This window comes from Bos javanicus, chromosome 7, assembly GCF_032452875.1.
Source record: "Bos javanicus breed banteng chromosome 7, ARS-OSU_banteng_1.0, whole genome shotgun sequence".
Classification (NCBI taxonomy): Eukaryota; Metazoa; Chordata; class Mammalia; order Artiodactyla; family Bovidae; genus Bos; species Bos javanicus.
The window spans coordinates 3,198,638-3,342,816 of NC_083874.1; the positions used below are offsets into that span (position 1 = coordinate 3,198,638).

Below are 144,179 nucleotides of genomic sequence, written 5' to 3' on the forward strand. Positions count from 1 at the left end.
TATCCCAAGTTCAGCAAGTAAATCTTTGCATCTCGTTGGCTCCCCCTTCCTCCTTTCTCCCTCCCTCCTTCTCTTTACCTTCTCCCTCCTCCTTCCCTCTCCCTCCTTTCCTTTCTTCCTTCCTCTTTTCTTCATTTACATGGAAAATAATTTTCACAGTTAACACTATTAATCCAATTAGGCTATAGATAGTTCTGCCTCTGTGTTGATACCTGGACCACGTGTGATGCCTGGAACTCTACTTTTTGTTAACAAGGTTTACTGCTGAATGAAGGAGTCTGGGGTCATGATTTACTTTCACAGTTCACTTTAGTTTTGTTTGTTTAAAGAAGATACATTGCTTTAACCAATCTCATCTCTTTAAAAAGACATGGTGAAAGTGAAGGAGGTGTGGACAGTCTCACCGATGCTCTGAGGTGACAAGAGATGAAAGGAAGGACAGGCAGGTGGATTTGGCCCCAGCAAGTAAGTGGCCAGGCCACAGAGGGCTTCCTGGGAAAGGCTGAGGGCCAGCGGGGCAGGAATGCAGTCCCCTCATGGAGCCAGGCTGGGAAGAGACAGAGGGAAGAGGGTCGTGGAGTCCAGAAGACTTTTCTTTAAAGAATCTTCACTCACTCACTCACTCATTGCACAAATGCCTATCGAGCACCTGATATGTGCAGATGCTGACATTAAGGATGCAAACAGTAGAACCCAAGCTATCAGCTTAATGGAGGAAAACGTGTGTGTGAAAGCTTTATGGACATACCACAAGAGCACAAACCATAAGGAAAAAAACAGATGGCTGATTGTATTTGGAGAAGGATTTCTGCTGGCCACTGTGAAGAGAGTAATGGGAAAAGATGTCTCCAGTTTCTGTTCACAGAGGAGCCCCTGCCAGTGCCTGAAGAAACATACCACCCAACGGGAAACAGGCTTGGAGTGCAAGGTGTGAAGATGCTTGGAGGGCCTGGCAGAGTGAGCTCCCCAGCACTGCTCACCGTACGGAAGGACTCACACCCGAGTGCTGGTCACAACTCAGGTGAGCGGGGAGTTGCAGGGGCAGAGAGTGTTGTCTCTCTGGTCTGCACTCTGCCAAGCAGGTCCTCAGAGAGTGCGCCCCACGGAGCCCAGTAGCCTAGACCAGAGGAAAAGGTCAGGTGTAGAGCAAGATCTGAACTGCAGTACACAAGTGGGCACAGGATACCGTATCCATTACCACGTGCGGGGCACATTCCGCACAACAGCAGCCTCGAGACAAGAGCACAGGGAGAGAGTGCCCCCGTGACCGCACCACGTTCTGGATGAGAAGGAAGAAGAACGCAAGAGAGAGCAGCTGACCGTGCAGGAGAGAAGCCATTCTTACAGACTCAGCTGTGGGGAGGGCAGTGGGGAATAGGAGAGGGAAGTTGAGGAGGAGCGGAGGTGAAGAGGGCTGCTGCGTGAACTTGTGAATGCGTGTGAGTGTGTGTCAGAATATGTGCGACTGTGCACGTGTGAGAGTGTGTGAGTGAGTTGCAACTGCTCAAAGGGACACAGGGACACAGGGCCGTGGGGCTGAGAGGGACAGGGCATGTGGGTCTAGGGCTGCTATTAAGTCAGTGTTTCTTAGCAGATCACCAGGGTCTGGGCCTGGAAGCTTCCGATATGTGGAGCTGGGTAGCCTCCCTCCTGTGGGCCATACACTCAGGTTTACCCAGGGGCTGGATGGTGTGGACCAGCGTGGGAGAGCAATGAAGACCCAGCCTTGCCAGCTCAGAGTCCGGGCCCTCAACCCACAAAGTCTCTGAAGAGTCCTTGCCCAGGGAAGGGTGCTGGTCCTGGAAGGGTGTGGCCTTGAGTATCAGCTGGACCAGTTTTTCTCTGTGGCTGTGATTTAGCATCCTATCCACAATCCTGGTGCTGCTACCTGCCCCATGTGTGTTTCAGAGCTCGCTTCTGGGGTGTGGGTAGATGTGTGTGTGTGCTAAGTCGCCCAGTCATGTCCAGCTCTTTGCGACCCCACTGACTGTAGCCTGCCAGGGTCCTCTGTCCATGGGGATTCTCCAGGCAAGAATATTGGAATGGGTTGCCATGCCCTCCTCCAGGGGATCTTCCCCACCCAGGGACTGAACCCACATGTCTTGCATCTCTTACGCTCCCCAAAGTTCACACAGCAGATGAGGGGAATGGATAAGCCCCTGCTCTAACCAGCAGGTGGCTGCGACGGGCGCGCTAAAGCGCCGGCGGCTGTGACCCGAGCGCTAAAGCGCAGGCGGCTGCGACCGGCGTGCTAAGCGCGGCCGAGAGGAGCCACCCCACGACCGAGGTCAGGGGCAGAAGCCGGGAGGACCCCATGCCCGAAGGGCGGCGGCCAAGAGGAGTTACCCCACATCCGAGGTCAGGGGCAGCGGCCGAGAGTACCAGACTGCGACGGCGCAGGAACGGTGGAGAGGAGCTACCCCGCGTCTGAGGTTAGCGGGGGCGGCCAAGAGGAGTTACCCCGTGTCCGAGGTCAGGGGCGGCGGCCGGGAGGAGATACCCCACGTGGGCCCCTAAGCCCGAGGCCAGGGGCGGCAGGCGGTAGGAGCTACCCCACGCCCCCACGCCCGAGGCCAGGGGCAGCGGCCGGGAGGAGCAACCCCACGTCCAAGGAGCCGTGGCTGCACGGGCGCAGGAGGGCCTAGAGGAGCTATCCCACGTTGAAGGTCAGGAAGGGCGGCGGTGAGGAGATACCCCTAGTCCAAGGTAAGGAGCAATGGCTGCGCTTTGCTGGGGCAGCCGTTAAGAGATATCCCACGCCCAAGGTAAGAGAAACCCAAGTAAGACGGTAGGTGTTGCAAGAGGGCATCAGAGGGCAGACACACTGAAACCATACTCACAGAAAACTAGTCAATCTAATCACACTAGGACCACAGCCTTGTCTAACTCAATGAAACTAAGCCATGCCCGTGGGGCAACCCAAGACGGGTGGGTCATGGTGGAGAGATCTGACAGAATGTGGTCCACTGGAGAAGGGAATGGCAAACCACTTCAGTATTCTTGCCTTGAGAACCCCATGAACAGTATTAAAAGGCAAAATGATAGGATACTGAAAGAGGAACTCCCCAGGTCAGTAGGTGCCCAATATGCTACTGGAGATCAGTGGAGAAATAACTCCAGAAAGAATGAAGGGATGGAGCCAAAGCAAAAACAATACCCAACTGTGGATGTGACTGGTGATAGAAGCAAGGTCTGATGCTGTAAAGAGCAATATTGCATAGGAACCTGGAATGTCAGGTCCACGAATCAAGGCAAATTGGAAGTGGTCAAACAAGAGATGGCAAGAGTGAATGTCGACATTCTAGGAATCAGCGAACTCAAATGGACTGGAATGGGTGAATTTAACTCAGATGACCATTATATCTACTACTGTGGGCAGGAATCCCTCAGAAGAAATGGAGTAGCCATCATGGTAAACAAAAGAGTCTGAAATGCAGTACTTGGATGCAATCTCAAAAACGACAGAATGATCTCTGTTCATTTCCAAGGCAAACCATTCAATATCACAGTAATCCAAGTCTATGCCCCAACCAGTAACACTGAAGAAGCTGAAGTTGAACGGTTCTATGAAGACCTACAAGACCTTTTAGAACTAACACCCAAAAAAGATGTCCTTTTCATTATAGGGGACTGGAATGCAAAAGTAGGAAGTCAAGAAACACCTGGGGTAACAGGCAAATTTGGCCTTGGACTATGGAATGAAGCAGGGCAAAGACTAATAGAGTTTTGCCAAGAAAATGCACTGGTCATAACAAACACCCTCTTCCAACAACACAAGAGAAGACTCTACACATGGACATCAGCAGATGGTCAACACTGAAATCAGATTGATTATATTCTTTGCAGCCAAAGATGGAGAAGCTCTATACAGTCAGCAAAAACAAGACCAGGAGCTTACTGTGGCTCAGACCATGAACTCCTTATTGCCAAATTCAGACTGAAATTGAAGAAAGTAGGGAAAAGCACTAGACCATTCAGGTATGACCTAAATCAAATCCCTTATGATTATACAGCGGAAGTGAGAAATAGATTTAAGGGCCTAGATCTGATAGATAGAGTGCCTGATGAACTATGGAATGAGGTTCGTGACATTGTACAGGAGACAGGGATGAAGACCATTCCCATGGAAAAGAAATGCAAAAATGCAAAATGGCTGTCTGGGGAGGCCTTACAAATAGCTGTGAAAAGAAGAGAAGCGAAAAGCAAAGGAGAAAAGGAAAGATATAAACATCTGAATGCAGAGTTCCAAAGAATAGCAAGAAGAGATAAGAAAGCCTTCCTCAGCGATCAATGCAAAGAAATAGAGGAAAACAACAGAATGGGAAAGACTAGAGATCTCTTCAAGAACATTAGAGCTACCAAGGGAACATGTCATGCAAAGATGGGCTCGATAAAGGACAGAAATGGTATGGACCTAACAGAAGCAGAAGATATTAAGAAGAGATGGCAAGAATACACAGAACTGTACAAAAAAGAGCTTCATGACCCAGATAATCATGATGGTGTGATCACTGACCTAGAGCCAGATATCCTGGAATGTGAAGTCAAGTGGGCCTTAGAAAGCATCACTATGAACAAAGCTAGTGGATGTGATGGAATTCCAGTTGAGCTATTCCAAATCCTGAAAGATGATGCTGTGAAAGTGCTGCACTCAATATGCCAGCAAATTTGGAAAACTCAGCAGTGGCCACAGGACTGGAAAAGGTCAGTTTTCATTCCAATCTCAAAGAAAGGCAATGCCAAAGAATGCTCAAACTACTGCACAATTGCACTCATCTCACACACTAGTAAGGTAATGCTCAAAATTCTCCAAGCCAGGCTTCAGCATATGTGAACCGTGAACTTCCTGATGTGCAAGCTGGTTTTAGAAAAGGCAGAGGAACCAGAGATCAAATTGCCAACATCCGCTGGATCATGGAAAAAGCAAGAGAGTTCCAGAAAAACATCTATTTCTGCTTTATTGACTATGCCAAAGCCTTTGACTGTGTGGATCACAATAAACTGTGGAAAATTCTTCAAGAGATGGGAATACCAGACCACCTGATCTGCCTCTTGAGAAATTTGTATGCAGGTCAGGAAGCAACAGTTAGAACTGGACATGGAACAACAGACTGATTCCAAATAGGAAAAGGAGTTCGTCAAGACTGTGTATTGTCACCCTGTTTATTTAACTTATATGCAAAGTACATCATGAGAAACGCTGGGCTAGAAGAAACACAAGCTGGAATCAAGATTGCAGGGAGAAATATCAATAACCTCAGATATGCAGATGACACCACCCTTATGGCAGAAAGTGAAGAGGAACTCAAAAGCCTCTTGATGAAAGTGAAAGTGGAGAGTGAAAAAGTTGGCTTAAAGCTCAACATTCAGAAAACTAAGATCATGGCATCCAGTCCCATCACTTCATGGGAAATAGATGGGGAAACAGTGGAAACAGTGTCAGACTTTATTTTTGGGGGCTCCAACATCACTGCAGATGGTGACTGCAGCCATGAAATTAAAAGACGCTTACTCCTTGGAAGGAAAGTTATGACCAACCTAGATAGCATATTCAAAAGCAGAGACATTACTTTGCCAACAAAGGTTCGTCTAGTCAAGGCTATGGTTTTTCCTGTGGTCATATATGGATGTGAGAGTTGGACTGTGAAGAAGGCTGAGCGCCGAAGAATTGATGCTTTTGAACTGTGGTGTTGGAGAAGACTCTTGAGAGTCCCTTGGACTGCAAGGAGATCCAACCAGTCCGTTCTGAAGGAGATCAGCCCTGGGATTTCTTTGGAAGGAATGATGCTAAAGCTGAAACTCCAATACTTTGGCCACCTCATGCGAAGAGTTGACTCATTGGAAAAGACTCTGATGCTGGGAGGGATTCGGGGCAGGAGGAGAAGGGGACGACAGAGGATGAGATGGCTGGATGGCATCATCGACTCGATAGACGTGAGTCTGAGTGAACTCCGGGAGTAGGTGATGGACAGGGAGGCCTGGCGTGCTGCAATTCATGGGGTCGCAAAGAGTTAGACATGACTGAGTGACTGATCTGATCTGATCTGATCTGATCTAACCAGCAGAGGCACTGGTGGTCACAGCCAGTGACATCTCTGTGGCCCTAAGGGGAAGGGCGATTTTCACGCCAAATAGCTTACCGTGGTCTCACCGGATGAACAGTGACTGAGGACGACACGGAGGCCGTAAAGCCTTTATTACTGGGCACCTGGGCCTGTGTGCTCTCCCGCTGCGGCCTGGGTCTGATTTCTGCCAAGTATGTGATTTCTCGTGCTGGGGAATATCTCAGCGGCTGAGGCTGAGCTGGATTCCTGTATCCCCTCAAGGCCGGGAGGGAGCTGGTGCCTTGCTTCTGTTCCCCTAACCCTGCTGAGAGGGGCTGATAGAGTCAGTACCAGCGGTGGAGCATGCAAGCTCAAACCCCAAAGAGAGTAAACTCGGATGCCGGGCAGGCCCCATGGAAGCTGGTTCTCCTATCGGGAGGCAGCTGTGAGGGTCCCCCAGCCCTCCACCCTCTGCATGTTCCTGAAGGGAGAGCTGAAGGTGTCTGGGAGAGTGCCAGGAGGGGCATACTTTGGGGGCCCCTTTTGGGGGCCCCCGGGGAGCCTGGCCTGCCCTGTCACACAGATGGGGGAATCCTGGCGCCCCCTGTGCTGGCAGTGATGCAGCTTTCCAGGCTGGGTCTCTGTGTATGCGTAGGGGCGTGCTGGCAGGGGCTGTCCCCTACAGCGCCCCACAGTTCCTCCCCGCTCTGTGCTTTGGCCCAGGTGGCAGGGCCCTCCAGGGCAGCGGCTCAGGCGAGGGCCCAGCCTTGGAGACTCTGGGGCCCAGAGCGTGGGCAGGGTGGGTCCTAGCCTTCTGTGGGAAGTTCTGGAGTAGCTGAGGCTTGGACGGCAGCGGGGACATGCTCCAGTGCGTGCTGGGAATGCAGGGCCTTGCAGACCAGCCCACAGTGCACTTGTTGAATCTAGCCCCTCCCTGGGCCCTGAGGCTAGGAGCCACCCAGGTCATGGCCAGGAAAGGGCTTGGCTTCTGGCTCAGCTGGCTCTCTGGACTAGTCTGCCATTAGGATCATCGCCAGGGCCACAGACCAGATGCCAGTGCAGGGAGGGCTGTGTCCTCAGACCCAGGGCAGGGCTGTGTTCCCTAAATCAGTCCCCAAGGCAGAGCTCCATCTCGCACATCCCCATCCTCAGGTGCTATATTCTCTCAGGCTAGTTTTTCCTGAATTTGTAGCTCTCCCAGGTGGTATCTGAGACCCCAGAGGTCTTGGAGAGGTGAAGGGCAGGTGGCGTTGATGGACACTCCACAATGCCTTGAGTCTCCTAGTCCCTCAGCCTGGTACAGCTATAGCTGTCAGGAGGCTTTTCTTGCTCACTTAGGGCAGCCCCAGCCCCTTCTGGGGGCTCACACGCTCCTGAGATGGCGCTCCTGTCTTGGCCCATGTAGCTGCAGCAAGGAGTTCTGGGTACGGCCCAGGGCGGCTCCTCCTGCTGGGGGCCTCTACCCACTGGGAGTATCGGTCAGTGAGCACTTGAGGCCACCTGAGCCCCCTTGCCCCTCTCTGCTCTTCTCCCACCATATCTCCATCCAGGGATCATAGCTGCCCTGGTCTCTGAGGGCCCTGGGGGGACTCTTGTCCCCTGCAGTGGCTCCAGTAATGGGCTCTCTTCTGTGTTGGCCCAAGACTCTTGTCTTGAAGCAGTTCTGATGGTTCCAGGATGAACAGAACCCTGTCTAGTTGTCTGGCTTTGGGACCTGCTGGAGGGTCCTTCCAAATCTTGCATAGGGTAGAAACTCAGGCCCAGAGGACTGGAGCCCTCCCAGGTTTAAGACCAGGGACGCCTCAGCATTTTGGGCCCCAGGCCCAGACAGGCCCTCATCTCTTTGAACTCTGGGTGAGTGGTGTCAGCAAAGAGCACTCAGAGCTGACCCCTCAAGCATCCACAGCAAATGTCATGGCAACCAGGGAGAAGAGGAACCAAGGAACTGATGGAAAACAAGCTCTGAGATCCAAGGGGGATCCTGGTCTGGATGAGGGCTGGGAAAAGTCAACAGAGGGAAGCAACCACAGAGCAGGGGGTTCCACCCACCACGACTCTCTTCTTCCTTTCCTTGCGGATGCTGGAGAGAGGGTTAGTCAGCTGAGCCCAGAGGCAGCAGGGTGCCCTCATCTGCAACCCACACTGGACTTCTCTTCTGGACAACCCCTTCCATGCCACATGTCCCTGGTCATCTGCACCTGTGAGGTGGTTGCTGTGGTTGTTCAGTCACTAAGTCGGGTCCAACTCTTTGAGACCCCATGGACTATAGCCCACCAGGTTCCTCTGTCCATGGCAAGAATACTGGAGTGGGTTGTCACTTCCTTCTCCATGGGATCTTCCTGGATCAGGGATTGAACTCATGTCTCCTGCATTGACAGGTGGATTCTTTACCACTGAACCACCAGGGAAGCCCAGTTCCCACCATCTCTCCCCACCACGTCTTCTCCTCCAGGCCTCAGGTGCAGAAAGCTCGAGGCTGTCACTTCCCTTGTGGGTCAGCCCAGGGCCACACCCGGCTGGAGCCTCAGGCCTGCCCTGATACTCTGGTCCTAGTGGCCAGGGTCCCCTCCTTTCCTGTGGCCCGCTCCCCTTCAAGGCTTCTGAATTCTGCCTGGACCTCCCAGCTTCTCATCCCACAAGACTGAAGGCTGCTGCTGCCTCCTCCATACTCTTCTTGACGGCCTGCCTCAGGCCGAGGTGCCTCCCTGGGCAAGAATGTTTCTTTTCTTAGTGGGATGGGCCCATCCTTCAAGCCCACAGGCAGAAGGGGACTTTCTGGGATCAGGGTGAGTTGACCTTAAAAGAGAATGGTGCTGGGGTCAACAGAAATCCTGGCATTCAGCCCATCAGAAGCAGTGCCTCTCCAGTTGGACTTGTGCACGGGGTGAAGCCTAGTTGGCCCCATTTGCAGCCCGAGAAGCAGCTTCAGAGAGGGACAGAGGTTTGGGCTGGCTGTCTGGAACTCAGAGTGGGTGGGTGGGGGGTTGAACAGCCCCACAGATTGCCTGCCTGCCGTTCTGCACTCCAGTTCCAGGAGTGGGGGAATATTTATGTAAATACTGCATGCTGCTGGATTCTGGCAGGGTGAAGTCATCCTTCTCTAGCTGGGGGGAGCAGAGCTGGCCAGGCGGGCTGGGAGGGGCCGGGATTGCACCAGACCCACCCTGAGTGGGGTCCAGCAAGGGAAGTGTTGGCGCACCTGGAGTGGCAGAGGCAGACCCTGGAGAAGGAAACACAGAGACGCAGGCTGCAATGAGTGTGTCACGACAGAGAGGAACTTGGAGGCTTCTCCCACAGCCTGTAGGGTTACTCACCAGGGTGACCGGGGCCCTGCTGCCAGCCCTGTGCCCAGTCAGACGCCTGGGTGACTTGGTCCTTTTCTAGGATACTGTGAATCCAGAAGTAGGGACCCGTATGTTGTTGGCGCTCCATAACTGCACGAGGACGAATGAGTGAACCGCCGACCTAACGCCCAGAGTCAGCTGGTGAAGAGCCTTAACGCTGATGCAGTGGGAAGACTGGGGATGTGAGTGACAAGGCTGTGGTACTGGGGAGGGGTCAAGAGGGGCCCGGGGCCTGAGGGCACCCACAACTTGGCCACACCCTGCAGGGCACACATTTCTTACTGCCTGGCTGCTGACTGGCCTTTTCAAAGCTGCATTCTGTAGATGTGAAAACTGAGGCCCAAGGCCATGATATGCATGCCACTGGACAAAGAAGGCAGCTCAGAGGAGAGAAGAACAGACAGCTATCTTCATGCCAGACCCAGTCATGGGTACCAACCAACCTCGGGGGAGAATGCTCTAGACAGTGACTGGGACTCAGGAGCAAAGGAATAAGTAGTTCAAGAAATGGGTCAGGAAGGGGGAAGGCTGGCCGCCTCGCATCACCTGGACACAAAGTATGTGTGGTTGCCCAGGTGTGCTCCATGGACACAGCTGTTAGGTTCGTGCTCTCTGGTGGCGTGGAACCCAGAGGGGCTCCCCTCTCCACAGCGCTGGGCAGATTACTGCCCCTCCTGCCCAGGGTGGAATTCGGGTTTCTCACATCTGAGGCTGGGGAGCAGACAGTGTCCTCCTCCTAGGCTAAATGCCTGGGGTTTGGACCTTGCACGCGGGGAAGTTTGCCACAACAATGGAGCATCATGTGGGGTCTGCTAGCCCCGACACTGCACCCGTCCCCATAGTCCCTCAGCAGAGAGAGAGGGAGAGACAGACAGACAGAGTCAGAGAGACATAGCAAGAGAGCAAGCAATGTGTCAGGTGTTGCCGACCCAGGAAGCATAACCAGGAGAAGCCGAGGTGATAGGGTGGTCACAAAGGTCTGGTCCTCATCGTGATGCTGGCAGGGGGCCCTAGGAGGTGGGTTGGAGAGAGTTGAGTTGGGTGAGGGTCTGTGCATCTCTCATGGGCCTAATGGGAGCTTCTGTGTGTAGAGGGGTGTCTGGGAGACCTGGGGCTCTGTGCTCTGGCCTCCCACCCAGGCCTGGGTCCTCGTATTCCCCAGCCTACCTCCCTGCATCAGCAGCTCAGGTAAGGATGTTACTGTCCTGGGACCCAGATGTTCACGCAGCATGTGGGAGCTGAAGACGGGCAGCTTCTCCTGCCTGGGCCCAACCCCTGCGGGTCTCTGTGTCCCCCTCCCCTGCTCCCCCAGCCCCCCTCTACTAGAGTCAGGGATGTGAGGACTCGCACAGAAGTTAGCATAATAGATGCTCATAGAGTTTGCTTGGTGGGTGAAGGGTGGTCTAAGGCAAGCAGAAGGGGTGGGAGGCGAAGAGGCTTGGTCTGGGAGCAGTGTGCTGAGCTGAGACAGACTGGGAGCATGTGTGTGAGCATGTGCTACAGGAGCCACGCGCACACAGCAGTGTGTGTGCATGTCCGTGTGCAGGAGTACCGCAGTGTGAGTCAGATGCTGATGGTGAACTGGAGGCAAACGAAGTGGGAGATGCCAAGCACGTCGTGTCCCTTGGGGAAGACAAGGATGGGCCTCTGTGCCCATGCCCACCAGCCTCCCGTGGAAGCTTTGATGCTCTGGTTTCCCAGAGAGTGGGGACCTCCAGTAGTCCATATCTGTGCACTTCCTAGTCCACCGTCCCTCCCCATCCCTTCTCCCGCTCCCTACCCAGCTCCCACCCCCAGCCATCTCACCTCACACTCCACCCCCACTCACTTGTCTCTCACCCTCTGACCATCCCCACCCACCTTACTCATTTATACTTGGCCATACAGAAACTAAGCCTTCATCACCCACTAGTACTTCTGACAGTCCATCTATCGTCTACTCAGCTCCCAGGTCTGGCTTGCTGTGGGCCCTAGGATGTGGTCAGTGGGTTCAGGCCGACTGTAGACCCGGGCTTCCATCGCAGGTGTCTGTCTCCAGGCAGGCTGGCACTCGATGCTGGTCCTGAGCTTCGTGCTGGAAGGATTTTTTGTTTGTTTGTTTCGTTGGGTCTTCGTTGCTGCATGTGGTCTCTCTAGCTGCAGAGAGCAGGGGTTCCTCTCTAGTGGGGTGGATGGGCTTCTCCTGTTGCAGAGCATGGAGTCTAGGTTCATGGGCTTTAGTAAGTGTGGTGCACGGGCTTGGCCATTCCACGGCAGGTGGGATCCTCCTGAACCAGAGATTGAACCTGTGTCTCCTGCATTGGCAGACAGATTCTTATCCACCAGCCAAGTCCAGAAGGGTCTTGCTCCTAATGTTTTCACGAGGCCCACCTCCTCCTTTCTCCGTAATGTGGCAGCCTCAGTATCTCCGCTGTCATCTCAGGGCTCTCCCTCCCTCAGATGATAGGTTCCCCAGATAAGCTGGGCCTCTGCTCACCCGGTATCCGCCTTAGCCTGGTGGCCTTCTATAATGCTCCTGGCAGAGAGTACTAGAGGTGGGAGGGGTCCCAGGAGAGGCTAAAATCTCGGCATGCCCTGTCTCCCAGGCTGTGGACCCAGAAGTTGTGGAGGGCTCTTTGAGAGGACCTCAAATCTCCAGATTCTAGGGGAGCAGGCCATGAAGTCTGAGCTCTTGGTTTGCTTCAGAGAGCAAGTGGCCACATGCTGCCTGGTCCAGCGTCCTGGCCCTGGGGCACCAGGCAGTTCTGCACATCTGGGGCAGAGCCATGAACTGTGGGTGGCAGGGAACTTTGGTGAGTGTTTTCACAGCCCAATGTGCACCCAGGACAAGCAAGCTCAGAGGGCCGTGTTCACTGCCCCAGTCCTCTTGCAACTTACTGCCACCATCTACATCAGGGGGCCCAGATCTATTTTCTCTTGAGCCATCAGAGAGTGCTTCCTGGAGGAGGGATCACGGAGAACTGAACAGCCTCACAGAGGGGTGAACCCTAGAAAGGTGTGACAGAGGGAACAGGCTGGGCCAGGCTAGATTTGAGGACAGCGTGGGAGGCTGGACCACTCTCTCTGGGACCTGTTGAGTCCCTGCCCTGGGGGCTGCAGAAGAAGCCCTGAGTTCCCCGATGTGTGTGCATGTGAGTGTGTAGTTTTTGTGCAAGCTTCTTGTGACTGACAAAAGGTGTGGTCATGTGCAATGTCGTGGTTTTGTATGTAGATTCCTGGTGCCATGCGTGGTTTCTGCATGTGGCTTTGTGGTTCCATGATTGGCTTTGTAGCTTTGTGTATAGCTTCACGATTCTATGTATGGCCACATGACTGTGTGTATATTTACCATCCCCTTTAGGCAACCCTGTGTGTGTGAGTGTGAAGTCACTCAGTCGTGTCCGACTCTTTGCAAGCCCATGGACTATAGCCCACCAGGCTTCTCCGTTCTTGGGATTCTCCAGGCAAGAGTACTAGAGTGGATTGCCATTTCCTTCTCCAGGGGATCTTCCCGACCCAGGGATCAAACCCAGGTCTCCTGCACTGCAGGCAGACACTTTACCCTCTGAGCCACCAGGGAAGCCCTAGGCAACCCTCAGTTCAGTTCAGTTGCTCAGTCGTGTCCGACTCTTTGTGACCCCATGAATTGCAGCACGCCAGGCCTCCCTGTCCATGACCAAGTCCCGGAGTTCACTCACACTCACGTCCATCGAGTCAGTGATGCCATCCAGCCACCTTATCCTCTGTCATCCCCTTCTCCTCCTGACCCCAATCCCTCCCAGCATCAGAGTCTTTTCCAATGAGTCAACTCTTCGCGTGAGGTAGTCAAAGTATTGGAGTTTCAGCTTTAGCATCATTCCTTCCAGAGAAATCCCAGGGCTGATCTCCTTCAGAATGGACTGGTTGGATCTCCTTGCAGTCCAAGGGACTCTCAAGAGTCTTCTCCAACATCACAGTTCAAAAGCATCAATTCTTCGGCGCTCAGCCTTCTTCACAGTCCAACTCTCACATCCATACATGACCACAGGAAAAACCATAGCCTTGACTAGACAACCCTAGTGGAGGACAATTATTTGGTCCCACTTTACAGGTGGGGAAACTGAGGCACCAGGAGGTTTATGATGCACGAAATCCCAGGGGTTTTGATGGTTGGCTCTGCTACCTCCTGCCGCCCCACTTCAGGGTTGACAGGTGAGGAAGGAGACCCATGGGCATGCATGTGTGTCCAGGGCTGGCAGGAGGGTGGGCTGGCCTGCAGACGGAGCCTTGGATCTCCTTTAGGACATGTACCTGGCTGCTCCTCAGGCAGGAAGCTGGGCGTTTCACTGGTGCCCACCTGTTAGCCACCCTGACCCTTTGTGCCAGGAAGTATTTGCTGAGGAACAGATGTTTCGTTCCTTCAGTCAATGGTTCATCCAATCACCCATACATCCATCCATTCATCTACTAATTTTTTTATTTGTCCATCCATCCATGGATCCATCCATCCATTCATTCATTTGTTCACCCATTCATTTATTCATCCAATCATTTGTTCGTTGTCTAGATTGCTATGAGGCTGACACTGACCCTTGGCAACAGCCAGGCTGGGGGTCACTCAGCCTGGAGAAAGGACGTGATTTCCACCCGAGGCTCACAATGTGGGTCTAGTCCTGGCAGACCTGAAGTGGGAGATGGTCCCCCCTAGAACTGTGGGCTGCTCTGGGAGGTAGGGAGCTCCCCACGGCATGGGACATTGCAGGGATCTCTGGGTAGGGTGTAGCCCACACCCCAATCATCTGCGTGTCCCCACTCAAGGGCCCCTACTTCCTCTCCGTGCTCTCAGCCCCTCACTCCTTAGCTCAGGAAGCGAGGGATTTGCCACCACATGACAGATGGTTTGGAATCTGTCAGTGGTTGGCAGGCCCTCACCCCCAGGACTCACTGAGCATGAGGGGCAGCATGGGGACGTGCGTCATCTCTGGCCTCCAAGCCTGGCTGGGGAAACCTGTGGAGGGGATCTGTGTGGCCAGGGCTCCCCCGTAAAACACAGGTCCTGCACTGTGCCCCTCTCTCCTTTGCACACTGGGGTGAGGGCTCTGTGGGCATCTACTGCCCTGACCCTTGCAGCAACCCCAGCGGCTCGCCTGCTCCAGCCTTGGGCCTCTGAGCCTGCAGAAGGATGTCTGCACTAGCGTTGCCCTGCATGGTCAGACCGCGGCTTGCTTCCCTCACTCCTCCTAGGTCCTGGTTCCAGCCACTTGGGACTCAACAGGTGCCTCAGGGCCCAGACAGGGCCTGGTTTCCTGCTGCATGTACCCCTGAAGCCCAGAGTCCAGCCTCCTGTGCAGCATATTGGCAGATGAAGTGCATGTTCCCACTAGAGGTGTCCTGGCATGGCCACAGGCACACAATGGGTGATTTTGCGGACTCTTGTTCACGTGGACCCCCACCTGCCCACTCTGGAATGCCCCTTCCCCTTGGCCCCTTGAAGACCCCACCCCCACTCGCTGCACCGCTCAGACCCAGTTCATCACGTCCTCCCACAGCTCCCACCCGGGACTGCAGTGCTCTGCCGGTCTGTGGCCCCAATGGGCCTGGTGTGACTCTCCCTCAGCACCCCCGGGATCCTTCTGTCAAGTGTCATCTTCTCAGGGACATTTTCCCGAGCCCCAGTGCCATTCTGAGTCCTGGCCTGCCTGCCCTGGGCCTCAGTGAAGAGTGGCAGCGTCCCATCCATCCTACCTTGGGTTGAGGCTCCTGGTGGAGTCCCTGTGGCCAGAGATGAAGGCAGGGGTTGGGAGGAGGCCTGTCCCCCTGCCTGGGAGAAACTTCTATGGGAGAAGAAAGGCCCTCTCTGTGGCCCATTCTGTCTCTTGTCCGCATTCCCTTCTTCTGACCTGCGGTAGAGACATGAGACTCAGCGTGCAGCAGCCATCTCTGGACCACAAGGAGAGAGCTCAGCCACTGCATTGACCTGGGCCTTGCCTGGCCTGGCTTAGCCGCCTCTGGCCCCTCTAGCAAGACTGGATGTGTGTTGCTGTGGTCCCTCCTGTTCAGAGTGTGGGCTGCACACTGGCCTCACCAGGCTCTCAGCGCCCCCACACCTGGCAGTCAGAATCTGCCTTTCGACACAGGCCCAGGGTGGGGTGGCAGAGAGTTCTGCATTCTGTCTTCTATGTCATTCCTAGCCTGCGGAGGAGGGGTGCTCTATTGGTTTTCCATGGGGGATGTACTGCCTCAGGACTTTCTGCCTCCTTCTAGGCCCATGCAAGGGAGATTTTAAGAATCAAATTTCAATGTTTTTAAAGAAAAAAAAATGTAGTTCATTAATACTTGAAAGGTGGAAGTGTTCTGAGTGGTAAAATGAATCCAAAGGGAATAAATGAAAAAGGAGTGTGAGCTCAGGGCCGGCTCTGCTTCTTCTTAACTTTGAGCAGTTTAGGGCCCCCACTTGTGCATCCACTGTCCTGGGAGGGCTCGGGCCCCTGACAGAGGGTGGACATGGACATCACATCCAGTGCCTTGGGTGGCCCTTGCCACAGTCCTGTGTTGGTGGTATTGGTTTGCCCATTTCCTGGGTGCATGCATGCATGCTAAGTCACTTCAGTCATGCCCAACTCTGCGACCCTATGGACTGTATAGCCTGCCAGACTTGTCTCTCCATGGGATTCTCCAGGCAAGAATCCTGGAGTGGGTTGCCATGCCCATCTCAGTGGATCTCCCGAGCAACGGGATGAACCCACGCCTCTTATGTCTCCTGCGTTGGCAGCCAGGTTCTTTCCCACTAGTGCCACCTGGGACGTATTTCCTGGGTGAAGACATTGACACTGTCAGAGTGAGAGAGGCTCCAAGGAACAGGCCCTGCAGCTGGGACTCAGAACTCTGCTTGGCCTCCTCAAGTGCAGTAAGGGGATCTGTGGACAACTGGGATCCCTGCAGCTGCCCCAAAGGCCAAGAAGGACTCTCTGAACTCCAGTGGTCCCAGACCTGTCCCTGAGCAGAAGGCCTTGTCCTCTTGAAAGGGTGATGAGGTGGGAGCCCTTGGGACAGGCTGCGTGGGGCAGGGCCAAGACACTGGGTGGCGTCTTTGTGTCCTCCATGGGCTTTGGTGAGGCCTGCACGTGTGGGAGGTATGGGTGGATGGGCCAGGGGCCACGGCTCTGGAGAAGGGGGAGGCATTATTGCTAATGGAGTCTTACAGACTCTGCCCTTCCTACCACCCTCAGGAGCTGCCCGGACCCTTCTGACCCTCATTCTGCCCTGTTCATTTCTCCCAGGTTCAGACTAAAGCCCCTGACCTCGAAGAACCACCCTCCTTCAAGTCCCCCACTACCCAGAGGATCCTTCCAGCTTTGTGAACTCCTATTTGCACTGCGAAGCCCATCTCAAATGCCTTTGGTCCGGGTTTCCTTCCCTGACTATACTCCCTGAAGGGAGGACAGACTCTCACCCCCAGATGAGCGTCTAGGCCCCCAGATGCTGTTCTATCCTGGTCTGCCCCCTCTGCTTCCTGCTGGTGTGCCCCAGGGGCTTGGCAGGGACAGAGTAAATGAACCATTTAGTGACTGAATGAATGACTGAACTGCTGGATGTCAGGAGGACATCCAGGTAGGGAAACGGAGGCTTGGAGAGGGGAGGGAGCAGGCTAAGGCTCCACAGAATGCTTCCATGCACTTCCTGTCCCCTCAGCCCACAGACAAACGTACTTCATCCTCTCCTTTGTGCTGGCTGACAGCTCAGACACTGCTCTTGGGGTACTTGGCTTAGAGGGGCAACTAGACACCAGACAGCAATCTCCTTTGCCCAGTGAGGCTCCCAGTGAGGACTGGGGGGCCAGCCCAGAGGCACTCAGTGAGAAGAATCCTGCCTGTTAGATCTAGCCCTTGCACAGAACACAAGAAATTAAGCCTTGGGGACCCAGATGGACTTTGCCCTCCAGGCCAGCCTCATTCGACAGCTGAGACTTGGAGGAAACAGAGGCTTGGACTGGTTCTTCTTACAGGCTCCACATGCCCACCACTGCCCATGGAGTTCCTGCTGGAAAAGGAAGCTGAGATTGGAGTTAGTTGAGATCCAGGAATCCAGGGGACTGTGGGGGTGAGCATCAGGCCCTGCCTGGGATGCCTAGGGTCCTGGGCTGCTGCCCTTGGGACTGAGAGTGGTCACAGTGAGGATGGCCAGGTCCACCTGGATTTGGGAGAGGGGAGGCAGATCCAGGCAACTGCCTGTGTCCCTGTGCAGTGGTCCATCCAAACGGAATGTGCCCCTCGTGGTTGCACAGTACCACAGGGGGACGAGAGGTGTGAATGCCTGAACACTGGTCACCCACTGGACTCTGGGCCTCTGGGCCATGTGGGCTCCAGGGTGGGTGGGCATGTAATTCATGAGAAGCCTGGCCGGGGGCTCTGCCCCGTATCTCCTCCTCCTCCTCCTATCAGGCCTTCCCTCCTTGGGTCCCCAAGGTTCTCCTGCCCTCCAAGCTCCCAGGGGCCCCCCATGTCACTGAGGTGGCTGGCATAGGCTCCTGAATGGGCGTGCCTGTGCATTTAGACCTCCGCGTGCCCACACGCCATGAGCATGAGAATGTGCTCCCTTCCCGACTGGCAGAGAGAAGGGCCCCACAGGAGGGCATGCAGCTGCAGGCTCTATGACCCACGGGAGCAGACGGCACGTGGGTGCAATGTGTCCTGAATGGACCATGGGCACCGTGCCCCCTGGGGGTGTCCTGGGTGCAGGCCGCATCTGTGCTGCCAGGCAGTCCGATCCGTGTTCTGTTCTGAGCCTGCAGGCTGCAGCCACCCTGCCCAACCTTCACCAGAGAAAACTCATTCTTCAAGCCATGTTTCCAACACATAGGTTTATTTTTTTAATGTCCAAGAGAAACATGTCCAAGGTGCTCCAGGGGATAAGTGGTTTCCTTCGCCTTGTTTCTGTTTTATCTTTGCTGTTTCCAGATTGTGAATGTTTGAGAACTGGGGATGGGTGGGCAGAGAGGCTGGGGGCGGGGACCAGCACCAGCAATCCCCACGCTAGAGGACCCCTGGACTGGGTCTGGAAGGGTGGGCATTTGGGGACCCCCTACATGCCCCAACATGGTCTAGATCCTAGACTGGCCTCCCCCTGCCCCTAGGACTCCATACTGTGGACTCTTCCTGCACCCCCAGTGGTCTCTCCCCACCTCTGGGTGGCTGCTCCAAGGAGAAAGTGGTCAGGGAAGTTCCTGCAGGAGGAGGTGCCTGCTGCGCCAGCACGGTGCCCTATGGGTTTGCAGAGGTTAGCATTACCAGGAAGAGGGACCCTTGGAAAGCCCTAAATGCCAGGCTGGAGTACTCAAGGCTCAACCCCCTCTGCCCCCGTGTTACTCCCCACAGGCTCTTTACACACCTTCCTCGGGGCTCACCCGCCTGCAGCAGCTCCTGCTCCTCCTGGGGGTTTCTGTGGCTGAGGCTGCAGTGCTTGCTCTGGCCAAGGTCACCTCTGCTCAGGCTCTCACACTAAACCTGCATGTGCTCAGGGAGGCTTATCTGGCAGCAAGGCTTCCTCCCTTCTCCCAGCTTTCGGTGCTAACCACTTGATGGTCATCCACTTTAAATATGTCCATCCCAAACTCCCGAACTAAAGGAGTGAGTTATCTCTTCCCCTAGAGTTTTCCCTGGTAACCATAAGTTCATTCTCTTAAGTCTGTGAGTCTCTCTGTTTTGTAAGTAAGCTCATTTGTATCGTTTCTTTTCAGATTCCACATATAAGGGATGTCATACGACCTTTCTCCTTCTCTGTCTGACTTACTTCACTCAGTTTGACAATCTCTAGATTCGTCCATGTTGCTGCAAATGATGTTATTTCATTCTTTTTAATGAGACATAGCCCTGAGACTTCTGACGGCCCTTGGCCCCTCTGCCCTTTCCAGAGCCTTGGTGTAGCTTGTTGAGCTAGTCATTGAGAGCATCCCTGGCCCTGGCTGTGGGTCCTGGCTCCATAGACTTGCCCTGGGACTCTGAGATGTGGCCTTGAAGGGTTTATCTGTCTCCCCTTTGCTCCAGGATGCTGGCTGTATGCCTGATGTGTGAGGCTCACCTCTTCTGGGGTAAGCCTCCTCCCTCCCTAGGCCACTGTGAGGGCCCTAAGCCATTCTTCTCCCTCCCTGTGAGCCTGGGCGGGGCCACTGCCTGAAGGCCAGTGTGGGGAGGCCTTGGGGAGGAGGGGGAAGACCTGAGTAAGGACGGAGAGGAAGCCTGGTGCAGCAGCAGACACAGTACTCTGGGAGCCGGACTTGGAGTCTGGCCCTCAGAGGGCAGGAAGCCACTTAGAGGTTAAAAAAAAAATTTTTTTTTTCCTGTTCATAAATATGATACAAGCTCTTGTGGACTTCAGAAAAGCAGAAAAAAAGGCAAGCCCTGCACAGCTCCCTTGGAGAACCTGGAGTGCCTGGAAAAGCCATGCAAGGGTCCTGGGGCGCCCTCTGCCTCCTTGTTCCCCTGCCTTCAGTTGGACTCCCTCTCCCCATGAACTCCCAGAATTCCCTCCCAATCTCCTTTTTGGCTGGGTGTGATCCAGAACCACAGCGTTTCCCTCCCAGTCCTTGCCCTGTGGCCTGCAGGCTCGGGTCCAGGCCAGCTCGCTAAGTGGTGCCCACAGTCTTAGAGCCAGCACCTGCTGTCGGCCATCTGGTTCAGGATGGGGGCTGTGTGACCCCCGCTCCGGAGATGCAGCTGTCCCAGCAGCAGCGCTTGCCCTACTCTGGGTTCTCAACTGGGCAGGAATTGGCGGACAGCTAATCCCTGCACCATGCGGCCACAGGGACCGGAACCTGTGGGGCGCAACCACTCCTGAGCTTCCTCACAGCATGGCGGGGTGGGGAGGGGTCCTGGCAAAGGGAGAGTGAGAGAGCACAGGTCCCAGCCGAAGGCTGCGTCCCCTTCTTGGAGGTCACCCTGAGCGCCCTTCCATGTCTGAGAGCACTCACACGGTCCTCACTCTCACAGGAGAGCCCCCATTTCCTGGCAGGGAAGTGCAAGGGTCTAGTCCAGTACGCAGAGCTTAAGATACCAAGGTGCTATTGTGGAAAACTCGACGGGCCCGCGTGTACAAGGGCGCACTGCACCGGCCTCTTAGTGTCCACACCACAAGAGCCTATTGCCGGCAGCTGCCCTGGCAGTAGAGACCCCGGCCCCAGGGTGAGCTCTGCCAGCTTTCCTTGGCCTTTGTGCCCTTCATACTTGTCTTTTCTGTCCCATTCTGTAGCAGGGGCCTTGCAGGCAGTTCTATTCTCTTGTCCTTGGAGGGTCCTGTCCCAGTATCTTCTTTTGAAGTCCTGGTTCTTTCTTCTTGGCCGTTGTTAGATGTCCTGTGAAAATTCCATCCTTGGTCTGCTGTCTGACTCTCCACCTGGCCCAGCCCCACACTGCCTTGGCTGAAGTTCCGGTTGGCTTTGTTGCCTCTGCCATCCTAGGACCCCAACAGGACTTGGCATGTGTGAAGGGCTGGTGAGCATCTATGGGGCCCACAGCAGCCCAAGTTGCCAAAGTGAGGGGCCCTCCCGGGGGGTGGCATTTACTGTGTATGTTTCTGTGGACTCCCTCCAATGCCCTCCCATAGCCACTTTCTCCTGCCCTCGTGTGCAGGCTTCTGGATTATAGCTGCCTTGCTCACAGACTCCCCTACTCCTGGCCTCCTGAGCCCTGGTGTGCTCAGGAACCTCACAGAGCACCCCCGCCCAAAGTCCGAAGTAGCCTGGGGCAGGCTGACCCCACCTCCCACCCCAGCCTCCTTAATGATGCCTCACACTCAGAGAGGGTCCTCCACCCTGGGCCCCTAACAGGCAGAGGTTGAAGGACACCAGGGTTGGAAGACAGGGCTGCCACGGCCCCAGGGACTGGACTTGTGTCAGGGACATCTCACGAAGGGCTCTATCAGCCTCTAAGCCCCAGGGTCACACCAAGCTAGGGCCTTCTCAGCTCGGGGCCTGAGCCTGGACTCTGTCCATCTGCAGCCAGCCCCAGTGGGGAGGCCTGGGGCCCTAGGGGGCAGCCTCTTGAGTCCCACCTGCCCCTGATGGCCACATTCTCCTGCCAGCCTGGCCTGTGTGATTCAGGCCAACTCCCTAACCCTGTTGGGACCCTCAAAGTATGTGAGACCCCAATGTGGGTAGCACCCCAAATTCAGGTTCTGCTGGCCATTGATTGGGAACTCAGGACAACTGGCTGAAACTGACCAGACTGTGCTTGAGGCTCTAGAAGCTGGAGCCTGGTACATATGGGGCCCGTTCAGGAAGGCTTCAGAGGAGGAGTCCCCCGGCCTGGAGAGGCACAGCGTGTACATGGGTGAGTGGACTCAGGAGCGTGTGCTGTGGGCACACGGGGTGGCTGCCCTGCAAACTGGTGGTTCGGGTCTTCACGCTCTCCCAGCCCTAGAGGGAAAGGACAATCCCTGTTGACTCCAGGACCTGGCTGGCCTGCGTGTCAAGACAGATGATGCTGTGAGATTTGTCCAGGTGTTTTACAGGGCTTTGCTCACAGACTCTGCAACTTCCTTCCTCGCAGACAAGGGAGCTGTCCCAGGGGGATGCCATGGGGAGGATGTCTGCAGCTTCCCCAGCACTCACGTCGCCCTGTCTCCCTGCTGCAGCCAGCAGTTGTCGTGAGTTCAAGGGCTATGTCTCCCTGTGACAAGGCTACCTGCATTGGTTTGGCCTCCTCTGGTTCCCACAGTGGCTGCAAGCCTTCCTCTGCTGCTCGCCCACAGGGCAGCCCCACCTGCAGCATACCCCGGCACCACCCTGGTCCAAGCTGCAGATTCTCTGGAGTTCAGGGGCATGCCTGACACCACCCTGGTTCTGCTTCCTCAAGAAGGCTCAGCGTCCTGGCTGCCCAGGCTCCCCGTGCACTCAGCACAGCATAGGCGCTGACATGTGTGTTATTTCACCTGCTGGATCCCGGCATTCCAGCGCAGGGCCGGGGAAGGTCATAAAAACGTTGCGGTAACCTATATATTATTTTTATGCTGGTGCTTAACATGGTGACTTTGACACATGTGCGGGAGCCCTGTTGTAAATCAGGCCCCTGGGCCCACGGTGTGCACATGCAGGGCCACCCGCACCTCTCTCGTGTGCTCTGACCTGGCGGCTGCCCCTGAGTCTTTGGGCTGACACTTGAGGTTCTTGGGTCGGTCTGGGGTCCATATGCCCGCTGCCTCCACCTTGTCTCTAATAAAGCTTCCCTGAGTTCAGGAGCAGGGAGGGGGGCTCAGCTGGTGACAGACTCCACCAGCTCCAAGCCAGAAATTGAGGGAACGCCCATGCTGCACTTGGCAGCCATGCACGCACGTGGGTGCTGGTGTGCATTCTCCTGGGTGTATATGCAAGTGTGTGTGTTCTCCTGGGAGCTGTGCATTCTCCTGGGTGTGTATGCGAGTGTGTGTGTTCTCCTGGGGGCTGTGCATTCTCCTGGGTGTATATGTGAGTGTGTGTGTTCTCCTGGGAGCTGTGCATTCTCCTGGGTGTATATGTGAGTGTGTGTGTTCTCCTGGGAGCTGTGCATTCTCCTGGGTGTATATGTGAGTGTGTGTGTTCTCCTGGAGAGGGGAGTGTATTCTCCTGGGTGTATATGTGAATGTGTGTGTTCTCCTGGAGAGGGGAGTGTATTCTCCTGGGTGTATATGTGAGTGTGTGTGTTCTCCTGGGGGGTGTTCATTCTCCTGGGTGTATATGTGAATGTGTGTGTTCTCCTGGAGGGGGGAGTGTATTCTTCTGGGTGTATATGTGAGTGTGTGTGTTCTCCTGGAGGGGGGAGTGCATTCTCCTGGGTGTATATGTGAGTGTGTGTGTTCTCTTGGGGGGTGTTCATTCTCCTGGATGTGTATGTGAATGTGTGTGTTCTCCTGGAGGGGGGAGTGTATTCTTCTGGGTGTATATGTGAATGTGTGTGTTCTCCTGGGGGGCATGTGTTCTCCTGGGTGTTTGTGCATGCATAAAGAGTGTACACACTCTACGTGCATGAGTGTGTGTGCATTCTCCTGGAGGTGTGTGCAAAAGTGTGTGAGTGTGCAAGTGTGTGTGTGCAAGGGTAGTTGAGCAAAGGCATAGCACTTCCATTCACTCTAGGCCAGACTTCACAGTTCTGCATGAGTTGCCCTCTGCCCAGATGGGCCAGGACTACCTCTCCAAGCCTTACGTGGACAAGGCCCCCAGACCCTCAGGGCATCCCCTAGCTCCCAGGGTAATGGCTGCAGGCTTTCCCCTGGACAGACAGATGCGCAGCTGCTCCCCAGAGCTCTGGGGCACTGTATAGAGTCAGGGTCTCCTCACTAGCTCTCTGGGCCTCAGTTTCCCCATCTGCGCACAGGACTGGTGCTGGCATTGGTAGGTGAGGTAAGGGGGATGGGGAGAGAATACCACTCCATTTCTGAGCAAGGAGCCTGGAGAAGCCACGGTGGAGAGGTGGACAGGGCTGGATGTGCAGCTCTGTCAGGAAACAGGCCCTGAGAATGATTTGGCCTTCCTCATGGGTGGTGCATATGGCAGGTCAGGGCCTCGGGCCTTCCGTACCTGGCCCCTGACTGTGGACTCTGGATGCTGCCCTATGATTCACTGCACTGGGCTGAGGCCCCAGGCCCTGAGTGCTGTGGCCCTTCCTGCCCTGGCACCTCCTGTAGGCTCCTGGGAGCCATGGCATCCAGTGTTGCGTCCTGAGCCCACTGCCCTGGTTGGGTGTGCCCTCATCCTCTCTTCCCTCTGCCTGGGAACCAGCTCTCTTGCACCTTTGAGGGGTCCTCATATCACACCGTGGCTATGGTACAGGTGGACAGATATCCCTACCGGCTTTCTGGGGGGTGATCGGGCGTAGGACTGGGAGCTCTAGGACCTAGCCGCTCTGTGAGCTGCGTGCCTTGGTGGGCCTGGCACGACCCACCCTGAGGGTGGCAGATCACGCCCATGGACACCTGGAAAACCACCTGGCCGTGGCTTTAGGGCAAATGTGTTCTGGGTGAGCAAGAAACAGCCCCAGACTGAGGGGCCAGCACAATGGCCAACAGTCATCTACTGCCTGTTTTTGGAGTCTGGTCAGCAGTTCTGGCTTGAGCCTCTCACTAGCAGCTGTCTTCCGAGAGGTCTGACTTGTGACTGCTGGGCTGGAGGGCTGGTGGCCAAGGCCTTGGTGTCTCTCCACAGCAGTGATTGAGCAACAGAGTGGCGGTTGTCCCCCGGGCAGGTGTCCAGGGGCCTCGGCAGTGTTCATGTCACCTAGGAGTCGGTTGGTTGCACGACCACCCCTAGCTCAGGTTAAAATAACCCCCAAGGGCATGAGGGCTAGGAGGCCCATCTTGGAGAATGGCTGCTTTCATGAGAGAAAGCTCTTCATTGACTGCTTAGTAAAAGTATCTGGCAACTGACACTGAAGGGATGCCAAGCAGGGTCTGTGACTCGGGGCTAGGCAAGCAGCGGTCTCCTAGAAAAGGTTTCATTCCTTCCTGAGCCCAGGAGGAATGGTTGGAAATCCCAGGCCCAATACTGAGGACAGCATGGAGGGGCTGGGCCGAGGGTAGGAAATGCTGCTGATGCCTCCCGTCGAGAGAGCCCCCGGCTGCACCACAGGGGCCAGGATCTGCCTGTGTCCCCTCTGTGCCCTCACCCTTGGTAGGTCCTTCCTTTTCCTGCCCTCTCTCCCTTCTGGAGTCACTGACCTTCAACTGGAATGCAAGGGAGGCACCCTGGGGCCTTTGGCCTTGGAAACCAGTCCACAGATTAGGGTGTCCTTGGAGGATTCTTGCCAAGAGGCTCTGAGGACCCTGGGGGGCTCGGGGGAGGGCCCAGGGACAGCCTGGTCCCAGATATTCTCTGAAGGATAGGGGTGAGATCAGAGGTCCTTCTGGAGAATGAAAAGGAGGCGGACAGAAGCCATTCTGGGTAGCAGAATAGCCAGCTCTCTCCATCTCCACCCAGGGGGCAGCAGAGTGGTTGGGATGACGTTTCCAGGAAACCTTAGGTGAGTGTGGCTGAGCCTGCGGCAGGGCAGGAGCTTGCTAGAGCTGAGCTTGGAGGTAATAGAGGGAAGGCAGCTTGCCAGTGCCTTGGGGAGGAGAGTCCAGAGGCAAACAAAGCAGGATGGAGGCGGGGCTCTGAGATCTAGAAGGCAGGCCGAGGCAGGGGCTGTAGGGGGCTTGCTGGTTGGAGGGAGGTGGGAGGCAGATAGTTCTGGCTTGGAAGCGACCACCTAGGAAGGACCTTTCCTGAGTGGGGGTCTTGGGGAGGGCGTGCTGGCCCTGAGGGTTTGTGGCTTAGGGGGAAAAGGGGGAGAGAAGTGGCTTCTCCCCAGCTGGCAGGAGAGTGGCCAGGACACAGCTGGCCTCAGGGATGCTTGGCTGGGTCCCAGGGTGGCTGGGTGGGTACAGAGAGGAGGAGGTGAGAACAGGCCTCCCGTAGGGGTGCTGAGTGCAGCTTCTTGGGATGTGGGGACACGCAGGTGGTGGGGGGCGCTGAAATGACAAGCTGCTTGCGCAGAGTGCTGGAGAGGAGGCCCTCCGTGCCGGCAGAAGGACAGGACCCCGGGGAGACAGACACACCTGTCAATGCGGCCCTGCTGCTGGGCTGAGGTGGATGGGGAGCTGGCCCTGACCCTCCACCCTCCTGTGCTCTGGTCTGTGGGCATCTAGGTCACGGACATTGGGGCTCTGGACACCTGGGGCCTGGTACCTCTGGGCCTAAGGCAATCTCATCTGTCTAGCTAGTCCAGGCAGCGCTGTGGTTTGGTGGAGGTGACATGTCTCCTGCGCCAGACCCAGTGGGCTGGGCTGGGCCTATTCACACAGGATTGGCTGAGGATGTTTGTGTGGTGGGCATTGGGGGCAGCAGAGATTAGGTCTGCAGAAAAAGCAGAAAACATTATGAAACAAATTGACAGTAATTTGGAGCAAATGTCTGATGCTGAGGCTCAGATGGGGGGCCCTCCCCAATCTGAGGGAGGCCTCACATTCCCACCACGCCCCACACTACCCTGCAGCAGCCAAGCATCGTCCCATACACCACTATCACCCCACACGGCAAGCCCTGTGCTAGGGAATGGAGACCAGCCTCCTGCTCCACCTAGTCACCCCAACGGGATGCAGGAATGATCCCTGAGCCCCAGTGCCCAAGTGTGACTTGGCGCTCCCAGGCCCCAGGGGCCATCTTGTCAGGGCCCAGGACGGTGGCCCCACCTTGCTTCTGGATGCCCGGGGCTGTCCTTCACTTTGCCCAAAGTGGAGGGGACCGTGCCACCCCGCCCGTCCTACTCAGGTCTGCTCTCCAGCTGACCCAGGCTCTGTGTGCACGCGTCTGGGGGCTTCCAAGGCCGGATGTGAGATCCAAGGGGACCCAGGAGAGTCGGGGCAGCTTGCGGCACCGGTGGCCTGGTGAGGGGAGCTGGCCAAGAGCTGTGGCACACACTCACGCATTTTAAAAGGAGACAGGAAGTGGTATCTGCCTCCACGCCACTTCATTTTATTAGAAAGAAAGAGGAGAAAGACAAACCGTGGCTTCTGCAAGGGCCACACAGGTGGCAGGAGGCAGCTGGGGGAAGGGGGATACAGACTGCTCACTGAAAGTAGCCCCCCTGATGATGCTGGCTCCCACCCCTCACAGGGTGGCCCAAGCGTGCGATGAGCACCAATGAGTCCACCGGCCTCAGCCCAGGTCGCCACGCTTACTGTCTACCTGCCGCCCTGGGTTTTGGGACTAAAGCCCAGCGGTCTTTGGGGGTGAGTCTTGCCTGCCCGTACCCTCCTGGCATAGTTCTGGTTGAAACCTGACTTGTCATGAGATCTCTTTAAGCCACCACATACCCTCAGTGAAGGCTCTGCTGTAGCCATGGGGCCTGTCAAATAGTGGTTTTGGGGTGGTGCTGACCTCTTCAGGGACCTGCCTCTGACCTCTCACCTCCAGGTCTACCCAGGGGTCAGTTTGCCCCTGGTGTCCAGCTCTCTCCTGTCACCACCTCAGACAGACCTTGGTGTACTTTGCCCTGTCTCTTTGGAGCCTACCTACAGGGACCCCAGAAGCCCCAGGTCCGGGTGTGTGTGTGAGCGGTTGGAGGCGCTCACAGTGGGAAAGAGCCAGAGGGGGCCACAGCCCAGCCCAGCCTAAGCAGTGGAGGCTTGCAGCTCCCTCCCTGCCACCCCCGCCCTCCCCAGGTGGCACACCCATGGGCCTGATGGCAGGCAGAAAGGGACTGCTCTCCTGGACTGCTGGGAGGAGGAAGGAGGCAGAGACGAGGGGGAAGAATCAGACTTGATGTCCTTCCCTGGGCTGGGCCTGGATTCTGGCTCCCATTCCAGGGACTGTCTGCTCCCGGGTAAGGGATGGGCTCAGGCCACGGCAGTGGGTGGCAACCCAGAGACCCCAGTGGGGCCCAGGGAAAGAGACGGGCTGAGGACCTGGAAAAAACACTCTCACTGAGAACACAAACAGGTCTCACCCTCTGCCAGATGTTCCTGGAAAACGTTTAGGACCTGTATCAACATGAAATTCCTATCAAACTTTCATTAATCGGAGCCCTTTGCTGTCAGTCCCCACCTGATCCCTCTGGACGTTCCTGGGAGGGGCCTGAGCCTGGGTTACTGGGAGGGCTTGAGGAAGGGCAGGGCTGCCGCTGTCCCACAGTCAAGGCCAGGTTGGCTGCGGCTCCCCCGGCTGCAGCAGCCAGAACCAGGCCCGCTGAGTGACCGAGACCGGAGATGGAGTAACTGTCGTGCTTCCGTGGGTCATGAACCCACACTTCCCATGCTCAGAGCAGCTCCTCTCCCACCCACCCAACCCAGGACTGCTGTCAGCTGCTTCCAGAGGTTCTGGACTTTGCACAGTGGGGATGCTTTAATGGAGTAGGAGACTCATAAAGAACCAAAAGCCCCACTTAGGACACTTAGGAGCTGAGAGCTGGGCTGGCTCCACAGTTAGGGAGAGGGAGGCTTAGGCAGGACTTCTGGAGGGAGGAGGTCCTCAGGAGGGAGTTTCTGGGGAAGGGCTTCCTGGGGAGAAGGGTCCCATGGGGGCTCCAGTCAGCCCCTCCTCTCTAGGACTAAGCCACTGGGACCCCTCAGACCTGGCTATCCACCAGTCTCCACCCCACTTCTTCCCATCCTGCACATGCTCCCTCCCTTTCCAGGCCATCACAGGATGGAAGTTCTATCCTGTTCCTGGAGGGAGAGGGGCTGGGCTCATTTTGTCCTAGGAGAGCATCCCAGAGATCTTCATGAGGTGGGAGGAGATGGGAACCAATGCCGTTATTCCACACGGAAAGATTGGCTGCTTTCTCTTTTTTTTTTAGTTAACTTATTTTTTATTGAAGGATAATTGCTTTACAGAATTTTGCTGTTTTTGAAGACTGTTTTCTTAAAGACTGTATGTATGTATGTATGTATGTGTTTTTGCTAGCTCTGGCCAGGGCCAGGGAGATTGTGTTGCAGGAGAACAGCCCCCGCCCCATCAGGGTCACCCCAGCTGACTCAGAGCTCTCTGAGATGGAGACGGAGGGAAGGAACACTGTGTGGTCCCCTCAGGTTCTGTCCTGGCCCCAGCCTCCAAGTTCCTGAGGCTGGGTCTGTTTTGGGCATTAAGGTAAGTGGAGAGTTGCAGCGGATGGGGAGCATGGGGCGGGTGCAGTGCTGTTTTTGTGATCGGCAGGGCCTGTGTGTGCCTGGGCCCCTGGGGAGGAGAAGCCTGAGAGAGTCCCTCTCACTGAGACCTTGCTGGGTGGGGTGGGGGCACAGAGCAGCCCACGTTTCCTTAACCCCCACAGTGCCTCTCCCTACTTGGGTCTTTTCTTCTGCTCTGGGGGATGTGGGCCAGGCAGAAAGGTAGAGTGCAGCCAGGATTCAAGTTGGGGGCTGGGGGTTATTCAACTGATGCCCCGCTCCCCCTCTCCACATCCGTGCTTTGGGAGTTCCTGAGACTCAGTGGTCAGTGAGACCTTGGACTGTGGATTAGAGGGCCGGCCTGACCAGGACAGAGCTGGGGGTGCAGGACTTAAACTGGGCGTTTAAGTTTGAACTTAAGAAGTTCAAAGAAGTTCTGGGACAGTTAAGGGTAGAAGACTCCCCTGCCCCCCGCCCCCCCCCCCCCCCGCACCCTGCAAACTCCACACACACAGGGGTGGTTGGGGAGTACAGACACAGTATGTTGGTGAAGGGCTCCTGTTGCCCTTTCCACCCATTTCTCTGGGATCAAAGTCTTTCCTCTCACCCTTCTGAAGGCCACAGTAGGGTGTCAGTCCCCAGCACTTATTAAGCACTGACAGTAGGCAGCACCCCAGCAATGGTGACCAGGAGGACGGAGAGTCCTGGTGAGAGAGGTCCTTGCGTGGACCGGTGGGGTCCAAGCCAGCATCCTGGTCTGCATTCCACCTTGTTACTCATTTACAGACGGGGAGAGGGTGCATGCCTTGGGGTGTACAGGCGTTTTTCTGGGACAGACTCCTTCAGCATAAGGGCTGGCAGGACAGCACACCCACAGCAGCAGGCACTGTGCCTGCGGTCTGCACAGAGACTTACATTAAACTTAAATCTGCAGCTCCAGGCCCACCCTGCTCACAGCAACCTCATCCTCTTTGTCCAACATCCCTGGGGCAGGGAGAGCCCGAAACGGAAGGAACCAGAGGAAGACCAGGTGGTGGGGAGGCTCCCAGAGCGGCAGGGAGAGATGAGGGGCTTTGGGATACGGAAAGTCCGCAGAAGAGGGAGGGGTGGGACAAGGGGAGGGGCTTGCGGGGAGTCCTGGGAAGGGGGCCGGGCCAGGAGACCCAGTTTCAGGGGCGGGGGGGAGGGAGGGGGCGTCCCAAGAAGGGATGGGGCGGAGGATCCCGCAAGCCTGGCGGCAATCCCAGCCGCATCGGTGGTCACAGCAGCTGGCCAGGGGCGGGAGTGGGGCTGGCCGCCAGGGTTCAGATGTTCTCTGCGGTACACTGGGATGTGGTGTAGGGGTGGGGCCAAGGACAGTGCCGACCGCCAGCTCAGCCCAGAGCTGCAGACAGGGGCCCTTTGCCTCACAGATCAGGAGGTCCTGGAGACCCTGGGAGGGGAGGGGCTTGCCTGGGACTGGGAGGGCGTGTTCCAGACCCCAAACCCAGCGTCCTGCTTAATCCAGACGGAAAGGGATCCCTCGTTATCGGGGCTGCCGTCCCACACTTCAGATCCTGCCTGGGTGCCGGGAGAACCGGAGACCTTGGTCACTTTCAGGAACTTCAGCTGAACTGGCCTGAGGAACCATCCACTCAGAAGTGATGGGCCCTGCAGGAGATCCAAGTGACCCTTGTCCCAGGAGGGAACTGCCATCCTAGACTGGAAGCACAACCAAAGGGACAGACTGGGGTCTAGGCTGGCTCTCTATGACCCTCCTGTCCCCAGCCAGGGGCAGGAGCAGGCCTGGCCTGGACATTTGTCTCACTGAGTAGGCAGGGAGTGGGGGATGCCTCCCTGTGAAGTGAAAGGCTTGGTCCTGAGCTTGACGGAGCACAGCCTTCTCCCTGACCCAGGTACAGCTGGCCTTCCTAACCCTTGGGCCTGACGGAGGGTCTTCTCAGGCTGTTCTGTGAAGAGGGCTTGTGCTGGACCAGAGGAGACCTTTCTGCTTTTGTCTCCTGCTCTGTCCCCACGCTTTCTTGTCCATCTGCGCAATGACCCTCCCCAAAGGACACACCTGCCCCAGGGACCTTCCAAACTCTGCCTGGTGCAGACAGGGTCCTCGGCGGACAGGGTCTGGGGAGGGGCCCCAGACGTGGACACTGGCTTTGAACACTGTTTGTAACGCTGAACGTGCTATGATCTATCTCACAGGTAAGGATACCACTTCAGAGAGGATCAAGTAGTTCGTTACACCCAGGTTCTGACAAAACCAGCTTCAGGCTCCCTCTGGGTCCTCTCACCTGTGAGGTACAGGGAGGTGGCCGGCAGAGCCACGGCTGTGAGAATGCAGGTGTGTGCAGGTGTGGGGAGAGAGCAAATCTGCCAAGTTGGCGTGTTCAGGCTCTCGCCACATGTTCTGTAAATAATGACTATGTGACAGCTGAGCTCATTTGTAGCACTGCGCATGCGGGTCACGGGGTACTCGGTCCGTCATGGCCTACTTTGTGCTGTAGAGATATGTGAACTCCTCCTAGAAAGTGGTGGCACTCTACTGCTTCAGCACAGCTATGTCCATTGGGTCAACCAGGAGAAGAGAGACTATAGCGTGTCTGCAGCTATGGCTACTGCGTCAGCCAGGAGAGAATGAATGTGTCTGCAATTCCTAGGGCTCCTCAAGTCTCCTTCCAGCCTCTTAGCTCAGGCCTTGCCTACCCTGGGTTCAGCAAGCAGTGCATACAGTGTGAACAGCAAGACAATTGGAGTCAAGAGCAGGATCAGCAATACAGCAGGTAAGGCTGGCATGTGGGGCTGTGTTACCCCTCAAGCTAAATGCTGAGACACCGGCTAGGTCTTGGGGTGGGGGGTGGAGGGGCTATCTGACTCTGGGGATTTAAGGGCCTGAGAGCCTTCTGTTGAGCTGTGAGAATTTCTGACGAGCACAAGTCTTGTTGACCCCTGCCCTAACCCACTCTTGACACTCCTGTGAGGGATTCAGAACCTGGAGGGGAGTGAGGCGTCAGCAGGTCTCATCACCCCATGACTCAAGTGCTCTGCACATGTCCCCATCAGACAGAGAGACAAACAGAGGTTCAGAGGCTGAGCTACCAGCCTGGGCTACAGTGGAGGTGGTGCTGGATAGTGAGGCAAGGCTGGCCTTGGATGCCCTCCCTCTCCTCCCACCTCATAATCCCCCCTGACCCCACTCCTCTGTCAGCATCGCATGCAGCCTTGCAGAGGAGCCTTTAGCCTGCAGTTCTCCTACCCCATCAGTGCAAGGGAAGCCTGCATTTGTCCTGGCATCTGCACGGGTGTTAAACACTTAGACACTATGTGTCCCGCTGGAATTGGACAAGCTTCTGGCCACACCCGAGTGGCCCACCCACCCACAGCTTGGTTCCCCTGAGCTGGTCTAGAACCCAGAACTTTCCCAGTGGCTGTATCTGGAAGGTGTGAGGATGGTGGCCAAGTAGTATTCTGCCTGCAGTGTGCCCAGGACCCTCATCCTGCTCAGGAAGTGTGAGCAGGACACAAGACTACCTGGCCCTTTGGTTTGTCTGGTTTCACTTTTTGGGGCTGGTATGTCTCATGAGGACTCAGATCCTTGATTCTGCTGGGCCTGAGTGGAAGAGGTAGCCTAACTTAGCCATCAGGGACCAGATAGTCCTGGAGAGACCTGTGTCGCTCCACTTTGAGACTGAGGCCAGGCCCTCCACCCATGCTGTCCCAGCAGCTCCCAACCCTGAGTTGGCCCCTGACCTCCGACCTCTCCAATCTGGACCTGGGCAGCCTCTGCTTCCCCTAGTGCCTAGACACCGCACAGGGACGGGAGCTTGTTCCGATGACCCTCCTCCCTGCCCCATTCTGCCTTCTGACCCCCTGCTCCATACTACCCCTGCTCCCCCTCCTCTCTCTCTTTTCTTCCTCTCTCGTTTCTTCCTTCCTCCCTCCCTTTCCTCCCTTTCCCCTCTCCTCACCTTTTTTCTCCTGCCATTCTTTTTTCTTCTGCCCCGCCTCCCTCCTTCCTCACCTCCCTCTTCCTCCCTTCTCCTCTTGTCCTATTTTCTGTGCCCTTCTCTTGCCCTGGCCCAGGGCCTAGGACCCTCTTGCATGGTTGAGGGCTCAGACAACAGAGTCCCTCACCCTCACTGTGGAGTGCCCCCACCGACCCTAAGTCTTACTGCACACCTACACATGCGGTGCACAGATGCCTGCTGCAGAGAAGCAAGTTGATGTGGGAGACTCGGGGGATGTCCCTCATCCCAGCATGCCCAGGCACGGGAGGATAGCCCACTCTCGGCCCAGACTCTCATGTCCCTTGGAGACTGGGGATAAATCAACTTCCATGGCTCATCCTTGAGTAGCCTTCAGAATCTTTGGCTAATGTTAGAAACTACTTTATATGCAGTACGTTTTGAAAATGTCCAGGAAAAGGGATGTTTGTCAGTGTTTAAAGGCCACGTGACAAGCCTCTGCTTCATGAGCCTCTATTTCTCCCCACGGCTGAGCCCGCCCCAGAATCTGACAGCGGCGCTGCCTCCCTGAGGGGCGTGGCCACCCACCCAGGGCCCCCACTGACAGGTGTCCTGCCCTCTCTCCTGGACGCAGGCCTGCCAGACCACCTCCAGCTTCAGGACTGGGAAGGGCCAGGAGTGCACACTGGCTCCGCCCACTATGGCCCCGCCCACACAATGGAAGCGCCCGGCCCCAAGCTTAGTCCTGTCGGCAATTCAGAGAGATCCCGCCCACCAGGGCCCCATCCTTGACCTGGCCTCTCCCCAGCCTGGCCAGCCCGCAGAGAGCCCTGTAGACTCACTGCAGACTCACTGGAAGCAGGAGTGGATGTTGTGAGCACCAGCTGTGGGTGAGGACGGAGCTGCTGTACATGGCAGGTACGGGGGTCCACTTACTGCCTCCGTGACCTGGTCTTGAGTCTGTGGGGCACACAAGTGCTGATGTTGGGGCGCACATGGGGTAGGGGAGGCGTTTTTCGTAAGCATGCAGCATGCATGAATGTCCGCCTTATAAAGAGACCTCAGCGTCCTAGGCCCCTCGGGTCTTCAGAGACCTGTGTGCGTCTGCTCTCACTGGGATTGGCAAGGAGGCCGAGGGGATGACAGGCGGACAGGCTGCACCTGCTCCTCGTACACTTGCTTGTCGAGCCCGTCGGAGCCTCCAGGACGGCTGCCCATCGCCTGGGGACTCCTAGGCTGGGGTGGGTGGGTAAGATGGACAGGATGCGGAAAGACCAAGCTCACCAGCAGGCAGCCAGCAGACGAGGAGCAGGGGCCCAAGAGAGGCTCACACCCAGGAGGACGGTGCCGCGGCCACGGGGGAAGGTCCCTGAGGGGCCCCTGCTCCTGGGAAGGCTCCGGCCGTGCGTCCTAACTGTCTTGGCCGTGTGCGTGATTTATGACATGATTTTGTGATATGCAGGTTTTGCACGTTTTGATTCCCGGCTACATTTTTTTGTGATGGTTGTAGCTGCTGCTGTAAATAGTGTTTCTCTAGTATTTTCTGTTTGCTGCTGAATAAAATCCAAATGACTTCTTATATAGTCTCAAATCCATGCACCTTACTAATTTTCTTTAGAAACTCTCCAAAGACATAGGGACTGAAAAAATTATCTTGTGATATTACCTTCTGATTGAATTGTTTTGCAGAGACCTTGGCCTATATGACACATGGTGTTGGAAATTGTTTCTTATGGCTTAAGAGATGGGGAATTTTTATGGAGGCTGCCAGCACCTGGGAAGTTTTGCTGCTGCTGCTGCAGCAAGAGGGCATCTGCTCCCCGGGCAAGCTTACGTGATGCCTTTTCCATCAGTATTGGTCTTCTCTGCTATGAGTTCTCTCAGAGTCAGATATTCCTTTTTCTTGGACATCTGGCCAATATTTGCCTGATGTATCTCTCCCTGTGTTCTTGCTTTCAACTTCTCTGTGTTCCATTGTTATATTGTTTTGCCTGAAAACAGCATAGAACTGGGAGTTATAGTTTTTTGTTTTAACCCAATATGATCCTGTCTTTTAGATGTTAAGAACAGCGCAGTATTTACGTGAATATTGATATATCTGGATTTGTTTCTTTCAATTTGTCTTCATTTCCACTTTAGTTCTTTTCTACTTTCTTGCCTTAATGGACATTTTTGTTTTGATACTCCCTCCCACCTTTATTGATTTTTCTCTATACAGGCTTGAAATTTATACATGCTGATTCTAGTCCTTTGGTGCTGCCTCTTGAGCTGTTTAACCTGACTATTAAGTTAACAGAGACTTAAATATTTGATTACCTCCAAGGCAATAAAAGTACATTAGAAGGTTTTAGCTCCATTCATAGCTTTTCCAACTTAGTATTACTGAGTATTTTAGTTCTTTAACCTCACAAATTAGATGTTTTATTGTCTTATGGACAGAGGTTGTTTGGATTCGTCCACATATTACTGTTGCGTTTGTTGATCATTTCTTCTTACACACTGGACTGTCCTTCCAGGATTATTTTCCTTCTTCTCAAAGCACATACTTGAATTCCTTGAGAGCCAACTCTGGTGTTAAATTCCCTCCATTTCCCTGAAGTCATTTTATTTTCCCTTTGTCCTTGAGGAGTAGATTTGCTCAATACACAATTCTGTGTTTGCATTAATTTTCTTTCAAAACTTTGTAGCTGTTATTCTCATGAGCTGAATCTATTGCTGCAAAACCAATTACGTCAAAACTTAGCTGTGCCACGTCGTGGTAGGTCGCTTCAGTCGTGTCCAACTCTGTATGACGCTATGGACTGGGCTTCTCTGTTCATGGGATTCTCTAGGCAAGAATACTGCAGTGGGTGGCCATGCCCTCCTCTAGGGGATCTTCCTGACCCAGGAATCGAACCGGAGTCTCTTATGTCTCCTGCATTGGCAGGCCAGGGTCTTTACCACTAGCACCATCTGGGAAGCCCTAAAACTTAGTTGCTTAACACAAAAATAATTTTCCATGGTTTCTGTAGATCAGGAATCTGGGAGTAGCTTAACTGTTCTGTTCTGCCTTAAGATCTATTGTGAAGTTGGATATTGTTTGAAGGCCTGGAGATCTGCTAGAAGCTTGGCTATTGGTTAAAGGCCTCAGTTTCTCTCCATAAGAACCTCTCCATAGGTCTTCTAAGTGTTCTCCTTCCAGGGTGGTTGACTTTCTCCAGAAGTTGCAGTCCAAGACACTGAGGTGGAAGTACGAATGCTCTTCAAGTTTTAGCTTTGGAAGTCGCATATCATCACTTCCTCAATATCCTTTTGGTCACAGAGCCAACCCTATTCAGTGTGGCTGCTGCAGGCAAAGTCGCTTCAGTCACTGAGACTCTTTGCAACCCTATGGGTCATAGCTCTCCAGGCTCCTCTGTCCATGGGATTCTCTAGGCAAGAATACTGGAGTGGGTTGCCATTTCCTCCTCCAGGGGATCTTCCCGACCCAGGGATGGAACCTGAATCTTTTACATCTCCTGCATTACGGGTGGGTTCATTACCCTAGTGCCACCTGGGAAGCCATTCAGTGTGGGAGAGGCTACAGAAAGGCACAAGTGAAGTGAGGGCTCAGTTCAGTTCAGTCACTCAGTCGTGTCCGACTCTTTGCGACCCCATGAATCGCAGCATGCCAGGCCTCCCTGTTCATCACCAACTCCCAGAGTTCACCCAAACTCATGTCCACTGAGTCAGTGATGCCATCCAGCCATCTCATCCTCTGTTGTCCCCTTCTCCTCCTGCCCCCAATCCCTCCCAGCATCAGAGTCTTTTCCAATGAGTCAACTCTTCGCATGAGGTGGCCAAAGTACTGGAGTTTCAGCTTTAGCATCATTCCTTCCACAGAACACCCAGGGCTGATCTCCTTCAGAATGGACTGGTTGGATCTCCTTGCAGTCCAAGGGACTCTCAAGAGTCTTCTCCAACACCACAGTTCAAAAGCATCAATTCTTCAGCGCTCAGCTGTCTTCACAGATTCCCAAATAAATCCTTAATCACTTTCTCTTAAGAGATTCCAGGTAGACACAGATTAGATCCTCCCACTGTATCCCCTTGTGCCGCTTAATCTCTTTTTTGTGTTTTCCACCTTCTCTTCTCTGCTGCATTCTGGGTAAATTCACTGAATATGCCTTCTGCTTCCTGACTTCTCTCTTCAATTGTGTTTAATCTGCTGCTGAACCCAGCTACTGTGTGCACATTTCTTTAAAATTTCAGTGATTATATTTAACTTTTTAGAAGTTACATTAAAATATTCTTTTTAATATAAATTTATTTATTTTAATTGAAGGTTAATTACTTTACAATATTGTATTGGTTTTGCCATACATCAACATGAATCCGCCACAGGTTTACACGTGTTCCCCATCCTGAACCTCCCCTCACCTCCCTCCCCGTACTGTTAATTCCTGAAGGTTTGCTTTTATACTGTGCAATTGCATCCTTTATTTTTCATTTAAAAAAAAAACATTTCACTTGAGAAAATAACATCCGTACAGAAAATTTCACAAAACGAGATTGTACAGCTGAAAGTTATCATAAAATAAATGCCTTTATGGTGAGAACATCACCCAGATCAAGAAATAGAATGCATCTTGCAGCCCAAAAGTATCCTTGTGCTTCTAATAAGTCTCTCTTTCTTCCTCCTTGTAACTTTCTGTAGGCAACCACTATTCCAACTTTATAATTTTATTTGCTTTTTTAAACACCTACATTCTTAAACACCATAGTTTTATGCCTGTTTTCTGAACTTCATGTAACTGGAACTACACAGTACATGTTTTGTTGTGTTCAGCTTCTTTTATCCAATATTAGAGCTGTGAGAGTCATGCGTATTGTTGCTTGTTGTAATTTATTTTCATTGCTGCATCGTATTCTATTGTGTGAATACACCACTCTTAAAAATACCTTCTTCTGTTGCTGAATGTGTTTTTTTCCCTGTTTGGGTCGACTGTGAATAATGAGGCTATGTTTTGCCAAATGTTTTACTTTCATTTCAGGTTCAAAGGATTCATTAACCAAAAAAACAACTCATTACAAACAAACAATTTCAATATTTAATATACAATCATCTAACTTAATTTTAGTATACAGTCATTAAAAGAAAAGAGAAACAGAATCAATAGAGAAGAGTAATAGCACATACATCACCGAATTGGGCAGATCAACACCCAGACTTAAACAGCATGCTGGGAGTTGTGTGTGTGTGTGTGTGTGTGTGTGCACGCACGTGTGCATGTGCTCAGTCAGTCGTGTCTGACTCTTTTGTGACCCCATGGACTATAGGCTGCCAGGCTTCTCTTTCCATGGAATTTTCCAGACAAGAATACTGGAATTGGTTGTCATTTCCTTCTCCAAGGGATCATCCTGAACCAGGGACCCAACCCACATCTCTTGTGTCTCCTGCAATGGCAGGCAGATTTTTACCACTGTGCCTCATGGGAAATCCAGCACGCTGGGAAGTCCCTCAGTAATAGCACTCTGGAGTCCTGATTGGGAGAAGGCCCTGGGTAGTGTGTCCACTCCATGGGTGAGACTTCAAATTGCAGTGCTGGGGGCTCCCACTTATAATCCCAAGCTGCAAACTGACACCATTAGTTTGTGTGCAAAAATGCAGCTCTGGTTTTACTAACATTTTACAAGGCTGTCTGTTTTTATGTTGTGAGTCATATGATTTTGCTAAACCCTGGGTGCAGTTGGCCAGACCTCCAGGGGCTCAAGAATGCCAAGACCTATTCAGCACACCTGAATAGGTGTGCTTGTGGGCAGACACGGAATCCGGGCAATGTCCACACAGGCCAGAAGCAAGATCAGAGGTCTGCTCTTCTGCTTCTGAAGCCTGAACAAGACTTTCTCCATTTTAATTTCCCTAACCGGCCATGAACATAATTTATTTGTATTTCTTGTTGTACGTGTGCATGCATTTCTTTGGGGGTATTAACCTAAAAATGGATTGCTGAGTCAAAGGATGGAGGCATATTCAACTTTAGCAGATAGTGCCAAACAATTGAACCAATTTAAATTTTTTCTAGAGTGCACAAGAATTTTCATTGTTCCACGTGGCTAGTTTTTTTTTTTTTTTTAATATTAGGTATTGTGGTGGATATGGAGTTGTATCTCATTATTATTTAAGCTTGTATTTCCCTTATGAGTAATGAATTGGTTATTTAAATATCCTCTTTCAAGAAGTGTCTATTCAAGTATTACCCATTTCTCTATTGGGTTATCTTTTTCTTGATTTTTTGGAAGCTCTTCATATTTGTCCGTTTTGTGAGTAATATTTTCTTAAACTTGATGGTCTCTCACTGATTCAATGTGTGGGTGCTCAGTTGCATCCAACTCTTTTCAGCCTCATGGACTGTAGCCTGCCAGGCTCCTCTGTCCATGGGCCTTCCCGGGCAAGAATACTGGAGTGGACTGCATTTCCTTCTCCAGGGGATCTTCCCAACCCAGGGACTGAGTCTCTTGTGTCTCCTGCACTGGCAGGTAGATTCTTTACCACTGGGCCACCTGAGAAGTCCTGGGCCACCTGAAGAGTGTCTTCTGATGTCTTCAGTAGCGTCTTCTGATGAAAAGAAAATTTTAATTACAATGTTCAAAATTTCATATTTTCCCTCATGGTTAATGCTTTGTGTGTGTGCATGTGGGTGTGTGTGCTTAGTCACTCAGATGTGTCTAACTCTTTGTGACCCCATGGACTGCCAGATTCCTCTGTCCATGGGATTTCCTAGCCAAGTATACTGGAGTGGGTTGCCATTCCCTTCTCCAGGGGATCTTCCTGACCCAGGGATTGACCTCGGGTCTCCTGCATTGCAGGCAGATCTTCACTGTCTGAGCCACCAGAGAAGCAGTAGTAGTATAGGAGAAGGAGAAAGCTAAGCCAGGATATGTTCTGCACTGAAGCCCAGAGAGAAGTCCTTGTACGAGAACTGGTGGCAGAGTTGCTGCAACCTTAAGACAAAGGGCTGGCCATCCTGGTCAGATCCTCCATGGTCCCAGGCTCAGGTCAGCCTTGCAATGGGGGTGGTGCTAGCTTCCCAGACCAGGCACTCCCACTTGGACAAGGATAACCCTCTTGAGAAGAGCAGCTGTTAACTGCTCCAGCCAACACTCACAGCAGCTGGCTGTGGGCACACCAGCTGCTACAGAGGATCTGGGAGAAAACCAAGGGAATCTACCACATCCTCACTGCTCTTATTAAATCCGCTCTATCTGGCTAGCTTCCTTGAGATTTTGTTGGTCACACGTTCTTAGGAAATGTTGAAAAGGACAGTTAGTGGGATACACCATGCTCCTGCTGCTGCAGTAGGTCCTAAGCCTGATGATACTCCTCATCCTCACCCTCCCCATTCGATGTCCTACTGACATTTGCTGGCCTTTGTGGTTTGCCTGGGGGCAAGGGATAACTCAGATTCTCATCCTTAAAGAGTATGAGACACTCCTCAGGCTATAGTGACTTCATTTGCCACTTACAATCACAACTAGGCATTTGAAGAGCAAAGGACACCCCTGGGGATTGCCTGGGTCTAAAACATATTCTTTCTGACCCTGCCTCCATTATGTAGCCCCAGCCCAACTCCTCAGGATGATCAAGGTTCATTAGCCCTGTCAGCAGAGGTACTCAATTTGGTGGAAGCTATTACTTGAAATCTAGTGGGACTCTTACTGCACTCCCTGGTAGAATTCTCTTTTTTCAAAACCTAAGATCTCTGCACCATAGAGCAGACATTGATTTAAAGTACATGCCACATGTAAAAGAGTCGGTGGGAATTTGCTGTATGGCTCTGGGAACTCAAACTGGGGCTCTATGACAACCTAGAGATGCGGGATGGGGTAGGAGGTGGGAGGGAGTTTCAAGAGGGAGGGGACATATGTACACCAATGGCTGATTCATGTTGATGAATGGCAGAGACCAATACAATGTTGTAAAACATTATATGTATATATATAATTATATATATATATATACATTATACATATATACATATACATTATATATATACATATATATACAACATTATATATTTAATGTAAAAAATTATCCTTCAATTAAAAAAAATAAATTAAAAAAAATAAAGTACATGCCACATTCTGAGACATAATGCCCCGTCCTTGCAGAGTTTTTACATCTAAGCTGGTACCTCATCTGTATCTTTTGGAGGCCAGTCAAAGACAGCTTCTGACTGGTGGGAGAGGTGGTGGGTTCTTTGGTCATGTTTTAAAGGGGACACTTTGGTGAGACTCTGTGGGATCCTGTGGAGGTAAATCAGACATTGGTGAGCTGAGATTTGTGTTGGCTGAACCACTGCAAGTTGGAAAGGCAAAGACAGTCCCGGTCAGAATGAAACCTGTCCAGCTGCGGGCAGTGTGGGCCTGAGTTGGCTGGCTGGTTTCTTTAGGAGGTTGTGCAGGGTCTCAGCTTTGGTCTCCCGCTGGCCTCCATGAGCTCCCTGCACAGCACTTGATGGTGGTTGACTCTTCTACAGTGGCTGCGCTCAGGTGGCTTCAGCATGTGACAGAAAAATCTCACAGTTTTGTGCCCTCTCCCCAGAACTCCTGCTTCCTACACTCCCAATTTGCTCCTTACCTAACTTAACCATTTGCTGCTCATATTTAGCTGGATTTCCTGCTGCCTCCATGGGTCCCTTATACTTTTATCTTGGGCCACAAGGTAGATGGTCTTAGGAGGAGGTCCATGCATTAGGAGGTACCCATCACCACTGTTTTCAGGGTTTTCTCTGGGCGCAGCAGCCAACCCATCTTGATTTTCCCTTCTTTGTCAGCTAGTCTTAAGGGCCCCCAGCAGGCCAGGAGGGCTGAGGAAATGCTTCTGTATGACAGCCAGACGTGGCTTAAAGAACCCAGTTAACTGTTCTTTCAGCTTACTGCCCCCTCTGGACCTGCCTGATGGTGATTAGCAGGGCCCATCTAACCTTATGACTTGGAGGGCTGGCAGTACTCAGCTTGTCATGGACAGTCCGGGCCACGTGGCCACTCAGATTCCATGGTCGGATGCTTGCTTTCTGCCAGTGTCTGGTGCGTGTCAGGAACTGCAAAATCGGTGGATGGGAAGAGTGTGCCCTGAACCTCCCAACTGGAGCTGATCAGATGTTCCTCACAGTGTCTTTCTGCACCTCATACCTCTCTGGTGCCATGGGATCTGGTGAGCTCCATGATCCAATTGGTAAGCCTGGCCATACTACAGCTGGGACCTGACATAAAACCATTTCCTGTCTGGGCTTCATGTGGTGTAGTCTCCCCAAGTGCAGAGCGTGCTGCCTCCAACAACCAGAGGGACATTGTGTTTCCTTCTTGGTGGGAGGAGGTGTGAGGTGCAGTGTTTTACCCTTCAGTTTGGAAGAGAAACACCAGTAAGTTCCAGTGGGGCCTTATATCCCATTCCAATGGGGAAAGTGTCTGAATCTCTTTAGGATTTACTGCCCGCCCCACCCCTGCAGAGCGTCTTTCCAAGGATCCAATATGCTTGGCTTTAGGGAACTTGAAGAGTGACCACCACCTGGACATGGAGAAGAACCTGACTTGTTATTGGTCCCTGTACACTCCTTCTCCATAGGGAAGGCTGCATGGCACTTCAGGTCTCTAGCTGTCAGAGCGAACTTGGACCCTGTGTTCCACATCCTTGAAAGATCTGGGTGTTCTCCTTTTCCCAAGATATAACTACTCTGTAAATGGTCATACATCCTGTTGGGAAAGACTGGAGGAGTCACTACTGTACACGCTTGTCAAAGTATGCAAGGGCCTTCATAGGACACACGTTCTGGGTCTGAACACTGGCTTAGACCTGGAAGCAAGGGCAGAGATTAAGCTTTCCACCGGGATAGCTGCCTCATCCTTCTTCTCATTCTGATTTTTTTTTTTTTTTGGTGTGTAAGCTATCTATAGTGCCTCAGAAACACCAAGTTCTTACCAAGTTCATCTCCATAGACACTTGAGGGTCAGAGCCCCTAGGCTGCCATTCTGACCTTGCTGCCCATGATGGTACTTGTTCATCCTGCTTCTGATAGTCATGCATTGCCCTGACCTCCTTTTCCCAGGGCCCAACATCCCCATGGTTACCAGAGAGCCCAGTTTGGGAACAGAATCTCCTACATTTGGCTCTGCCCACAGAGGAGGGGGCTTTCTGGGTGGCTTTAGTGGTAAAGAATCCACCTGCCAGTGCAGGAGACATAAGAGACATGGGTTTGATCCCTGGGTTAAGATCTCCTGGAGGAGGGTAAGGCAACCTACTCCAGTGTTCTTGCCTGGAGAACCCCATGGACAGAGGAGCCTGGCGGGCTACAGTCCACGGGGTCACAAAGAGCTGGACACAAGTACAGTAATTTAGCACGCACACATGTGTGCCACAGTGGAGAGCTCTCTGGGACACACCCTAGGCCCTTGATACATGCCCTGTTTTCGAAGTCCTCCTGTAGAATGTGGCAGCTAGTGATTTCTCATTTCATATAACTGACATATTCTAGCATGCCCACTTCTGTAAAAAGGACATTGGAATTTTGATGGGCATTTCATTTAATCTGTAGATCACTTTGGGTAGTTTTGGATTCTCCTGGGAATATTTTCTTAATAAGCTGCCTGTGCAACAATTCTCATCTCAGGGTCTACTCCTGGGGAGACTGGCCTAAAACAAGCTATTTCACTGATTTTATTCATTTTTATTGAGGTAGAAGTCACATAACATAAAATTAACCAGTAACCATTTTGAAGTGTACAATTAGTGGCATTAATGGCAACCCACTCTAGTACTCTTGCCTGGAAAATCTCATGGGCAGAGGAGCCTGGTCGGCTGCAGTCCATGGGGTCGCTAAGAGTCGGACATGACTGAGCGACTTCACTTTCACTTTTCACTTCCATGCATTGGAGAAGGAAATGGCAACCCACTCCAGTGCTCTTGCCTGGAGAATCCCAGGGACGGGGGGGCCTGGTGGGCTTCCGTCTATGGGGTCGCACAGAGTCGGACACGACTGAAGTGACTTAGCAGCAGCAGCAGCAGGACATGCATACAAACTACATCCTTTATACATTTGTGTGCCCATTATAATAGATTTATAATTACTGTTTTATGCACATGTCTTTTCAATCACATAGGAAAATAAGAGGAGTCACAGCTGTAAGCCAGTAATGATGGCCTCTATGTTCACCTGTGCGGTTACAATGGACAGTGCCCTTGTTTCCTGCACAGCCTCAAACGACTGTCCAGCGTCCTTCCGTTGTGACTTCAAGTGGAGCATTTCTTATAGGCCAAGTCTACTCATAACAGACTTCCTCACCTTTAGCTAATCTGGGAATATCTTTTTTCCTTCATTTTGAAGGATAATTTTTCCTCTATGGAATATTTTGTTGACACTATTGGTATTTAAATTTCAGTGACTATGTATGTTTAATTCCCCAAATTATATTTTCTGCCATCTGTGTTTACTTCAGAATATCCTGTCCTTGCAGCCTAGGTTGCTTCTCCATCCTCTTATCTCTCTGAATGTATTAAATATACTAATGAAAGTCCTTCTAGGAACTGCTCTATTAAAAATTTCTATTGGAGTATAGTTGACTTACGATGTTGCGCTAGTTTCAGCTGCACAGCAAAATGAATCAGTTACATTTACATATGCATTTACACACATCCACTGTGTTTTAGACTCTTTTCTCATATAGGCCATTATAGGATACTGAGTAGAGTTCCCTGTGCTGTAGAGTAGGTCCTTCAGTTCAGTTCAGTTCAGTCCAGTCGCTCAGTCGTGTCCGACTCTTGGCGACCCCATGAATCGCAGCACGCCAGGCCTCCCTGTCCATCACCAACTCCCGGAGTTCACCCAGACTCACATCCATTGAGTCGTTGATGCCATCCAGCCATCTCATCCTCTGTCGTCCCCTTCTCCTCCTGCCCCCAATCCCTCCCAGCATCAGAGTCTTTTCCAATGAGTCAACTCTTCGCATGAGGTGGCCAAAGTACTGGAGTTTCAGCTTGAGCATCATTCCTTCCAAAGAACACCCAGGGCTGATCTCCTTTAGAATGGACTGGTTGGATCTCCTTGCAGTCCAAAGGAGTAGGTCCTTACTAGCTATATATTTTATATAGAGTAGTATGTATGTATATCAATCCCAGTCTCCCAATTTACCCGTCCCCCCCACCCCCTGGTAATCATAACTTTGTATTTTACATCTGTAACTCTATTTCTGTTTTATAGGCAAGTTAATTTGTAGTCTTTTAAATATTTTACATATAAGTGATATGATATTTGTCTTTCTATGTCTGACCTCACTTAGTGTAACAATCTCTAGTGCGTGCCATGGGTGTGTGCTAAGTTGTTTCAGTCGTGTCCAACTCTGTGCGACCCTATGGACTGTATGTAGCCTGCCAGGCTCCTCTGTCCGTGGGATTCTCCAGGCAAGAATACTGGAGTGGGCTGCCGTGTCCTCCTCCAGGAGATCTTCCCGACCCAGGGTTCGAACCCATATCTCTAATATCTCCTGCGTTTGCAGGTGGGTTCTTGACCACTAGCGCCACGTGGGAAGGCCCTAGGCCCATTCATGTTGCTGCAAATGGTGTTATTTTTGAATTTTTTATTGCTGAGTAATATTCCATTGTATATACATACCGTATCTTCTTTATCCAAGGAATCGGTCTATTATTCCTTTTCTTTCAACCTAAGTTCTGTTAGATTTACCTTCTTTATGCTATTTCCCAACTGATTTTTGTTTGCATACATATCAAGTTTGTTTTTCTTATTATGTCTGTCTCTGTGTATTGAATAGTAAAGAGTGGTTTCCACCTATACTCTAGCTACCATCTCGAGGCAGAGGGTTCTCCAAGCTCATTCCTCTGCTCTCTCAGGAAGCCATGGTCTGAGTTGCTTAGCCGCCCGCCCATCTTGGTCTCCTCAGGTCTTTCCATTGTGTTCAATGGAAGCGTTGAATACAAACAGACCCTAAGTAGCAAGACTACAGGTATGACCAAGGAGCCCAGACTGGTGAACAAAAAAGGGTGGTGGTTAGGCGTCCCCTGGGAGCTGACCAAAGGCGGGATGGGGCAGACCAGGCTGTGGGGAGCAGCTCACTGTCCACTGTGCATTCAGCTGCCTACTAACTCACAAAGGCTCCAGAAGCCAGAGTTGAAATCCTCCTACATGCAGGTGTGTGGTATCCCTGACACTGGTCTGCAGAACAGGGGGCTCCTCAGAGTGTCGCCCTTGAGGGTCCCCTCCCACAACCCTTGCTGGGACAGGCGTACACACACGCAGGACCCCTACCCAAAGGGGCCGGCAGGGAGCGGCTCCGCACCCAGTCTGAGATCTGCATGTGCTGCCACTCATGGATGCCAGGTACTCTGCTCACCAGTCCTTGTCCCACAAGCACCCCTGCAGCTGCTCCTGCAGGGCCTGTCTGGGCATGAAGCTGTGCCCTGGAGTCCCTAGAGCCAGGCCTTCTAGGCCCCTGTGATCTGTGCACACTTGGACTCCCTCTGAAAGCTTCCCATGCTCAAACAAGTGAAATGTTGGAAACTGCTGGATTCAATGTTTTTGCCACTGGAATTCAGCAACTCCAAGTCAGGTGTTGCTCACTTCGTAACTGCCTGCAGAAGGTCATTCTCACACAGACAAATTGGGAGGTAGGAGCTTACTCCCAGGCTGACTGTGAAAGGTCCCCTGGGCAGTGGGATTGCTCAGTGGGTTGTGACCAAGAAAGCAGCCTCTTATCTTACACTGTTGGTTCTTGGAGGAAGCCTGAGGTGTGAGCTGAGCTGGCAGGGGACTGCCCGGTGCTGGGCCGATGCCCGGCCTCTGCAGCCAGGCCTCCCTGAGTGCACGGTGTGGTTTAGGTGGACGCACTGTGATGTCTGAATCATGATTTCCTGTTAAATTTTATCAAAGGTGTTCAAAATGCTCCCACGTCTTTTCTTTTTTGTTCTTTCTATGTTAAATAATAGTTATGGTTTTTCTACTGTACAACTATCATTGCCTTTGAAGAAGTAATAACAAAATGAAGAGCAAACAAAGGAAATAAAGTCCCTTTATTTTCAGAGAATTGATGACCTAACTCAGAAACCTAAGAAGAATCTACAGACAAATATTGCAACAGTTGGAGTTAATCAGATTTAATAGTTTGGAGATCAATATACAGAGTAATTGGGACTTCCCAGATGGTGCTCGGAGAAGGCAATGGCACCCCACTCCAGTACTCTTGCCTGGAAAATCCCACGGATGGAGGAGCCTGGTAGGCTGCAGTCCATAGGGTCATGAAGAGTCGGATACGACTGAGTGACTTGACTTTCACTTTTCACTTTAATGCATTGGAGAAGGAACTGGCAACCCACTCCAGTGTTCTTGCCTGGAGAATCCCAGAGACGGGGGAGCCTGGTGGGCTGCCGTCCATTGGGTCGCATAGAGTCAGACATGAATGAAGTGACGCAGCAGCAGCAGCAGCAGCAGCAGCAGGTGGTGGGGCTAGTGGTAAGAAACCCATCTGCCAATGCAGGAGAGCTAAGTGACATGGGTTTGATCCCTGGGTCAGGAAGGTCCTCTAGAGGGCATGGCAACCCACTCCAGTATTCTTGCCTGGAGAATCTCATGGACAGAGGAGCCTAGAGGGCTACAGTCCATAGGGTCGCAAAGAGTCAGACACGACTGAAGAGACTTAGCATGCATGCATACATACAGAATAATTACACTTCTCTCTTAAATAGCAAGCAGCTAGCTGAGACTTTCAAAGGCAGCCACTGAGGGACTTTGTGCTCTTCAGAGGCCTTGTCAGACCAGGGGTCAAAAGTTGATTCCAAAGCCCACCGAAGGATGGCCCTACTTGGGTAGGGGGTGTGCCTGGCAACTGCACACCCAGGAGCTGGTGGCAGTGTGGTGCTATGGCATCACTATGAGCACAGAGGCAGGAGCACAAAAAAGCCACAGCCCATGTGCCTGCCTTCCCTGCACTCTCATTTGTAAGAAAATTGCATGATCAGTACCTAATGTGGCCTATAACAATTAAAAATGGCCTGTCCTGGAACAGACGCACAGGCAACCTGACATGAAACCACACACCAAGGCAGGCACCCAGGGAACAGCAGAAATTTAGGGTAGATGCAGGGAGGAAGCTGCTGGCCCACGCCACCATGGCCCCTGCCCGTTAATGGTGAGAAGCAGCAGAGCTCTGGATGGACGCGTTGGGCCTGAATACCACTGAGACCAAGGAGGTCTCCACAGGAGGGAGTCTCCCTGCCAGGCCTCTCAGGACTGCAGCTGTGCAGGCAGCAGGCTTAGTGGACAGCTGAGATGCTCTGCAAAAAGAATAAATGTTTCACAGTCTTTTGGTGTTGGGGAAACAAAGGCCAGTCAGTGGGAGGGGTACTGGAGAGAGCCCTGGTGGGGTGAGTTGAGGACCAGGAAGAACTTTCCAAGGGCCTTTGCCAGTTCTGGGCACCCTATCAGCCAGGCTGTGGCTTGGCTGCAAGTGGCTGGAAAAGAGGGCCCAGCAGAGTCCTGGCAATTTGTTGGGTTGGGTGAGAAGCTAGAAGAGCTGCGAAGACAGTTCCCTGAATAGGAGAAATTCTGAAACTTCAGACAGCAGATTAAGGTCCAAGACAAAAATCTCAAGACTAACTAATTTTCCAGCTGTAGGCCTTTGGGGGAACATAGGATTTCTCTGAAGTTCCTGGAGCTGTGACCAGACTGCACAGAGCTTTGATCCCGGTAGCTCCCCATGGTCATCAAACCATGCCTGCTGTTGCCCAGCAGAGCAGACCAAAAGACCTGTAGCTTCCAACGTGCTTATGCAGAGGAATCTGGCATTCAAGCAAAATTTACTAGGCAGTGAGAGAGAGGATCAAGTACCCTCACTTCAGAGGGAAAACAGACAGTGGATAGTCTTGCCTTTGCAAAGCATTCCAGAGTGTGAGGAAGAAGCCTGTGTTGCTAGAAGCCTCTCATTTCTCCTGCCCCCGAGGTCTGGGTGTCTCTTTTGCCTGAGCGCTTCTCAGGGGCCCCTAGTGCCAGGGAATGTGTCCATTTATGGGGGGCTGTGCTTACAGGTCCAGTTGCCAAATACTGGGAGACTCAGACATCAGCCATCCCCTTGAACACTGGGAGGATGTCCCTGCTTCATTCCTTTTCTCTTTAGGACTTCTGTCCTGTAGGGTGGGCAGGCCCACCTCATCTTGGTCATTTATCTATGCATTTCTTTATGGCCATTTATTGCCACACCAGTCCCCTTAACCCACTCCTGAAGCAATTATTTTCATATTTTCAAGGTACATTTTTATTGAAATGTAACAATGTGTAAATTGTTATTCTGTGATGATGATAAAGTTAGATGTGATTCACATATAAAATTAACCATTAACCATTTAAAAGTGAACAATTCAGGGGCATTAAGTACATTCACACTATTGTGCAAAACCCATCTAATTGCAGATGTTTTCATCACTTCAAAAGCAAAACCATACCCATCACCAGTTGCACTGGGATGCCACCTCATCCCCGCCCTAGGCAACCACTAATTTGCCTTGTCTATTTGGATTTAGCTCATGTGGCCATTTCACATAAAAGATATCACACAGTATGCATCCTCTTGTGACTGTCTTCTCTCACTTCACATAGTTTTATTTTAAATTTATTTATTTTTGATTGAAGGATTATTGCTTTACAGTGTTGTGTTGGTTTCTACCACACATCGACATGAATCATCCATAGGTATTTATCAGTTCAGTTCAGTTCAGTTGCTCAGTCGTGTCCGACACTATGCGACCCATGAGTTGCAGCACACCAGGCCTCCCTGTCCCATCGCCAAGTTCCAGAGTTCACTCAAACTCATGTCTATTGAGTTAGTGATGCCATCCAGCCATCTCATCCTCTGTCGTCCCCTTCTCCTCCTGCCCCGAATCCCTCCCAGCATCAGGGTCTTTTCCAATGAGTCAACTCTTCACATGAGGTGGCCAAAGTACTGGAGTTTCAGCTTTAGCATCATTCCTTCCAAAGAAATCCCAGGGCTGATCTCCTTCAGAATGGACTGGTTGGATCTCCTTGCAGTCCAAGGGACGCTCAAGAGTCTTCTCCAACATCACAGTTCAAAAGCATCAATTCTTTGGTGCTCAGCTTTCTTCACAGTCCAACTCTCACATCCATACATGGCCACTGGAAAAACTATAGCCTTGACCAGACAGACCTTTGTTGGCAAAGTAATGTCTCTGCTTTTGAATATGCTATCTAGGTTGGTCATAACTTTCCTTCCAAGGAGTAAGCATCTTTTAATTTCATGGCTGCAATCACCATCTGCAGTAATTCTGGAGCCTCCCAAAAATAAAGTCTGACACTGTTTCCACTGTTCCCCATCTATTTCCCATGAAGTGATGGGACCGGATGCCATGATCTTCATTTTCTGAATGTTGAGCTTTAGGCCAACTTTTTCACTCTCCTCTTTCACTTTAATCAAGAGGCCTTTTAGTTCCTCTTCACTTTCTGCCATAAGGGTGGTGTCATCTGCCTATCTGAGGTTACTGATACTTCTCCCAGCAATCTTGATTCCAACTTTTGCTTCTTCCAGCCCAGCATTTCTCATGATGCACTCTGCATATAAGTTAAATAAGCAGGGTGACAATATACAGCCTTGATGTACTCCTTTTCCTATTGAACCAGTCTGTTGTTCCATGTCCAGTTCTAACTGTTGCTTCATGACCTGCATATAGGTTTCTCAAGAGGCAGGTCAGGTGGTCTGGTATTCCCATCTCTTTCAGAATTTTCCACAGTTTATTGTGATCCACACAGTCAAAGGCTTTGGCATAGTCAATAAAGCAGAAATAGATGTTTTTCTGGAACTCTCTTGCTTTTTCGATGATGCAGCGGATGTTGGCAATTTGATCTCTGGTTCCTCTGCCTTTTCTAAAACCAGCTTGAACATCAGGAAGTTCACAGTTCATGTATTACTGAAGCCTGGCTTGGAGAGTTTTAAGCATTACTTTGTAGTGTGTGAGATGAGCACAATTGTGTGGTAGTTTGAGCATTCTTTGGCATTGCCTTTCTTTGGGATTGGAATGAAATCTGACCTTTTCCAGTCCTGTGGCCACTGCTGACTTTTCCAAATTTGCTTGCATATTGAGTGCAGCACTTTTACAGCATCATCTTTCAGGATTTGAAATAGCTCCACTGGAATTCCATCACCTCCACTAGCTTTGTTCGTAGTGATGCTTTCTAAGGCCCACTTGACTTCACATTCCAGGATGTCTGGCTCTAGGTCAGTGATCACACCATCGTGATTATCTGGGTCGTGAAGATCTTTTTGTACAGTTCTTCTGTGTATTCTTGCCACGTCTTCTTAATATCTTCTGCTTCTGTTATGTCCATACCATTTCTGTCCTTTATTGAGTCCATCTTTGCATGAAATATTCCGTAGGTATCTCTAATTTTCTTGAAGAGATCTCTAGTCTTTCCCATTCTGTTGTTTTCCTCTATTTCTTTCCATTGATAGCTGAGGAAAGCTTTCTTATCTCTCCTTGCTAGTCTTTGGAACTCTGCATTCAGATGCTTATATCTTTCCTTTTCTCCTTTGCTTTTTGCTTCTCTTCTTTTCACAGCTATTTGTAAGGCCTCCTGAGATGACCATTTTGCTTTTTTGCATTTCTTTTTCTTGGGGATGGTCTTAATCCCTGTCTCCTGTACAATGTCACAAACCTCTGTCTGTAGTTCATCAGGCACTCTATCTATCAGATCTAGGCCCTTAAATCTATTTCTCACTTCCACTGTATAACCATAAGGGATTTGATTTAGGTCATACCTGAATGGTCTGGTGCTTTTCCCTACTTTCTTCAATTTAAGTCTGAATTTGGCACTAAGGAGTTCATGATCTGAGCCACAGTCAGCTCCCAGTCTTGTTTTTGCTGACTGTATAGAGCTTCTACATCTTTGGCTGCAAAGAATATAATCAATCTGATTTCGGTGTTGACCATCTGGTGATGTCCATGTGTAGAGTCGTCTCTTGTGTTGTTGGAAGAGGGTGTTTGCTATGATCAATGCGTTATCTTGGCAAAACTCTATTAGCCTTTGCCCTGCTTCATTCCATACTCCAGGGCCAAATTTGCCTGTTACTCCAGGTGTTTCCTGATTTCCTACTTTTGCATTCCAGTCCCCTATAATGAAAAGGACATCTTTTTTTGGATGTTAGTTCTAAAAGGTCTTGTAGGTCTTCATAGAACCGTTCAACTTCAGCTTCTTCAGCATTACTGATTGGGGCATAGGCTTGCATAGGCTTGCATTACTGTGATGTTGAATGGTTTGCCTTGGAAACGAACAGAGATCATTCTGTCGTTTTTGAGATTGCATCCAAGTACTGCATTTCGGATTCTTTTGTTGACCATGATGGCTACTCCATTTCTTCTAAGGGATTCCTGCCCACAGTAATAGATATAATGGTCATCGGAGTTAAATTCACCCATTCCAGTCCTTTTTAGTTTCCTGATTCCTAGAATGTTGATGTTCACTCTTGCCATCTCCTGTTTGACCACTTCCAATTTGCCTTGATTCATGGACCTAACATTCCAGATTCCTATGCAATATTGCTCTTTACAGCATCAGCCCTTACTTCTATCACCAGTCACATCCACAGCTGGGTATTGTTTTTGCTTTGGCTCCATCCCTTCATTCTTTCTGGAGTTATTTCTCCACTGATCTCCAGTAGCATATTGGGTACCTACCAACCTGGGGAGTTCCTCTTTCAGTATCCTATCATTTTGCCTTTTCATACTGTTCATGGGGTTCTCAAGGCAAGAATACTGAAGTAGTTTGTCATTCCCTTCTCCAGTGGACCACATTCTGTCAGACCTCTCCACCATGACCCGTCCGTCTTGGGTGTCCCCACACGGCATGGCTTATTTCATTGTGTTTCATTGAGTCAGACAAGGCTGTGGTCCATGTGATCAGATTGGCTAGTTGTCTGTGATTGTAGTTTCAGTCTGTCTGTCCTGTGATGCCCTCTCACAACACCTACCATCTTACTTGGGTTTCTCTTACCTTGGTCATGGGGTATCTCTTCACGGCTGCTCCAGCAAAGCACAGCCACTGCTCCTTACCTTGGACGAGGGGTATCTCCTCAGGGCCTCCCCTCCTGACCTTGAACATGGAGTAGTTCCTCTGGGCCCTCCTGTGCCCGCACAGCCACCGCCCCTTGGACGTGTGGTCGCTCCTCTCGGCTGCCACCCCTGAGCTCAGGCGTGTGGTAGCTCCTCTCGGCCGCGACCCCTGGCCTTGGACGTGGGGTAGCTCGTCTTGGCCGCTCCTGTGCCGTCGCAGCCTGGCACTCTGTGTCGCCACCCCTGACCTTGGGCAAGGGGTAGCTCCTCTTGGCCACGCTTCTGCACAGTCCGTCACAGCTGGCATTCCATCGCCATAGGTATCTATATCTATCTATCTATCTAGATGTTACCCCACCTTGAACCTCCCTCCCACCTCTCCCCATCCCACCCCTCTAGGTTGTCACAGAGCACTGGATTTGAGCTCCCTGCATCATATGGCAAATTCCCACTGGCTATCTATTTTTCATATGGTAATAGATATGCTTCAGTGCTACTCTCCTAATTCATCCCGTCCTCTCCTTCCCTCATTGTATCCACAAATTTGCTCACTATGTCTGCATTTCCATTGCTGCCCTGCATATAGGCTCATCAATACTATCTTTCTAGATTCCATATATATGTGTTAATATATGATATTTATTTTCTCTTTCCAACTTACTTCACTCTGTATAATAGGCTCATCCACTTCATTAGAAGTGACTCAAATGTGTTCCCTTTTATGGCTGAGTAATATTCCATTGTATGTATGTACCATAGCTTTTTTATCCATTCATCTGTTGATGGACATCTAGGTCACTTCCACGTCCTAGTTATTGTAAATAGTACTGCAGTGAACCTTGGGTACATGTGTGTCTTTCAATTATGGTTTCCTCAGGGGATATGCCCAGTGCTGGGATTGCTGGATAATATGGTAGTTATATTGTTAGTTGCTCATAATAGTCTTATGATCCTTTGTATTTCTTTATAGTAATAACTTCTCCTCTTTCATTTCTAAATTTATTGATTTGAGTCTTCTCCCTTTTTTCTTGATGAGTCTGGCTAGTGAGTGGTCTATTGATTTTGTTTATCTTATCAAAGAACCAGCTTTTAGTTTTATTGATCTTTTCTATTGTTTTATTCATTTCTTCTTCATTTATTTCTGCTCTGATCATTATGATTTTTTTCTTTCTACAAACTTTGGGGTTTTTTGTTCTTCTTTTTCTAGTTGCTTTAGGCATAAGGGTAGGTTGTTTATATGATTTATTTCTCATTTCTTCAGGTAGGATTGTATTGATATAAGCTTCCCTCTTAGAACCACTTTTGCCACATCCCAAAAGTTTTGGGTCATGTTTTCATTGTCATTTGTTTTTACATATTTTTTAATTTCCTTTTTGATGTCTTCACTGACCTGTTGGTTATTTAGAAATGTATTATTTAGCCACATGTGTTTGTGCTTATTACAATTTTTTCCCCTGTAGTTGATATTTAGTCTCATAGCATTGTGCTCAGAAAAGATGCTTGATATGATTTCAATATTCTTAATTCAATATTCTGTGGCTTAATTTGTGATCCAAGATGTGGTCTATCCTGGAGAATTTTCTGTGTGCAGGTGAGGAAAGGTGTATTCTGCTGTTTGGGGATGGAATATCCTGAAGATATCAGTTATGTCTATCTGGCCTAGTGTGTGATTTAAGGCCTGTGTTTCCTTATTAATTTTCTGTCCAAATGATCTTTCTGTTGGTGTAAGTGGGGTGTTAAATACCCATACTATTATTGTGTAACCGTTAATTTCCCCTTTTATGGTTGTTGTTGCTCAGTTGCTCAGTTGTGTCTGACTCTTTGTGACCCTATGGACTGAAGCATGCCAGGCCTCCCTGTCCTTCACCATCTCCCGCAGCTTGCTAAAACTCATGTCCATTGAATCAATGATGCTATCCAATCATCTCATCCTCTGTCATCCCCTTCTCCTCCTGCCTTCAATCTTTCCCAGGATCAGGATCTTTTCAGAGTTGGCTCTTTGTATCAGGTGGCCAAACCCATGGCCTGCAAGGAGATCCAACCAGTCCATTCTAAAGGAGATCAGTCCTGGGTGTTCATTGGAAGGACTGATGTTGAAGCTGAAACTCCAGTACTTTGGCCACCTGATGAGAAGAGCTGACTCATTTGAAAAGACCCTGATGCTGGGAAAGATTGAGGGCAGGAGGAGAAGGGGACGACAGAGGATGAGATGGTTGGATGGCATCACCGAATCAATGGACATGGATTTGGGTGGACTCCAGGGGTTGGTGATGGACAGGGAGGCCTGGCGTCCTGCGGTTCATGGAGTTGCAAGGAGTCAGACACGACTGAGCAACTGAACTGAACTGAACTCATGTGGGTCTTTTCTTCTCTTGTGTTTCTTGCTAGAGAATTTCCTTCAGCATGTGTTGTAAGCCTGGTTTGGTGCTGCTGAATTCCCTTACTTTTGTTTGTCTATAAAGCTTTTGATTTCAACATCAAATCTGAATGAGATCCTAGCTGGGTAGAGTAATCTTGGTTGTAGATTTTTATCTTTCATCTCTTTAAGTATATCCTGCCACTCCCTTCTGGCCTGCAGAGTTTCTGTTGAAAAGTCAGCTGTTAATCTTACAGGGATTCCTTTGTATGTTATTTTTCGCTTTTCCATTTCTGCTTTTAATATTTTTTGTGTGTGTTTAATTTTTTTAGTTCGATTAATATGTCTTGCTGTATTTCTCTTTGGGTTTATCCTGTATGGAACTCTCTGGGCTTCCTGGACTTTGGTGGCTATTTCCTTTCCCATGTTAGGGAGGTAATCCCCTCAAATATTTTCCTCACAGTCTTTCTTTTACTATTCTTCTCCTTGACCCCTATAATTCGAATATTGGTGCATTTACTATTGTCCCACATGTCTCTGAGAGTGTCAATTTTTTTTCATTCTTTTTTCTCTATTTTGCTGCTCAGCAATTATTTCTGTCATTCTATCTTCCAGCTCAATTATCCATCCTTCTGCCTCAGTTATTCTGCTATTCGTTCCCTCTAGAGCATTTTTAATTTCAGTGATTGTGTTGTTCTTCAGTTTGTTTTTTATTTATTTCTAACAAGTCTTTGTTAAATGTGTTAAGTTTCTTGTATTTTCTCCACTCTATTTTTGATATTTTGAAACTTCGTTACTATCATTACTGTAAATTTTTTCCAATAGGTTGCCTATTTCCTCTTCATTTAGCTGGTCTTGTAGTTTTTTACCTTACTCCTTCATCTGTAACATAATTTTTGTCATTTCACTTTTGTCTGGATGGACTGTGTTCCTGTCTTGTTAGTTGTTTTGCCTGAGGATTCCAAGAGTGGAATTTGTGGGAAGTTGGGTAGAGCTGTGTTTTGGTGTTGCAGTGTGGACTTCTAGGATACCATACTTTGATTAACATTCCTTGGGACCTGACATTCTCTGTTACTCCAGCAGTTTGGATTCAGTGCTCCTGCCTCAGGGGCTCAGACCTGATCTCTGGCTCATGAACTGGGATCCCACATGCCATGGGTTATAGGGGAAAAAAAGAAAAAATAGAGAAGAAAAAAGAAAAGGAGAATAATAGCAGAGAATAAAAAATAACCCCTGGCTACCCCCAGGGCTTCTCCTGTCAGCCTGTCCACAGGATAATGCCCACCAGCACCTTGTGAGCATCCTAGGTGTGGGGAGACACAGACTCTATGTTTTCCCTCACCACCGTCTTGGTTCTGATAATGCCCACCAGCACCTTGTGAGCATCCTAGGTGTGAGGAGACAGACTCTGTGGCCTCCCTCACCACCGTCTTGGTTCTGCCCCCTTAACATGTGTTTAAAGCCCATCCATGTTACAGCGTGTATTAGAGTTCTGTTCCTTTTTATGGCTGAATGATATTTCATTGTGTGAATGAACCACATTTTGTTTACTCATAGTTAATGGACATTTGGATTGTTTCCACCTTTTGGCTATTTCTCAACGCTGTTGTGAACATTTTTGTACAAACATTTGAATAGCTGTTTTAATTTCTCTTGGGTACATACCCAGGAGTGCAATGCTGGTCATATGGTATAACTGCATGCTTAACTCTTTACGAATGAACAGACTGTTCACCTCAGCCACTGAGCTTGTGCACATGCATTTTTAGTTTATATAAACAGTTTATGCTTTAGCTTTCTTTCTGTTTTATTGATACTTTTTTCTCCAAAGTTGCAATGTGTAAGGTCACCTGTGGTGTTACATGTATCCCCTAGATCCCGATTTCTTTTGCCTCACAGCTCTCTCCATGGTAAAGTCACCACATTTCACCTACCTAATGGTGGGCAGCCAGCAGTTGCCACCCCCATGTCCTAGCTCCCAAACTGCAGTGATTCAGATACTCCTCTGTCTCTTTCAGGATCTGTGGGGGAAGGAGATACAAAAATAAATTTGTTGGGTCCTGGGATGTGTATATATCCACCTCAAGGAGCAGTGCTTGTGTGAATTGGCAGGCCAGTGACAGTGAACATTCCTGACAGCAGTGGTTGGTGAGCATCTGAGCATCTGCCGGTATACTGCACCTTGTCAGGCTCCTTTATAGGTAAATTGAGCCTTCAGGCCTCAGTCCATTTTCTACTGGAGTTGTTGCCTTTTCCAGTTTGCAAGATTTCACTACGTATTTATTCACCTGCTTGTTTTAGAAATTTAAGACTTCTTACAGCCTTCCAGCTGTCCATTAACCCTGTCCAGGTCACTGAAAGACATTCTTTAACTTGCTGGAATTAAGTGATTATTTTTTCCCAATGGGTTTGTGCTTTGAAGCTTTTGTATCTCCATACAGATTTTAAAAATATTTGTTATAACTCTTTTTAAAAAGCCATTGGTAGTTTGAGAGGGAAGGCACTGATTCTGTAGATTGTCTTGGATAGTATGGTCATTTTAACAGCATTAATTCTTCTAATGCAAAAACATGATTTATATTTATATTTCTTTGTGTTATTTTCAATTTCTTTCATCAGCATCTTAAACTTTTAAAGTACAGGTCTTTTGCTTCCGTTGGTTCAGTTCAGTCGCTCAGTCATGTCCGACTCTTTGCGACCCCATGAATCGCAGCACGCCAGGCCTCCCTGTCCATCACCAACTCCCGGAGTTCACTGAGACTCATGTCCATCGAGTCAGTGATGCCATCCAGCCATCTCATCCTCTGTCGTCCCCTTCTCCTCTTGCCCCCAATCCCTTCCAGCATCAGAGTCTTTTCCAATGAGTCAACTCTTCGCATGAGGTGGCCAAAGTACTGGAGTTTCAGCTTTAGCATCAATCCTTCCAATGAACACCTAGGACTGATCTCCTTTAGAAAGGACTGGTTGGATCTCCTTGCAGTCCAAGGGACTCTCAAGAGTCTTCTCCAACACCACAGTTCAAAAGCATCAATTCTTCGGTGCTCAGCTTTCTTCACAGTCCAACTCTCACATCCATACATGACCACAGGAAAAACCATAGTCTTGACTAGACGAACATTTGTTGGCAAAGTAACGTCTCTGCTTTTGAATATGCTATCTAGGTTGGTCATAACTTTCCCTCCAAGGAGTAAGCGTCTTTTCATTTCATGGCTGCAATCACCGTCTGTAGTGATTTTGGAGCCTCAAAATATAAAGTCTGACACTGTTTCCACTGTTTTCCCATCTATTTCCCATGAAGTGATGGGACCAGATGCCATGATCTTCCTTTTCTGAATGGTGAGCTTTAAGCCAGCTTTTTCACGCTCTTCTTTCACTTTCATCAACAGGCTTTTTAGTTCCTTTTCACTTTCTGCCATAAGGGTGGTGTCATCTGCATATCTGAGGTTATTGATATTTCTCCCGACAATCCTGATTCCAGCTTGTGCTTCTTCCAGCCCACCATTTCTCATGATGTACTCTGCATAGAAGTTTAATAAGCAGGGTGACAATATACAGCCTTGACGTACTCCTTTTGCTATTTGGAAGCAGTCTGTCATTCTATTTCCAGTTCTAACTGTTGCTTCCAGATCTGCATATAGGTTTCTCAAGAGGCAGATCATGTGGTCTGCTTTCCCATCTCTTTCAGAATTTTCCACAGTTTATTTGATCCACACAGTCAAAGGCTTTGGCATAGTCAATAAAGCAGAAATAGATGTTTTTCTGGAACTCTCTTGCTTTTTTGATGATCCAGCAGATGTAGGCAATTTGATCTCTGGTTCCTCTGTATTTTCTAAAACCAGCTTGAACATCTGGAAGTTCACGGTTCACGTATTGCTGAAGCCTGGCTTGGAGAATTTTGAGCATTACTTTACTAGCGTGTGAGATGAGTGCAATTGTGTGGTAGTCTGAGCATTCTTTGGCATTGCCTTTTTTGGGATTGGAATGAAAACTGACCTTTTCCAGTCCTGTGGCCACAGCTGATTTTTCCAAATTTGCTGGCATATTGGGTGCAGCACTTTCACAGCATCATCTTTCAGGTTTTGGAATAGCTCAACTGGATTTCCGTCACCTCCACTAGCTTTGTTCGTAGTGATGCTTTCTAAGGCCCACTTAGAACCATTCAACTTCAGCTTTTTCAGTGTTACTGGCTGGGGCATAGGCTTGCGATTACTGTGATATTGAATGGTTTGCCTTGGTAATGAACAGAGATCATTCTGTCGTTTTTGAGATTGCATCCATGTGCTGCATTTTGGACTCTTTTGTTGACCATGATGGCTACTCCATTTCTTCTAAGGGATTCCTGCCCATAGTAGTAGGTATAATGGTCATCTGAGTTAAATTCACCCATTCCAGTCCATCTTGTTTGCCGATTCCTAGAATGTCGATGTTCACTCTTGCCATCTCCTGTTTGACCACTTCCAATTTGCCTTGATTCATGGACCTAACATTCCAGGTTCCTATGCAATATTGCTCTTTACAGCATCGGACCTCGCTTCTGTCACCAGTCACATCCACAACTGGGTATTGTTTTTGCTTTGGCTCCATCCCTTCATTCTTTCTGGAGTTATTTCTCCACTGATCTCCAGTAGCATATTGGGCACTTACCGACCTGGGGAGTTCCTCTTTCAGTATCCTATCATTTTGCCTTTTCATACTGTTCATAGGGTTCTCAAGGCAAGAATACTGAAGTAGTTTGCCATTCCCTTCTCCAGTGGACCACATTCTGTCAGACCTCTCCACCATCACCCGTCTGTCTTGCTGGCCCCACATGGCAGGGCTTACTTTCATTGAGTTAGACAAGGCTTTGGTCCATGTGATCAGATTCGCTAGTTTTCTGTGATTATGGATTCAGTGTGTCTGCCCTCTGATGCCCTCTCACAACACCTACCGTCTTACTTGGGTTTCTCCTTCCTTGGTTGTGGTGTCTCTCTTCACAGCTGTTCCAGCAAAGCGCAGCTGCTGCTCCTTACCTTGGACAAGATGTATCTCCTCACGGCTGCCCCTCCTTTTTTTTTTTTTAATTTATTAATTTTTTGGAAGCTAATTACAATATTGTATTGGTTTTGCCATACATTGACATGAATCTGCCACGGGTGTACATGTGTTCCCCGTCCTGAACCCCCCTCCCACCTCCCTCCCTATCCCATCCCTCTGGGTCATCCCAGTGCACCAGCCCCAAGTACCCTGTATCATGCATTGAATCTAGACTGGCTATCTGTTTCACATATGATAATATACATGTTTCAATGCCATTCTCCCAAACCATCCCACCCTCGCCCTTTCCCACAGAGTCCAAAAGACTGTTCTATACATCTGTGTCTCTTTTGCTGTCTCGCTTACAGGGTTATCGTTACCACCTTTCTAAATTCCATATATATGCGTTAGTATACTATATTGGTGTTTTTCTTTCTGGCGTACTTCACTCTGTATAAAAGGCTCCAGTTTCATCCACCTCATTAGAACTGTTTCAAATGTATTCTTTTTAATGGCTGACTAATATTCCATTGTGTATATGTACCACTGCTTTCTTATCCATTCGTCTGCTGATGGACATCTAGGTTGCTTCCAATTGGCTATTCCAATTGGTTGCTTCCATCTGGGCTATTATAAACAGTGCTGTGATGAACATTGGGGTACACGTGTCTCTTTCAATTCTGGTTTCCTCGGTGTGTATGCCCAGCAGTGGGTTGCTGGGTCATATGACGGCTGCCCCTCCTGACCTTGAACTTTGAGTAGCTCCTCTCAGCCTTCCTGTGCCTGTGTAGCCACTACTCTTGGACATGGGGTAGCTCCTCTTGGCCGCTGCCCTTGACCTCGGACGTGGGGTAGGTGGCTCAGACAGTAAAGCGTCTGCCTACAATGCAGGAGACCTGGGTTCGATCCCTGTGTTGGGAAGATCCCCTGGAGAAGGAAATGGCAATCCACACCAGCATTCTTGCCTCGAAAATCCCACGGACAGAGGAGCCTAGTAGGCTACAGTCCATGGGGTCGCAAAGAGTTGGACACAACTGAGCGACTTCATTTCACTTTTAAATTCAGACACTTGTTTTTCTCTCCGGTGTGCATTCTGGTGTGATGTACTTTTTTTTTTCCAGACAAATTCTTTACTATGAAATAGATTTCATTTTCTATGTTTTCCTTAACATGATACAACATAGCATGTTCATGGGAAACTGCCTTTGAATCCAAGATATCTGTGCTCTATTTTACTGTTTTATAAGCTGTTTCACTCTCCTACAGGCAGGCTCTGTGAGACCAGATATATCTACTTACAATTTTACCAGATAGTCTCAACTTTAAGATGAGGGGAATTGACCTCATCCTAAATATCATCCAAATTCTTCCTGCTCTGTGAAAATTTTCCTAGTAATGGTATTCAAAACTTTTTTCTCTTTTACTTTTACCAGAGTCTTTATTGTAATTAATACACATTTTAAATTACCTATAATTGGGTTAATTACATGAACGTATATTTTCCTTCAGCAATTTATGAAATTTGGGTAGCTCATACTCCCAATAGGTAGCATTAGAGTTATGCAACACATATGTGATAAATCTGTGGAATGTTCATTCATTCTGGGTATGAATGCACTACGTAAAAATAAAATTAAAATTAAACATATCTTTAAAGAAGAATTTAACACTCAAATGATTGACAATTTTTCAAAAATATTTGTTGTTTTGTTGTTTGGTCATTAAGTCATGTCTGATTCTTTTTTGACTCCATGGCCTATAGCCTGAGAGGTTTCTCTGTCCATAGGATTTCCCAGGCAAGAATACTGGAGTGGGTTGCCATTTCCTTCTCCAAGGTGTGATGTACTCTTAAGAGCTGCCTTATGCTTTCAATTTTTCACCATTAAGGATAATGTTTGCCATGGGTTTGTCATACATAGCTTTTATTATGTTGAGGTATGTTCCTTCTATTCCTGCTTTCTGGAGGGTTTTTATAAAATTGAAAGCATTTCCCCTAAAGTCAGGAACAAGAAAAGGGTGCGCACTCTCACCACTACTATTCAACATAGTTTTGGAAGTTTTGGCCGCAGCAGTCAGAGCAGAAAAAGGAATCCAGATTGGAAAAGAAAAAGCAAAACTCTCACTGTTTGCAGATGACATGATCCTCTACATAGAAAACCCTAAAGACTCCACCAGAAGATTACTAGAGCTAATCAATGAATATAGTAAAGTTGCAGGATATAAAATTAACACACAGAAATCCCTCGCATTACAATACACTAACAATGAGAAAACAGAAAGAGAAATAAAGGAAACAAGCCCATTCACCATTGCAATGAAAAGAATAAAATACTTAGGAATAGATCTACCTAAAGAAACAAAAGATCTATATATAGAAAACTAGAAAACACTGGTGAAAGAAATCAAAGAGAACACAAATAGATGGAGAAATATACCATGTTTATGGATTGAAAGAATCAATATAGTGAAAATGAGTATACTACCCAAAGCAATCTATAGATTCAATGCAATTCCTATCAAGACACCAATGGTATTTTTTCACAGAACTAGAACAAATAATTTCTCAATTTGTATGGAAATACAAAAAACCGAATAGCCAAAGCAATCTTGAGAAAGAAGAATGGAACTGGAGGAATCAACCTGCTTGACTTCAATCTCTACTACAAAGCTACAGTCATCAAGACAGTATGGTACTGGCACGAAGACAGAAATATAGATCATTGGAACAAAATAGAAAGCCAAGAGATAAATCCATGCACCTATGGACACCTTATCTTTAACAAAGGAGGCAATAATATACAATGGAGAAAAGACAATCTCTTTAACAAGTGGTGCTGGGAAAACTGGTCAACCACTTGTAAAAGAATGAAACTAGAACACTTTCTAATACCATACACAAAAATAAACTCAAAATGGATTAAAGATCTAAATGTAAGACCAGAAACTATAAAACTCCTAGAGGAAAACATAGGCAAAGTACTCTCTGACATAAATCACAGCAGGATCCTCTATGACCCACCTCCTAGAATATTGGAAATAAAAGCAAAAATAAATAAATGGGACCTAATTAAACTTAAAAGGTTTTGCACAACAAAGGAAACTGTAAGCAAGGTGAAAAGACAGCCTTCAGAATGGGAGAAAATAATAGCAAACGAAGCAACAGACAAAGAACTAATCTCAAAAATATATAAGCAACTCCTGCAGCTCAATTCCAGAAAAATAAATGACCCAATCAAAAAATGGGCCAAAGAACTAAACAGACATTTCTCCAAAGACATATAGATGGCTAACAAACACATGAAAATATGCTCAACATCACTCATTATCAGAGAAATGCAAGTCAAAACCACAATTAGGTACCATTTCATGCCAGCCAGAACGGCTGGTATCCAAAAGTTTACAAGCAATAAATGCTGGAGAGGGTGTGGAGAAAAAAGAACCCTCTTACACTGTTGGTGGGAATGCAAACTAGTACAGCCACTATGGAGAACAGTGTAGGGATTCCTTAAAAAAACTGGAAATAGAACTGCCTTATGACCCAGCAATCCCACTGCTGGGCATACACACCGAGGAAACCAGAATTGAAAGAGACACGTGTATCCCAATGTTTATTGCAGCACTGTTTATAATAGCCAGGACATGGAAGCAACCTAGATGTCCATCAGCAGACGAGTGGATAAGGAAGGAGTCGTACAAGTACAAAATGGAATATTACTCAGCCATTAAAAAGAATGCATTTGAATCAGAATGCACCTCATCAGTTCTAATGAGGTGGATGAAACTGGAGCCTATTATACAGAGTGAAGTAAGTCAGAAAGAAAAACACCAGTACAGTATACTAATGCATATATGTGGAATTTAGAAAGATGGTGATGATAACGCTATATGCAAGACAGCAAAAGAGACACAGATGTATAGAACAGTCTTTTGGACTCTGTGAGAGACTGTGAGGGTGGGATGGTTTGGGAGAATGGCATTGAAACATGTATATTATCATATGTGAGATGAATCACTAGTCCAGGTTTGATACATGAGACAGGGTGCTCGGAGCTGGTGCACTGGGATGACCCAGAGGGATGGGATGGGGAGGAAGGTGGGAGGGGGGTTCAGGATGGGGAACACATGTACACCCGTGGCGGATTCATGTCAATGTTTGGCAAAACCAATACAATATTCTAAAGTAATTAGCCTCCAATTAAAAGAAATAAATTTATATATATATATATATATATTTTTTTTTTTTTTTTTAAAGAGCTGCCTTATGGACAAAGGTTTTCCCACATTCATATCATTCATAAGGTCTCTCCCCTGTATGAATTCTCAGGTATACTCCAAGAGTTGAATTTTGGGCAAAAGCTTTCCCACATTCATTACACTCATAGGGTTTCTCTTCTGTGTGAATTCTCTGGTGTGCACTAAAGTGTGACTTCTTGGAGAAAGTCTTCCCACACTCACTACATTTGTAGGATTTTACACCTGTGTGAATTCTCTGATGTAATCTGAGGGTTGAATTATGTGCAAAAGTTTTCCTCCATATATTACATTAATAAGATTTCTCCCCATGTGACTTCTCTGATGTGCACTAACATATGACTTTTGAGAAAAAGATTTGCCACATTCATTACATTCGTAAGATTTCTCCTCTGTATGAGTCCTCAGATGTACTCTGAGGTGGATGTCTTGGAGAAAGTTTTTCCAAATATATTACATTCATACAATTACTCCATTTTGTGAATTCTCTGATGTGCCCTGAGGGCTTAATTATCTGCAAAGTTTCCCCACATTCCTCACATTTATAAAGTTTCTTTCCTGTGTGAGTTTTCTGATGTGCACAGAGGAATGCTTTCTCCTCTGGGAGAAAGTTTTCCCACATTCATGACATTCATAAGGTTTTGCCCTTGTAAATTCTCTCATGTCCACTGAGGTATGATTTCTGAGAGAAGGTTTCCCACATTCACAACATTCATAGGGCTTCTCACCTGTGTTAATCCTCTGATGCGTACTGAGGTGTGTCTTCTGGGCAAAAGTTTTCTGAAATTCATTACATTTGTAGAGTTTCACCTCAGTGTGAATTTTCTGAAGTGCTCTTATTAGGGGAAGCACACTGACGGAAGGGCTTCCATGGTGGCTCAGATGGTAAAGAATCTGCCTGCAATGCAGGAGACCCGGGTTTGATCCCTGGGTTAGGAAGATCCTCTGGAGGAGGGTATGGCTACCCACTCCAATATTCTTGAATGGAGAATTCCATGGACAGAGTAGCCTGATGGGCTACAATCCATAGGGTTGTATAGAGTTGGACACGACTGAAGTGCCTTAGCACAGCACAGCACAGCACTGACTGAAACCATCCACCCTGGCCAGACACCATAGTAACCATTTGTGTGAGTTATTTTATGACAGAAGGTCCTAGTAAGGAACATGGAACTAACAAGCCACCACCAACCAGAAAAGATTTGGGAAAGATCAAAAGGAGATGCCACGTGTCCTACCACCTCCCAGAATCCTTCTCATTGGCATCCATCTTGGCTGCACAATGCATGCGCCACCAGGAAGGACTCTGAGTCAGAGTGATTGGCCAAAGAAAGCCCAGAAACGAATCCCATCACCATAAAACCTGAAACTGTGAGCCACGTGCAGAGCAGTTCTCCTGAGTTCCTTACCCTCCTGCTCTCTGCCTGGCCGCCCCTTTCTAATAAAGTCTCTTGCTTTGTCAGCACGTGTGTCTCCTTGGACCATTCATTTCTGAGTGTTAGAAAAGAGCCCATCCTTGGCCCCTGGAAGGGGGTCTCCCCTCCTGCAACACTCTGAAGTTTGAATTATGGGCAAAAGTTTTCTTAAATTCACTACATTCATATGGTTTCTCACCTGTGTGAATTCTCTGATGTGCTTTGAGGACTGAGTTATCAGCAAAAGTTTTACCACCTTCATTACATTTATAGAGATTGACCCCCATATGGGTTCTGGAATAATGAATAGGATGTGAATTTGAACAAAAGGATTTCCCATATTTCTCACATTCAGAAGGTTTTACACCTGAGTGGGTCCTCTGATGTTGAATGAGGTGTTCTTTCTGATAAATGAATTTCCCACATTCGATAAGTTCAAATGACTTCTCTCCTATGGCAAATTGCTGATGTACATTGAGGGATGAGTTTTGATGGGAGGATTTCTCATATTTATCACTTTGGTAGAATTTCTCTTCTTTGTGAGTTCTCTGATGTATTGTAGGGTCTAATTTCTGGTAGAAGGCATTTGTAAATCTATTATAAACACAGAATTTATCTTTAGTTTGTGTCTTCTGGTGTACTGTAGGGGCTGAACTCTGGCTCAAGTTCTTCACACTTAGTGCTTTCAAAAGCACTTTGTTCTATAACAGTTCTCTGAGGGTGAGTGAGGGGTAAATTCCTACTGAAGTTATTCCCATTTTCATTACATTAATAGTGTGTCATAGCCATGTGATCTTCATTGTATTCCACAATGGAGGTTTTGTCATAGGATTTACCACATTCGTTAAGATCAAAACATTTCTCCTTTGTGCCAGTTCTCATGCAGTTAAAAAGAGTTGCTGTACCAGTCCTCTGTGACAACCTAGAGGGGTGGGATGGGAAGGTATGTGGGAGGGGGATTCAAGAGGGATGTGACATACATATATACCTAATGCTAATTCATGTTGATGTATGGTAAAAACCATCACAATATTGTAAAGTAATTATCCTCTAATTTTTAAAACAGTTGCTTTATCACAGTTTTCCCTGAATTCATTATCCTTACAGGATTCCTCTCCTGTTAGCAACCTCTTAGCTGTAACACAGACAATCTTATTATGTAAAACTTTTCCATATTCATTACATTCAAAAGATTGCTTCAGGGTTTGAAATTTATGATCATCTTTCACATATCTGAGAGCTTTCACATTTTTATCATATCTGTAAGAGCTCTCCCATATGAGTTTTCTCATGCTGAATATCCACCTGCAAATTTTCACATACATTTATGTTGTCAGTCTTCTGTCATGAATAGTTCCTATTACCAATAATTCAGAAACAACTGGAAAGTTCATATTACATGTGCCACTTTTTGTTGTTGTTGTTCAGTTGCTTAGCCATGTCCAGCTCTTTGCGATCCCATGGACTGCAGCACACCAGACTTCCCTGTCCTTCACTATCCCACGGAGTTTGCTCAAACTCAAGTCCTTTGAGTCGATGATGCCATCCAACCATCTCATCCTCTGTTATCCCCTTCTCCTGCCCTCAATCTTCACCAGCATCAGGGTTTTCTAAAGAGTCGGCTCTTCACATCAGGTGGCCAAAGTTTTGGAGCTTGTTTTAGCATCAGTCCTTCCAATGAATGTTCAGGGTTGATTTCCTTTAGGATTGACTGTTTTGATCTCTTTGCAGTCCAAGGGACTCGCAAGAGTCTTCTCCAGCACCACAATTCAAAGGCATTCATTCTTCAGCATTCAGCCTTCTTAATTGTCCAACTCTCACGTCCATACATGACTACTGGAAAAACCATAGCTTGGACTATACAGATCTTTTTTACATAATTGTATTAGTTTTGCCAAATATCAAAATGAATCCGCCACAGGTATACACAGTGCACCAGCCCCAAGCATCCAGCATCGTGCATCGAACCTGGACTGGCAACTCGTTTCCTACATGATATTTTACATGTTTCATTGCACAGAGTCCATAAGACTGTTCTATACATCAGTGTCTCTTTTGCTATCTCGTACACCGGGTTATGTTACCATCTTTCTAAATTCCATATATATGCGTTAGTATACTGTATTTATGTTTTCCTTCTGGCTTACTTCACTCTGTATAATAGGCTCCAGTTTCATCCACCTCATTAGAACTGATTCAAATGTATTCTTTTTAATGGCTGAGTAATACACAATGGAGTATTACTCAGCCATTAAAAAGAATACATTTGAATCCTATACAGATCTTTGTCAGCAAAATGATGCCTCTGATTCTTAATACACTGTCGAGGTTTGTCATAGCTTTTCTTCCATGGAGCAAGCATATTTTAATTTCATGGCTGTAGTCACTGTCTGTAGTGATTTTGGAGCCCAAGAAAATAAAATCTATCACTGTTTCCATCTTTTCCCATATATTTGCCATAAAGTGATGAAACTGGATGCCATGATCTTAGTTTTTTGAATGTTGAGTTTTAAGCCAGCTTTTCCACTCTCCTCTTTCATCTTCATCAAGAGGCTCTTTAGTTACTCTTGGATTTCTGCCATTAGGGTGGTATTATCTACCAACCTAGATAGTATTTTGAGAAGCAGAGATATTACTTTGCCAACAAAGGTCCATCTAGTCAAGGCTATGGTTTTTCCAGTGGTCATGTATGGATGTGAGTGTTGGACTGTGAAGAAAGCTGAGTGCCGAAGAATTGATGCTTTTGAACTGTGGTGTTGGAGAAGACTCTTGAGAGTCCCTTGGACTGCAAGGAGATCCAACCAATCCATACTAAAGGAGATCAGTCCTCAGTGTTCATTGGAAGGACTGATGCTGAAGCTGAAACTCCAATATTTTGGCCACCTGATGCGAAGAGTTGACTCATTGGAAAAGACCCTGATGCTGGGAGGTATTGGGGGGCAGGAGGAGAAGGGGATGACAGAGGATGAGATGGCTGGCTGGCATCACCGACTCGATGGACATGAGTTTGAGTGAACTGCAGGAGTTGGTGATGAACAGGGAGGCCTGACATGCTGTGATTCATGGGGTCGCAAGGAGTTGGAGACAACTGAGCAACTGAACTGAACTGAACTGATTTGCTTATTTACATACTTTGGCCACCTGATGCAAAGAGCTGACTCATTAGAAAATACCCTGATGCTGGCAAAGATTGAAGGCAGGAGGAGAAAGAGATGACAGGGGATGAGATGATTGGATGGCATCACTGACTCAATGGATGTGAATTTGAGCAAGCTCTGGGAGATGGTGGAGGACAGGGAAGCCTGATGTGCTGCCATCCATGGGGTTGCAAAGAGTTGGACATGACTGAGCGACTGAACAATAAAACCTTAATACCTGAGGTTACTGATATTTCTCCTGGCAATCTTGATTCCAGCTTGTGTTTCACCCAGCCTGACGTTTCACATGATATATATTGCATATGAGTTAAATAAGCAGCGTGATAATTATATAGCCTTGATGTACTCCTTTCCAAATTTTGAAGTAGTCCATTGTTCCATGTATGGTTTTGACTATTGCTTTTTTGACCTGAATGCAGGTTTCTCAGGGGGCAGGCAAGGTGGTCTGGTATTCTCATCTCTTTAAAAATTTTCCGACCCAGAGGGATGGTACGGGGAGGGAGGAGGGAGGGCAGTTAGGGATGGGGAACACGTGTATACCTGTGGCAGATTCATGTTGATGTATGGCAAAACCAATACAATATTGTAAAGTAATTAACCTCCAATTAAAATAAATAAATTTATTAAAAAATTTTTTTTCCACAGTTTGTTTTGATCCACACAGTCAAAGGCTTCAGTGTAGTCAATGAAGCAGAAATATATATATATTTGGAATTCCTTTGATTTTTTTATGATCCAGTGGATGTTAGTAATTTGATCTTTGGTTCCTCTGCCTTTTCTAAACCCAGCTGTACATCTGGAAGTTCTTGGTTTACATACTGTTGAAGCCTAGCTTGAAGGATTTTGAGCATTACCTTGCTAGTATGGAAATGAGCACAATTGTACAGTAGTTTCAACATTATTTGCCATTGCCCTTCTTTGGACTTGGAATGAAACTGACCTTTCCCAGTCCTCTGGCCACTGCTGAGTTTTCCAAATTTGCTGGCATGTTGAGTGCAGCACTTTCATAGCATCATCTTTTAGGGTTTGAAATAGCTCAGCTGAAATTCCATCACCTTCAAGAATTGTTGGTTGTAATGCTTCCTAAGGCCCACCTGACTTCACACTCCAGGATGTCTGGCTGTAAGTGAGTGATCACATCATTGTGATTATCTGGGTCATTAAGATCTTTTTTGTATAGTTTTTCTGTGTATTCTTGATACCTGTTTTTAATATCTGCTTCTGTTAGATACTGCTTCTTTAATACTGTTTCTGTCCTTTATTGTGCCCACCTTTGCATGAAATGTTCCCTTGGTATCTCTAATTTTCTTGAAGAGATTTCTAGTCTTTCCTGTTCTATTGTTTCCCTCTGTTTCTTTCCATTGTACACTTAAGAAGGCATTCTTATCTCTCCTTGCTATTCTTTGGAACTCTGCATTCAAATGGGTATATCTTTTCTTTTCTCCTTCGCCTTTAGCTTCTCTTCTTTTCTCAGCTATTTGTAAGGCTTCATCAGACAACCATTTTGCCTTTTGCAGTTTTTTTCCATTGGGGATGGTCTTGATCCCTGCCTCCTGTACAATGTCACAAACCTCTGTCCATAGTTCTTCAGGCATTCTGTCTATCAGGTCTAATACCTTGAATCTATTTGTCATTTCCACTGTATAATCGTAAGGGATTTTATTTAGGTCATACCTGAATGGTCTAGTGGTTTTCCGTACTTTCTTCAATTTAAGTCTGAGTTTGGCAACAAGGAGCCTATGGTCTGAGCCACAGTCAGCGCCAGGTCTTGTTTTTGCTGACTGTATAGAGCTTCTCCATCTTTGGCTGCAACAAATATAATCAGTCTGATTTTGGTGTTGACCATCTGGTGATGTCTGTGTGTAGAGTCATCGCCTGTGTTGTTGGAAGAGGGTATTTGATATGATCAGCACGTTCATTGGCAAAACTCTGTTAGCCTTTGCTCTGCTTAATTTTGTAATCCAAGGTCAGACTTGCCTGTTACTCCAAGTATATCTTGACTTTCTACTTTTGCCTTCCAGTCCCCTATGATGAAAAGGACATCTTTTTTTTCTTTCTTTCTTTCTTTTGGTGTTATTTCTAGAAGGTCTTGTAGGTCTTCATAGAACCATTCAACTTCATCTTCTTCAGCATTAGTGGTTGAGGCATAGATTTGGATTACTGTGATATTGAATGGTTTGCCTTGGAAACAAACCGAGATCATTCTGTTGTTTTTGAGATTGCACCCAAGTACTACATTTTGGACTCTTGTTGACTATGAGGGCTATTCCATTTAAGGGATTCTTGCCCACAGTAATAGATACAGTTATCTACTAATATCTATATAATTATCTACTACTGTGGGCAAGAATCCCTTAAAGAAATGGTCATCTTAATTAAATTCACCCATTCCTGTCTTATTTTAGTTCACTGATTCCTTAAATGTCGATGTTCACTCTTACCATCCCCTGTTTGACGACTTTCAATTTACCTTGATTCATGGACATACCATTTCAGGTTCCTATGCAATATTCTTCTTTACAGCATTGGACTTTACTTTCACCACTAGACACATCTGGGCATCATTTCTGCTTTGGCTCAGCCTCTTCATTCCTTCTGGAGCTATTTCTCTGCTCTTCTCTAGTAGCACAACCTACTGACCTTGGGAGGTTCATATTTCAGTGTCATATCTTTTTGCCTTTTCATACAGTTCATGGCATTCTCAAGGCAAGAATACTAAAGTGGTTTTCCATTCCCTTCTCCAATGAACCACATTTTGTTAGAACTCTTCGCCATGACCCGTCTGTCTTGGGTGGCCCTACACGGCATGGCTCATAGCCTTACACAAGGCTGTGATCCATGTGATCATTTGGGTTAGTTTTCTGTAAATGTGGTTTTCATTCTGTCTTCCCTCTGATTGATGAGGATAAGAGGCTTGTGCAAGCTTCCAGATGGGAGGGACTGGCTGTGGGGAAAACTGGGTCTTACTCTGGAGGGCAGAACTATGCTCAGTAAATCTTTAATCCAATTAAAGCTTTTAGCAGCTAGTTGCAATTTTAGTGTTCTTGCAGGAGAAGATGAGCGCACATCCTTCTACTCCACCATCTTGCTGGTAGTATGGAGCTCCCTAAAGCCATTTTTAAACATTGGTTGAAACTTCTAGATGTATGTTCTGTTTGATTCTCTGTAAATATTATTGAGATCATGCCTGAAAAACAAATTCTCTCACATTAACTGTGTTGATGAACTTGTACTCACAGTGTAAGAACGTGGGACTTACCCAAGGTCAACAAATTCATCAAAACAGCCCGCTGTGCCCACCCTGCTGGCCCTTTCCCTACGCATTGTCACCTTCACTTCTGCTTCTTCAGTTGGTTATTAGAGTGTCCTGGTTCTCATAAACTGCTTCATCTTTTCTGTTGTTATTTTCATTCTTTGTCAATTGGTTCTCATAACTGTTACCCTTATTTCCTTCATGATTTTGACATGAGTTTTGTTTTCATTTGGATATAGTAAGACAAGTTTTGTCTCTAAGAACTTTTGTGTGTGTGTGATTTGCAGTTTTGGCTTCTTTTTTTCTTGGTTATTGTTTGACTGGGTTACTCCCTGCTGTCATTATTTGAATTTTAGTTCGATCAATAATACTGAGAAATGTACAAATTAATCTGCTATTAAGGCCTCCATAAGAGCAATTCAAAATGCAGTTTAAGTTGCCACTTTGTTCTCCTGAGTGGTGGTCTCTGATGCACTGATATATGTGTGCGGGGGTTGTGTCATTGGAGCACTTACTTTTCCAGGCAGTTTGGTTGCATCTGCAGCCATCATGTGTGTTGTTTCACCAGGAACCAGAAAACTTTGCTAAGGCAGATTAGGAAGAGGAACTGAGGCATGAAGATCAGCTTGGATGCATGAAGCACTCAGCTTCCATTGGCCACTTTACCATGTAAGCTTTCTGCCTGATTGACACAGAGACTTGAGTAAGTTGTATTTCATCAATTTCCATTCCAACAGAAGATGTTTGGTATGTTTACTACTGCACATGCTGCGTTATTAACTCTATTCCTGACAGGGTAGAGCTTCCATCTTGACCTGTGTAGTGAAAACTTAACTCTCACTTGCAGACTAACTTGTGTCCTACATACAGGGCCTGAGTATTCCTGGCAGCATTGCTGTACCCAGATGGCTAGCAATTACTTACCTCTTTACAGAAGGATGTATACAATGTCAATAAGAATACATCCTTAGCTGAATCCCCAGTGGCCCCGGATGAGAATGAAGGAGACACAGGGAAAGATATCAAATGAAGTTAAGAGTTTATCTTAACATATTGCTGTTAAAATACTCGTGTTACAGATCGTAATGATGGGAATGCATCACTCTGGCCCTGAGTGCAGCTTTGTCTCAGCTTCATGCCAAAACACAAGGCCAATGACAGCAGAGACTAATTGCTCTGGTGCCTCTTGTCACTCCAAGGCCCTGACAGTGCTTGGTTCACAGCAGTGCCCAACAAATACTTTGTGACTGGTACCTGGAATGAATACGGGTATGTTTTGTACTAAAGAATTCTGGTGTTCAGCTGTGTGAAGAGAGCAAACTGGTCAAGATGGAGTGTTCAGGCTCTCTTGCCCCACGTTTTGTAAATAATGACTATGTAACAGCTGAGATCATTTGTAGCACTGCACATGCGCGTCAGGAGGTGCTCACTAGATCACGAGCTACTTTGTGTTGTAGGGATATATGAGCTTCACTTAGAAAGTGGCGGCACTTTATTGCTGCCTCACGGCTGTGTCTGCTGGATCAGCCACAAGAGGAGAGAATATAGCACATATACTGCGATGGCTGCTGCGTCAGCCAGGAGAGAATAAACATGTCTGCAGTTCCTATGGTTCCTCGACTCTTCTTCCTGCCTCTTAGCTAGCGCCTTGCCTACCCTAGGTTCAGTGAACAGTGCAAACTGGATGATAAGCAATATAATTGGTGTAGTGGGCAGGATACCCAGCAGGTAGGGGAGCCTGAGGCTCCACTCGATGGAGGAAGCCAGTGGCCACCATATAGCGTGTGGTACCATGTGGCTGCGATTCTCTCAGCCTGGGATCTGGTGGAAGACTGGGAGGTGGTGGACAGTTCACTGGACAGCATTGAAAAGGCGTTACAGGCGGTGAGTTCCCATTTGCCAAACAAGGCTGCACAGACTGCCTGGCACTGTGGGGTGGATTTTCCTGACCGCCCTGAAGGCGAATATGGACAGTGCTCTCAGTGATGCTGTGCTGGTGCGCGATGTGTGGAGATGCTCGGCAGAACTAGAGCAATGTATATTGGCGTTAGAGCAAGAACCCTGTGGCTCTGATGAATCCAGCATCTCTGACAGCAAGGCAGTAAGTGACACTGATGATGAAAGTTAATGAGACTGTGGGTTCCCACTTGGCAGTGAGGCCCATTCATGTACAGCAGAAAGTGAAGCATGAGCACCTCATGTGGCCTGGGGGAGGCATCCTCAAGGGGCCCCCAGGGTAACTGAGTTCACGACAGTTAAACCATATACTCAGGCAGAGTTGGTCCACTTGGGTAAGCAGTTTTGACAAGAGCCAGGGGAACCTTGGCAGCTTGGCTTTTGTGACTCTGGGACACAGGGGTGGGCCCGGCACCTGTCGGGGGTTTTGTGGGTCCTTACTGAGAGAAGTAGAGGGATGGCTTGCAAGATGCCATTTTGAAAATGTAAAGACCCTGAAGGGGGCCTGAACTGGCAGGGGTCCCAAATGGGTTATGCGGATGCAAATATGGGCTGATTTGTGCGAAGGCATAGTGTAAAGGCTGTTTCCTGGGATGTAGGTTTAGAGTACTGTAACGGCTGTGTCCTGTGATGTAGGTTTAGTAGAACAGTACACTGTAAAGGCTGTGTTCTAAGATACTAATTCTGGTACTAATTCTGATTCTCTTGCAGGTTTAGAACAGTGTGAAAGCATTTGGAATCATGTGGGTGGGCTGTGATTGCCACAAAGATCCCCTCCTTGAAGGGGTGGGCCCAGTGCCTGTGGGCGATTTTGCGGGTCCTTAATATAAAAGCTCCACAGAGGCAGAGTTGTCCCTGTGGAGGCTTTCCTGAAGTCTCACATAGACAGATAGTGGACTGGACTTGGCCGTGGAAGATAAAGGCACTGCACATGTGGTGGCTGGCTCTTCTAGCCCCGTGAGGGCAAGAGCTGCAACACGAGTTCCAGGTGATACCTGGCGTTGGGTTTTGCTATGTCTTGGGGATGCAACTGTTTGTTGTTGTAGCTACTGCTGTTGCAAGATATAAATCCAAGGGTCAGTGTTACTCTGCAAGGGAGTATCACAGAAGATGGACTGGGCACTGAATGTGAAGCAAGAGACCCTGAGGGGGAGACAGCAAATTGGTATGTTCAGGCTCTCTCACCCCATGTTTTGTAAATATTGACTATGTAACAGCTGAGATGATTTTTAGTGCCGCGCATGTGCGTAAGGAGGTGCTAACTTGGTCGTGAGCTACTTTGTGTTGTAGGGATATATGAGCTTCACTTAGAAAGTGGCGGCACCTTACTGCTGTCTCACAGCTGGCTGCTGGATCAGCCACAACAGGAGAGAATATAGTGTGTGTACTGTTATGACTGCTGCATCAGCCAGGAGAGAATAAATCTGTCTACAGTTCTGTGGCTCCTTGAGTCCTCTTCCTGCCTCTTAGCTTGTGCCTTACCTACCCTGGGTTCAATGAACAGTGTGTACAGTGAGATACAGTGAGACAACTGGCATCACCAGCAGAATCAGCAATACATCAGCCCTTCCAAAATTGCTGGGAAAAAAGTCTACTTGGTCAGGGTGTATACTGTTTCTAAGACCAACTTTATATGACCATGTCAAATCGCACTTTTGAAAATTTAAACATCTTCAGTGATTTAAAGTGACACATTTCCCACACACTGATTTTCCAACAATGTTATTGTTGTTTAGTCACTAAGTCGTGTCCAGCTCTTTGTGACCCCATGGACTGCAGCAGCATATATTTGGGCTCAATTCTGAGTGTTTTATCCACTGTGTGTATGCACAGACACAAATTGTCAAGTGTATGGAATATTATTATTGTAGCATCTTTTCAGTTCAGTTCAGTCGCTCAGTCGTGTCTGACTCTTTGCGACCCCATGAATTGCAGCATGCCAGGCCTCCCTGTCCATCACCAACTCCTGGAGTTCACTCAAACTCACGTCCATTGAGTCGGTGATGCCATCTAGCCATCTCATCCTCTGTCATCCCCTTCTCCTCCTGCCCCCAATCCCTCCTAGCATCAGGGTCTTTTCCAATGAGTCAACTCTTCACATGAGGTGGCAAAGTACTGGAGTTTCAGCTTTAGCATCAGTTCTTCCAAAGAACACCCAGGGCTGATCTCCTTTAGAATGGACTGGTTGGATCTCCTTGCAGTCCAAGGGACTCTCAAGAGTCTTCTCCATCACCACAGTTCAAAAGCATCAATTCTTCGGTGCTCAGCTTTCTTCACAGTCCAACTCTCACATCCATACATGACTACCGGAAAAACCATAGCCTTGACTAGACAAGCCTTTGTTGGCAAAGTAATGTCTCTCTTTTGAATATGCTATCTAGGTTGGTCATAACTTTTCTTCCAAGGAGTAAGCATCTTTTAATTTCATGGCTGCAGTCACCATCTGCAGTGATTTTGGAGCCCCCAAAATAAAGTCTGACACTGTTTCCACTGTTTCCCCATCTATTTCCCATGAAGTAATGGGACCAGATGCCATGATCTTAGTTTTCTGAATGTTGAGCTTTAAGCCAACTTTTTCACTCTCCTCTTCCACTTTCATCAACAGGCTTTTTAGTTCCTCTTCATTTTCTGCCGTAAGGGTGGTGTCATCTGCATATCTGAGCATCTTTGGGGGATAGTTTAATTTCTGCTGGCTTAGTCCCGACCATGACTTGAATTTAGTTTTATTCCTGGGTTTCTCACCTATCTGTGTTTTGCTATAAACTTTGAAATCAATTTATCTAACTCCAGAAAAGAAAAACACATTTTGAGTTGTCTGTTCAAGAATCTAGGATATCTTATCATTCATCCAAATCTACTTTTTATTTTTGTGTATGATATTTTGGTTTTTATTCCCCCCCCCCCCCACAAGGAATATTTTAAGGATTTCCTCATATGAATTTTCACGTTTTTTGTTAAGGTCATAGTTATCTTATCTCTTTCATTGCTATTATAATTGGTGTTTTGTCTTTCATCATGTATCTTAAAATGGGAATATAGACTGATTTTGTTATGTTTTATCTAATGACCTTACTGAGCTTTCTATTTGTGGTAGTTTCATAGTTTTCTCTTGGGTGTTCCAGATATCCTCTAAGTCTTCTTTTTAAAGAAATTCAGTTTTATATCATTTTTAATTTTTATTTATTTTTTTAAAATGTATTTATTTTTGCTGCATGGCATGTGGAATCTTTGTTCCCCACCAGAGACTGAACTCCCGCCCCATGCATTGAAAGAACAGAGTCTTAACCACTGGACCACCAGGGAAGTCCTTCTAAGTTTTAAAATAGGAGATAGATTAAAAGGCCCTTTTCCATTTCCCTGGATGATTCTCTAGTGTGGCTGTGGTGGCCAATCTTCCAATATGGTATTAAGGAGCAAGGGATAAAGGAACAACCTTTCTGTGACCCTAATTTCAGCATAAAGGCACTCATTCCCTCACTAAGGAAAGTGCTAGCTTTTAGGCTGATGTGTATATATATATATATGTATATCTTACTGAACTTCCCTGGTGGCTCAGACACTAAACAATCTGCTTGTAATGCAGGAGACCTGTGTTCAATCCCTGGGTCAGGATGAATCCTTGGAGTAGGAAATGGCGACCTACTCCAGTATTCTTGCCTGGAAAATTCCATGGACATAGAAGCCTGTTGGGCTACAGTCCATGGGGGCACAAAGAGTTAGACACGACTGAGCGACTAATACACTATATATCTTATTATCCATCGGTTCCTTTTTTAAAAGTTGGAAATGGATTTTGAATGTGTTAAACATTTTTTCACTAATTTTATTCTCCTTAGAAAAGCAATAATATTGTGAATTATATCTATGGGTTTTCTAATAATTATCTTTGCATTACTGGAATAATTCCTACATGATTATAATGAATTACTTAAAAAATAATGTTGAATTCTGTTAATATTTCATCAGGATTTTTGTTAATTGATAGGTTGGATTGTCTTAGTTTTTTTGTGTGTGATTAGTTTTTGTCTTCACAACACTCTCCTCCTTTGTCTGTGTCTGGAACAGAATGGACAGCACTGGGACAATCCTGTGGTTAAAGGCCTGATGTGATTCCCAAGGAAGCCATCTCAGCTAAGGCCTTTCACTAGGATAGAGTTTTTTTTTTTCTTAAATTTCCCCATTTCTTCTTTGGAATTTGATCTCTAGCCTTCTGTCTGTACTGGGATCAGTTTCAGTAAATTAGTTATTTCCTAAAAAGTGATACCTTTCATTTGACTTTATTTACATAGAGTTGTATAATATCTCTTAGGATTTCTTAAATTTTTTATGTTCAGTGGATATATCCCCCTTGTCATTTCTTATTTTGTGTATTTTTAGTTTCACATCATATCTCAATTAAATTCATGATGTCCTTTCCTACTTTTTGATTTTTTGTTAAAATTGGTATTTCTAAAATGTTAATTTTAGTGTTTTCTGTTGTTTGGCTTTTTCTGTTGTTTGGCTTTTGATTTCTGCTTTTACCTTTTTAAGTTTCCTTTGCGTGCGTACTCTCAGCTCATGTTTTCCATTTTCGAAATTAGATGTTTAAGTATTTAATACTCTGATATTGATAGGTCTGTTTTTAAGATGATGACTTTCCCTCTGCCCCAGCTTTGGTCACACCCTGGATTCTATATCCAGACACCAGTGTTTACATGGTTGTCCTTTCTAGACATGCTGTAGTTTGGTTTATCCTTCTCTCACCCTTCTGCCCATCATTCTGACAGGGCAGGGTGATGAACATACTCTGCATGTGAAAGGGAGGCTGTACTCTGTGTCGAAAGATAAATATAGGATTTCTGGGACACTTGCTTTGTAAACATTTAATATCTTCTCAAATCTTAGGTGCCCGGAGCACTCAACAAATGTACTCTGCCCTCCCATGAACCGCCACCCTTCTGTGATGAGACCAGCCTCTGCCTTCCTGGGCGTGGCCCTTGTCAGTCTCCTCCCGGACCTTGCATGTGAGCTTGGCTGATGGCCCTCAGTTTGCTCAGGTGGGTGAGGGCTTGAGGGGCTGGAGCTGGGCAGGGATGGAGGCACGCAGCCGCGAGGAAGCTGGGTGAGGGTTTTGGTTCTTACAGCATTGACAGGGCAGCCAATGAGGTCATAAGGACACTGATGATGGCCCCCAGAGTAGAGGAGAGGGCAGGGAGTGGCTGAAGAGGTAGGGGTGTGTTTTCTATGTGATGATGAATCCATTTTGAGAAAAAGGAGACTCGGGCAAAAACTGTCGGATACATAGGGTACACTCAACCCTGCCCCCAGCTCACTACTCCAATTTGCACCCAGGTGCGGTCGAATTCACAGACAAGTGGGCCCCCAGAATCACCCTGGAAAAAAGAGGAGTTTCTTGTGAACTGGGAGTTTGGGGCCTCCTGCATGCGGGCGGCCCAATGCCAACACTGTGGGATAGACCCAGGCTCCCGCCACTCATGCAGCCCCACCCCGTGAGTGGGAAGGCCTGCTGCAGGCAAGCAGTGTTCACTACACTGTCCCGCAAGTAGAGGGTAGGTGCTGTGGGATGACAGTCAGCATGGCCCCTGGGAAAACATGGAGCCCTGGGCTGCTCTGGCCAGCACTGGGGTTCACAGGGCCTGACTGAGGCCTGCGCTGCATTTGCACATAAGCCACCCTGTGGTCTCCCGCTCAACCCATGGCTGCATGGAGAGGTACTTCTGAGCCCCATAGGAACAAGGCTGTTGGGGACCATTGACCCACCCAGCAGAAGTGCTCCTGACTTAAAGCATATAGAACATCTGAAATCCCTGGGCTTAGCCTCCCATTTCCACAGTGGGTCACACCTCACATGCAGTCTTCGTGTCCTTGAAGTTTCCGGCACACAGCATGTCCGGCAGAATGTCTGTTTGTCCATAGAGCAGTCGGCACAGGTGTAATGGGACCAGAGGCAGCTGTACCTCCTGCAGCTTGTTTGAAGTGTCACCTGTCAAAAGCAGTGCAGGCCCAGTGAACGGTCTTCTCACTCCTTTTCCCTAGGGCCCACACTGGAGCTCCCCCAAGGCTTAGTGGGCTCACACCAGAACTCCTTCTCTTGCTCCCACCCTCCATGTGGCTCCCTTTTCTGCAATGGAGACCGAGGCTTTTGTCAGTAGAGTTTAAATATGTGCCACGTGACACTTCCTGAGAGAGATGTAAGAGCCAAGACTTGGTTCATCCCATTACATCCCCATTGTCGCAGCTCAAGTGCAAACAGCTCCATCAGCTGAGAGTGAATGGATGACAGAATGTGAGCAAGAAGTGAAGTGAAGTCGCTCAGTTGTGCCCGACTCTCTGCGACCCCATGGATAGTAGCCTGCCCCAAGCTCCTCCATCCATGGGATTTTCACGGCAAGAGTACTGGAGTGGGTTGCTATTTCCTTCTCCAGGGAATCTTCCCAACCCAGGGATTGAACCCAGGTCTCTCACATTGTAGACAGACACTTTACCATCTGAGTCACCAGGGAAGTAAGTTTTGTGGATTGTTATTCCATGTGTCCTTGTCTCTGCCAATGGATATGGTAATTGGTCCTAGGAAACCTGTACTTGCCTGACCAATGCATAAGTGATCCTGTTCTGCCTAGAAAGGGGTCATTCTCACAGGTTAAAGACAGGTCTGAGTGGGTATTGGGGGGGGAGGGGCATCTATTTGGGGATAGTGTAGTCTGTGCCAGAGGGGAATTAGTTTTAGAGTAAACAAATGTGTACCTCAAAGGAAGATGATGGGAAGTAGAATGTCAGCAGTGTTTGTGGTTTCTATTGAGTGTACTGGCAAGGCAGTATCAGGAGAGAAGCCATGGAAAAATTAGATGGTTAATAGAAGGAATAAAAAAACTCAAGGTTGGTGATCCTGGAGAAGCAATGTAGTAAAATACAGTTGGAAAATACTTTTAACTACTAAGCCAGCTAAAAATCTATCTGAGGCCTTTCACTGTGCCCACATTGGGGTAACTGGGAGTGAACTTGCCTCTACCATCAGCTAGCAGTAAACATATTTACCTAGGAGGCAATTATTTCCCATTCAACATGAGGCAGGGCACAGCTGTGGCCCCTGAGAAAACAGAACAGATGAGGTAAGGTCTGTAAGGGCCTCATCATCCTTCTTGGAGCACATTCCAGGCTGTAACATGAAGAGGCGCACAGGCAGCTGGAGTCTGCAAAGGTGGATGCCAGAATCAGGGTACGCCAGAGCGAAAGACCCCTGGGGGAGCACAGGAGGCCTTAGTGCCTGCAGTCTGCCATTGGACCCTGAGCCATGGGTACACAGTACACAATTCCACAGGAAGGGCAGAGTAGCCAGATGAGACTTCATAGTTCCCAGAGCTCACACGGGTCTAGAAGGCTGAGTTGTAACCAGTTAAGGGTGAAAAGCCTTGTGGAGCACCTGAGACATTGAATAAAGACAGTGTAGAGGTAGAAGAAAACATCCTAGTCATGTTTACACAGACACCAAGGCCCACGTGGAACCAGGTGGACAGAGATCCAGAATGATGAGCTCTGAAAATGACTAGCACAGTACAGAGGAAGAGGTGTAACACAAAGTGGAAGGGAGAAGTCAGCCAGCTATAATTTCAATGAGCTATTCAATTGTGGGCCAGGATGCCAGTTCAGAATGCTGAGAAATCAGACAAGAGGAGGACTGCACTCACTGGTAGGTCTTTCTCCTAGGCCTTCACTAGCAGCTCATGCAATATACTTGGGGCAGAGCAAGGGACCACAGAGAGAACATCTCAGTGTAGGTGTTCAGAAGATTACCACCTACCACTGGGGGCCTGAAAGAACACATTTTGCTTACCTCTCACATATGGAGCAAAGGCCTCCTACCAGTAGTGTGTGGTGGGAGGCACCACATACTCCTGTCCTCAGGGCCTGGTACAGGTGCACTATTCTGGAGGAAGAGCAGAACAGTCCCACATCCCTGGAAAATCCCAGATGCCAAGACCAACAGCAGAAGCCACAACCCAGTTCAAGTTCTCACTAGCCTGAATCAGACCTTCCTCATCCTAACGGTTTAGCAGAAGAAGAGGAATGCCTGTTTTGGGGTACAGAGACTTTAGTCTTAAGTGTTCTTCTTTAATATCTGGCATTCAACCAAAAATGAAAAGATACACGCACACACATACACACACAGGTATGGGGGAGAGGGGAAATAAAACACTGGACCCACTGTCAAGAGATGTAACATTGAACATAATCAGACCCAGAGATGATTGAAACATTGAAAGTATCTGAAAGGAACTTTAAAGTAGCTATGATTAATACGTTAAAGGAATTAAGAAGTAATCAAGCATGAAAAAAAATGAAGAATTTTAAAGCAGAGATATGGAAACTATTAAAAAACAATCAATTGGGAATGCCAGAAATACACACTATCAGAAATTTTAAAATTTCTTCAACAGGTGTTTCAGCAGACAGGACAAAAATGAGGAAAGAATCAGCAAATGTGAAGATAGGTCAATAGCTATTATCCATGCTAAAATACAAAAGAAAAAGAGTGGAAAATAAAGCAAAACCTTAAGAGATGTAGGAAAATAGCAGTGTAACATATGTGGAATTAGTCCCAGAAGAAGAGAGTGTAGGGCGTAAGAAATATGTGGAGATATAAAGGACAAGAATTTTCCAAGATTAAAGACTATAATAATCACAGATTCAAGAATTTCAGAGAACCCCACACCAGAATAAAACAAGCAAACATCATAGTCAGTGGAATTCCCTGATGGTCCAGTGGTTAAGACACCTCCACCGCAGGGGGCATGGGTTCGATCCTTGGTTAGGAAACTAGGATCCCGCTGGCCATATAGTGCAGCAAAAGAAAAGGGAGGAAGGAGGAACGATCACAGTCAAATGGCTGCAAAATGAAGTCAAGGAAAATCCTAAGGCAGTGAGAGTGGGAAATATTTAACACAGAGGATCAAGGATAAGAGTTACAAGTTTTTCATTAAAAACTATGCAAGTCAGAAGACAATGAATCAGACTATTGCAAAACAAAATTAAACTAGAAAACTGTCTACCCAGAAGTCTATATCTAGGGAAATTATGTGTAAAAATGAAGGTAAAATAAAGACTTGTAGTCCAACAAACAGACCTGTAGCTCATAGTCGTGCTGAAGAGAGTGTCAAATTGTACACACACTTTGGGAAATCCTTTGCAGTTTCTCAAAACTACATGAATAAGTAATCTCACTGTCATGTAAGCACCCAAGAGCAATGAGAGCACATGTGCATACAGACAGTTGTAAAAGAATGTTCATAAGAGTTTTATTCACAGGACCCCAAAACTGAAACAACACAAATGTCAGTCAACAGAAGAATAGACAAATAAACTTTGGTATTTATGTGATGAAAAGGCAAAAAGATATGACACTGAAAATGAACTCCCCAGGTCGATAAGGTGCCCAATATGCTACTGGAAAACAGTGGACAAATAGCTCCAGAAAGAATGAAGAGGCTGAGCCAAAGTGAAAACAGTGCCCAGCTGTAGATATGACTGGTGAGGGAAGTAAAGTCTGATGCTGTAAAGAACAATATTGCATAGGAACCCGGAATGTTAGGTCCATGAATCAAGGTAAGTTGGAAGTGGTAAAACAGTAGATGGCAAGAGTGAACACTGACATTTTTAGGTATCAGTGAAATAAAATGGACTGGAATGAGTGAACTTAATTCAGATGACCATTATATCTATTACTGTGAGTAAGAATCCCTTAGAAGAAATGGAGTAGCCCTCATAGTCAACAAAAGAGTCCAAAATGCAGTTCTTGGGTGCAATCTCAAAAACGACAGAATGGTCTCTGTTTGTCTCCAAGGCAACCCATTCAATATCACAGTAATCGAAGTCTATGCCCCAGCCACTAATGCCAAGGAAGGTGAAGTTGAACGGTTCTATGATGACCTACAAGACCTCCTAGAACTAACAACAAAAGGGGTGAGAAGGGGAGGGAGATAGGAGGGAGGTTCAAAAGGGAGAGGATATATGTATACCTATGGCTGATTCATGTTGAGGTTTGACAGAAAACAGCAGAATTCTGTAAAGCAATTAATCTTCAATAAAATAATAAAATTTTAAAAAGATTTCCTTTTCATCATAGGGAACTGGAATGCAAAAGTAGGAAGTCAAGGTAAATTTGGAGTAACAGCCAAATTTGACCTTGGAGAACAAAATCAAGCAGAGCAAAGGCTAACAGAGTATTGCCAAGAGAACATGCTGGTCACAGCAAAAACCCTCTTCCAACAACACAAGGGATGACTATACACATGGATATCACCAGATGGTCAATACCAAAATCAGATGGATTACATCCTTTGCAGCCGAAGATAGAGAAGCTATATACAGTCAGCAAAAACAAGACCAGGAGCTAACTGTGGCTCAGATCATGAACTCCTTATTGCAAATTTCAGGCGAAATTGAAGAAAGTAGGGAAAACCACTAAGCCATTCAGGTATGAACTAAATCAAATGCTTTACAATTATACAGGGGAAATGACAAGTAGATTCAAGGGATTAGATCTGATAGACAGAATGCCTGAAGAACTATGGACAGGGGTTTGTAAATTTATACAGGAGGTGGTGATCAAACCGAGGAAAAGGCAAAAAAGCCAAAATGGTTGTCTGAGGAGGCCTTACAAACAGTTGAGAAAAGAAGAGAAGCTAAAGGCAAAGGAGAAAAGGAAAGATATACCCATTTGAATACAGAATTCCAAAGAATAGCAAGGAGAGATAAGAAAGCCTTCTCAGTGATCAATGCAAAGAAAGAGAAAAACAATAGAATGGGAAGACGAGAGCTCTCTTCAAGAAAATTAAAGATACCAAGGGAACATTTCATGCAAAGATGGGCACAATAAAGGACAGAAATGGTATAGACCTAACAGAATCAGAAGATATTAAGAAGAGGTGGCAAGAATACACAGAAGAACTATACAAAAAAGATCTTCATGACCCAGATAACCATGATGGTGTGATCACTCACCTAGAGCCAGACATCCTGGAATGTGAAGTCAAGTGGGCCTTAGGAAGCATCACTATGAACAAAGCTAGTGGAGGTGAAGGAATTCCAGTTGAGCTATTTCAATCCTAAAAGATGATGTTGTGAAAGAGCTGCACTCATTATGCCAGCAAATTTGGAAAACTCAGCAGTGGCCACAGGACTGGGAAAGGTCAGTTTTCATTCCAATCCCAAAGAAAAGCAGTGCCAAAGAATGCTCAAACTACCGCACAATTGCACTCATCTCATATTCAAAAGCAGAGACATTACTTTGCCAACAAAGGTTCGTCTAGTCAAGGCTATGGTTTTTCCTCTGGTCATGTATGGATGTGAGAGTTGGACTGTAAAGAAGGCTGAGCGCCGAAGAATTGATGCTTTTGAACTGTGGTGATGGAGAAGACTCTTGAGAGTCCCTTGGACTGCAAGGAGATCCAACCAGTCCATTCTGAAGGAGATCAGCCCTGAGATTTCTTTGAAAGGAATGATGCTAAAGCTGAAACTCCAGTACTTTGGCCACCTCATGCGAAGAGTTGACTCATTGGAAAAGACTCTGATGCTGGGAGGGATTGGGGGCAAGAGGAGAAGGGGACAACAGAGGATGAGATAGCTGGATGGCATCACTGACTCGATGGACGTGAGTCTCAGTGAACTCCGGGAGTTGGTGATGGACAGGGAGGCCTGGAGTGCTGCGATTCATGGGGTCGCAAAGAGTTGGACATGACTGAGTGACTGATCTGATCTGATCACACACTAGTAAAGTAATGCTCAAATTCTTGAAGCTAGGCTTCAACAGTATGTGAACTTCCAGATGTTCAAGCTGGTTTTAGGAAAGGCAGAGGAACCAGAGATCAAATTGCCAAGATTCATTGGATCATTGAAAAAGCAAGAGAATTCCAGAAAAATATCTGCTTCATTGACTAGCAAAAGCTTTTTACTGTGAATCACAATAAACTGGAAAATTCTTACAGAGATGGGAATACCAGACCACCTTACCTGCCTCCTGAGAAATTTGTATGCAGGTCAAGAAGCAATAGTTAGAACTGGACATGGAACAACAGACTGGTTCCAAATTGGAAAGGAGTATGTCAAGGCTATATATTGTCATCCTGCTGATTTAACTTATATGCAGAGTACATCATGCAAAATGCCAGGCTGGATTACACACAAGCTGGAATCAAGATTTCCAGTAGAGATATAATTAACTTTAGATATTCAGATGACACCACCCTCATGGCAGAAAGCAAAAAGGAGATAAAGAGCCTCTTCATGAAAGTGAAAGAAGAGAGTGAAAAAGTTGGCTTAAAACTAAACATTCAAATAACTACGATCATGGCATCCAGTCCCATCACTTCATGGCAAATAGATGAGGAAACAATGGAAATAATGACTGACTTTATCTTCTTGGGCTCCAAAATCACTGCAGATGGTGACTGCAGCCATGAAATTAAAAGATGCTTGCTCCTTGGAAGAAAAACTATGACAAACATACTATATTTAAAACAGGAACATTACTTTGCTGACAAAGGTCCATCTAGTCAAAGCTATGGTTTTTCCAGTAGTCATGTATGGATGTGAGAGTTGGACTATAAAGAAAGCTAAGCGCTGAAGAATTGATGCTTTTGAACTGTGATGTTGGAGAAGACTCTTGAGAATCCCTTGGATTGCAAGGAGATCAAACCAGTCAATCCTAAAGGAAATCAATCCTGAATATTCATTGGAAGGACTGATGCTGAAGCTGTAATACTTTCCAATACTTTGGCCACCTGATGGGAAGAACTGACTCTTTGGAAAAGACCCTGATGCTGGGAAAGATTGAAGGCAGGAGTAGAAGGGGATGACAGAGGACAAGATGGTTGGATGGTATCTCTGCCTAAATGGACACGAGTTTGAGCAAGCTCTGGGAGATGGTGAAGGACACGGAAGCCTGGCATGCTGTAGTCCACAGGGTTGCAAATAGTTGGACATGACTGAGTGACTGAACTGAACTGAATATTCCTCAAAATAAAAAGGAACTGAAGATACAAGCAAAACATGAATAATTCTTACAGACTATATTAAGTAAAAGAGTATTCCATTTATATATAAAGTCCAAAAACATAAAACTAATGGGTAAATCACAGAAATCACAACAAAAGCTACCCTAGAAGAAAGAGCTTGGCTGCAAAGCAGTAAGAGAGCTTTTTGAGGTGATAAAAATGTTAAATGTATTGATTTGATAGTCTCAAGAATGTTTTATATAGAAACAAATAATTTTAAAAGTTAGAAAAATGATCAGAGAAGCTCTCTGAAGAATATTCAGTGATGAGCTGAGTAAGTGGAAACAGTGTGGTCTTATGAGCTGAGTGTCGGAGACATCTTTCTTGGGTAATGTTCAGGAATTTGCTGGTGTGGAATAGAAGAGGGAAATAACTAAGAAATATGCTCAAACTACCGCACAATTGCACTCATCTCACATGCTAGTAAAGTAATACTCAAAATTCTCCAAGCCAGGCTTCAGCAATACATGAACCGTGAACTTCCAGATATTCAAGCTGGTTTTAGAAAAGGCAGAGTTACCAGAGATCAAATTGCCAACATCCGCTGCATCATCGCAAAAGCAAGAGAGTTCCAGAAAAACATCTATTTCTGCTTTATTGACTATGCCAAAGCCTTTGACTGTGTGGACCACAATAAACTGTGGAAAATTCTGAAAGAGCTGGGAATACCAGACCACCTGACCTGCCTCTTGAGAAACCTATAACAGTTAGAACTGGACATGGAACAACAGACTGGTTCCAAATAGGAAAAGGAGTATGTCAAGGCTGTATATTGTCACCCTGCTTATTTAACTTCTACGCAGAGTAGAAGAGAAACGCTGGGCTGGAAGAAGCACAAGCTGGAATCAAGATTGCCGGGAGAAATATCAACAATCTCAGATATGCAGATGCCACCACCCTTATGGCAGAAAATGAAGAGGAATTAAAGAGCCTCTTGATGAAAGTGAAAGAGGAGAATGAAAAAGTTGGCTTAAAGCTCACCATTCAGAAAACTAAGATCATGGCATCTGGTCCCATTACTTCATGGGAAATAGATGGGGAAACAGTGGAAACAGTGTCAGACTTTATTTTTGGGGGCTCCAAAATCACTGCAGATGGTGATTGCAGCCATGAAATTAAAAGATGCTTACTCCTTGGAAGGAAAGTTATGACCAACCTAGATAGCATATTCAAAAGCAGAGACATTACTTTGCCAACAAAGGTCTGTCTCGTCAAGGCTATGGTTTTTCCAGTAGTCATGTATGGATGTGAGAGTTGGACTGTGAAGAAAGCTGAGCACTGAAGAATTGATGCTTTTGAACTGTGGTGTTGGAGAAGACTCTTGAGAGTCCCTTGGACTGCTAGGAGATCCAACCAGTCCATTCTAAAGGAGATCAGTCCTGGGTGTTCTTTGGAAGGACTGATGCTAAAGCTGAAACTCCAATACTTTGGCCACGTCATGTGAAGAGTTGACTCATTGGAAAAGATTCTGATGCTGGGAGGGATTGGGGGCAGGAGGAGAAGGGAACAACAGAGGATGAGATGGCTGGATGGCATCACTGACTCGATGGACTTGAGTCTGGGTGAACTCCAGGAGTTGGTGATGGACAGGGAGGCCTGGCGTGCTACGATTCATGGGGTCGCAAAGAGTCGGACACGACTGAGCAACTGAACTGATCTGAATGGAGTTGTACTATGTTAAGTGTTTATCTGCTTAACAATAAAGTATAAATTGAAGGGAAATGAATTGCATTAACGAATTCAATTTTCCATACTCTCCTACATATACATCCTTTGCTCTGTGTCTTTGCAGTTACTCCCATCAAGAGGTGTAATGTATATTCTCAGTCCTTGGATCTGAATTTTGCCACATGACATGCTTTGTCAATGGGATTCGAGCAGACTTGCTGCAAGCAGAGACTTCAAAAGATGTGTTTCTCCACCACTGCCTGTGAATGTTTCCTGGTCAACCTGCTGGACAGTGAAAGATACATGAATCAGAGTTCAGCACTCCAGCTCCATCTGTCACACGTCAGCCCACAGAGACAGTTATCAGATACACAGGCATGCTCAGCCGCAACCAGCAGGACCACACAGCTCAAGACTTGTACTTGTCAAAGTGTTGCCAGTCTGGACTAAAAGGTAGCATGATGTTCAAAATGTCAAAGACTCTGGGCCCCAGGAGAGATTGGTAAATTTTCTCAATGTGGCATTTTTCAAGGCCCTTTTAAGAAGTAGCCAAGGTGGAGGAGGATGTCTCAGAGAACAGTTTCAAAGAACAGTGCCATGGAAATTCAAAATCTTAGCAGTTTTATTGTAGAAGTTTAGCAGAATTTAGAAGGTGTAGCAGTTTTATTGTAGAAGTCAGGGAGCTAATTCTAAAATTCATATGAAAGTGCAAAGGACTCAGCATTCCCATGATAATTTTGAAGAAGAGAAACACTGTGGAAGATGTGTAAGACCAGACTCATCATAAAGCTCTGGTAAGTAAGGCCTGTTGTACTGGAGAGATCCACGTGGCAGAAGAGTAAGTCTGGAAGTAGGCCCCACACATGGGCACAAGATGTTTGACAAAGCTGCCAATATAGGTCAGTGGGGAAAGGAGATGATTCTTTACAAATGGTGCTAGAGCAAGATGCAGAAGCAGAAGATATTCAGAAGAGGTGGCAAGAATACACAGAAGAACTATACAAAAAAGATCTTAGTGACCCAAATGACCAGGATGCTGTGATCATTGACCTAGAGCCAGACATCCTGGAGTGCAAAGTCAAGTGGGCCTTAGGAGGCATCACTAAGAACAAAGCTAGTAGAGATAAAGGAATTCCAGCTGAGCTATTTCAAATCCTAAAAGATGATGCTGTGAAAGTGCTGCACTCAGTATGCCAGCAAATTTGGAAAACTCAGCAGTGACCAGGCCACAGGACTGGAAGAGATCAGTTTTCATTCCAATCCCAAAGAAAGGCAATGCCAAAGAATTTTGAAACTACCATGCAATTGCACTCATTTCACATGCTAGCAAAGTAATGCTCAAACTTCTCCAAGCTAGGCTTCAGCAGTACATGAATTGAGAACTTTCAGATGTATAAGCTGGATTTAGAAAAGGAAGAGGAACCAGAGATCAAATTACCAACATCCGTTGGATCATCAACAAAGCAAGAGAGTCCAGAAAAACATCTTCTTCTGCTTTATTGACTATGCCAAAGCCTTTGACTGTGTGGATCACAACAAGCTGTGGAAAATTCTTCAAGAGATGGGAATACCAGACCACCTGACCTGCCTCCTGAGAAATCTGTATACAGGTCAAGAAGCAACAGTTAGAACTGGACATGGAACAACAGACTGGTTCCAAATTGGGAAAGGAGTATGTCGAGGCTGTATATTGTCATCCTGCTTATTTAACTTATATGCAAAGTACATCATGAGAAATGCTGGGCTGGATGAAACACAAGCTGGAATCAAGTTGCTGGCAGAAATATCAGTAACTTCAGATATGCAGATGACACCACCCTTATGGCAGAAAGTGAAGAGGAACTGAAGAGCTTCTTGAAAGTGAAAGAAGAGTGAAAAAGCTGGCTTAAAACTCAGCATTCAAAAAACTAAGATCGTGGCATCTGGTCCCATCACTTCATGGCAAATAGATGGGGAAATGATGGAAACAGTGACAGACTTTATTTTCTTGGGTTCCAAAGTCACTGCAGATGATGACTGCAGTCATGAAATTAAAAAACGCATGCTCTGTGGAAGAAAAGCTGTGACCAACCTAGGCAACATATTAAAAAGCAGAGATATTACTTTGTTGACAAAGGTCTGTCTAGTCAAAGCTATGGTTTTTCCAGTAGTCATGTATGGATGTGAGAGTAGGACTATAAAGAAAGCTGAGCACCAAAGAATTGATATTTTGAATTGTGGTGTTTTAGAAGACTTTTGAGAGATGCTTGGACTACAAGGAAATCAAACTAGTCAGTCCTAAAGGAAATCAGTCATGAATATTCATTGGAAGGACTGATGCTGAAGCTGAAGCTCCAATACTTTGACCACCTGATGGGAAGAACTAATTCATTGGAAGATACACTGGGAAATATTTTAGGCAGGAGAAGGGACGACAGAGGTTGAGATGGCTGGATGGCATCACCGACTCAATGGACATGAGTTTGAGCAAGCTTCGGGAGTTGGTGATGGACAGGGAAGCCTGGCATGCTGCAATCCGTAGGGTCGCAAAGAGTCTGACACAACTGAGCAACTGAACTGAACTGAATCCTAGATGACTTCACTAATGAATTATATCAAACATTTAAAGAAGAAACAATAGGAATACTACAAAACCCAATATTACCCCAATACCACAGGCAGACAAAAATCACAATACAGCCAATATCTTTCGTAAATATACATGTAAAAATCTTAAACAAATTATTGGTAAGTTGATTCTGCTGCTAAGTCACTTCAGTCGTGTCCGACTCTGTGTGACCCCACAGACGGCAGCCCACCAGGCTCCCCCGTCCCTGGGATTCTCCAGGCAAGAACACCGGAGTGGGTTGCCATTTCCTTCTCCAATGCATGAAAGTGAAAAGTGAAAGTGAAGTCGCTCGGTCGTGTCTGACTTTTAGCGACCCCATGGACTGCGACCCACCAGGCTCCTCCATCCATAGGATTTTCCAGGCAAGAGTACTGGAGTGGGGTGCCCTTGCCTTCTCCAAGTTGATTCTAATGACCTATAAAAATGATTATACACAATAACCAAAAGGAATTAATCGTAGGAATGCAAAGTTCATTTAACATCCCCAAATTAATACATACAGTAACCTTATTAATAAAAGGCAAAAGCCACATGAGCATAGATAATAAAAGGCATTTAAAAAAATCTGACATCTGTTCATGATAAACTCTCAACAAACCAGGAATAAAAGGAACTTTACTCATTGGTAAAGAGCTTCTACAAAAATTCCACATCTAATATCATTCTTAATGATAAAAGACTAAATATTTTCCCCCTTAAGATCAGAAACAAGGCAAAGATAGTCACTTTTACCACATGTTTAACACTGTATTGCAGGTTGTAGCCAGTGCGATGAGTAAAAAATTCTTACTTTCTTCTGAAAAGTTATAATTAAAACATCTTTGTTAAAGACAAAATAACAATTGTATGAAGGAACTAATAATGTCCAAAAACTATTAAAACTAGTTTTCAGAATACAAGATAAATATACAAATGTCAAGTATATTTCAATATATTAATAATAGCAATGAACAATTTAAAACAAAATTACTAAAACAGTTCCATTCACAATAGTTTCAAAAAGAATGAAAATTTTAAGAATAAATTTATCAAAGAATGGGTAACATCTATACAACCAAACACTGTAAAATACTACAGAGCTTAAGATAATCTAAATCAATAGCAATCCACTCAATGTTCATGGATTAGAGGATTCAATATTATTAAGATGGAATTAGTTCCCAAATGTATTTATAGATTTAATGTCATCCCTGTCAAAATCTCAGGAGGTAAGAAACATTGAAAAACAAGCAGAAAGAGTCAGAACCAACTTAATCAGAAATACGGGAAAACAAAAGTTCACAGCAATCAAGCAAACCCTGATGCAAGAGAAAGGCAACTTCAAACTCAGGAAAGTTTTGTGGCATTTTTACTTGTCCTTTTCCTACCCCCTTCCCAGTACAGTGGCACCTTTTTACAAAAATTCATTTTGTCTTTTTAAAACATTTTTAGAGCATATTATTGTCTTGGTTTCTTCTGTACAATAATGTGAATCAGCTATAAAACTATATATCTATAGTTTATATATAGTATAGTTTATATATATAGTTGTACATATAGTTTATATAGTATAAATAAGCTCCCAGAGTTTGCTCCAATTCATATCATTGAGCCAGTGTTGCTATCTAATCATCCCATCCTCTGCCACCCCTTCTCCTTTTGCCTTCAATCTTCCCCAGCATTAGGTCTTTTCCAATGAGTTGGTGCTTCACATCAGGTGGCCAAAATATTGGAGCTTCATGTATACTATAAAATGAAAAAGAACCCCAAAAAACAAATAAAAGAAGACACAGAACAACAGAAAGCCAAAGTAGAAGAAGCAATACATAAATTAAAAATATGATTTGAAAATCCCCAAAGCCTAAACAGAAATAATAACAAAAACAGTAACCACAACAACAGGGACGAAAGAAGAAAGCAAAACAAAATAGAACAAAAACCCCAGAACCAACAATGAATTAATCAAAACATAAAAATAATAAACGTTTTCTTAGGGTCTCAGCTGCCACTGTCTTTGGCCACACTGTGAGTCACAGTCCACCTCAGCCTCCCTAGGAGGCACTCCAGTACTGACGAAGGCTGGTCTCAGTGTCTTTGCCCTGGAATTGCTCTCCAATCCCCACACTCCAGCTCCCAGCACCCGTGCACACCAGTGGACATGCATCCCAGCCTGGGGTACAGGGTACAGGGCCATGGCATGGATTATCTGTGTGTTTCTCAGTCTGTTCAGACTGTCATGGATCAGCTGGTTCACCCTATGATAGCCTCAAATGCTTCCCTTCTGTCCCAACCAATTTCTCTGGATGCGGGAGTCTCTTCTTTGCTTCAGCTCCCCCACCCCTGGGTGCTGGTCCTGTCCTGCTTGCCCTCCTCCTCCTTCTCCCTTCTTCCTTTCATCCCTACCAAATCATGCATGGATCCACATGATCCTTTCTGGTTGTCAAGGACTCCTTCTGGTATTCAGTCAGTGTTCTGTGACAGTTGTTCTATCTGTAGATGTATTCCTGATGCATCTGTGGAGAGAGATGCATTCCATGTCCACCTACTTCTCCACCATCTTGGTTCCTCCGCAGTGGCACCTTTGAGTAGGGAAATCCACATTCCAAGTACAGGACCCTGGTACTTGATTCCAGAAGGAGCAAAGCAGATCTTTCTTACAAATTATTGTCTGTCTGTCTGAATCTGTCTGAGGGCTACCTGAAGAACTGACACAGACACTCATCCCTGTTTCACCTAGTTCAGAATGCAGGCTGTAAAAGTGGTGGGCACTGCTCAAATACTCTGTAAGCCAAGCAAAACAGTCTATGGAGGTCCAGGGGGAAAGATTATTGTCAAAATATCCAATAAACTGACTAAAATTTGGGAGTAACAGCTCAGGAGAATTTCTTAGAGAAATTAAAACATTCAAAAGCATCCCTGAAGACAAATATATTTATTATTGGAGGCTTGTGGCAAGTTCAAACAGAATGACCTCAATAGAAAGAAAAACTATAGATTTATGAGGTAATATGCCATGAAAAGCTATAGATGTGAGTTTGTATGTGAAGAAGCAAAGGAGAGACTGAATTTGCAGCAGATGACAATGAGCAAATCATTCATGATGTGAGAGCCTCAGAGACCAACTGTCCGCAAAGATTCAGGGCTCTTCTTTAGACAGCAATGACAACAGCAGGAGGGCAATCTCAAAGAGATTTCCAGAGGAAACAGGGCAGCTTACTCTGTAAGACACGAACTATGAGAAGACAGGTAAACTTATATGGTAGATTTTTAAGTGATAACTTCTGGTAAAAGAAAAAAATACGTATCGTACCCATCTTGGACTGACTAAACAGTGCTCTGGACTTGGGCCCTGCCAGCCAGACTCAGCATTGCCCAAAGTGTGGGGTTTGGAATGGCCTCACCCTGATTCCCCTGTGTCTTCACACAGTGTGCCAATTAGGAAAACACCATTCTTTTCCTTTGAGCCTATATACCTGTTTACAAATATACTATTATATAAAATAATTTTAGAGGGCAAATATTACATCCTTTTTAAAAAATTGCTGTGATGTTGCTGTCCTTTATTTTCTTCTTTTTTCCATCCTTATCAAGATATAATTGACAAATCATATATATCTTTTTTCATGATGAGACGTCAACAGAAAGTCTTTTTTTTTTAATTTATTTATTTTAATTGGAGGCTAATTACTTTACAATATTGTAGTGGTTTGGCCATACATTGACATGAATCAGCCATGGGTGTACATATATATCTTAAAGTGTAAAATGTGATAAAATAAAAACATCCCTGTATTTGATGGAATTTAGAAGGCCACACACACACCCAAGGGTAAGGCATATGCTAAGAAAAGACATGAGACAGGCCCTTGGGTTTCACAATGAGCTGATCTCTAGGTTCAGTGCAAGCCCGTCTAAGTGTTGAAAAAGTACCATAGTAGAGAGCAAAAACAAGAAGAAGAGATTTGTTTGCTTTATTGGTTTGTTTTAATTACTGGCATTGAGTAAAATATCTGTCACAGAAGTAGCTGCACAGAGTCTAAGGAATGGATCCATTAGTGAAGATACATGACAAGGAATACAGCCTTAGCAGAAATTTGGGAAAATCATTAAACAAGCTACTACAGCCTTTGACAGTTATAAGAAGAAAGAAAGGAAAAGGAAAACCTTGAGAGAGAGAATTTTATCTTCAGAGTTACATTAAAATACTCAATACCCAACCACACATAATATTTATTATATACTCAAAAGTATAAAACTCAATATTCCAGTTTTCAGCAACAACAAAAATCATACAAAGAAACAGAAATGTACAGTTTATTCAAGGAAACAAAACAAATGGAGAAACTGTCCCTGAGGGCTTAAAACTTTCTTAAAAATTCTCAAAGAACTAATGGAAAACATACAAAAAGAATTAAAGTAAATCAGGAAAATGACCAATAAACAAAATGAAACTATCAAAACCATACATTATTGAAAGGTGCCAAACAGAAAAGTCGGCACTGAAACGTCTAACAATTTAAATAAACTTCACTAGAAGTAGAAAACAGCAAATCTTAGCAAGCAGAAGAGAAAATTAGTTAACCTAAATATAGGACAATTGAAATTATTTAAAAAAATTAAGGAACAGAAGAAAAAAAAAAACTGAATAGATGCTAAAGGACCTGTGGAACAGTATAAAATCCATCACTACATGTTATTATTGGATAAGACAGAAGGAGAAGACAGAGAGAAAAAGGCAGAAAGGTAATAGCCTGAAACTTCCCAACTTGGTAGAAGATTTGAATCTACTAATCCAAGAAGTTTAACAAACTCCAAGTAGAATAAAATCAAAGAGGGCCCTTCTGTAGACATACTATAATTAAACTTCCAAAAACTAAAGAGAAACAGAATTTTGAAAGGAGCAAAACAGAAGCAACTTGTCCTCAATAAGAACAATAGATGCTTCTCATTAAAAACAAGAACTACTAAGACTAACTCAGAGGACAATGGGATAACACAAAGAGCTAAAATAAAAAACTGTCCACTGAGACTTCTATCTCTGGCAGCAATGTCCTTAAAAAATGAGAACTTAGATATTCTCAGATAGTTAAAAGATAACAGTTTGATACTATTAAATCTTCCCTAAGAGAAATGCTATAAGGAGTTCTGGTGAAAATGAAAGTACAAAGACAGTAACTCAAAACCACATGAAGAAATTTTTAAAAATCCTGGTAAAGGCAAATATTTGGGCAAGTATAAAAATCCTACTGTCATCTTTTTGGTTTGTAATTCCACTTTTTATTTTCTACAGAATTTTAAAGACAAATTCATAAAGTAATTTAAAATACATGTTTGAGGCACACAGTGTACAAAGGTGCGACTTGTACAGTTTCTGTATGCTATTGGGGTTAAAGTGGTATCAGTTCAAACTAGCTTGTTATAAATGTGGAATATTAAATGTAATCTCCATGGTAAAAACAAACAAAAACGTCTGAAAATATACACATTAAATGTGAAGGGTTTAAAACAGCTCACTATAAAAAATTAAGCACAAAAGAAATCAGTATTGGAGGAAATAAGGGACAAAAAGATTTAAAACTGAAAAGAAATAGAAATGATGAAAGTAAGTTCTTACTATAAGTAATTAGCTTAAATGTAAATGAGTTAAACTCTCCAAAGGACAGAGAGTGGCAGACTTAGTTTTGAAAAATCCAGCTATATGCTGTCTATGAGACTCATTTTAGAGTCAAGGATACAAAAGGATGGAAAATGAAAGGATTAAAAAAAGGATATTTTACACAAATACTAATACCAAAGAAAGTGGGAAGGCTATACTACTTTCAGACAAAATAGACTTCAAGTCAAAACTGTTGTAAGAAACAAATAAAGGCATTATATATTGATAAAAGAATCATTTCATTAAGTTTTCTTTACAATTAATATAGTCATCAAACAAAATATGAAGCAAACATTGGCCGAATTGAAGTGGGGGAACAGACAGTTCCATACTAGTAACTGTAGATCCAATACCACACTTTCAATAACATGTGGAACAAGAACATTATAAGGAAATAGAGGACTTGAACAACATTATAAACCAATTAGACCTGACAGACATTTATATAATGCTTCACCCAACAACAGTGGAATATACATTTTTCTCAAGTAGCCATGGGACAAAGTCCAGAGCAGAATATATAAGTTAGTCATGAAACAAGTCAATACATTTTAAAATATTAAAATCATGTAAACTGTGTTATCTGAACACAGTGGAATGAAGCTGTAAATCAATAACAGATAACTTTTTAAAAATTGAAATTAAACAATACATTCTGGAAAAACCAATAAGTCGAAGAAATCACAAGAGCAAATGCTTAGAGAAGAATGAATGAAAACACAGCATATGAAACTTACAAGATGCAACAAACACAGTGCTCAGAGGGGAATTTAAAAATATAACTCCTGTATTAGTGTCCTCTTTGATTTCTTTCACCAGTGTTTTATAGTTTTCTATATATAGGTCTTTAGTTTCTTTAGGTGGATTTATTCCTAAGTATTTTATTCTTTCTGTTGCAATGGTGAATGGAATTGTTTCCTTAATTTCTCTTTCAGTTTTCTCATTATTAGTGTATAGGAATGCAAGGGATTTTTGTGTGTTGATTTTATATCCTGCAACTTTACTATAATCATTGACTAGTTCTAGCAATTTTCTGGTGGAGTCTTTAGGGTTTTCTATGTAAAGGATCATGTCATCTGCAAACAGTGAGAGTTTTACTTCTTCTTTTCCAATTTGGATTCCTTTTATTTCTTTTTCTGCTCTGATTGCTGTGGCCAAAACTTCCAAAACTATGTTGAATAGTAATGGTGAAAGTGGGCACCCTTGTCTTGTTCCTGACTTTAGAGGAAATGCTTTCAATTTTTCACCATTGAGGATAATGTTTGCTGTGGGTTTGTCATATATAGCTTTTATTATGTTGAGGTATGTTCCTTCTATTCCTGCTTTCTGGAGAGTTCTTATCATAAATGGATGTTGAATTTTGTCAAAGGCTTTCTCTGCATCTATTGAGATAATCATATGGTTTTTGTTTTTCAATTTGTTAATGTGGTGTATAACATTGATTGATTTGCAGATATTGAAGAATCCTTGCATCCCTGGGATAAAGCCCACTTGGTCATGGTGTATGATCTTTTTAATGTGTTGTTGGATTCTGATTGCTAGAATTTTGTTAAGGATTTTTGCATCTATGTTCATCAGTGATATTGGCCTGTAGTTTTCTTTTTTTGTGGGATCTTTGTCAGGTTTTGGTATTAGGGTGATGGTGGCCTCATAGAATGAGTTTGGAAGTTTACCTTCCTCTGCAATTTTCTGGAAGAGTTTGAGCAGGATAGGTGTTAGCTCTTCTCTAAATTTTTGGTAGAATTCAGCTGTGAAGCCGTCTGGACCTGGGCTTTTGTTTGCTGGAAGATTTTTGATTACAGTTTCAATTTCCGTGCTTGTGATGGGTCTGTTAAGATTTTCTGTTTCTTCCTGGTCCAGTTTTGGAGACACCGATGTATAGATCAGTCTTATGGACTCTGTGGGAGAGGGAGAGGGTGGGGAGATTGGGAGAATAGCATTGAAACATGTATAATATCATGTATGAAACGAGTCGCCAGTCCAGGTTCGATGCACGGTACTGGATGCTTGGGGCTGGTGCACTGGGACGACCCAGAGGGAGGGTAGGGGAGGGAGGAGGGAGGAGGGTTCAGGATGGGGAACGCGGGTATACCTCTGGCGGATTCATTTCGATATTTGGCAAAACTAATACAATATTGTAAAGTTTAAAAATAAAATAAAATTTTAAAAAATATATATAACTCCTGTATTAAAAAAGAAGAAAAATCTATCAATAACCTAACCTTGCCCCCTTGTGAAGCTGAGAGAAAGAAAGGCATGATAAACTCAAAGCTAGCAAAGGAAAGAAGTAAAAAATAGAAAGAAAAAAAGTACAATCCATCAAACTGAAGTTTCACCGAAAATATAAACAAAACTGGCAAGCCTTTAGCTAGAGTGATAAAGAAAAAAAGAGAAGATACAAATCATCTAAATTAGAAGTCTAAGTGGAGGAATTTACTATTGGTCTCAGAAAAATAAAAATGAATTATAAGAGAATACTATGAGGAATTATACTTCAACAAATAAGACAACTTCAATGAAAGACAATTCCTAGAAACATGCAAATAGTCTAATCTGACAGAAGAAATAGAAAATTTCAGCAGATTCTTAACAGAAAGATTAGTTCAGTAAAAATGTTTAACAATGAAAATCTAGTACCATATGGATTCATTGGTGAATTCTATCTAACATTTAAAGAATTAACACCCTTCTTATCAAACTTCCCAAAAAGTGCAAGATAAGGGAACACTTTTTAACTCATCCTATAAAGCTGGCATTGCTGCTGTTGCTGCTGCTAAGTCGCTTCAGTCGTGTCCGACTCTGTGCGACCCCATAGACGGCAGCCCACCAGGCTCCCCCGTCTCTGGGATTCCCCAGGCAAGAACACTGGAGTGGGCTGCCATTTCCTTCTTATCCTGATACCAAATCCAAAGACATTATAAGAAAAGAAAAAAAAAGATCATATACTTGAAAGTACAGATTTCTGGGCACCTACTCCAGCTCCTCTTACTCTAGTGCTGCTCTCCGCTAATACAGTGCTGTGACTGTCAAAGAAATGCACACACAAGGAATGGAGCCATCTTGGACCCAACCTTGGGGCTCTGCTCCAGCACCTTGGGCCCTGACCCTGCTCCTCATGGGGTAATGACTGCCACTGAGGTCAGGAGAATTCCAGGCTCACACCTGGCTCTGATTTGAGCCCCTCCATCTCCAGCCATACTCCCAGCAAGGTGGTAGCCACCAGCACACCCTGCGTGACTCATGCATAATTCAGATCCAAATCCCCTACCAAAGACACTGGACACGTGCAAATTGAATAGGGATGATCTCATAAGAGGATACCCCTTTAAGACGGAAATAGATAAGTGTTTACACCTAATTTCATAGAAACAAAAAAGTTAAAATGAGAAACATAGGAATACATTTCAAATGACAACCGAGGACTAAGACCCTAGAAAAATGCTAATGAAACAGAGATAAATAATTCATCAAATGAGTTCAAAGTAACAGTAATAAGCTAAGTGAACTTGGGAAAAGAATAAACAGAGTGAGAATTTTAACAAGGAACTAGAAAATTTAAAAAGGACCAGTTAGAGCTGAAGAAAACAATAACTAAAATGAAAAATACATGAGAAGGGAATAACATCAGACTAGGTAATACAGAAGAATGTAAGATAGAACTAATGAAATCATCTAATCAGAACAGAAAAATGTTTCAATGCCATTCTCCCAAATCATCCCACCCTCTCCCTCTCATAAATTTTAATGAGGATAGTTTAAGGGACCTCTAAAATAATGTCAAGTACACTAATATTTGCATTTAGGGGTTCCAAAACAAGAAGAGACAGAAAAGGGTAGAAAGCGAAGCTGATGAAATTACAGCTGAAAAATTCCTGAGGCTGAAGAAGGAAACATTTTTCAGGTATAGGAAGCACAGAGTCCCATATAAGATGAACCCAAAGAGATTCACACTAAGCATACCATAACTAAACTGGCAAAAGTTAAAGATAATGAGAGAATCTTAAAGGCAGCAAAAGAAATACAAATAGTCACATATAAAGGAATTCCCTATAAGGCTAAATGCGGTTGTCTCACACAAATTTTGCAAACCAAAAGGGAGTGGCATGATATATTTATTTAAAGTACTGAAAGTAAGACTTCCCTGGTGGTCCAGTGGCTAAGATTCTGCACTCTGAATGCAGGGGGCTCAGGTTCAGTCCCTGGTCAGGGAACTAGGTCCCACGTGCTGCAACCAAGACTTCTCATGCTACAACTAAGAGTTAGCATACCACGACTAAAAGATCCCACATGCCACAACTGAAGATCCCACATGCTGCAACTAAGACCTGGCACAGCCAAGTAAAAAAGTAAATTAAAACAAATATTCAAAAAAGTACTGAAAGGGAAAACCTTACAACCTAGGATAATCTACCCATCAAGGTGATCACTCAGAACTAAAGAAGAGCTGAAGACTTTTTCAGATAAGCAAAAACTAGAAGAGTTCATCGATACTAAACTGATCTTACAAGAAATGCTAAAGGGTATTTAAATGGAAAAGACTACAAGAAGTAAGAATTTATATGAAAGGGGAAAATATCCCACTAGTAAAGGCAAATATATATTAATAGCAAAGGCTGTGATCAACCACTTAAGCTAATAGGAAGGTTTAGAAACGAAATTTTTTAAATCAACTATAACGACAGAGCATGAGATGGTTGGATGGCATCACTGACTAGATGGGCATGAGTTTGAGCAAGCTCCTGGAGTTAGTGATGGACAAGGAAGCCTGGCACACCTCGGTCCATGCAGTCACAAACAGTTGGACACAACTGAGTGACTGAACTGAATTGATAACTATAATAAACAAGGAATAGACATGAAGATGTGAAAAACACAAAACACAGGTGAAAGTAGCAAAAAAAAAAAGTTTATCTTTTAGAATGTGCTTGAATTGAATTGACTGTGAGTTTGAACCAGTAAATATAGTCATAGGTCAAAATAAATGGTAACCACAAATCAAAAACCTAAAATAGACACACAAAAACTAAAGAGAAAAGAATACTAAAGAAAACCGTCAAACCACAAGGGAAGAGACCAAAAAAAATAATAACAGAGAAGAACTAAAAAACAATAAAACAAGTAAGAAAATGACAAAAAGTACATACCTATCAATAATCACTTTAAATATCAATACACTAATGTTCCTATCAAAAGACAGAAAGGGGCTAATTGGATGAAAAACAAGACTCATCTATATTTAGCCTACAAGAAACTCACTTCAGAGCTAAAGACACACAGAGACTGAAAGTGAGGGGATGGAAAAAGTTTTTCCACACAAATGGAACCAAAAAGAATGCTGGGGTGGCAGTACTGACAACAGAAAAAGACTTTAAATAAAAGTCTATGACAAAAGAGCAAGAAGTCTTTGACAAGAAGACCATTATACAATAAAGGGATCAATACAAGAAGAGGATATACTGTTTGTTAACATTCATACACCTAATATGTGTGTATATCAGTTGCTCAATTGTGTCTAACTCTGTGACCCCATAGACTGTAGCCCCTCAGGCTCTTCTGTCCACGGAATTCTCCAGGCAAGAAAACTGGAGTGGGTACCCATTCTCTTCTCCAGGGGATCTTCCCAAACCAGGAATCGAACCTGGGTCTCCGGCATCACAGGTGGACTCTACTGTCTGAGCCACCAGGGAAGCCCATGCACCCAATATAGTACTGTGCTGTTTCTGGATGGAATGTTCTATAGATAGCCATTATGTCCATCTGGTCTAATGTGTCATTTAAAGGCCATTGTTCCTTTATTGATATCTGTCTGATTGTAACTGGGGTATTATAGTCCCCTACTATTATTTTATCATTGCCAATTTCTCCCTTTCAGTCTGTTAGTATTTGTTTTATAGATTTAGTTTAACAAATTTAAGAGGATAGAAATTATATCAAACCTCTTTTCTGACCATAAAGGTATGAAACTAGAAATCAATTACAGGAAGAAAAATAGTAAAAACACAAACGCATGGAGACTAAACAACATGCAATTAAAAAGCAATGGGTAAATGAAGAAAGCAAAGATGAAATCAGAAAATACCTCAGAACAACTAAAAATAAAAACAGTTTTTCAAGATCTATGGTATGCAGCATAAGTAAATGTAAGAGGGAAATTCATACCTGTAGAAACAAGAAAAATCTCAAACTACATATCATCTAAAGGAATTAGAAAAAGAAGAAAAACAAAACCCAAAGTCATCAGAAGAAAGGAAATAATAAAGGCCAGAATAGAAAATAATAAAATATAGACAAAAATAGAAAAGATCAATGAAACCAAGAGCTATTTCTTTGAAATGATAAAGAAAATTAATAAGTGTTTAACCAGGTTCAACAGGGAAAAAAAGAAAGAGGGCCCAAATAAACAAAATGAAAGAGGAAAAATTACAAATGCTATCACAAAGATACAAAAAAATTAAAACAGAACACTATGAAAGTTATATGCCAACAAATTGGACACCCTAGGAAAAAAATGGACAATTTACAAAAAACATGCAACCTTCCAAGACTGAATCAGGAAGAAATAGAAAATCTGAAGAGACTGCTCACTAGTAGTGAAACTGAACTCCCAGTGAAACTGGGAGTTAAAACTCCCAGGAGGCAAAAGTCAAAGACTGAACAGTTTCACAGCTGAAAAGTTAATACCTATTGTTCTCCAACTATTCAAAAAAATTGAAGAGGAGGAAACACTATTGAATTCATTCTACAAGGCCACCATTTTCCTTATATCAAAACCAAAGACATTATAAAAATGAAAATTACTGGACAATATCCTGATGAATATAGATACAAAAATCCTCAGTGTGTTAGCCAACTGAATTTAACAGTATATAAAACATGTCAAACCATGATCAAAAGAAATTAATTACAGGGATGCAAGGATGGTTCAATATCTGCAGATGGTTCAATATCAATGTGATATACCACATTAACAAGTGCTAAGTCACTTCAGTCATGTCCGACTGTTTGCAACCCCATGGACTGTAGCCTGCCAGGTTCCTCTGTCCATGGGAATTCTCCAGGCAAGAATACTGGAGTAGGTTGCCATGCCCTCCTACCACATTAACAAAAGGAAGGATAAAAATCACAAGATCATCTCAATAGACACAGAAAAAGCATTTTACAAAATTCAAATTCCATTTATGATAAAAACTCCCTTCAAAGTTAGTATATAGAGGACATATCTCAATATAATAAAGGCTAGTTATGAGAAACCAACAGCTAATGCCATGCTCAATGCTGAAAAGCTGAAAGTTTTCCTCTAAAATCAGTAATAGTCTTATGGATGCCCAATCTTTCCTCTTTTGTTTGACATAGTATAGGAAGTCCTATGGGAAAGATTTAAGGCAGGAGGAGAAGGGGATGACAGAGGACGAGACGGTTGGATGGCATCACCGACTTGATGGACATGAGTTTGAGCAAGCTCGGGGAGTTGGTGATGGACAGGGAAGCCTGGCATGCTGCAGTCCATGGGGTCACAAAGAGTCTGATGCGACTGAACTGACTGACCGCAAGTCCTAGTCACAGAGGCCAACAAGAAAAAGAAATAAAAAGTATCCAAACTGGAAGGGAAGAAGTAAAACTGTCACTATTTCAGATGACATGATATATACAAAACCCTAATGTCTCTGGGGAAACAGTGTCAGACTTTATTTTGGGGGGCTCCAAAATCACTGTAGATGGTGATTGCAGCCATGAAATTAAAAGGCGCTTACTCCTTGGAAGGAAAGTTATGACCAACCTAGATAGCATATTAAAAAGCAGAGACATTACTTTGCCAACAAAGGTCCATCTAGTCAAGGCTATGGTTTTGCCAGTGGTCATGTATGGATGTGAAAGTTGGACTGTGAAGAAAGCTGAGTGCCGAAGAGTTGATGCTTTTGAACTGTGGTGTTGAAGAAGACTCTTGAGAGTCCCTTGGACTGCAAGGAGATCCAACCAGTCCATTCTAAAGGAGATAAGTCCTGGGTGTTCATTGGAAGTACTGTTGTTGAAGCTGAAACTCCAATCCTCTGGCCACCTCATGCGAACAGTTGACTCATTGGAAAAGACCCTAATGCTGGGAAAGATTGAAGGCAGGAGGAGAAGGGGATAACAGAGAAAGAGATGGTTGGATGGCATCACCAAGACAATGGACATGGGTTTGGGTGAAAACTGGGAGTTGGTGATGGACAGGGAGGCCTGGCATGCTGTGATTCATGGGGTCGCAAAGAGTCGGACATGACTGAGAGGCTGAACTGAACTGAAGTGAACTGAATGTAAGTTTCCATGTTACTCTCTCCATACATCTCACCCTCTCCTCCCCTCTAAAAGAATTCAGAATAATGATAGTAAAGATGATCAAAAACCTTGAAAATAGAATGGAGAACATGTAAGAATCAATTAACAAAGACCTAGTGGACGGAGGAGCCTGGTACGCTGCAGTCCATGGGGTCGCTGAGGGTCAGACACGACTGAGCGACTTCACTTTCACTTTTCACTTTCATGCATTGGAGAAGAAAATGGCAACCCACTCCAGTGTTCTTGCCTGGAGAATCCCAGGGACGGGGGAGCCTGGTGGGCTGCCATCCATTGGGTTGCACAGAGTCAGACACAACTGAAGCGACTTAGCAGCAGCAGCAGAAGAATTAAAGAATAAACATACAAACAACACAATTACTGAAATTAAAAACACTCTAGAAGGAATCAATAGCAGAATATCTGAAGCAGAAGAATGGATCAGTGAGCTGGAAGATAAAATGGTGGAAATAACTGCTGAAGAGCAGAATAAAGTAAAAAGAATGAAAAGAACTGAGGATAGCCTCAGAGATCCCTGGGACAAGATTAAACGCACCAGCATGACAGGGAACCCACAATGAGAAGAGACAGAAAAGGGGGCAGAGAACATATCTGAAGATATAATCACTGAAAAATTTCCTAACCTGGGAAAGGAAAGAGACATCAAGTCCAGGGGGCACAGAGAGTTGGCCCACACGGGATCAACCAAAAAGGACCACACCAAGACACACTGTGATTAAAATGGCAAAAATTAAAGATAAAGAGAGAATATTGAAAGCATCAAGGGAAAAGCAACAAGGTACATACAGGGAACTCCCATAAGGTTATCAGTTGACTTTTCAGCAGAAACTCTGCAGGCCAGAAGGGAATGGCATGATTAACTTAAAGGGATGCAAGGGAAAAACCTACAACCAAGAATAATCTACCTAGCAAGGTTTTCATTCAGATTTGATGGAGAGACTGAAAGTTTTACAGATGAGAAAAAAAAAAAAGAGTTCAGCACCACCAAACCAGCTTTACAAGAAATATTAAAGGGACATCTCTAAATGAAAAAAAGCCACAACTAGAACATGAGAATTATGAAAGGAAGAAGCTCATTGGTAAAAGCAAATACATAGTGAAGACAGTAAATCAAACACATACAAAGCCAATAAGAAGGTTAAAAGACAAAATGCCAAAATTATATCCACAATAAGTAGTTAAGAAATACATGATCAAAAAGAAGTAAAATATATAAAAACAATAATCTTGAAGAAAGGGGAGTAAATATGCAGTGTTGTTAAAATACATTTGAAAATAAAAGATCAGCAATGTAAAATAATCATGGGTATTATAGAAGAATTATATAAACCTCATGGTAACCACAAAGAAAATCTATAATAGATATACACACAGAAAAAGAAAGGAATCTAAGCATAATGCTACATATAGTCATCAAATCATGAGGAAATAGAACAAAGGAAGAAGAAAGGAACAAAAAAGAGCTATAAAAGCAATCCCAAACCAATGAACAAAATACCAGTAGTTAATACCTACTTTTAGATATAAATGAACTTAATTATCCAATCAAATGACATAAAATGGATGCAAATATAAGACCCATATATATGTTGCCTACAAGAGACTCACTTCAGATCTAAACTAACCTAAGTGCCCACTAATACATGAGTGGTTGAAGAAGATGTGGTATGTATATATAATGGAATATTAACCAGCCACAAAAAAGAATGGAATCTTACCATTTGCAACAACATGGATGGATCTAGAGGATATTGTGCTAAATGAAATAAGTCAGACAGAAAGAGACAAATATTGTGTGTGTGTGTGTGTGTGTGTTGCTTAGTCATGTCTGAGTCTTTGCAACTCCATGGACTGTAGCCTGCCAGGCTCCTCTGTCCATGGAACTCTCCAGGCAAGAATACTGGAGTGGGGTGCCATTTCCTTCTCCAGGGAATCTTCCCAACCCAGTGACTGAACCCAGGTATCCCGCATTGCAGGCAGATTCTTTACCATCTGAGCCACCAAGGAAGCCCAAATATTGTATGATTTCACTTATTTGTGGAATCTAAAGAAAACAAATGAACAGAACAGAGTTATAGATACAGAGAAAAAACAGGTGGTTGCCAGAGGTGAGGGGTTTGGGTAAGGAAAGTAAGGAAAGAAATGGGTGAAGAAGATTAAGAGGTACAAACTTCCAGTTGTAAAATAAATGAGTCACAGGTACGAAATGTACAGTGTGTGGAATAAAATAAAAAATTATGTAATATATTTGTATGGTGACATGTTGTAATTAGACTTATTATGGTGATAATTTTGAGCTGTAGAGAAATACCGAATCACTATGTCATGTAACCGGAACTAACATATCAATTAGACTTCAAAGACAAACTTATAGAAAAAGAGATTAGTTTTGTGATTACCAGTGGCAGGGGAGTGTTGAGGGAGGATGGAATTGGTTGAAGGCGGTCAAAAGTTATAAACTTTCAGCAGTTACAAGATAAATAAGTACTAGGGATGTAATGTGGGCTTCCCAGGTGGGTCAGGGGTGAACTGAGTCGTGTCCGACTCTTTGCAATCCCACGGACTGTAGCCCGTCAGGCTCCTCTGTCCATGGAATTCTCCAGGCAAGAATACTGGAGTGGGTAATCATTCCCTTCCCCAGGGGATCTTCCTGACCTAGGGATTGAACCTGGGTCTCCTACATTGCAGGCAGATCCTTTACACTGCAGATCCTTCACTTTACACTGAAGTGAAGATCCACCACTTCAGTCGTGTCCAACTCTGTGCGACCCCGTAGACGGCAGCCCACCAGGCTCCCCAGTCCCTGGGATTCTCCAGGCAAGAACACTGGAGTGGGTTGCCATTTCCTTCTCCAATGCATGAAAGTGAAAGTGAAAGTGAAAGTGAAGTCGCTCAGTCGTGTCCAACTCTTAGCGACCCCATGGACTGCAGCCTACCAGGCTCCTCCATCCATGGGATTTTCCAGGCGAGAGTACTGGAGTGGAGTGCCGTTGCCTTCTCTGTCCTTTACACTAGGGAAGCCCAATTAACTAGACAGAGGATTTTAAAATAGTGCTTGTCAACACCAGTGTCCATGTGATAGAATGAGCTCCCTTAAATGGTCGTGTCTGACTCTTTGCAACCCTATGGACTGTAGCCTACCAGGCTCCTCCATCCATGGGATTTTTCAGGCAAGAGTACTGGAGTGAGTTGCCATTTCCTTCTCCAGGGGATCTTCCCAAACCAGGGATCAAATCCAGGTCTCCCACATTGTAGGCAGACACTACCATCTGAAGCACCAGGGAAGTCCTCTCTAAATGGTGCCACCAGTGTCTAGGTCTGTGGGGTGAGCTCCAGTTGCTTCCTACCTCTCAGGGAGACTCTCCAAGATAAGTAGGTGGATCTGACCCAGGCTCCTTTTAAATTACTACTCTGCTCTAGGTCCTGCAGCATGTGAGATTTTATATGCGCCTTTTAAGGGTGGAGTCTTTATTTCTCACAGCTTTCTGGGTGTCCCAAAAGTAAGGCCTGTTGGCCTCCAAAACCAAATATTCCTGGTATAGGACCCCAGGACAGGGGAGCCCAATGTGAGGTTCAGACCCTTTATTCCTTGGGGAGAAGCTCCATATTTGTAATTATCCTCCTATTTGTGGGTCATCCACCCAAGCGTATAGGTCTTAACTATACTATGATTTTGCCCTTCCTACCCATGGTTCCCATCTTTAGTTGTAGAAAATCTTCTCTGGTGGATTCCAGTCTTTCTCATCAATATTTGTTTTATCAATGACTGTAATTTATATGTTCCAGTGAGAGGAGGTGTACTCTGCCATCTTGGCTTTATCTCCTTAATTCCAGTCTCTGTCTTTTGATTTGAGAGTTCAACCATTTACATTCAAAGTAATTATTGGTAAGGAGCAACTTGCTTCTGTCATTTTACTACTTACTTTCTACATGCCTTATAGCTTCCTCCTTGCCTCATTTTCTTGCATTCCTGTCTTCTTTGCATTTAGTTGAGTTTTTGCAGTGAAATATTTAAATTCCCTTTTAATTTCTTTTCATGTTTACCATGGGGATTACATTTAACATTCTAAAGTTTTAACATTCTAATTTGAATTTATATCAGTTTAAGTTCAATAAGTTTTTTTAATTAAGTAAAGCAAATGTTAAACTTTCTTAAACTGATATAAGATATCAATTTGAAATCTCCAAATCAAGTCACAGATGCAATAGTAAGCTATTAGAAGCATTTCAATTAAAATAAAAAACAAGAAAAAGAGACCTAGCAACATTTCTACTAGAGGTTCTAGTCATTGCAATAAGACAAGAAAAAATAATTAAGGATAAGATATAGAAAAGGAAGTGATTAAACAAGCTTTATCTGAAGAAAATATATTAAAAAATCTAGAACAATTAAATAATCAACTGACAAACTATTAAAAATTAGTCCTATATGGTGAGTGGAAATATTATCAATACACAGAAATCAACAGCTGTGTCTGATTAGCAAATGCAATTAAAAATAATCTTTTATATAACCATAGAAATCCTGAAATACAAAGATTTGAACCTAGAAAGGAAGTACAAGGCCTTTATAGATAACTAGAATAACTACTATGTTTTTTCATAGGTTAAAAAAGATTATAAATTGAATTTAAAATTTTAAGAACAACTATGCTGGAAATTTGTGCTCTTGGTATACAAAATATAAGTTTCACACTCAAAGTAGATGTAACTACTTCTCTGTATACAACAAAGCCAGCCAGGAATAAAGCACAACTCCACACTGACAGAAACATATAGTGATTGATGTATAAAGATTCCAGTCCTCAGATACGTACAACCCCTTAATGGACAGAACATTCTCTCTGGTAATGTTATAAAGCCATCATCCTTTCCACAAGCTCCAATAAAGGGTTCCACCTTGCACTTTGTTTTCTTACCTTTTCGGGAGATGGATCCCCATCCTGTAGCCCAGCAAGAAAGGTTCCAAAGAGTCAAGTCTGGGGGTGCAATACAGATGGGAAGCACAGAGTCGGAAAAAACAATGCGGGTTTTCAGCTGCACCAGAGCGATGTCACCTCCAACAGGGTGATACAATTCATATGTGGGGTGTATGATCACCCTATTCACCTCAAACCACTGTGTGTGATTGCCTGCAACATTGAGGTCCACAAGACCCACATACATATCAAAGGCCTCAGTGTTCCTATTCCTGTAGAGACAGAGAACAAAGGTACAGTGGTTCAAGCACCTGACCCATGGGAAGACGAGCTTCCATGAGCTCACAGGCCCATGGAGTCCTGGAACATGGGGGCCTGGGTATCCAAGCTCTCAGCCAGGATGTGGGAAGTGAGCCGTTCCAGCACAGTAGGGACCTGACTGGCAGAACTGCTCCCAAAGAAGTCCTGACCTGAGTACATGGAGGATTCAAGGACTCACCGCTATCTGCTGGATGGTGAGTTTGTCAGATGTACAGTGAGCTGCCAATGAGGATAAGTCTTTCATCACTTCTCACCTTATCATCCTAAGATACGACTCCTCACCTCACCTCTCATCCTATTATTTTGTTCCACACCTATCTGGAAGAGCTGATGGCCCTAAAGGAGTCCTCAGTCCTGTGCAAGAAGCTGTAGTGAATGGAGCTGTGTGCTGGGTCCAACTCTCTCCCTAACTCCAAGAAGTCCCAGTCCTATGTGGTTCATCTTGCAGCCCTAGGCCTCCATGGGAAGGGTATCCATCACCGCCCACTCACCTGTCAAAGCAGTGGGCAGCCGACAGGATCCAGTACTCATCAATGATGGACCCACCACAGATGTGGAAACCTACAAAGTGCACACTGGCCTGCCACGGCCACTTTCCCTCAAGGGCATCCACGCCTCCCAGTATCTTCCCTTGCACATGACGCTGGCCACAGGCTGAAGGAAGAATGACAAAGGGTGTGAGTAGCAGCAGCACCAGGGTGGGCCTGGCCACGTGCAAAGTGAAGGGAGGGAGAGTAGGAGGCCTGGAAAAAGGAAAGGAACGCGGAAAGCTGGGTCTCCACCCTTGGGAGTCGGAAGCCCAGGATTCACTGAATTCACCGCCAGGACCACCACCAACCTGGGCTTGGAGAGGTCCTACCCACATCACGGCTAAACGCAACCACCTCACTGGCAGGGTGCCTGTGGGCTGTGGCTTCAACCTGGGTGGGAGGCAGGAGAAACAGGAGCAGGAGGAGGCTCGGGGTCGTGGGCCAGGACTCTACAGGCCCAGGGCGAGGGCCAGTCAGTGCGGCGGCCATGTGGGCGTGTCTCAAGGACGTCAGGGCTGGCGCGCACAAGCTGTGACGCCATAAACACGCGACAGTGCCCAGGCACACGATAGTACGAAGCTGCCACAGCACAAACACCAGCTGTCTCGCTCCTCAGCTGGGAGCCAGCTCTCAGTGGTCCCCCGTCCACACCCCACCTCCCCCACCCCCACCATGGCTGGCTTTCTGTGGTTTCACTCCCTGGAGGGTGCTCAGTTAGACTCTGGGTGGTCTTGCTCCCTGGATGGTGGTGGTCTCTCTCCCTACTTAGCTGCCTGGCTGTTGGTTGATGCAATGGGAATAGTTTCATCCTGAGTCTCCCAACATCCAGCCAGCAAGCTTAGATTTGGTCACGTCTCAGTTGCAGCATTTCAGAAATGTACAAGCACTTTTCACACCTCTACTTGATCGTATTTGCTAATGTACCATTGAATAAAGCAAGTTATACAGATGTTGGGGAAAAAAGGGTTGGAAAAATGCACTATAGTATTTAAGCCCCCTCTCTGGAAACTTCAGAACTCTGTTGTTGTGACAATACAGACACGAACAGGACTATATTCCAACAAACTGTATTTACAGACACTGAAATTGGAATTTTACTTAATTTTTGCATCTCATAAAATATTTTCTTGTTTTAACCCCAAGCAATAAAAGTGTATAAACTGTTCTTAGTTAAGAATGTACAAATGTACATTAGTTCAGATGTACAGAAGTAGGTAGTTTGCCAACCTCTGCTCTGTTTCTTATATTTTTTTTTTATTTTTTATAGCAGTTTTAGGTTCACAGCCAAAGTAGACAGAAGGTACAGAGGTTGTTAATGGGGAGTCAATGCATGTATCAGCATATAAGGTATTGCGAAATCTCTGTACACTCTATTTCTTGATATTAATCCCTTGTCTTTATATGTATTGCCAGAAATTTCTATTTTTTCAGTGTTTCTTGTTCTTTAATATGTTTCAAGTGTGTTCATAATTGTTCAATGGAGAACTTTTATAATGGCTTCTTTAAAATTCTTGCCCAGTAATTCAATAGCTATGTGAGCTTGATGTTGGTGCTCATTAATAGTCTTTTCTTTTTTTAAATTTATTTATTTTAATTGGACACTAATTACTTTACAATATTGTAATGGTTTTTGCCATACATTGACATGAATCAGCCATGGGTGTACATGTGTTCCCCATCCTGACCCCTCCTCCCACCTCCCTCCCCATCCCATCACCCTGGGTCTTCCCAGTGCACCAGCCCTGAGTACCCTGTCTCATGCATCAAACCTGGGCTGGCGATCTGTTTCACATATGATAATATACATGTTTCAATGCTATTCTCTCAAATCATCCCACCCTTGCCTTCTCCCACAGAGTCCAAAAGACAGTTCTTTACATCTGTGTCTCTTTTGCTGTCTTGCATATAGGGTTATCATTACCATCTTTCTAAATTCCATATATATCCATTAATATACTGTATTGGTGTTTTTCTTTCTGACTTACTTCACTCTGTATAATAGGCTCCAATTTCATCCACCTCATTAGAACTGATTCAAATGCATTCTTTTTAATGGCTGAGTGATATTCCATTGTCTATATGTACCACAGCTTTCTTATCCATTCATCTGCCAATGGACATCTAGGTTGCTTCCATGTCCTGGCTATTATAAACAGTGCTGCAATGAACATTGGGGTACACGTGTCTCTTTCAGTTCTGGTTTCCTTGGTGTGTATGCCCAGCAGTGGGATTGCTGGATCATATGGCAGTTCTATTTCCAGTTTTTTAAGGAATCTCCACACTGTTCTCCATAGTGGCTATACTAGTTTGCATTCTCACCAACAGTGTAAGAGGGTTCCCTTTTCTCCACACCCTCTCCAGCATTTATTGTTTGTAGTCTTTGGATAGTAGCCATTCTGACCGGCTAATAGTCTTTTCTTATTGGAATTGAGAGTTTACTAGTTCTTAGTGTGACAAGGGCTTCCCTGGCGGCACAGATGGTAAAATGTCTGCCTGCAATGCAGGAGACCTGGGTTCAATCCCTGGGTTGGGAGATCCCCTGGAGAAGGAAATGGCAACCCACTTCAGTATTCTTGCCTGGAAAATCCAATGGAGAGAGGAGCCCTGTAGGCTACAGTCCATGGGGTTGCAGAGAGTCAGACACAACTGAGTGACTTCAATAGTGTGACAAATAATTTTGGACTGTGTCCTATGCATTTTGAGTATTACTCATGAGATGCTGGTTTCCACTTAAATCTTCTATTTTAGCAGGTTGAAATCTGTTTAGGTCCAGAATGCACATCCTGGCTCACTTTGGTGAACTGTGGTTCCAACAGCAGTATATCAAGTTTCTGCAGGGCTATTCTTGTTTGTCCACTTGCATGCTTCCAAGATGATGGGATCCCACCTCATAGTCTTCTCAGTGCTGGCTTGAGATGGGGAAGGGTGTTACCTCCTACTGCAGGTGAGGAGAGAAGACAGGCTCTACAATGTGTCTGACTTGCATGTCCTATCCTTCCTGCAAGGGGTTGTGAAGTCAGAGATCATTAGTTCTCAATCAGAGGTGATATTCCAAGAGCACATTTGGTAATATCTGTATATATTTTTGATTATAGGAATTGGGGGAGTGTGCTATTGGCATCTGGTGGGTTATACAGGGATACTGCTGTACATCCTATAGTGCATAGTATATCCTTCCAGAGAAAAGGCTTTCCAGCCCAAAATGTCAATAATGCTGGGTATGAGATGTCTTGGCTCACAGGTTTCATGAGGACCACCTTACTAAAGGGAAAAAAGGTTGGAACATAGCCTCTTACCAATGAATTCAGTGTCTGCAATGCCTGTTTGGGAATTGCAGCTCTCCTCATGTTTGCCACAAGAACAGAGTGGTAAAAAGGTTTTTGTCATGGTAAGCAAAACTCTTCTGGACCTTTGGCTTTTCTTAAGGCATGTGTATGTGTGTGATTTCCAGATTGGTATTTCCAGATTCCAGACTTCCCCAACCTCAAGTTGGATGCATGGGAGGAAACAAAACCCCAGGAAACTCCCCACTGGGTTGTTATTTGAGTCCTTAGGTCCCTAAGTAATTTGCCTCCTTTTGTCCACCTTTCAGAATCTAATGGTAAGTGGCTTGTGGCATTGTGGTCACTTGGAGGAATAAAGTGAAATGTATTCATTTTTTCTAAATTTTAAAGAACTTGAAATCCTTAATGACTTTTGTTTTCTTCTCCCAGCTGCGTTTGTTTCCTATAAATTGCTGTTTTCAACTTGATTGATTTGATGCTTATTTTCTGTGTTTAGAGACTTTCCTTGGATGTCTGGTCTTCTATTTGAAATTATGAGTGTTGGAATAAAAAATGATTGGAAACTCTGGGATGTGGACCTAGCTTGTTTACTTTGAACTTCCTAGGGAGAGAACTGGATGAGTCATGGGAGAGATGCTGATGTCAGTATCTTTAGGACATCTTTCTTGGGCTTGTTAGCTTCTCCAGAGGACCCCAAACTCCTTCTTGAATGGTGGGAGTCTTACTTCAGGGTTCTGGCAGCTCAGGTCAAAGGTGGCATACTCTTCATTAAGTAAGCCGTATCCTAATCCTCCAATTTTGGCATCTAAGGGCCCTGAACTGCCCTGTGACTCCTCAATGTGAATTACTTGTTTTACTCCCAGCAGAAAACAAAACCAGATTTTTGCAATAGTCAGTAAGGTATACTAGCCTAGAGATATGGAATAGGGAGATTTAGGGATACAACTGTCTAAAACAGCTTTCCCTCCAATATTCTTTCCTTCCTAGTCAGGTCTAGACACACTGTTTCTTTTTGAGAATTCTGTGTTATAGATCATTATGTTTTTGCCTTTCTTCATAAGCCACTCAATACTTTAAGGTAAATTACTATGTATAGATCCGCCATCCACTTGTCAAAACCTTTTTGATTAAGATATAATATACAAATAGTAAATTGTATCCAATCATGCAAGTCTTGACAAATAAATACAATCCTGTTACCACCACCACCAAGTTGTAAATTCCTTTGTACCCCTCATCCCTACCACCAGTTTCCCTGTGTACCTTTATTGTCAAGCCTTCCTTTTCCCCCCAACCCCTCTAAACCACTAAGCTACTTTTCCATCCCCATAGTTTGGCCTTCTCTAGAATATCATATATGTAGGCTTTCAAGTCTGACTTCCTCTACTTAACATAATGCATTCGAGATTTATCTGTATGATGGCTAGTAAAATCACTGAATCTAGAATTTTCTTTTCTGAAGGGTTTTTAACTGTGAATTCAATTTCTGTAATACATGTAGGACTATTCAGGTGGTTTGTTTCTTCTTGAATGAGTTTTGGTACTTTTTATCTTTTAAGGAAGCTGTCCGTTTCACTTGAATTATTGAATTTATGGCTGTAAAGTTAGTAAACATTTCCTTATTATTCCTTCAATGCCCATAGTAATCACTCATCTTTGTTCCTGATATTGGTATCTTCTAACACATTTTTATTTTAGTTTATTTTATTTTATTTGGCTCTGCTGCACAGCCTGTGGGATCTTAGCTTCCTGACCAGGAATTGAACCCCGGGCTTCGTCAGTGAAAGTGCCTAGTCCTAACCACTGGAGCACCCGGAAATTCCTTAATGTTATTATATGCAGGCTATTGGGTTTTTGTATTCTACTTTACTGAATATTCTTTCAGTTTGTGATAGTTTCACATTGGCACTTTTTTTGTTATTGAGTTGTAAGAGTGCTTTATAAATTTCTGATACAAGTCTCATCAGATATATGATAGATATATCTATCAGATATATATATCAGATATATATCTGATATATATGAGAGATATATCAGATATATATATGGTTTGCAAATATCTTCTCACAGTAGGTGGGCTGTGTTTTCCCTGTCTTGAACGTGCTTTATGACACACTAAGATTTTAGTTTTAAAGAAGTCCAACGTCTCTATTTTCTTTTCCCATTTGTGCTTTTTGTGTCATATCTAAGAAACCATTGCTTAAACTAATGTCATAAAGATTTATTCCTATGTTTTCTTCAGTCAGTTCAGCTCAGTTGCTCAGTCGTGTCCAACTCTTTGCAGCCTCATGAACCACAGCATGCCAGGCCTCCCTGTCCATCACCAACTCCTGGAGTTGACTCAAACTCACATCTACTGAGTCGGTGATGCCATCCAACCATCTCATCCTCTGTCATCCCCTTCTCCTCCTGCCTTCAATCTTTCCCAACATCAGAGTCTTTTCAAATGAGTCAGCTCTTTGCATCAGGTGGCCAAAATATTGGAGTTTCAGCATCAACATCAGTCCTTCCAATGAACACCCAGGACTGATTTCCTTTATGATGGACTGATTGGATCTCCTTGCAGTCCAAGGGACTCTCGAGAGTCTTCTCCAGCACCACAGTTCAAAAGCATCAATTCTTCAGCACTCAACTTTCTTTATAGTCCAATTCTCACATCCATACATGACCACTGGGAAAACCATAGCCTTGACTAGATGGACCTCTGTTGGCAAAGTAGTGTCTCTGCTTTTTAATATGCTATCTAGGTTGGTCATAACTTTTCTTCCAAGGAGTAAGCGTCTTTTCATTTCATGGCTGCAATCACCATCTGCAGTGATTTTGGAGCCCCCCAAAATAAAGTTTGACACTGTTTCCACTGTTTTCCCATCTATTTGCCATGAAGTGATGGGACTGGATGCCATGATCTTCTTTTCTGAATGTTGAGCTTTAAGCCAACTTTTTCACTCTCTTCTTTCACTTTCATCAAGAGGCTCTTTAGTTCTTCTTCACTTTCTGCCATAAGAGTGGTGTCATCTGCATATCCGAGGTTATTGATATTTCTCCTGGCAGTCTTGATTCCAGCTTGTGCTTTATCCAGCCCAGAGTTTCTCATGATGTACTCTGCATATAAGTTAAATAAGCAGGATGACAATATACAGCCTTGATGTACTCCTTTTCCTATTTGGAACCAGTCTGTGTCCAGTTCTAACTGTTGCTTCCTGACCTGCATACAGGTTTCTCAAGAGGCAGGTCAGGTGGTCTGCTTTCCCATCTCTTTAAGAATTTTCCACAGTTTATTGTGATCCACACAGTTAAAGGCTTTGGCATAGTCAATAAAGCAGAAATAGATGTTTTCTGGAACTCTTTTGCTTTTTCCGTGATCCAGTGGATGTTGGCAATTTGATCTCTGGTTCTTCTGCCTTGTCTAAAACCAGCTTGAACATCTGGAAGTTCTTGGTCCACATATTGCTGAAGCCTGGCTTGGAGAATTTTGAGCATTACTTTACTAGCGTGTGAGATGAGTGCATTTGTGCAGTAGTTTGAGCATTCTTTGGCATTGCCTTTCTTTGGGATTGGAATGAAAACTGACCTTTTCCAGTCCTGTAGCCACTGTTGAGTTTTCCAAATTTGCTGGCATATTGAGTGCATCACTTTCACAGCATCATCTTTCAGGATTTGAAATAGCTCAACTGGAATTCCATCACCTCCACTAGCTTTGTTCGTAGTGATACTTCCTAAGGCCCACTTGACTTCACATTCCAGGATGTCTGGCTCTAGGTCAGTGATCACACCATCATGATTATCTGGGTCATGAAGATCTTTTTTGTATAGTTCTTCTGTGTATTCTTGCCACCTCTTCTTAATATCTTCTGCTTCTGTGTTTTTTTTTTTTTTCTGCTATGTTTTCTTATAAGCAGTTTATCATTTTAACTCTTACATTTAGGTCTGTGATTGATTGTGAGATAAATTTTGTGTTATGATGTGAGGTAGGGGGTCCAACTTTATTTTTTCACATGGGCTATTGAGTTGTTCCAACATCATTTGTTGAACTGACTCATCTTTTCTCACTGCTTTTCTTGGATCCTTGCTAAAAAAACAATTGACAATAAATGTAAGGAGTTTTCCCCCATACATTTCTATCCTTATGCCAGTTATACACTGTCACAATTACTGTAGTCTTGTAAGTTTGTAATCATGAAAATTTAAGTCCTCTGACTTTATTTTTTCTTTTTCAAGATTGTTTTGACTAGTCTGAGTCATTTTCCATATGAATTTTAGGCTCAGCTTGTTAATTTCTGTAGGAGATTCATCTGAAGTTTTGATAAGGATTCAGTCAATCTGTAGATCAACTTGGAGAGTATTACCATCTATTGTGGGTTGAATTGTATCCCTGGATGAATATGTCCTACACCCGGTATCTCAGAATGTGACTTCTTTTGGAAATAGGGTTATTGCAGCTGTAATTACAGTTAAGATGAGGTCAAACAGGGGTAGGGTGGGACCTTAATTCAATATAACTGTTGTCTTTGTAAGAAGCAGAGAGAGAGGCATGTAGGGGGAAAATAGCCATGTGAACACACAGAGACACACAGAGAGAGCAATGTGAAGATGGATACCGAAACTGGAGCGATGCACCTAAAAGCAAAGGAATGCCAAGCACTGCTGGCAATCACCAAAAACTAGGAAAAACATATGGAACTGATACTCCCTCAGAGACCTCAGTAGGAACCAATTCTATTGACACCTTGATTTCAGACTTCTGGACTCCAGAACTGTGAGGGAATACATTTCAATTGTTTTAAGCCATCAAGCATGTGGTACTTTGTCATGGCAGCTGTAGGAAACTGATGTAGATTTTGGTAATAGAAGTGGATCTGGCAAGGCCAAAGTCTACAGGGAAAGCAGTAGCTTGGAGACTCTGGCAAGAGCTGGAGCTATCATCTTGACTCTGAAATCTGTAGGGGAGGTCCGCAGGCTGGAAACTCAGATAGGATTTCTATGTTATCATCTTGAGGCAGAACTCCTTTTCTAGGAAATCTCAGATTTTTGCTCTTTAGGCCTTCAGTTGACCAGATGATGCCCACTCACATATCAAAGGTAATCCCCTTTATTTAAAGTCAACTGATTATAAATATTAATTATATCTACAAATACCTTCACAGAAACATTTAAACAGCATTTGAAGAAACAATTGGGCATCATAACTTGAATAAGTTGACACATAAAATTAACTGTGACAGTCCTCCCATGTCAACTTGGCACCCATTACACATCCCCGTGTGTGCATGCTCAGTCACTTCAGTCCAGTTCAGTTCAGTCACTCAGTCTTTGTGTGTGAGGTCCGACTCTTTGTGACCCCATGAATTGTAGCACGCCAGGCCTCCCTGTCCATCACCAACTCCCGGAGTTCATTCAGACTCACGTCCATCAAGTCAGTGATGCCATCCAGCCATCTCATCCTCTGTTGTCCCCTTCTCCTCCTGCCCCCAATCCCTCCCAGCATCAGAGTCTTTTCCAATGAGTCAACTCTTCACATGAGGTGGCCAAAGTACTGGAGTTTCAGCTTTAGCATCATTCCTTCCAAAGAAATCCCCGGGCTGATCTCCTTCACAATGGACTGGTTGGATCTCCTTGCAGTCCAAGGGACGCTCAAGAGTCTTCTCCAACACCACAGTTCAAAAGCATCAATTCTTCGGCGCTCAGTTTTCTTCACAGTCCAACTCTCACATCCATACATGACCACTGGAAAAACCATAGCTTTGACTAGACGGACCTCTTTTGGCAAAGTAATGTCTCTGCTTTTGAATATGCTATCTAGGTGGGTCATAACTTTTCTTCCAAGGAGTAAGCATCTTTTCATTTCATGGCTGCAATCACCATCTGCAGTGATTTTGGAGCCCAAAAACATAAAGTCTGACACTGTTTCCATATCTATTTCCCATGAAATGATGGGACCAGATGCCATGATCTTGGTTTTCTGAATGTTGAGTTTTAAGCCAACTTTTTCACTCTCCTCTTTCACCTTCATCAAGAGGCTTTTTAGTTCCTCTTCACTTTCTGTTGTGTCCAACTCTTTGCAACCCTATGGATTGTACCCCACCAGGCTCCTCTGTCCATGGGATTTTTCAGGCAAGAATACTGGAGTGGGTTGCCATCCCCTCCTCCAGGGAATCTTCCCCACCCAGGGGATTGAACCTGCGTCTCCTGTATCTCCTGCATTGGCAGGAGGGTTCTTTACCACCAGTGCCACCTGGGAAGCCCATAAACATCCATTCAGTTCAGTTGCTCAGTCGTGTCCGACTCTTTGCAACCCCATGAATCGCAGTACGCCAGGCCTCCCTGTCCATCACCAACTCCCGGACTTCACTCAGACTCACGTCCATCGAGTCAGTGATGCCATCCAGCCATCTCATCCTCTGTCGTCCCCTTCTCCTCCTGCCCCCAATCCCTCCCAGCATCAGAGTCTTTTCCTTTTTTTTTTTTTTAATTTATTTTTAAATTTTATTTTATTTAACTTTACAATATTGTATTGGTTTTGCCATATATCAAAATGAATCTGCCACAGGTATACATGCGTTCCCCATCCTGAACCCTTCTCCCTCCTCCCTCCCCATACCATCCCTCTGGGTCGTCCCAGTGCACCAGCCCCAAGCATCCAGTATCATGCATTGAACCTGGACTGGCGACTCGTTTCAGATATGATATTATACATATTTCAATGCCATTCTCCCAAATCGTCCCACCCTCTCCCTCTCCCACAGAGTCCAAAAGACTGTTCTATACATCAGTGTCTCTTTTGCTGTCTTGTATACAGGGTTATTGTTACCATCTTTCTAAATTCCATATATACGCATTAGTATACTGTATTGGTGTTTTTCTTTCTGGCTTCCTTCACTCTGTATAATAGGCTCCAGTTTCATCCACCTCATTAGAACTGATTCCAATGTATTCTTTTTAATGGCTGAGTAATACTCCATTGTGTATATGTACCACAGCTTTCTTTATCCATTCGTCTGCTGATGGACATCTAGGTTGCTTCCATGACCTGGCTATTATAAACAGCGCTGCGATGAACATTGGGGTACACGTGTCTCTTTCAATTCTGGTTTCCTCAGTGTGTATGCCCAGCAGTGGGATTGCTGGATCATAAGGCAGTTCTCTTTCCAGTTTTTTAAGGAATCTCCACATGTCTTGTCTTTCTTGTCTGAGCTGCTTGGACCTGGGAAAGGCACAAAACGCAGGCCCAACCGAATCTGTGCCTCTGAGGACTACCTGAGTGCCTGAACCTGAGTGGCTTAGACCTGGGAGGTGCAAGCAGCCCAGGGCCAGCTGTGGATGGTTCCCGGTGGAGCAACCTAGAGCCTGAGCAGTGTGGGCAGGGAGGCTACACGCGCCGCAAGCAGGGGCAGGCCCAGTGTGGCTGAGGCACTGCGAACACAATGCCAGTCTTATTTATTTGCAGCGTCCCTCCCTCCCCACAGCACGACTGAACAAGTGAGCCTTAAAAAAAAAAAAAAAGGGTGTCCACCACCGTCCACTCTGTATCAGGGCGGAAATCAGACACTGAAGAGACCAGCAAACAGAAGAAGCTATAACAGAGGGAACTGCTTTGGAGGCAACAGGCAATAGATTAAAACCCTGTGGTTAAGTACCGACTACATAGGAAGGGGCCTATACATCTTGAGAAATATAAGCCAGAACAAGGAACTAGCTGAAAATGAACTGAACCCACAATACCCACAACAACATCAGAGTCTTTTCCAATGAGTCAACTCTTCACATGAGGTGGCCAAAGTACTGGAGTTTCAACTTTAGCATCATTCCTCCCAAAGAAATTCCAGGGCTGATCTTCAGAATGGACTGGTTGGATCTCCTTGCAGTCCAAGGGACTCTCAAGAGTCTTCTCCATCACCACAGTTCAAAAGCATCAATTCTTTGGTGCTCAGCCTTCTTCACAGTCCAACTCTCACATCCATATTAAACACCCATATTAACCCCCAAATAAAGACAACAGCAAAGTTATACTTCTAACATAATGCATTCATCCTGAGTACAGCTGAAAATTCAGTAACCCTTTGCCCAGGAGAGAATACAAAATCCTTGAGTGATGTTGTCTCTTCTCTTTGGCATCCTGAAGTGTACACACACACACACACACACACACACATATGCATAACAAAATGAGGTAAAAATACTCATAATACCTACAGTCCTAGTTCTGTAAATGGTCACATGGTCCTAGTTGGTGTTTACAACTTCCCTCTTCTACTACACATTCCATATTTCCTTTGCCCTCAGCAGGCACCCTAAGATGGTTATGCTTCTTTACTTCATAGGCCATAGATGACTCAAATGTTCATTCCTGAAGGGTCTGGGCCATTACTAGTCCTACCTGAATTGGATTGTTGTAGTTTTTCATTGATTTTTAATCACAGCATAGTAATACGGAGAGATACTGTAAGAGATTTTCTGGGTTCAGACATAGTCTTCCTTACTGCCATTGTGGAGTAGTAGTCCAGTTTCCCATAGGTAATCGGGCTGAATCACCCCAGCTAGCACAATAACTCCTCCTTTTGCCTATGGATTCAGAAGCATGAGGAGCAAAAACTAGCTGGGTGGCCGTCTTAAATTCCAGTTCAATGGCATCACTGCTGTGTTTCATTATGGAAGCATCCCTCTACACGGAACTAAGACTCGTAGATCAGGATTATGAAACTAATACACAATATTAATAATATTAAATCTGACCCATGAATGTGAGCAACTTTTAATTTATTTAAATCTTTCTTTCAAGATTTCTCCCATCTTACATTTCTCTCATTAAATTTGTTCCTTAATATTTTATTCTTTTCAGTGCAATTGTAAATTGACTTATCTTCCTAATGTCATTTTTGGATTATTTGTTGCTAGTGTACAGAAATACAATTGATTTCTGTCCATTGATCTTATGTCCTACAGCTATTATTGTTACAACATATTTCAGTGGCTTCTTTAGGACTTTTGTATACATAAGATCAATGCAAAGAAATAGAGGAAAACAACAGAATGGGAAAGACTAGATATCTCTTCAAGAAAATTAGAGATACCAAGGGAATATTTCATGCAAAGATGGGCTCAATAAAGGACAGAAATGGTATGGACCTAACAGTAGCAGAAGATATTAAGAAGACGTGGCAAGAATACATGAAAGAACTGTACAAAAAAGATCTTCACGACCCAGATAATCACGATGGTGTGATCACTCACCTAGAGCCAGACATCCTGGAATGTGAAGTCAAGTGGGTCTTAGAAAGCATCACTACGAACAAAGTTAGTGGAGGTGATGGAATTCCAGTTGAGCTATTTCAAATCCTGAAAGATGATGCTGTGAAAGTGCTGCACTCAATATACCAGCAAATTTGGAAAACTCAGCCATGGCCACAGGACTGGAAAAGGTCAGTTTTCATTCCATTCCCAAAGAAAGGCAATGCCAAAGATTGCTCAAACTACCGCACAATTGCACTCATCTCACATGCTAGTAAAGTAATGCTCAAAATTCTCCAAGCCAGGCTTCAGCAATATGTGAACCATGAACTTCCTGATGTTCAAGCTGGTTTTAGAAAAGGCAGAGGAACCAGAGATCAAATTGCCAACATCCACTAGATCATGGAAAAAGCAAGAGAGTTCCAGAAAAACATCTATTTCTGCTTTATTGACTATGCCAAAGCCTTTGACTGTGTGGATCACAACAAACTGTGGAAAATTCTTCAAGAGATGGGAATACCAGACCACCTGACCTGCCTCTTGAGAAACCTATATGCAGGTCAGGAAGCAACAGTTAGAACTGGAGACGGAACAACAGACTGGTTCCAAATAGGAAAAGGAGTATGTCAAGGCTGTATATTGTCACCCTGCTTATTTAACTTATATGCAGGGTACATCATGAGAAACACTGGACTGGAAGAAGCACAAGCTGGAATCAAGATTGCCAGGAGAAATATCAATAACCTCAGATATGTAGATGACACCACCCTTATGGCAGAAAGTGAGGAGGAACTAAAGAGCCTCTTGATGAAAGTGAAAGAAGAGAGTGAAAAAGTTGGCTTAAAGCTCAACATTCAGAAAACGAAGATCATGGCATCCAGTCCCATCACTTCATGGCAAATAGATGGGGAAACAGTGGAAACAGTGTCAGACTGTATTTTTTGGGGGCTCCAAAATCACTGCAGCCATGAAATTAAAAGACGCTTACTCCTTGGAAGGAAAGTTATGACCAACCTAGATAGCATATTCAAAAGCAGAGACATTACTTTGCCAACAAAGGTTCGTCTAGTCAAGGCTATGGTTTTTCCAGTGGTCATGTATGGATGTGAGAGTTGGACTGTGAAGAAGGCTGAGCGCCGAAGAATTGATGCTTTTGAACTGTGGTGTTGGAGAAGACTCTTGAGCGTCCCTTGGACTGCAAGGAGATCCAACCAGTGCATTGTGAAGGAGATCAGCCCAGGGATTTCTTTGGAAGGAATGATGCTAAAGCTGAAACTCCAGTACTTTGGCCACCTCATGCAAAGAGTTGACTCATTGGAAAAGACTCTGATGCTGGGAGGGATTGGGGGCAGGAGGAGAAGGGGATGACAGAGGATGAGATGGCTGGATGGCATCACTGGCTCGACGGATATGAGTCTGGGTGAACTCCGGGAGTTGGTGATGGACAGGGAGGCCTGGCGTGCTGGGATTCATGGGGTCACAAAGAGTCAGACATGACTGAGCGACTGAACTGAACTGAACTGAAGATCATGCTATCTCCAAGAATAGATCATTTTACTTCTTCCTTTCCCATCTGGATTAAAATTTTAATTGTCTTTCATTTCTTTTTTTTCATCCTGGGGGAAGCTTCTAGTCTTTCTTCATTAACTATGGTGTTAGCTGTAAGTTTTTCCTAGATGTCCTTTATCAAGTTGAGAAAATTCCCTTACATTCTTAGTTTGTTGAGATTTTTAAACCATAAAAGGGTGTTGGATTTTGTGAAATGCTTTTTCTATGTGTATAAGATAATCCTATGGGTTTTTGGCCTTTATTCTATTAACCTGTTTGTATTATATTAGTTAATTGTTAAATATTCACCTAACCTTGTATTTCCAGGACAAATCTCACTTGGTCATGGTGTATAATCCTGTTAATAAGTTGCTGAATTCAGTTTAATAGCATTTTGTTGAGAATTTTTGTGTCTTCTTGTGATGTTTATATCTGATTTTGATGTGAGAGAAAGTCTAGCCTCAAAGAATGAGTTAATAGGTGTTCTCTCCTCTTTTATGTTAAAGAGTTTGTGAAGCACTGGTGTTGATTTTTTAGAAATTTTTATTGGAGTATAGTTGATTTGCAATTTGTATTTCAGGTGTACGGAAAAGTGAATTAGTTATACATATATCCACTCTTTTTTAGACTCTTTTCCCATATATGCCATTACAGAGTATTGAGTAGGGTTCCCTGTGCTATTAAGTCCTTATTAGTTATCTGTTTTATGTATAATAGTGTGTATAAGTCAATCTCAATCTCCCAGTTTGTCTCTATGCCTCTTACCCCTTCACTGATTAAGCTTGTTTTCTACATCTATAACTCTATTTCTCTTTTGTAAATAAGTTTATTTGTACCCTTTTTTAGATTCCACATGTAAGTGATATCATATATTTCTCTGACTTACTTCACTCAATATGGCAATCTCTAGGTCTATCCATGTTATTAGATATAATAAATAGCTAGAAACAATAAATATCATTATTGCATTCTTTTTTTTTAATTTATTTTGTATTGGGGTATAGCCAATTAACAATGTTGTGATAGTTTCAGGGGAACAGCGAAGGTACCCAGCCATACAAACTCCCCTCCCATCCAGGCTGCCACATAACATTGAGCAGAGTTCCGTGTGCTATAGAGTGAGTCCTAGGTGGTTACCAATTTTAAATATAGCATGTGTACCTGTCCATCTCAAGCTCCCTAACTATCCCTTCCTTCCATGCTTCCCCCAGGCAACCACAAATTCATTTTATAAGACTGTGAGTCTCTGTTTTGTAAGTTCATTTGTATCCTCTTTTTAGAGTTCACATATAAGGGATGTCAGATGATATTTCTCCTTCTCTACCTCCTGACTTACTTCACTCAGTATGACAATCTCTAGGTCCATCCATTTTGCTGCAAGTGGCATTATTTCATTCTTTTTATGGCTGAGTAATATTTTATTATATACATGTACCACATCTTCCTTACCCATTCCTCTGTGGATGGATATTTATGTTGCTTTCATGTCCTGTGTATTGTAAATAGTGCTTCAGTGAACATTAGATGCATGCGTCTTTTCGAATTATGGTTTTCTCCAGACATATGCCCAGGAGTGGGATTGTTGGATCATATGGCAGCCTTATTTTTAGTTTTTTAAGAAACCTCCATACTGTTGTCCACAGTGGATATCCCAATTTGTATTCCCACCAACTGTGTGTAGGAGAGTTCCCTTTTCTCCACACCCTCGCCAGCATTTATTGTTTACAGATTTTTTTTTTTTTTTTGATGATGGTCATTCTGAGCAGTGTGAGGTGATGTGATATGACATTGCAGTTTTGATTTGCATTTCTATAACAGGGATGTTAGAGAGATTAGAACATATTTTCATGTGCTTTTTAGCCATATGTATGTCTTCTTTGGAGAAATGTCTATTTAGATCTTTCACCCATTTTTTCATTGGGTTGTTTGTTGCATATAAGCTGCATGAACTGTTTGCATGTTTTGGAGGTTAACCTCTTGTCAATTGCTTCATTTGAGAAAATTTCCCCCCATTCCGAAGGCTGTCTTTTGTTTTGTTTATGGCTTCCTTAGCTGTGCAAAGCTTTTAAGTTTAGTTAGGTCCTACTTGTTTATTTTCATTACTCTAGGTGGTGCATGAAAAAGATCTTGCTGTGATCTATGTCAGAGAGTGCTTGCCTATATTTTCCTCTAACAGTTTTTATAGTATCTAGTCTTACGTGTAGGTCTTTAATCCATTTTTAGTATTTTTGTGTATAGTGTTAGGGAGTGTTCTAATTTCATTCTTTTACATGCAGCTGTCTAGTTCTCCCAGCACCACTTCTTAAAGAGATTGTCTTCTCCCCACTGTGTATTACTGCCTCTTTCGTCATAGATTTGGTGACAACAGGTGCGTAGGCTTATCTCTGGGCTTTCTGTCCTGCTCCATTGATCTATATTTCTGTTTTTGTGACACGATCACACTGTTTTGATTGCCATAGCTTTGTAGTATAGTCTGAAGTCAGGGAGCCTGATTCCTCCAGCCCTATTCCTGTTTCTCAAGATGGCTTTGGTTATTCTTGTCTTTTGTGTTTTCACACAAATTGTAAAATTTTTGTTCTAAATCTGTGAAAAATGCCATTGGTAATTTACTAAGGACTGCATTGAATCTATAGATTGCTTTGGTAGTATATTTTCACAGTATTGACTTTTCCAGTCCAAGAACACAGTATATCTCTCCATTTGTTTGTATCATTTTTTATATTTCTTTAATCAGTATCTTTGATGAAGGTGAAGGAGGAGTGTGACAAAGCTGGCTTAAAATTCAACACTCAAAAAACAAAAATCATGGCATTCCATTCTATCACTTCATGGCAAATAGATGGGGAAACAATGGAAACAGACAGATTTTATTTTCTTGGGCTCCAAAATCACTGCAGATGGTGGCTGCAGCCATGAAATTAATAGATGCTTGCTCCTTGGAAGAAAAGTTATGACCAACCAGACAGTGTATTAAAAGGCAGCATATCAAAAAGCAGAGACATTACTTTGCCAACAAAGGTTCATCTAGTCAAAGCTATGGTTTTTCCAGTAGTCATGTATAGTCATGTATCGATGTGAGAGTTGGACCATAAAGAAGGCTGACTGCAGAAGCATTGATGCTTTTGAGGTATGGTGTTGGAGAAGACTCTTGAGAGTCCCTTGGACTGCTAGGAGATCAAACCAGTCAATCCTAAAGGAAATTGATCCTGAATATTCCATGGGGATCACAAAGATTTGGACATGACTGAGCTGGGAAGGATTGGGGGCAGGAGGAGAAGGGGACGACAGAGGATGAGATGGCTGGATGACATCACCACCTCAATGGACATGAGTTTGAGTGAACTCCAGGAGTTGGTAATGGACAGGGAGGCATGGTGTGCTGCAATTCATGGGGTCGCAAAGAGTCGGACACGACTGAGCGACTGAACTGAACTGAACTGAGCGACTGAACAACAAAAATCAGTATCTTAAAGTTTTCTGAGTACAGGTCTTGGTTTTTATGTCTGACAGAATTTACCATTGAAATCTTTGGGACCTGGACATTTATTGAAAGTGAAAGTGTTTGTTGCTCAGTTGTGTCTGACTCTTTATGAAGTTTCTATTAATTCAGTCTCTTTATTTGTTGCAGATGTATTCATATTTTGTATTGTTTCTTGAGTCAATTTTAAGGAAAAAGAAAAAATTTTAATATAGTATGTACCACACAGTGAAATAACAGTATTTGACAGTATACATGGTAGAACAAAACAATACTGCTTTATATCTGATATTTAATTTTTCAACATTTGGTTCTAGTTTAGTCATTGATATAAATTTTGTTTTATTTTTTTATAATAGCTATTTCTATAAAAATGTGACTTTCTAGTTTAAAAAAAAAAAAAAGAGGGAGAACAAAATGGCAGAGGAGTAGATGGACATGGAGTACATCTCTCTCCATAGATAAATCAGGAATACATCTTCAGACACAGAAGTGCACATAGAGCACCAGTTAAGAGCGGACAGGATCTACAGATCCTTGTCCTATAGGAGCCCAAGATCCTATAGGAGTCCAAGATCCCATAGGAGTACCTGACCAGCAGAAAAGAATATATAGACCCATGTAAAACTTGGTATGAGGAAGGAACTTGGGGGAAAAACAGGAGTGTTAGTAGGACTGGACCTGCCCTCGGTGGGTGGGGGAACTGAAGCAGGGGTCCGATCCCCACATCAGGGCAATTGTCTGAGTCAGAGGAGAACCATTTAAGGCTGAGAATGAAACAGCTGATCTGTGGCAGCCTAAATGGAATGAGAATCAGACAGTCCTTGCCACAGCCATACATACCCCAGATGGCGCAGTGGCTGGGAGCTGGAGTTTAGGGATTGTGGAGCAATCCCAGGGCAAGGGCTGCTCTTGACTGCAGAAAGAGTGATGGAGGGGATGTGATGGAGGAGATTGTGGTTGGACATGCCTGTGGAGGAAAGCCAAGGAGCCATGGAAGCAAGGCGATACTGCTGAGTCATGCGTAGGGGATGGAGCCATCACCATAGCCTCTCTCCCCCCACTTGCCAGCACTGGCAGCTGAACAATAGAGAGGCTGGCCCCATCAAATGCCTGATGCACTGAACTACAGAGTAGGACCCCACCCAGGTGCCCCTTTAAGTGCCTGATGCACCGAACAACAGAGAAGGACCCCAGGCAAGGAAGCCCTCTAAGTGCCTGAACAGGCAGAGGTATGGAGAAAGACTGACCAAAGACGCCTTCTGATCACCAGCTACAAGAGGTTAAAAAAAAAAAAAAGACTCTGATACGGCCCTAACTCCTCTGGCGGAGACAGTCTGTGTCCCTGCACACTTGGCGCTGCCAGGGTCCCCGCAAGCCAAGCAGCTTCATGCTCAACTCTCACTGGGGCAGAGCTGCCACAGGCAAAAAAGTCTTGTGCCTATGTGTGCAGGATCACTGGGTCGTGTCCGACTCTGCAACCCTGTGGAGTGTGGCCAGCCAGGCTTCTCTGTCACGGATGGGAGTTCTCCAGGCAAGAATACTGGAGCGTATTGGCCAATACTGGTTGCCATACCCTTCTAGAGCACTATATTTCCTGCTGCCCTAGCCGCCGCCCCCCCCCCCCACCCCCGAGTACCTGGTGCTGCCAGAACCCCTACAACCCAAGCAGCTGCACCACCTCCACACCTGGCCCTCACAGGGGCAAACCCAAGTCCTCCAGGGCAGCCTCAAGAGCAAACCCCAGTGGACAACCCACATGCAGAGGTGGAAATAAAACCACAGCTGAAACCTGGGGGCAGTGTGACTAAGGAAGAAGACCCAAAACCTTCCCACTAGCTGTACAAGCTGCAGGTTAAGTCCACACGATCAACTAGGCAGACTCTGTGAATATGGAATATATAAAAGGCCATTGAGAGCTCCCACAAAAGAAAATGCACTAGTTCTGTTAGCTGTGGATATTGGAGGCAAGAACACAGAGGAGGAGGACCAGATCAGAATCTGAGCTGTTCCCACAGCAGGTCAGAGGTCAGCACAGTGTTGGAGGGCATCCCAGGCAGGTGAGGTGGACTGTGACTCCCAGAGAGGGAAAGGACTCTGACAACAGTGACTCAAGAAAAACAGTTGTTATTCTTATGTTTTGACTTGTTCTGTAGATCCTTTTGGATTTTCTTTCTTTTTTTCCCTTCCCCCCCCACCCCCATTGTAGTTGTTGATTTAATTGGCACTATGAAGTTGAATTAAGCTGTTGAGATTTTTTTCCCTTTTTTCCCCTCAGTCACATTTTCTATTGTTGTTATAAACTTCTGCCTCTATGTTGAGCTTTTGCAGTTCTGGGGAGGTTTTTTTGTTTTTTGTTTTTTTTTTCCTCTCTCTGTTTTTTAATTATATTTTTTTAAACCTATTATTATTTTTTCTACATTTATTCCTTTGCTTTTCCTACTGTTCTCTTCTGCTTGCAGTCAATCTTTGATGTATATAAGTCTTCTTTGTCTACCTCTATTTAACTTTGCATATCTATTCTTTCTTTCTTTTACTTCTTTCCTTTAATCTCAATGTATTTGTTAGTTTTACTTTCATTGCTTTATTCCCCAGTTGGCACTTTGCTTTAGTTTTGCTTTCCAGTTTGTGCTTTAGTTAGTGTTCTGGTCTATACAGTCAGCAAAAACAAGACCGGGAGCTGACTGTTGCCAAATTCAGACTTAAATTGAAGAAAGTAGGGAAAACCACCAGACCATTCAGGTATGACCTAAATCAAATCCCTTATGATTATACAGTGGAAGTGAGAAATAGATTTAAGGTCCTAGATCTGATAGACAGAGTACCTGATGAGCTATGGACAGAGGTTCGTGACATTGTACAGGAGACATGGATCAAGACCATCCCCATGGAAAAGAAATGCAAAAAAGCAAAATGGCTGTCTGGGGAGGCCTTACAAATAGCTGTGAAAAAAGAGAAGTGAAAAGCAAAGGAGAAAAGGAAATATATAAGCATATGAATGCAGAGTTCCAAAGAATAGCAAGAAGAGATAAGAAAGCCTTCCTCAGTGATCAATGCAAAGAAATAGAGGAAAACAACAGAATGGGAAAGACTAGAGATCTCTTCAAGAACATTAGAGCTACCAAGGGAACATTTAATGCAAAGATGGGCTCAGTAAAGGACAGAAATGGTATGGACCTAACAGAAGCAGAAGATACTAAGAAGAGATGGCAAGAATACACAGAAGAACTGTAAAAAAAGATCTTCACAGCCCAGATAATCAGATGGTGTGATCACTCACCTAGAGCCAGACATCCTGGAATGCAAAGTCAAGTGGGCCTTAGAAAGCATCACTACGAACAAAGCTAGTGGAGGTGATGGAATTCCAGTTGAGCTATTCCAAATCCTGAAAGATGATGCTGTGAAAGTGCTGCACTCAATATACCAGCAAATTTGGAAAACTCAGCTGTGGCCACAGGACTGGAAAATGTCAGTTTTCATTCCAATCCCAAAGAAAGGCAATGCCAAAGAATGCTCAAACTACCGCACAATTGCACTCATCTCACATGCTAGTAAAGTAATGCTCAAAATTCTCCAAGCCAGGCTTCAGCAATACGTGAACTGTGAACTTCCAGATGTTCAAGCTGGTTTTAGAAAAGGCAGAGGAACCAGAGATCGAATTGCCTACATCCGCTGGATCATCAAAAAAGCAAGAGAGTTCCAGAAAAACATCTATTTCTGCTTTATTGACTATGCCAAAGCCTTTGACTGTGTGGATCACAACAAACTGTGGGAAATTCTGAAAGAGATGGGAATACCAGACCACCTGACCTGCCTCTTGAGAAACCTATATGCAGGTCAGGAAACAACAGTTAGAACTGGAGATGGAACAACAGACTGGGTCCAAATAGGAAAAGGAGTACGTCAAGGCTGTATATTGTCACCCTGCTTATTTAACTTATATGCAGGGTACATCATGAGAAACGCTGGACTGGAAGAAGCACAAGCTGGAATCAAGATTGCCGGGAGAAATATCAAAATCTCAGATATGCAGATGATACCACCCTTATGGCAGAAAGTGAAGAGGAACTAAAAAGCCTCTTGATGAAAGTGAAAGTGGAGAGTGAAAAAGTTGGCTTAAAGCTCAACATTCAGAAAACAAAGATCATGGCATCGGGACCCATCACTTCGTGGGAAATAGATGCGGAAACAGTGGAAACCGTGTCAAACTTTATTTTCGGGGGCTCCAAAATCACTGCAGATGGTGACTGCAGCCATGAAGTTAAAAGACGCTTACTCCTTGGAAGGAAAGTTATAACCAACCTAGATAGCATATTCAGAAGCAGAAGCATTACTTTGCCAACAAAGGTCCGTCTAGTCAAGGCTATGGTTTTTCCTGTGGTCATGTATGGATGTGAGAGTTGGACTGTGAAGAAGGCTGAGCGCCGAAGAATTGATGCTTTTGAACTGTGGTATTGGAGAAGACTCTTGAGAGTCCCTTGGACTGCAAGGAGATCCAACCAGTCCATTCTAAAGGAGATCAGCCCTGGGATTTCTTTGGAAGGAATGATGCTAAAGCTGAAACTCCAATACTTTGGCTACCTCACGCGAAGAGTTGACTCATTGGAAAAGACTCTGATGCTGGGAGGGATTGTGGGCAGGAGGAGAAGGGGACGACAGAGGATGAGATGGCTGGATGGCATCACTGACTCGATGGATGCGAGTGGGTGAACTCCGGGAGTTGGTGGTGGACAGGGAGGCCTGGTGTGCTGCGATTCATGGGGTCGCAAAGAGTCGGACATGACTGAGTGACTGAACTGAACTGAACTGATGTATATGTGTATATTCAGTAACACTTTTTATTGTTGTTATAAACCTCTGCCTCTACATTGAGCCTTTGCAGTTCTGTAGAGTTTTCCTTTTCTCTTTTCTTCTTCGTTTTTTTTTTTTTTTAATAATTTTAACCTATTAATTTTTCTACATTTATTCCTTTGTTTGCCTTTCTACTGTTCTTTTCCCCTTGCAGTTAATCTTTAATGTATATAAATTTTCATCTACCTCTATTTAACTTTGCATATCTATTCTTTCTTTCCTTTTCTCCTCTCCTCTCAACATATTTGTTAGTTTTGTTTTCATTGCTTTATTCCCCATTTGGCACCTTGCTTTAGTTTTGTTTTCCAGTTTGTGCTTTAGTTGGTTTTATTCTTAACTGGTAAATATAATTTTTTATTTCCTTTCTTCACTGGGTCAAACTCTTGTACTTTATTTTTGTTGGACTGTTTTAACTTTGGGTGTATATGTATATGTGTGTATTCCATTATTTTAGTTATTTTTTGCCTTATTTTATAACTGCCATTAATGTGGGGTTCATCTTTGGTTTCTCATTTTTGGATATTTGTTTAAATCTCACTTAACGCCATAACAAACCACTTGTGGAATCTTTGTTCCTGACCAGAGATCAACCCCTGAACCTTTGGAGTGGGAGCACTGACTCCAAGCCCTAGACTGCCAGACAACTAACACTAGGGAGTATCAAATGGAGAGAACTCACACAAAGGAAACCACTGGAATACAAGACCTGGCATCACCCAACCACCAATAACACCCTGTGCAGGATGCCTCATATAAACAACAAACAAAACAAAAATACAAACCCAATCATCAGCAGACAGGATTACCACCGCACTCAGCCTTGCCCACCAGAGGAAAAACAAACAAACAAACAAACAAACAAAAACTCAGTACAAATCTCACCCTATAAGAAGCTTAAACAAACCACTGGACCAACCTTAGGAGGGCAGAAACCAAAAGGAAGAAAGAATTCAACCTTGAAGCCTGAGAAAAGGAGACCTCAAACACAATAAGTTAAAAAAAAATTAATGAAAAGGCAGAGAAATACTACACAAATGAAGGAACAAACTAGAAACACAGAAGTCCAAATAAACAAAGAGGAAATAGCCTAAATACCTGAAAAAGAATTCAGAATAATGATAGTAAAGATGATCAAAAACCTTGAAAGCAAAATGGATAAAATGCAAGAATCAATTAACAAGACCTAGAGGAATTAAAGAATAAAAATTCAGAGACAAACAACATAATTACTGAAATTAAAAATACTCTAGAAGGAGTCAATAGCGGAATATCTAAAGCAGCAGAAGAAATCAGTGAGCTGGAAGATAAAATGGTGGAAACAACTTCTGAAGAGCAGAATAAAGTAAAAAGAATGAAAAGAACTGAGGATAGTCTCAGAGACCTCTGGAACAATATCAAACACACCAACATTCGAATTACAGGGGTCCCAGAAGAAGAGAAAAAGAAAGGATATAAGAAAAATTTTGAAGAGATTATACTTGAAAATTTCCCCAACGTGGAAAAGGAAATAGTCAATCAAGTCCAAGAGGCACAAAGAGTCCCATACAGGAATAACCCAAGGAGAAACACGCCAAGACAAGTACTAATCAAACTAACAAATATTAAACACAAAGAAAGAATATTGAAAGCAACAAAGGAGAAGCAACAAGTAACATACAAGGGAAACGCCATACGCTTAACAGCTGATCTTTCAGCAGAAACTCTGCAGGCCAGAAGGGAATGGCACGATATATTTAAAGTACTGAAAGGGAAAAATCTCCAACCAAGATTACTGTACCCAGCAAGGATTTCATTCAAAACTGATGGAGAAATAAAAAGCTTTTCAGACAAGCAAAAGTTAAGAGACTTCAGTACCACCAAAGCAGATTTACAACAAATGTTAAACGAACTTATATAGTCAACAAATACAAGAGAAGAAAAAAGATCTACAAAATCAACCCCAAACAATTAAGAAAATGGAAATAGGAGTATATATATATCAATAATTACTTTAAATGTAAATGGATTAAATGCTCCAACCAAAAAACACAGACTGGCTGAATGAGTACAAAAACAAGACCCATATATATGCTGTCTACAACAAACCCACTTCAGACCTAAAGACACATATAGACTGAAAGTGAGAGGATGAAAAAATATATTCCATGCAAATGGGAAGCAAAAAAAAGCTGAAGTAGCAATCCTCATATCAGATAAAATAGGCCTTATAAAAATATTACAACAGATAAGAAAGGACACTACATAATGATCAAGGGATCAATCCAACAGGAAGATGTCACAATTGTAAATGTCTATGCATCCAACATAGGAGCACCTCAATACATAAGATAAACACTAACGGACATAAAAGGAGAAATTGACAGTAACACAATAACAGTAGGAGACTTAAACATCCCACTCACACTAATGGACAGATCATCAAAACAGAAAATTATTAAGGAAACACAAGTCTTAAATGATACATAGATGAGATGGATCTCATTGATATCTTCAGGACATTTCATCCAAATGCAGAAGAATACACCTTCTTTTCAAGTGCACATGGAACATTCTCCAGGATAGACAACATCTTGGGTCTCAAATAAAGCCTCAGTAAATTTTAGAAAATTGAAATCGTATCAAGCATCTTCTCCATCCACAACACTATGAGATTAGGTATCGATTACAAGAAAAAAAAAACTGTAAGAAACACAAACACATGGAGATTAAACAATATGTCTCTAAATAACCAACAGTTTGCTGAAGAAATCAAAGGGGAAATCAAAAATTTTCTACAAACAAATGACAATGAAAACATGACAACTCAAAACCTATGGGATGCAGCACAAGCAGTCCTAAGAGGGAAGTTTATAGCAACACAATCCTGCCTCAAAAAACAAGAAAAACATCGAACAGACAACCTAACATTACACCTAAAACAACTGGGAAAAGAAGAACAACAACAAGAACTAACAAAATTAGTAGAAGGAAAGAAATCATAAAGATCCAAGCACAAATAAAAAGAATGAAACAATAGTAAAGAATAATAAAACTAAAAGCTGGTTCTTTGAGATGATAAACAAAATTGACAAAACTTTAGCCAGACTCATAAAGAAAAAAAAGAGAAGAATTAAATCAACAAAATTAGAAATGCAAAAAGAGGAGTTACAACAGACAATGCAGAAATATAAAGGATTATAAGAGACTACTGTGAACAACTATATGGCAATAAAATCGATAACCTGGAAGAAATGGACAGGTTCTTCGAAAAATTCAATCTTCCAAGATTGAATCAGGAAGAAATAGAAATTATGAACAATGGAATTCAGTTCAGTCGTTCAGTCATGTCCAACTCTTTGTGACCCATGAACTGTAGCACGTCAGGCCTCCTTGTTCCTCACCAACTTCCGGAGTTCACCCAAACTCATGTCCATTGAGTCGGTGATGCCATTCAACCATCTCATCCTCTGTCATCCCCTTCTACTCCTGCCCTCAATCTTTCCCAGCATCAGAGTCTTTTCAAATGAGTCAGCCCTTCTCATCAGGTGGCCAAAGTATTGGAGTTTCAGCTTCAACATCAGTCCTTCCAACGAACACCCAGGGCTGATCTCCTTTAGGATGGACTGGTTGGATCTCCTTGCAGTCCAAGGGACTCTCAAGAGTCTTCTCCAACACCACAGTTTAAAAGCATCAATTCTTCGGCCCTCAGCTTTCTTCACAGTCCAACTCTCACATCCATACATGACTACTGGAAAAACCATAGCCTTGACTAGATGGACCTTTGTTGACAAAGTCATATCTCTGCTTTTTAATATGCTATCTAGGTTGGTCATTACTTTCCTTCCAAGGAGTAAGCATCTTTTAATTTCATGGCTGCAATCACTATCTGCCGTGATTTTGGAGCCCAGAAAAATAAAGTCAGCCATTGTTTCCACTGTTTGCCCATCTATTTGCCATAAAGTGATGGGACCAGATGCCATGATCTTTGTTTTCTGAATGGTGAGCTTTAAGCCAACTTTTTCACTCTCCTCTTTCACTGTCATCAAGAGGCTCTTTAGTTCTTCACTTTCTGCCATAAGAATGGTGTCATCTGCATATCTGAGGTTATTGATATTTCTCCCTGCAATCTTGCTTCCAGCTTGTGCTTCTTCCAGCCCAGCATTTCTCATGATGTACTCTGCATAGAAGTTAAATAAACAGGGTAACAATATACAGCCTTGATGTACTCCTTTTCCTATTTGGAACCAGTCTGTTGTCCATGTACAGTTCTAACTGTTGCTTCCTGACCTGCATACAAGTTTCTCAAGAGGCAGGTCAGGTGGTCTGGTATTCCCATCTCTTTCAGAATTTCCCACAGTTTATTGTGATCCACACAGTCAAAGGCTTTGGCATAGTCAATAAAGCAGAAATAGATGTTTTTCTGGAACTCTCTTGCTTTTTCCATAATCCAGCAGCTGTTGGCAATTTGATCTCTGGCTCCTCTGCCTTTTCTAAAAGGAGCTTGAACATCTGGAAGTTCATGGTTCATGTATTGCTGAAGCCTGGCTTGGAGAATTTTGAGCATTACTTTACTAGCATGTGAGATGAGTGCATTTGTGCAGTAGTTTGAGAATTCTTTGGCATTGCTTTCTTTAGGGTTGGAATGAAAATTGACCTTTTCTAGTCCCATGGCCACTGCTGAGTTTTCCAAATTTGCTTACATGTTGAGTGCAGCATTTTTACAGCATCATATTTTAGGATTTGAAATAGTTCAACTTGAATTCCATCACTTCCACTAGCTTTGTTCATAGTGATGCTTCCTAAGGCCAACTTGACTTCACACTCCAGGATGTCTTGCTCTAGGTGAGTGATCACACCATCTGATTATCTGGGCCTTGAAGATCTTTTTTGTACAGTTCTTTCATGTATTCTTGCCACCTCTTCTTAATAATTTCTGCTTCTGTTAGGTCCATACCATTTCTGTCCTTTATTGAGCCCATCTTTGCAAGAAATGTTCCCTTGGTAACTCTAATTTTGTTGAAGAGATCTCTAGTCTTTCCCAATCCATTGTTTTCCTCTATTTCTTTGCATTGATTGCTGAAGAAGGCTTTCTTATCTCTCCTTGCTATTCTTTGAACTCTGCATTCAAATGGGTATATCTTTCCTTTTCTCTTTTGCTTTTTGCTTCTCTTTTTTTCACAGCTATTTGTAAGACCTCTCAGACAGCCATTTTGCCTTGAGATGGTCTTGATCCCTGTCTCCTGTAAAATGTCACAAACCTCCATCTATAGTTCATTGAACAACCCAATTACAAGCACTGAAATTGAAGCTGTGATAAAAAATATCTCCCCCGAAACAAAAACCCAGGACCAGATGGCTTTACAGGAGAATTCTGTCAAACATGTAGAGAAGAGCTAATGCCTATCCTTCTAAAACGCCTTCAAAAAATTGCAGAGGAACACTTCCAAACTCATTCTAAGAGGCCACCATTACCCTGATACCAAAACCAGACAAAGACAACACAAGAAAAGAAAACTACAGGCCAATATCACTTGAACATAGATGCAAAAGTCTTCAACAATATTTTAGCAAACAGAATTCAGAAACACATCAAAAAGCTCATAGACCATGATCAAGTTGGGTTTATTCCAGGATTCCAAGGATTCTTCAATATATGCAAATCAATCAATGTGATACACCATATTAACTAATTGAAAGATAAAAACCATATGATTATCTCTATAGATTCAGGAAAAGCCTTTGACAAAATTCAGCACCCATTTATGATTAAAACTCTTCAAAAAATGGACATGGAAGGAATCTACCTCAACATAGTAAAGGCCACATATTATAAGCCTAAAGCAAACATTATTATCAATGGTGAAAAACTGAAAGCATTCCCCATAAGATCAGGAACAAGACAAGGGTGTCCACTTTGACCAGTATTATTCAACATAGTTCTGGAAGTCCTAGCTATAGCAATCAGAGAAGAAAACGAAATAAAAGGAATCCAGATTAGAAAAGAAGAAGTAAAGCTCTCACTGTTTGCAAATGACATGATACTGTATGTAGAAAACCATAAAGATAGTATCAGGAAATTATGAGAGCTAAGGTTGCAGGATACAAAATCAATACACAGAAATCACTTGCATTTCTATATACTAACAATGAAAAATCAGAAAGAGCAATTAAAGAATCAATCTTATTCACCACTGCAACAGAAAGAATTACATATCTAGGAATAAACTTACCTAAGGAGACAAAAGAACTCTACACAGAAAATTATAAGACACTGATGAAATAAATCCAAGACAACGTAAACAGATGGAGAGAGAGTCCATGTTTCTGCATAGGAAGAATCAATATTGTGAAAATGACTATACTACCAAATGCAATCTACAGATTCAATGCAATCCCTATCAAATTACCAATGGCATTTTTCACAGAACTAGAACAAAAAATTTCACAATTCATATAGAAACACAAAAGACCCCAAATAGCCAAAGCAGTCTTGAAAAAGAAGAATGGAGCTGGAGGAATCAACCTTCCTGACTTCATATTATACTACAAAGCTACAGTTATCAAGACAGTATGGTACTGGCACAAAAACAGAAGTATAGACTAATGGAACAAGATTGAAAGCCCAGAAATAAACCCATGCACCTATGGGTACCTTATTTTTGACAAAGGAGGCAAGAATATACAGTGGGGCAAAGACAGCCTCTTCAATAAATGGTGCTGGGAAAACTGGACAGCTACATGAAAAAGAATGAAATTAGAACACTTCCTAACACCATACACAAAGATAAACTCAAAATGGATTAAAGACCTAAATGTAAGAGTAGAAACTATAAAACTCTTAGAGGAAAACATAGGCAGAACACTCAATTACATAAATCAAAGCAAGATCCTCTATGACCCACCTCCTAGAGTAATGGAAATAAAAACAAAAGTAAACAAGTGGGACCTGATTAAACTTAAAAGCTCTTGCACAGCAAAGGAAACTATAAGCAAGGTGAAAAGACAACCCTCAGAATGGGAGAAAATAATAGCAAATGAAACAACTGACAAAGGGTTAATTTCCAAAATATATAAGCAGCTCATACAATTCAATGCCAGAAAAACAAACAACCCAATCAAAAAGTGGGAAGAAGACCTAAACAGACATTTCTCCAAAGAAGACATAAAGATGGCTAACAAACACATGAAAAGATGCTCAACATCACTCATTATTAGAGAAATTCAAATCAAAACAACAATGAGATATCACCTCACACCAGTCAGAATGGCCATCATCAAAAACTCTACAAACAATAAATGCTGGAGAGGGTGTGGAGGAAAGGGAATGCTTTTGCACTGTTGGTGGGAATGTAAATTGATACAGCCACTATGGAAAATGGTATGGAGATTCCTTAAAAAACTAGGAATAAAACCACCATATGACCCAGCAATCCTACTCCTAGGCATATACTCTGAGGAAACCAAAATTGAAAAAGACACATGAATCCCATTGTTCAATGCAGCACTATTTACAATAGCTAGAACATGGAAGCAACCTAGATGTCCATTGACAGAAGAATGGATAAAGAAGTTGTGGTACATAAACACAATGGACTATTACTCAGCCATCAAAAAGGAATGCATTTGAGTCAGTTCTAATGAGGTGGATGAACCTAGAACTACTATACAGAATGAATTGAGTCAGAAAGAGAAAGATAAATACCATATTCTAACATGTATATATGGAATCTAGAAAAATGGCACCGAAGAATTTATTTACAGGGCAACAATGGAGAAACAGATATAGACAATAGACTTATGGACATGGGGAGAGGGGAGGAGAAGGTGAGATGTATGGATACAGTAACATGGAAACTTACACTATCATATGCAAAATAGATAGCCAATGGGAATTTGCTGTATGGCTCAGGAAACCTAAACAGGGTTTCTGTATCAACCTAGAGGGGTGGGGTGGGGAGGGACATGGGAGGGAGGTTCAAAAGAGAGGGGATATATGTATACCTATTACTGATTCATGTTGAGGTTTCACAGAAAACAGCAAAATTCTGTAAAGCAATTATCCTTCAATAAAAAATAGATTAATTTTTTAAAAAGGAACATATTTGAGTCAGTTCTGATAAGGTGGGTGAACATAGAACCTATTATACAGAGTGAAGTGAGTCAGAAAGAGAAAGATAAATATCATATTCTAACACATATATATGGAATCTAGGAAAATGGTTCTGAAGAATTTACTTACAGGGCAGCAATGTAGAAACAGACATAGAGAATAGATTTATGGATATGGGGAGAGGGGAGGAGAGAGTGAGATGTATGGAAAGAGTAACATGGAAACTTATATTACCATATGTAAAATAGAGAGCCAATGGGAATCTGCCGTATGGCTCAGGAAACTCAAACAGGGGCTCTGTATCAACCTAGAGGGGTGGGATAGGAAGGAGGTTCAAAAGGGAGGGGATATATGTATACCTGTGGCTGATTCATGTTGAGGTTTTACAGAAAACCACAAAATTCTGTAAAGCGATTATCCTCCAATAAAAAAATTTTTTAAAGAAATTGTTCGATTCATTTACATTATGTCATTTGTTAGTGTGTTTGTTCTTGGTTTCCCTTATAATGCTTTTTATTTCTTTAGGGTTGCTAGTGATGACTCTGCTTTCATTCCTAAGTTTAGTAATTTGTGTTTTCTTCCTTTGTTTTTCTTGGTCAGTCTCACTAAACCACATTGATTCTTTAGAGTTGGTTTCTATATTTAAACTATCAACAAGAACTTAAAGTCAATCTTTCCCAAGTCCTCAGGTTATTTTCTACTGTCTGATGTTGGGCTAATAATTTCATAAAAGGTTATTCAGTGGATTAGTTGCTTTATGAGGAATGCATCTGGGATTTTCCCTTAAGAATATGATAAATATTATGCATCCATAAATTTTCAAGTGTTTTAATGAGAAATACATTGTACATTTAATGTAGTATGATCATTATCCTTATTTCTGTAGTGATGCAATTTCAGTTCTTCTTTCATCCTTTCAAGAAGAGAAAATGCATCTTTGGTTCCCCCTTTTAAGTTGGGAGGGAAGTCAGTGCTGTCATTCCAACATACTTGTGGTGTCATTTAAAAGATTTGCTGCACAGAGCTCCTCTTTTCATTTCAAGATGCATTACTTGGTTCTCACAAAGTTCCAGTGGCTACATATATAGATCCCACTCATGTATATGTAAAGACATCATGGAGTCTTGAGTTTGTGCCCAAATTCAAATGCAGAAATCCTAGGGCCTATAATTTCATAAACCTTTAAGGAATCTATCAATAGCATAGGGGTAATTATCATTCAGAAAAGACAATTCTTTCTCACATCCAATCCCTGGAAATCTTGCATCCCATCAGTGTGCTTCAAGGACCACCACCCTTCAAGGCTTGCCAGACCCAAGCCTGACCTTCAGGGGTGTTTGAAATCCTGAACTCTCCCCTTCAGTCCCTCACCTGACCCCCAAGCTGGAGCACCCACTCCTATGAAGAGCCCTGACTCTTTGGACAGTCCATGAGGTTGACAGAAATCAAACAGCAATTTGAAGAAGAAAGCCCACGCTATTAAAAAAGGCAAGGGCAGCAGAGTGATGGGGAAGCAGCTTGAGAAGAAAGGTCTTCAGAAAGGTGGATGAGCCCTTCACATCATGCTAAAGAGACAAGCATTGTCACCAGGTGCTGAATTTGCCCACAGGGCCAATGCCTATATTTTGAGTGGGTTGGATGGAACAGATGGATAGTGAAACATCTCCTGCAGTCATAGGGATCCATTCAATATGGCTGGCAGCATTAATGAAATATAAGAATATGACATATTTCCATTTATCCTTGAGAAATTTGGGCCAGATCTTCATTCCAATTTGTAGCTGTTTTTTTTTTTTTTTTTTTTTTTTGTAAGTACAGCATCCTGGGAAGAAAGAAAGAGTTTGCTTTGAGCTGGAAAAAAAAATGAGCTTACCTCTTCCACCCCAACATCTCAGTCCCAAGGAATTCATGGCCAAGTGCCCAGTGTGGCTATGCTGGAAAGCAAGCAAGGTCTGTATCTGACCAGCTTATGAGTTGTCTCTTTCCTTAATGTTCCTGCCCTAGAGACATATCTCACCTCTCTTCATAACTGAGCTGAAGAGTCCAGAGGTTATGTTTCTGTGTGCACAGAGTTAACCAATACCATCCTGCAGAGCTGTAAGTCCCACAGGACAAAGGAGAGCTGAGAAAGAGAGGACACTTGTCCTCAGACTAGCAGACGAGGGATCCCCATGGCTGCAGTTCCCACAACCTTGGGTCATTGTGCTCTAATCAATTCTTGTTGCCCTAGGCTGTTGTCACTAGCTTTAGGCCT

At 44.7% G+C, this 144,179-nt stretch overlaps 2 protein-coding genes across 6 annotated transcripts; one reads left to right on the forward strand and one right to left on the reverse strand.

Moving 5' to 3' along the window:
* Positions 1-25,136: 25,136 nt before the first annotated feature.
* On the forward strand, positions 25,137-88,132 carry LOC133250320 (uncharacterized). 5 transcript variants are annotated; one of them, XR_009737303.1, is made up of 5 exons: positions 25,137-25,329; positions 31,148-31,725; positions 33,542-33,825; positions 79,271-79,422; positions 84,507-88,132. XR_009737303.1 is itself a non-coding variant. In XM_061421397.1 (2 exons), exon 2 carries the CDS (start codon positions 29,631-29,633, stop codon positions 30,561-30,563), a length of 933 nt encoding a protein of 310 aa, XP_061277381.1. In that variant the 5' UTR covers positions 25,137-25,329; positions 28,752-29,630; the 3' UTR covers positions 30,564-31,141. The 5 variants fall into 5 exon arrangements, 1 of the variants encoding a protein (XP_061277381.1); XR_009737301.1 differs by lacking the exon at positions 84,507-88,132 and adding an exon at positions 28,752-28,934 and having other exon boundaries at positions 79,271-79,359; XR_009737302.1 differs by lacking the exon at positions 84,507-88,132 and having other exon boundaries at positions 31,148-31,286; positions 31,603-31,725; positions 79,271-79,359.
* On the reverse strand, positions 79,416-112,295 carry PRSS38 (serine protease 38). Its single transcript, XM_061421398.1, has 5 exons — positions 111,759-112,295; positions 111,412-111,574; positions 110,600-110,871; positions 80,230-80,369; positions 79,416-79,758 (listed from the first exon to the last, which is right to left on the reverse strand). The coding sequence occupies exons 1-5, from the start codon at positions 111,937-111,939 to the stop codon at positions 79,678-79,680; spliced, it is 837 nt and encodes a 278-aa protein (XP_061277382.1). The 5' UTR covers positions 111,940-112,295; the 3' UTR covers positions 79,416-79,677.
* Positions 112,296-144,179: the final 31,884 nt, after the last annotated feature.

Bases quoted from the DNA above. Each gene is read 5' to 3' on its own strand.
- PRSS38 (XM_061421398.1), bottom strand. From the start codon at position 111,939: ATGGCCGCCGCACTGACTGGCCCTCGCCCTGGGCCTGTAGAGTCCTGG. The intron at 110,872-111,411 runs GTGAGTGGGCGG...CTGTCTCTACAG, and splicing joins GCTGCCCACTGCTTTGACAG to GAATAGGAACACTGAGGCCT. The intron at 79,759-80,229 runs GTGTGACCCACT...TCTTTTTTCCAG, and splicing joins ACACGAAGACTGCATGTGAG to GGTGATTCTGGGGGCCCACT.
- LOC133250320 (XM_061421397.1), top strand. From the start codon at position 29,631: ATGGTGACCAGGAGGACGGAGAGTCCTGGTGAGAGAGGTCCTTGCGTG.